The sequence below is a fragment of the Callithrix jacchus genome, chromosome 5, assembly GCF_049354715.1.
Source record: "Callithrix jacchus isolate 240 chromosome 5, calJac240_pri, whole genome shotgun sequence".
In the NCBI taxonomy this organism is placed as follows: Eukaryota; Metazoa; Chordata; class Mammalia; order Primates; family Cebidae; genus Callithrix; species Callithrix jacchus.
Genome location: NC_133506.1, coordinates 13,080,291 through 13,201,327, shown reverse-complemented (window position 1 = coordinate 13,201,327; position 121,037 = coordinate 13,080,291). Strand labels below are relative to the sequence as shown.

Here is a 121,037-nt window from a genome sequence, read left to right as displayed (position 1 = left end):
TGAAAATTAATTAGGTTCAAATTATTTTTGTATGTGCTGAATGAATGGCTACATCTTCCTGAAAAAGCTAGAAAGTATTTCACCAAGACCACAGCCACAGAATAGTTAAAAGAATAGTCTTAAAAAGGATATAAGTGGAATAATGGATATATTTTGAAGATATATGTTACTTTATTGTATTGTATTAATATTAGTTTCCTGATTTTGAAAATTATTCTGTGGGCCGGGTGTGGAGGCTCACGCCTGTAATCCCAACACTTTGCGAGACCGAGGCGGGTGGATTGCCTGAGCTCAGGAGTTCAAGACCAGCCTGGGAAACATGGTGAAACCCCGTCACTACCAAAAATACAAAGAGAGAGAGAAAGAAAATTGTACTGTGATTATGTAAGAAAATGTTCCTGATTTTAGGAAACGCACCTTGAAGTATCTAGAGGTCAAAGGTTATCATATGTACAACATCCTTTCACATTTTTAGAAAACAAAATAAAGATAGAGAAAAAGAGAATGCTGAGGTAAGTATGGCAAAATGTTAATTCGGGAAATTGAGGAGAAAGGTATATGGGAATTTTTATACTGTTTTTGCATTTTTCTGAAATCTGAAATACTTTTAAAATTAAAAAAAAGAATCTTTGGGGGCACAAAAGAGTCTGTTTTAAACCTCTGTAAAGCAGCAGGTACAGAAAAAGAGGCTGTTGAGTGAGGGCCGTTCCTTGGGTGGAGATCTGAAAGCAACTTTTCCTCTACTATTAAAATTATATAAGGGTTCTAATACTCTTTAAGATGCACTGATTGCCAGCAGTTCTTTAAATTACCAGCTTCTAAGACAGCCGGCATCTCAATTTTCCAGTGTCTTCCCTTCTCGCCCCCTTGAAAAGCATGGAGTTAAATAATGTTAACATCATCTTGTGGCTTCTCAGATTGGGGGCTTGGACTGAGTTCATTACTCATCAAGTCCTGACGTAGGAAAGATCTCTTCATTATTGTCAATTGGAATAAAGAAAAAAAAAGGCAGCCCTGGCCTGCAGCCAGTTCTTACATTCAGACTTAGCTTTATTTTAAAAATTTTCAGTATTGTACAAACTTTTTATGATTTTTGCCTTGCACATTTAGATCTCTATGTACCAGAAAAAAAAAAAAAAAAAAACAGCCATAAGGAGAAGCATTTTTAAAGAATTCTCTCAAAGCAGGATGAAGGAGGAAAACCAAAATTTTTCTTAGGGACTAGGGTTTAGAATAAACATGGCATGAGATAGGGGTCTGGTCACTTTTTTTTCTTTTAAACAAGGTCTTGCTCTGTCACCCAGGCTGGTGAAAAGTAGCATGATCGTGGCTCACAACAGCCTCCAACTTCTGGGCTCAAGCGATCTTTCCGCCTCAACCTTCTGAGTAGGATTACAGGCGTGTGCCACCATACGTTGCCAATTTCTATTTTTTTTGTAGAGATAGGGGTCTCACTATGATGCCCAGGCTGATCTCAAACTCCTGACTTCAAGTGATCCCCTCGCCTTGGCCTCCTAAAATGCTAGGATTACAGGCACAAACAACTGTCTGCAGCCACATTTTTTACCATATTATCACCCAGTAGTCCTGGCAATTTTTATTGAAGTGATGATCCTTTCCCATCTGCTCTGCAATGTCACTTTGAAAAACATATCTGCAGTCCATAGGTATGTTGCTGGACTCTTCCAGAATGTTGGTCCATTCCACATCACTGAATTATTTGTTCCTTGAAGTAGCACCACACTTTCTCTTTCATTATATCATCTTAATTTTTAATAGGTCTTTTTTCCTTTTTTTAAGACAGGATCTCCCTTTGTCACCCAGGCTGGAATGCAGTGGCCCAATCTCAGCTCACTGCAACCTCTGCCTCCCAGGCTCAAGTGATCCTCCCACCTGAGCCTCCAGAGCAGCTGGGACTACCGGCATGTGCCAATGTACCTGGCTGATTTTTCGTATTTTTTTCAAAGACAGGGTTTCATCACGTTGCCCAGGCTGGTCTTGAACTACTGTGCTCAAGTGATCAACCCCCCTCGGCCTCCTAAAGTGCTGGAATTACAGGTGTGAGGGACTGTGTCTGGCCGTAAGTCTTGATGTCTGGTGAAAAACATCTTCCCATCTTGTTTTTCCTTAGGATGGTATGGGCCATTTTTGGCTCTTTGCATTTCCATACACCTCTTGTAATCAACTGTCTATTTTCATGGAAAAAAAACCTGCGAGGATTTTGACAGCAATTACATCACATCGATAGACCAATTTAGGAACAGTTGGTGTCTTTCCAGTATTGAGCAGAGTTAGCTTCTTTTGATATGGATTAAGTAAATTCTACAGAATTCCAAGGGTTTGTGGCCAACAGGATAAATATTTATCTCTTGTAAATTTAAGTGTTTTCCTAACAAAGAGCGCTATGTCAACAAGTAGTTTTCCTTGGGTAGTGTTTCTACATTTAGTACCTGGTTTCTTAGGTTGGATTCCTGATGCACTTGAACATGATTAAGAAATCAGAAACAAAACCTTCATCCTAAGAGAGGATAGAAATCATTTTTTTAAATCTACCAAATTATGGGTAAGATAACTCCTTATAACTTGCATGCAGACATATATTAGTAAAAATTGACATTTCTCAAGGGAAGGCAAGAGGTAGAGCCACAACCATTCAGGTGTGACAAAACAGGGGATGTGCCTCTAAAAATGTGGAGTTTGTATATAATGGGATGGTCAGATGAACAGTCTCACTTCTTATAATTGGAGAAAAATCAAGCAATTAATATTGAGAAGTAAGATAACTATGCTTTGGGTCTGATGAAGACCCAAATCTCTTGACAAATCTGTAGTTTACCACATATCATCACATGATAAAAATCAAGACTGAAGGGTGCTTGCAGGTTTTTTTTTAAAGATGGCGTCTCACTCTGTTGCCAGGCTGGAGTGCAATGGTACAATCTTGGTTCACTGCAACCTCTGCCTCCCAGGTTCAAATGATTCTCCTGCCTCAGCCTCCTGCATAGCTGGGACTACAGGTGCGTGGCGCCATGCCCAGCTAATTTTTGTATTTTCAGTAGAGACAGGATTTCACTATGTTGGCCAGGATGGTCTCCATTTCTTGACCTCGTGATCCACCCGCCTTGGCCTCCCAGAGTGTTGGGATTACAGGCGTGAGCCACCGCACCTGGCCACCTGCAGATCTTTTTTAGGTCCCTCCTCGAAACTCACACTCAGTTCATACAACAGTTTAAAGTTTCCAAAGCACTTTCACAGATGCTGTACATTGGAGTTTTACAAAAAAAGTTATGAAGCTGACTGCTCAGGCCTTTTAACACCCTCTGTACAAGTGAAAGATCTGAGGTTGATATTAAAAACATGAAATATTTTGTATATGATCAAAACATGAGGTGGAAAGAGGCAGGCTGAGATTTCTTTTTGGTTCACTGCTTAATACTAATTTTAAGGAAAATATTTTTTCAAAAATTGAATGTGTTAACATAGAGTCAAGTGATGAAGTGCACACACCTGAAGTATACAGATCATTAGAGTTTTGTCCATGTGTATATTCATGTAGTCAACGCCCTGATCCAGAACATTCCCAGCACTCCAGAAAGCTCCCTCGTGCCTTCAGTCAACACCCCCTCCGGAGATGACTACTCCTCTGAAATCTACCACCATAGATTATTTTGGCCTGTTTGAAAACTTTGTATACATGAAAGCGTATATTAATAGTCTGTGCTCCTTTGTATCCAACTACTTTCACTCAATATTACATCTGTCATGTATAGCAATAATTCATTCCTTTTCATTGCTATGTAGTGTTCCATAGTATGAATGATGAAACAATATATTCATATTCTATCATTGGTAGATAATCTGGATTGTTTTCAGTTTGGAAATATGAATAAATATGCTATGAACACTTGTGTACTTGTGTCTGGGCAGACATAAGCATTGTTTCTAATGAGTATACACTCATATGTGAAATTGTTGGGTCAGCTCTAGTAGATACTGTGTTTTTTTGTTTGTTTGTTTGTTAGTGACAGAATCTCACTCTGTTGCCTAGGCTGAAGAGCTCTGGCCTGAATACAGCTCACTGCAGCCTCGACCTCCTGGAATCAAGCAATCCTCCCACCTCAGCCTCCTGTGTAGCTGGTATCACAGGCACTTGCCACCTTGCCCAGCTAATTTTTTATTTTTGTAGAGATGGAGGTCTCACTTTGTTGCTCAGGCTACTCTCCTGGGCTCAAGCAATCCTCCCACCTTCACCTCCCAAAGTGCTGAGATTGCATATGTGAGCCACCATGCCAAGCAGATAGTACCAGATTTCTGAAATGGTCGTACCAAGGACTGGGATTTGAATTCGGATTGTTTAGGTGTTGACGCTCTTGTGACATAATACTTCTCTCTAGTGCAACCCCTGCTAGAGTCAGAGAATGAGCATCTCGATTCCAGGATGCTTTGGTTAGACAGCTGCTAGAAAAAGACCAAACCATATTTCACTTGCTTCACGCATTTGCTCAAGCCTTGGACCTAGGGCCAAAGGTTATTCTTACTTACTCAGTGGTAGTGCACAGGTAAGGCAGAGACAAAGTGGCTGAAACCCACTGGGAGAACACTTTATTCATTTTACTCATTTTTTTAGTCCTTTGCTTTAATATCTATTTATTACATTGATAGCAGAAAGACTATGTCAATGTGGCAGGATGAGAGCGTGGTCCAGTCTCCTTTGACTTCCGGCTCCAGAAGGGACTACAGAGATATTTCACACACATGTGGTCACGCATGTGCGTGTGCACATGCACATGCTCACACCCTGCACAGATGCTGCTGGTTCCCTGCCCATTTCCCTCATCCATATCACTCAGGTAGGACTAATGAAAAAGATTGCAGGAGCTTTGGGGTTCCTCTGATCCTGAAAGCAGAAGGGAACCTGAGGGTAACCATGGAGGAATCTGATGGGGTACCTGGTTGGAATACGGGTAGTGTGGCCCTTCCCTCCTCCAGCACATGTGTGGAGCAGTGGGTCACTGAGATGTAAGGCCTGCATCCTGCTCTGTTGGCGTTCCTTCACCTCTTAGTAGTAACTTCTTTCCACCTCTGGTGCCTTGATACTCACAGCTTTTTTCTCCTCTTCCCCTGAAAAAGCCTTCTCCATATGGCACTCTTCCTAGGGATTTTTGAAGTTTGGTCTTATTATAAAATATGTACATAAGTATGTAGATTTTTCAGCACCAAGCCAGACATGGTGGCCATGGTCCTGAAATCACACCAAAAGGCTGATATAACCCAGAAGCAGTCCGTGCTGTTTTGAGCTCTGCCTCCCCTTCTCTGCCTGCTGCACTTCCCTGGCCCTTCTCTCTGTGCTCATCCTCAGGAGCCATGAAATGTAAGTTGGTCCTGCTTCTGCAATTCTGAGAGATTTGGCTGACTTTGCTCTGCGAGGAGGCATTCTTCTGCAGAGGCTGAATTTTTAATTATTTATAGTGAATATTAGAGTGTACTAACTCTCAGGCAGGCCTCTCCTCAACAAAAATGTGTTCTATAGATGTAGATGCCAGGAAAACTTTATGTAGGTTAATTTCAGTTTCATGACAATGAACATTTTATTTTCCAGTAATTCATAATGGTCCTTGAGGAGCCATTACTTTTATGTAAAGATGCATAGTCTAAAACATCCCAAGATGTAATTGCTCATATTTTTGGTCTGGGTAACAAATATATAGCTCTATAGTGGACCACTTCTCATAAGTTCTATTAAAGGGTTGCTCTCCCTCTCTTTTTCTTTCTAGTCTAATTTAATGTTTTTTAGAGACAGGGTCATACTTCATTGCCCAGGCCAGAGTGCAGTGGCGTGATTATGGCTCACTATATCACTGATCTTCTGGGCTCAAACAATCCACCCACTTCAGCCTCCTGAGTAGCTGGGACTACAAGGGTGTTCATCTATGCCCAGCTAATTTTCTTTTTTTTTTTTCAGAAACTCGATGTTTATTTTCCATGAGTCTTTTATGCTGTTTAAGAGGCCACAAAAGAACAGCTTAAGACCATTCAGTGGTTGCTCCTACCCATTCAGTGGCCTGAGCAGTGGGAGCTGCAGACCAGTCTTCCGTGGCAGGCTGGGCACGCCAGTCTTCAGTAGAGAACTGCTGGATAGGCACAGAGGGCACCTGCACACCTTCAGACCAGTTGGCAACCTCAGGCTGAGTAGCAGTGAACTCACGAGCTGGAGCAGTCCATTCGCCCTGAAATTCCTTTTGGTCATGACCTTTTCAGCAGCAGCCTGCTCTTCTTTTTCAATCTCTTCAGGATCTCTATAAAAATAGAGATCAGGCATGACCTCCCATGGGTGTTCACGGGAAATGGTGCCACGCATGCGCAAAACTTCCCAAGCCAGCATCCACAGACATCAAACCCACTGAGTGAGCTCCCTTGTTGTTGCATGGGATGGCAATGTCCACAGAGCACAGAGGAGAATCTGTGTTACGCAAAGCAATTGTAGGTACGTTAACATAAGACGCCTCCGTGAGAGGCTGGTGGTCAGCCCTTGGGTCAGTGACCACAAGCAGCCATGGCTCCCGGAAGGCTGCCTGGATCTGGTTAGTGAAGGTTCCAGGAGTAAAGCGGCCAGCAATTGGCGTTGCTCCAGTGGCAGCAGCAAACTTCAGCACAGCCCTCTGGCCAATATTCCTGGAGAATATAACACTGACATTAGCAGGGTTTTCAATGGCAACAATGGCACGAGCTGCCAGGAGAAGCTTCTCCCAGGTCCTCTTCAGATTTATAATGTAGATGCCATCACTTTTCCTTTTATAGATATACTCTTCCCTCTGGAAGTCAAGGTTGGTGTCACCTAAATGGGTTCCTGCTGCCAGAAACTTAAGGACATTCTCCTCCTTCATTTGCAGGGCATCACGGGCTCCGGACATTGTGAAAATTTCCCTTTAAGTTATGACGGGAATCCAGAACAACGCCGTTTGGAGCCCTTGGCAGGTAGCACGGAAAGCTAATTTAAAAAATTTTTTGTAGAGATGGAGTCTTGCTCTGTTGCTCAGGCTGATCTCAAACTCCTGACCTCAAGCAATCCTCTGGCCTCAGCCTCCCAAAGTGCTGGGATTACAGGTGTGAGCCACTGTGCCCGGCCCTGCTCTCCTGCTCTTTCTCCCTCTCCTCCAGCTGAATTTCCATCCATTTATATTCACTCAAACAACTCAGAAAGAGCACCAAATAAATTTTATATTGCCACATAAACATGGTACTGTCTAAAACTGTAAACTACTCATGGATGAGCCAGTGTCACCTTAGTCTTTTTGTCTTTCAGAAGGCATATCCTACCAGGTATGAAAATAAATATTAGAAAACTTACTGGATTTGATTTTACCCCTCAAAGTACAGTGGAGGCAGAATATCCAGTTAATTCTGGAAAAGACAAAAGAACTTTTGCCGAAATACGACCCACGGGGAAAAGTGGTATTCCAGGTTCTACAGACTAAAGCAGAAACCTCAGGGATCATCAGACCCGAGTCTACTGGAACATGGGCCGGTTTCCAGACTAGGGCAAAAGAGGAAATTAAGAGGCATCCAGAATTCCAGGCATCCAATTACAGCCCAATGAGAGACTGAAGAATGATCAGGTTGGCTGGGGACGGTGGCTCACGCCTGTAATCCCAGCACTTTGGGAGGTGGGCAAATCACATGAGGCCAGGATTTGAGACCAGGCTGGCTGACATGGCAAAACCCCATCTCTACTAAAAATACAAAAATTAGCTGGGCATGGTGATGCATGTCTGTAATCCCAGCTACTTGTGAGGCTGAGGCAGAAGAATTGCTTGAACCTGGAAGATGGAGGTTGCAGTGAGCTGAGATCATACCACTGCACTCCAGCCTGGGGGACACAGCAAGACTCTGTCTTAAAAAAAAAAAAAAAAAAAAAAAAAGAATGGTCAGGGCATCATGAAGGATGGGACCTGCCTCCAGAGAAACAGCTTAGTTATTGAAAAATGAAGCTGAATCCTTTGATTCTTGAAGTTACCCAAAGACTTCATAAAATTGATAGAGGCATTCTTCAAAAGCAAGCAGTGGTCTGTTCGCATAATAATGTAATATTTTTATTGAAATGCTTAAACAGTTTTGGCAGCAGGGCTGTGGAGGGAGAAAGGAAACAGGAGAGTATGTAAGAGGCAGAAGGTAACATGAAAGTTCCTGCCCTCTGCTCTGGGCAAACCCACACAGTGGTATTCACAGATGCTGCTGCTTCTTGCTTCGAGGAAAAAGGGTACATAGGTGGTCATGCAAACCTCAAAGCAGGAGTTGAAATGCCAAGTCAGACAGTGGCCTCCAATCCTTTCCTTTTCATAAACTCTTTTATACTGCTCTTGGTCCCTCTGGACGTAAGGAAAACACCAAGAAAACTTTAAGAGATAAGGAAGAAGTAACTCAGAGACCACCGCTGTCTCCTTGTCATCCTGCTATAAGCAACCAGATGACCCAGATTACATCATCTTCCTGCCCCATGAGTAGCTAATTAACATCCCACCATACCAGATCTGAAAGTGAAGAGGTAGTTTGCACAAAATATGCTATTACCAAGTGTTAATGATGCTAGGAGGCTCCAAACCAATATTATTCCTGGAACCATTTCATAACAGTTTGTTCCTGAAGACATCCAAGGGGACAGAGTCCATGATTAGAATTTCAGACCCAGTGCAGAGGTTCCCCCAGGGACACTCTTTAATTAAGAACCTTCTCAAGATCCTTCAGTTTATAACCTGTGTGTTGTGGCCCCTAGCAGGCCAGTTCTGCTCTGGCTCCATCTGGAAACAATACCTCTCCTGATAACATCGAAGTGGATCTGCTAGCACTGCAAAGTGGGTGCTGGGTTGGAAGTCCCTCCAGAGCTCCTGGGAGAAGGGTTTTGTTTATCTCTGGACCCTGACAGCATCTTGCCCAACTTCCATGATGATTCCCTGGATCAGGTCATCTGCATTGCAGCTGGTTAAGGAGGTGTTGATTTTGCGGCATCACTTGACTGCTTCTGCAGTTCTCATTTGTCCAAAATGAACACGTTTTACCCCATACCTACAAGGCTCAGCCTTGCCTGAGTCTCAGAACCTCCCTTAGGCTCTGTTAAGGGAGAGACACAGAGTTCAGCACTGCAGAGTTCAGCATCAGGTCACATTTGTAGGTGGTCTGGCCCCCTCTGGAGTCTGAGTTCTTGTAAATAGTCTTGTTTCTGCTTCATCTGTCACCAGTCCCCAGCTACCTCCACTGTAGTCCAAGATTATATAATGTATGTTGAAATGTTTGAGACCTCAGGTCAAATCCCGTTTAGGCCACTTACCAGCTGTGTGATTGTGGAACAAGTGACTTAACTATGAAACTTGCCTTCCTCATCTATAAAAGAAGGATAGGAATGCCAACCTCAGAGGCCTGGACTGTACAGGAAATAAGCTAGTTTTGTGACCCCCTGCTAATGTGCCTGGCACATGGTGGCATTTGAGACATGGCAGCTGCTATTGCGATTTCAAAAAGTAGCAGCTTCATTGAGATATAATTGATACCAATGAAACCCTTCCCTTTAAAGTGTACAATTCAGTATTTTAGTATCTGTACAGAGTTATGCAACCATAGTCACTGTCTAGTTTCAAAAAATTTTTCATCACCCCCACAAGAAACTCTGTATTTACTAGTAATTACTCCCAATCCCCTCTCCCTTAGCCCCTGGCAACCACTAATGAATTTCTATCTCTATCGATTTGCCTATTCTGGACATTTTCTATAAATAGAATCATATAATATGTGGCTATTTGTGTCTGGCTTCTTTCACTTAGTTTCGCTTCTTATCAACATCATGTTTTCTTTATTTTTTTTATTTTTTTGAGACGGAGTTTCGCTCTTGTTACCCAGGCTGGAGTGCAATGGCACGATCTCAGCTCACCGCAACCTCCGCCTCCTGGGTTCAGGCAATTCTCCTGCCTCAGCCTCCCGAGTAGCTGGGATTACAGGCAAGCGCCACCATGCCCAGCTAATTTTGTGTATTTTTAGTAGAGACGGGGTTTCACCATGTTGACCAGGATGGTCTCGATCTGTTGACCGTGATCCACCCGCCTTGGCCTCCCAAAGTGCTGGGATTACAGGCTTGAGCCACCGCGCCCGGCCAACATCGTGTTTTCAATGTTCATGCCGGCTGTAGCATGTATCAGCACTTCATTTCTTTTTACAGCTGAGTACTGCTTCATTATGTGGATATACCCCATTTTGTTTGTCCATTCATCTGTTGACGGACATTTGGGTTGTTTCTACTTTTCAGTTATTGTGAATGATGCTGCTACAAATGTATGTATACAACTTTCGGGGAGACATATGTTTTCATTCCACTTGAGTATATACTTTAGAGTGGAACTGTGAGGTCATATGCTAACTGTATGTTTAACCTTTCAAAGAACTGCCAAAGTGTCTATCACAGTGGCTGCACCATTTTACAGTCCCATCAGCAACATAGGAGGGTTCCAATCTCATTACATCCTCACTAATTATTACTGTCTGACTTTTTGATTATAGCCATTCTAATAGGTGTGAAACTATATCTCATGGTGACTTGTATTTCCCTAATACTAATAATGTTTGCGTCTTTTCACCTGCTTATTGGCCATTAGTATATCTTCTCTGAAAAAAAATGTATATTCAAATTTTTTCTCTTTTTAAAATTGAGTTATTTGGCTTTTTATTACTAAGTTGTAAATGTATTTTATATCTTCTGTATATGTCTCTAATCTGATATGCGATTTGCAAATATTTTCTCCCAGTCCCTGGTTGTCTTTTCAATTTTTTGATGGTGTACTTCGAAGCACAAAAGTTTTAAATTTTGATGGCGTCCAATTTATCTACCTTTTCTTTGGTTGCTTTTGCTTTAGGTATCATATCTAAGAAATCATTGTTTAGTCTAAGGCTCAAGAGTTTCTCCTATGTTTTCTTCTAGGAGTTTTATACTTGGAGGTCTTATGTTTATGCCTATGATCCATTTTGAGTTCATTTTCTATGTGATGTAAGGTAGGGATCCAACTTCATTCTTTTGCCTATGGATATCCAGATGAGTGGAATTACTGTTGAAAAGAAATGCAAACACACAAATTCTGTCTCCCTTGAATTGTTTTGACACCTTTGTGCCAATTGTACATAAATATATGTTTTTATTTTTGTACTCCAAATCTATTCTATGGACCTATATGTCTATTCTTATGCCAGTACCACACAATCTTAGTTACAGTAACTTTGTAGTAAGTTTTAAAATCAGGAAGTGTGAGTCATTCAACTTTGTTCTTTTTTTGTTTTTCAAGATTGTTTTGGCTATTCTGGGTCCCTTGAATCTCCATAAAAACTTTAGAATCGGCCGGGCGTGGTGGCTCAAGCCTGTAATCCCAGCACTTTGGGAGGCCAAGGTGGGTGGATCACGAGAGATCGAGACCATCCTGGTCAACATAGTGAAACCCCGTCTCCGCTAAAAATATAAAAAATTAGCTGGGCACGGTGGCGCGTGCCTGTAATCCCAGCTACTCAGGAGGCTGAGGCAGGAGAATTGCCTGAACCCAGGAGGCGGAGGTTGCGGTGAGCCGAGATCGCGCCATTGCACTCCAGCCTGGGTAACAAGAGTGAAACTCCGTCTCAAAAAAAAAACAAAAAACAAAAAACTTTAGAATCAGTTTGCCTATTACCAAGAACAAACCTATCTGGAATTTTAGTAGTGATTGCATTGGATCTGTAGATCAGTTTGGGGAATACGGCATCTAAACAATCAATATTAAGTTATATGATTCATGAATATCAGATGCCTTTTCATTTGTTTAGGTATCATCTAATTTGACAATATTTTGTAGTTGCCAGTGTAGAAGTCTTACACCTCCTTTGTTAAATTTGTTTTTTTTTTGTTGTTGATATTTTGTAAATGAAGTTGTTTTCTTAATTTCCTTTCATGGCTATTATACAGAAATGCAATTGACTTTTGTGTATTCTTGTATCTTGCAATCTTTTTGAACTAGAACTTGTCTATTAGTTCTGAGAGTTTTGTGTGTGTGTGTGTGCTTGCATTTCTTAGGATTTTCTATATACACAATTGTGTTATATAGGCATATTTTTACTTCTTTCTTTCCAACCTGGACACCTTTCATTTATTTTTCTTGTCTAATTAGCCTACCTAGTGCTTCCAGTAAAATGCTTAATAAAAATGGCAAGAGTGGATATTTTTCTCTTATTTTTGTTTTGTTCCTGATCTCAGGGGGAAAGCTTTCAGTCTTTTACCATTAAGTATGATGGTAGCCATAGGCTTTTTATAGAAGTCCTTCGTCAGATCAAGAAAATTCCCTTAGATTTCTAGTTAGTTGACTTTTTTTCTTTTTTTATCATGAAAGACTGTTAGATTTTGTGAAATGCTTTTTCAGTATCTATGAGATGATCATGTGGTAGTTTTTTCCTTTTGTTCTTTTAGTAAGGTATATTACACTGATAGATTTATTTTATTTTATTTTAGTTTAGTTTAGTTTTTGAGACAGCGTTCCGCTCGTTACCTAGGCTGGAGTGCAATGGCGCGATCTTGGCTCACTGCAACCTCCGCCTCCTAAGTTCAGGCAATTCTCCTGCCTCAGCCTCCTGAGTAGCTGGGATTACAGGCATGCACCACCATGCCCAGCTAATTTTTTGTATTTTTAGTAGAGACGGGGTTTCACCATGTTGACCAAGATGGTCTCGATCTCTTGACCTCGTGATCCACCCGCCTCGGCCTCCCAAAGTGCTGGGATTACAGGCTTGAGCCACCATGCCCGGCCAGATTTTTAAATGGTGAATGAGCTCTGCATACCTGGGATAAATCCCCCTTGTTAATGGCATCTAATCCCTTTTGTGTATTGTTGGCTTCAGTTTGCTAGTACTTTGCTTAAGATTTTTGCATGTGTATCAAAAGGTACTTGGCTTTGTCTAGTTTTGGTATTATGTTACCACTAGCTTGACGGTTGGGAAGTGTTCCCCCTCCTCTCCTCTTCTTCTTCCTTTCTTCTTTCTTTTCTTCTTCTTCTTCTTTTCTTCTTTTATTGAAAGAGTTTTGTAAAGCATTTGTCTTAACTTTACTTTAAATGTTGATAGAATTCACCCATGAAGCTATCTTTTCTTCATGGGTGAATTCTATCTAGAAAGTTTTAAAATTACTAATTGAATATTCTTTACTTGGTATAGATGTTTCAATCTTCTATTTCTTCCTCTTCCATTTTTTGAGACAGGGTCTCATTCTGTTGCCCAGGCTGGAGTACAGTGCTGTGATTACAGCTCACTGCAGCCTCAACCTCCTGACCTCAAGTGATTCTCTCACCTCAACCCCCCAAGTAGCTGGGACCAAAGGAGTATGCCCCCACGCCTGGTAAATTTTTTTTTTTTTTTTAGAGACAGGGTTTTGCTTTCCTGTACAGGCTTGTCTCAAACTTTTGAGCTTAAGCTATCTGCCTGCTTTAGCCTCCCAAAGTGCTAATATTACAGGCATGAGCCACCATGCACAGCCTAGGTTTTCTATTTCTTCTTGAGTCCAGTTAACTAGTTTGTGTATCTCTATGAATTTCTCCATTTCATCTATGTTGTCTTATTTGTTGGCATACAATTGCTCATAATATTGCCCTGTAGTCATCTTGCTTGACCTGTCAGTAGCCTATGACACAGCTGATCATTCTCTCCACCTTGAAATCCTTTTGTTACTTCGTTTCTGAGACATCTCACTCACCTGTTTTTCTGAGCTCTTCATCTCAGGTTCTTTTGTTGGCTCCTCATTTCCCCAATCTCTAAACATCACAGTGTCCCAAGCCTCAACACTGGACTCCTCTATCTATTATTCCTCCTTGGTGCTCTCATCCAATCTCTTGATTGTTAAGTATCATCGTTAATTAGGGTTACATCTTCAAGATTTATAACTCCAATTCCAATTGCTCTTCTGAATTCTGGCTCCAATATGCACTTGCCTACCTAACACCTATACTTAGATGTTACATATCCACTTCTGACCTCACCTGTCCAACACTAAACTCTTGATATTCCCATGTGAATGTGCTGTTCCTTTAGACTTCCTCATCCCAGTAAATGATGTCTCCATAATTTCAGATGCTTAGCCACAAACCTTGGAGTCATTCTTAACTCCTCTGTCCTCTCATATCCAATAGCTAATCTTTTTTAAAAGTCCTGTAGACTCAACCTTTAAAATATGTCCAGATCCTGGCCACTGATTTCCACCTTCATTGACTGCCACCACTGCCACAAGTCATCATCAATCCTCACCTACACAGTAAATGGCCTCCTTACTGGTATCCCTACTTCTATCCTTATCTCTTTACAATCCATTCTCCACGTAACATCGAAACAGAGTACATTAAGGTCTTAGTCAAGTGATGTTCCTTCTCTACTGAAAATGCCTTCAACAGCTCTTGTGTCACACATGAGACAGAGTCCTTAGAGTGACTACCAGCCCTTTACAATTTGGCTCTCAATATGTCTCTCACTTCTCCTGCTTTCCCCCTCATGCACTCTTCTTCAGCAACATTGACCTCTGTGCTGTTCCTTAGACATGGCAAGCATTCCTCTGCCTCAGGTCCTTTGCACTTACTGTGCCCTCATACAGGGGTAGAGATTCCCATGCTCCCTCCCTCCCTCCTCATTCAGGGATTTGCTTCTATGCCACCTTTGAGTGTGGCCTTCTGAGATTTTTCTCCCTCTCCCTTTGCCAGCATGCTCTATCTTTCTTCTGTTCCATTGTTCTCCAAAGCACTTATCACCACCAGTAAAACACCATGTATGTTTTACTTGTTTGTTTCCTATTTCTCCCACTAGAGTCTAAGCTCCATGAGGGCAGGAATTTTTACCTGTTTCATTCTTTACTCTATTCCAAGCAACTAGAATAGTACCTGGCTCATAGAGACTGCTATGATGGTTCTCATATCTGGTTGTGCTTCATTCCTTCATTCCTTCATTCAACAGTATGCATGAGCATACTGCATGTGCATGAATAAATGATGCACAACCAGGTAGGGAAACCATTATTAGGAGTGCACTGAAACGGCATGAGGGTGAGTGGTCTACTCTTGGGGCCAAAATTACAACACTATGATTTGGGGAAAGGTGTATTGAATTCCTACTATGTGCATGACCCTGTGGAAGACAAAACAAGATATTAACTGGACCCTCATCCTTTTGATCAATTCAGTTTGGCAATCAAGCTCCTGCAGAGGGTCTGACATTGTGCAAGTTTTTGGGATTCAGGGACAATTAGGACACACAGTGACTGCCCTCAATGCACCTGCCAAGAATTCAAAGAAGCAAATACATAATTATAATACAGGATTATGAGTGCTTCTTTGGAGGAAAATACAAAATTGGGCCAATAAAGATTTCAGAAGTTGGGATATGGGTCCTCAAACCTTCCACTGGAGGTAATTTTGAGCTGGCTCATAAGTAAATATATGTCAGAGAAGCTTATTATTTCATAGGATAATGAGTAACGTTAAGACAAAACAATAGTTACAAGGCAGTGTGCTGCTCATCTTTGAGTTGGCTCATACCAGCTTGAGAGAGCTGATTGCTAAATTTTCAGAAATTTCAAGAGTGGATTAACATCATGTTGGTAGCTTGAACTTGGCCACGGTGGGAGAATACAGCACAAAAGCCAGTTGCATATTATCTGGGTTTCCCTGCTTGCACCTACCCAAGGGAGCCGTTTGCTAAACATTTACCAGCACACCTCTGGGCACAGGACAGATGTGTTCCCATGGTTTATACCATGGGATGGTCATAGCAGCTATCAGTTGGGGACAATACGCCTAGGTGATGGAATTTGAGCTGGGCCTTCCTGGTGGGCAAGACTTGGGACGTGCCAAAGTGAAGGTACTGGGTGGAATAGCATCCCCCCAAAATTCATGTTAATCTGCACCCTCCAGAATGTGACCTTATGTAGAGAGATTTGGATACAGAGACACAGAAGAAACCAAAAGGAGAATGTCATGTGAAGAGGGACACGTGGAGAGATGTAGCTATTAGATTGGAGCAAAACCAACTGCCATTACTTTTAATGGCAACAATTGGTTTTGCACCAATGTAATACAAGCCAAGGAATGCAGAGGACTGCTGTCAATCATCTGACTCTGGGAAAAAGCAAGGAAGGATGCTTCCCTGTAGGATTCAGAGGGAACACAGTTCTGCTGACACCTTGATATTGATTTCATACTTCTAGCTTCAGAACTGCAAGAGAATAAGTTTTAAGCCTCCAAGTTTGTGGTGCTTTGTTACTGCAGCCCAAGGAAACAGACACAGAATTGCATGGTGAAGGAAAAAGAGGTGGGGATGTAGAAGGGATGCACAAGGGATGGGGAAGAACAAGAATTGTTGACAGTATGGAGGGCTCTATAAGCCTCCTCCCTTCCTATGATGTACTTCTTGCATTTTAAACATCATTTCTGTGAATCCTTAAAATACTCCTATGAGGCAGAATTCATTATGCTCATTTTGAAGATAAAAATGGCACAAGTTAGCAGACTGGGCACAGAGGCTCACGCCTGTAATCCCAGCACTCTGGGAGGTTGAGACAGGTAGATCACCTTAGGTCAGGAGTTTGAGACCAGCCAGGCCTACAACCCTGTTGCTACTAAAAATACAAAAAATTAGCCAGGTGTGGTGGCAGGCACCTGTAATCCCAGCTACTCGGGAGGCCGAGAGAGGAGAATCGCTTGAACCTAGGAGGTGGAGGTTGCAGTGAGCTGAGATTGCACCATTGCACTGCAGTCTGAGCAACAAGAGCAAAACTCCATCTCAACAACAATAAAAGAGAGAGAGAGAGAGAGAGAGAGAGAGAGAGAGAGAGAGAGAGAGAGAGAAGTTAAGCAATTTGCTCAAGGTAATGACAGAATTTGGATTTGAAACAGGCTTGTTGGCTTTTAATGCTCACATTCCTTCCTCTGTGATACTCTGCCTGGCTGATGTTCTCTCCCAGATGGGCAAGAACCATCTCAACAATCTCAAGTGATGGAAATGGTAATGAGATATTAAAATCTTCAATGTCTACATCAAGGAAGAAGGGCATTGAGATTTTAGGGCCCAAGTAGAGTTCTATATCTTTTGCATTGCAAAGATCGCCTCAGCCTGTTAGAAGGATTCAGAATTCATTAAAGATTAAAACTTCAAGTAATCACAGACATGCTAAAAAAAAAAAATCTAAAGGGGAACTGAGACCCTTTGGATTGGAGGAAAACCACCATCATGTTAAGAAGAGATAGAGCAGTTGATATATATGTTGATTAAAATCTTCTTTTTCCCCCCAAGTGGTGCCTTTTATGTGGCATCGCAGTCAAACATCACGGTTAAGGGAATAAAGATCTAGCTATTAGGACAGCAGGTCACGATGAGACAACAGTGTTCACATTTGTATACATAAGACGAACTTCCACTGTGAAAATGTTTCCAACAGGGTTAAAAGGGAAGAATTACATCAAGCAACTGTGATTAGGATTGGGCTGCATTTAGGATATATTTAAAGGATAAAAGGCCAGTGGCTAGCCAGGAACAGTGGTGCCTGCCTATCTATAGTCCCAGCTACTCAGGAAGCTGAGGCAGAATGATGGCCTAGCCCAGGAGTTCAAGGCTGCAGTGCAGTGAGCTATGATCTCATTTAACTGTTAGGATTGCATTTGAATTTGTATATGGGTAAGGGTAATCAACCAATTATGTAATATAAGGTAACATTGCTAATATTGGTGCACTAGTTAAGTGGGAAGAGAATGTAATTATAATTTTCTGAATTCCTCGCCTTACCTTTTTTACAAATACATAGCCTACATATGGGATATGATTTTTCTCACCTGATTACTAAATTTATTAAAAGTCTAACATGAAAAATGATGGTATTTTTACCTGTTTGGGTTTTTTTCTTTTAATTATGGTGGTTAGAGTGTTTTAATCTTTGATTCTAATTCTCTGGGGTCTGAAGTTGGCTTAGCAACAAGAATTGGCTTCCATTAGGCCCATACCTCACTGGACTATTCAACACAGAAATCAAAAACCAGTAGCCTGAGGGCCAAGCTTGGCCGGCACTGAAGTGAGTTCTGTTTGGCTTGTACTGGTTGCTTGTTTTAAACATTCGAATTCAAGTGGCTTTAGTTGAGGTTTGACTTCACTTTCTCCACTACTTTATGGTCTCACATCCAGCCCAGTGCCCATAGTTTGTCATCTAGGTGGCCCTTGAAAGAATTTGCTTCTGCAACCCTTGAAGGGAATGCTTTGTTAGACTATTTTTTCCCCACGCTTGCAAAAATATTTCCATCCTTTTGATTATGTTTCTAATTCCTACAGAAGGCATATTCACCAAAGGTGAAACAGTTCAGTCGGATTGCTTTTCTCTTCAAGTCAAAAGTCCAGCCTGGAGAACCTGGATTTTTTCTGGTAGAGAGTGTGTATCCTTGAAGCTTAAATGGTGAAGGGAAAAGGGTAGGCAAAGCTTAAATGGTGGAGGGAAAGGGTAAGCTGAGCGGGACCAGGTAGAAGGGAACTTTGGGTGGCCAGAGCACCACGCCAGGGAAGAGGGAGTCCCCACTGGTGACCTGATGAGTACTATGGCCACGAGAAAACTTCTCAGCATTTCGTGGACAATGTATACACTCTTCCACATCCCAAATTCTGAGACATATCAGTTGAAAAAATGGAAAAAAAGTATTGTAATTCTGTGAGAATTAAAGCTTAGCAATCAGCAGGGGCCCCAGTGGTTTGAGGGATTCATCGAGCGATCCACTGAAGGCAAGCTCAGCTGACACAGCTGTTGAAGGTTGAGGTCAACAGTGCTGAGAGCAGGGCGAGGAGCACCTGAGAGAAGGTGCCGTGGGTTGATCAGTCTGCCTTGCTTGGAACTGATACCATGTTACAAGTGTATGTTCCTGGACCTGTCTGCTGCTGATTGGGAGGCATTCTTGCAAATAAAATACATATTAAGAACTTTATACTTTTTAGGTCAAGTGCAGTAGCTCACACCCATAATCTAAGCACTTTGGGAGGCTGAGGCAGGTGGATCACTTGAGGCCAGGAGTTTGAGATCAGCCTGGCCGGCATGGTGAAACCCCGCCTCTACTAAAAGTCTCAATATTAGCTGGGGATGATGGCAGGCACCTGTAGTCCCAGCCCAGCCACTTAGGCGGCTGAGGCAGGAGAATCACTTGAACCTGGGAGGCAGAGGTTGCAATGAGCTGAGATTGTGCTACCACACTCCAGCCTGGGTGACAGAATGAGACTCCATCCCAAAAAACAAAAAAAGAGAAAGTTTTAAAAATAAAATTAAAAAAAAGAACTTTACACTTTTTATAGCATAGTTTGCAGACCCTAAGAGTGATGTTCCAAGAAGTAACAACTTTTGGAAGCAAAATTATCTATAAATTGGTAATTTTGAATTGTGATTTCTATGTAACATTGTTAATTTTGCCAGGCTAGATCTGAATGTTAGATTATTCAAAAACTACTTAGTAATGTTTGCTAGCCTTTGACAAAGTTTGTATATTTGCTATAGGTTATAGTTCTTTGTAAATACTACTAGACAGAATATTTCTATTTTTAAAAAATGTCAAATCAAGTCATGCGTGGTGTCTCACATCTACCTGTAATCTCAGCACTTTGGGAGGGTGAGGCATGGATTACTGGGAGTCAGGAGTTCGAGACCAGCCTGGCTAACATGGTGAAACCGTCTTTATGAAAAATACAAAAATTGGCTGGGCATGGCAGGGGGGTTCCTGTAATCCTAGCTATTCAGGGGGTCAAGGCTTGAGAATTGCTTGATCCCGGGAGGCGGAGATTGCAGCTGGGTGATAGAACAAGACTCAGTCTCAAACAAACAATGTTAAATTCATAATAATGAGTAAATAACTTCTGAAGTCTCATTTCCAAGTTCTAAGTATTAATATTTATTGAGCATTTGAAAACACTACGAAGAATGAGGCTATAAAAAGGTGAGTAAGAATCTGTTTTAAAATATTGCCTTGGGCCAATCTTGTTCCTGGAGGAAAAATAATGGCCTCCAAGAGGCTTGGGTTTCTACCAGGAAGCAAAGTTACTGAGTACATGTCACAGCCTAAAGAAGTCACAGGGATTTGCTTTTGTTTGTCTGTTTCCCGTGTTCTCAGGTTCATCTAGAAACATCACTTTACTTCTGTCTTGGCTGATGATTCAGCTCATGTACCCAAGGAAGCTTAACTGAATGTGGCAACCTGAGCTGCTGTTTTGGTCATGGAATCAGGTGTCCTTTACTGTTCTGAGGTCCAAAGAGCCCAGGGTGAAATAACAGGACCTGTGGCTTCCCATGTGTCAACTGCATGGTTTCCAGTGTGGACCAGTTCCAGTAGAACAAGATGTGATCAACTGTATCAGGTTCTCCAAGTATAGTGATCCCTCTTTTGAGAAGAAACTATTCTTTATCATCATTGAGATGAATTGTGAAACAAGGGTGTCTGCATCTGATGCCCTGTAATCCTGGGAGGCTGGCAAGCAAAGACAGGGCACGAATGAAATTTATCAGGCACATGTTTAACTTCTCACTTCAACCCAAATCAAAATGGAAGCCTCCTTGGTTGTCATCAAAGCCCAGTATTGAGGTGTTAGCAAGTAAGGACAAAGTCGGAAAAGAGCTCATGCCTCTTACACTTTAGGGAGTGTAACAGACAATGATTGGCCTCTGTTCTACTCCCTTTAAAGGAAAAACATGTGGGATAATGAGAACACAGTTCCCACTGCCACATATTATGCAGCTGCATTTCCCACATTTGAGGAAATCACAGGGTCAGCACATCTGGAGTGCAATGAGTAGACATCACCTTGGGAAAACCACCTCCATGATCATGGCATCTCACCTACCAGGTAAGGATCTGTTGTACTCACATTTTACGTGTGTGACCAGGGGAGGGGAAAATTGAAATTAAATTTTCCTTTTAGTCTAAAAGAACCACTCATTTTGATGTAACAAACATGAGTTGATTGTTATATTATGTATATAATTAGATATAGAAGTGCATTCAAAGTTTCAATCCTGTAGATGTAGATAACATAGATGGAGTGGGTGACGTTGATGTAGTTGACGTAGATATTGTAGGTCCTGTAGATGTAGCCATCGATCACATAGATGCCAATGTAGAGTGGACAGTGTAAATATATACATAGATGTAGACAGAGTAGATGCAAACATGGATGCAAGTGTGCGTGGCACAGCTGTAAACGTGGATGCAGGTGTGCGTGGCACAGCTGTAAACGTGGACGCAGGGGTATGTGGCAACGCTGTAAACATGGATGCAGGTGCGCGTGGCACCGCTGTAAACATGGATGCAGCGGTATGTGGCACAGCTGTAAACATGGATGCAGGTGTGCGTGGCACCGCTGTAAACATGGATGCAGGTGTGCGTGGCACCGCTGTAAACGTGGATGCAGGGGTGCGTGGCACAGCTGTAAACGTGGATGCAGGTGTGCGTGGCACAGCTGTAAACGTGGATGCAGGGGTGCGTGGCACAGCTGTAAACGTGGATGCAGGGGTGCGTGGCACAGCTGTAAACGTGGATGCAGGGGTGCGTGGCACAGCTGTAAACGTGGATGCAGGGGTGCGTGGCACAGCTGTAAACGTGGATGCAGGGGTGCGTGGCACAGCTGTAAACGTGGATGCAGGGGTGCGTGGCACAGCTGTAAACGTGGATGCAGGGGTGCGTGGCACAGCTGTAAACGTGGATGCAGGGGTGCGTGGCACAGCTGTAAACGTGGATGCAGGTGTGCGTGGCACCGCTGTAAACGTGGATGCAGGGGTGCGTGGCACAGCTGTAAACGTGGATGCAGGTGTGCGTGGCACAGCTGTAAACGTGGATGCAGGGGTGCGTGGCACAGCTGTAAACGTGGATGCAGGGGTGCGTGGCACAGCTGTAAACGTGGATGCAGGGGTGCGTGGCACAGCTGTAAACGTGGATGCAGGGGTGCGTGGCACAGCTGTAAACGTGGATGCAGGTGTGCGTGGCACAGCTGTAAACGTGGATGCAGGGGTGCGTGGCACCGCTGTAAACGTGGATGCAGGGGTGCGTGGCACCGCTGTAAACGTGGATGCAGGGGTGCGTGGCACCGCTGTAAACGTGGATGCAGCGGTATGTGGCACAGCTGTAAACATGGACGCAGGTGTGCGTGGCACCGCTGTAAACATGGATGCAGGAGTGCGTGGCACCGCTGTAAACATGGATGCAGGTGTGCGTGGCACCGCTGTAAACATGGACACAGGTGTGCGTGGCACCGCTGTAAACATGGATGCAGGAGTGCGTGGCACCGCTGTAAACATGGATGCAGGTGTGCGTGGCACCGCTGTAAACATGGATGCAGGAGTGCGTGGCACCGCTGTAAACATGGATGCAGGTGTGCGTGGCACCGCTGTAAACATGGATGCAGGAGTGCGTGGCACAGCTGTAAACATGGATGCAGGGGTGCGTGGCACCGCTGTAAACATGGATGCAGGGGTGCGTGGCACAGCTGTAAACATGGATGCAGATGAGGTTAGTGATGTAGATTAGGGTTTCTCAACCTCAGCACTATTGATATTTTAGGCTGGATAGATCTTTGTTTGTCAAGGACTATCCTGTGCATTGCAGGATTTAGCAGCATTCCTGGCCTAGGAGCCAAGGGCATTTCTTCCCCCAACCCTGAGTTGTAACAATGAGAAGTCTTTCCGGATGCTGCCAAATGTCCCTGGTGTGTAAAGTTGCCCCAGTTGAGAACCACTGGTACAGACAGCATAGATACAAATGTTGATGTAATGTCAGCAGGGATAGGTATAAGTGATGCAGATAGTAAAGATAAAAATGTAGCTGTAGGCCGGGTGCGGTGGCTCAAGCCTGTAATCCCAGCACTTTGGGAGGCCGAGGTGTGTGGATCACGAGGTCGGCAGATCGAGACCATCCTGGTCAACATGGTGAAACCCCGTCTCTGCTAAAAATTACAAAGAATTAGCTGGGCACGGTGGCGTGTGCCTGTAATCCCAGCTACTCAGGAGGCTGAGGCAGGAGAATTGCCTGAACCCAGGGGGCGGAGGTTGTGGTGAGCCGAGATCGCGCCATTGCACTCCAGCCTGGGTAACAAGAGCGAAACTCCGTCTCAAAAAAAAAAAAAAAAAAAAAAAATGTAGCTGTAGATGATAAAGCTGTGAACACAGATGTAGGTGGAGTATGTGTAAACAGAGAGGCAAATGATATTGTAAGTTACAGCCTATAGATAAATGATATAGCTGTAAACATAGATTTAGATGACATTTGATGCAGATAAAGATAGATGTTATAAACTTTATGATCTGGGCAGAAAAAAAATACGTGCTGATAATGCAGATGGCATTTGTTTGACCCTTCTTTTGTTTTGTTTTGAGATGGAGTCTCGCTCTGTCACCCAGGCTGGAGTGCAATGGCGTGATCTTGGCTCACTGCAACCTCTGCTTCCCAGGTTCAAGCGATTCTCCTGCCTCAAACTCCTGAATAGTTGGGATTACAGGTGTGTGCCACCACGCCTGGCTAATTTTTGTATTTTCATTAGAGATGGGGTTTCACCATGTTGGCCAGGATGGTCTGGTGTGAGCCACTGCACCCTGCCAGCTCCCTCTTTTGGAAACACTTCCAGATTGTGGGTAAGCAGCGTCCTGTTAGGAATAGTTTAAGGGTGGTGTTGCCTGGAGACTGAGGAGCTGCCCAGGTGACCTATTAAGGTCCTTTATGATAAAACCATCTGATCTGAGATATTACAATTTCTATTAAAGGCTGATACTCAGGGTGAAAAAGGAAAAAAAATGAATGAAGAAAACCAGCAAGACATGAGACTCAGACATATCTCTTCATTAATATAAGATCACATGGCAAGCCTCAGATGGTCTTTCAATTCCTTTAATAAATCTTAGTAGGATGTTCATAAACCAGACAAAACTAAGCAAGTGTTTCTGCTTTCACCAACATCCCAGCCTCTTTCAGACATCCCCAAGTTGCCAGCTCATAGCTGGCTGACCCACAGTTTAAGCAAATTCTATCCATAGTCCTGAAGGAACCTGACCTCTGTCCCCAGAGAAAAGAAACGTTCTATTCTCCCAAGATCATGGTTCTCTACCAATTCCAGACTCAACACATTTATCAAATAGTAAACCTCTCCAAACCAGTTTTCAGTATCTGCTGAAAGTGCATTGGCTGTGAACTGCGGCATTTCCAAATATCCAGGACATTTGCTGAATGGAAGGAAATGAGAGTCAGTGAATCAGTCAGCGTTGATTCAGTTATTCCAGGGCTATGGACAGGGTCTGTGGGCTGGTGGTGAGTTACCTGGCAGAGCTAAAAGAAGATTAAACTGGAGTGACTCTGTAACATGGTTGGAGAGTTACTGGACAGTCAACAGTGAAATAAGCAATCTGTACCAATTAGAAATCTGGTTTTGTGGGTGGTGAAGAATGCGCACCTCCTGACTGATTCTGGGAAGATTTATGCTGGGCTTTGGATGAGTGATGACCATAAAGTTTGTTCACAAGTCTGGAGGATGAGAGTGGTCACAGAACAGCAGATGCTGTGGGTGCCCTGCCCATGCCCCCTCAGGCCTTAGCATTTTGTGCACAGCACCTGACTTCCAATTGCCAGCACCTGCCTAAAGGCAAAGGCCTGAGGGCTTTGTCTGGTGGCTCTGCCCATTCACACAGCGAGCTGAAAGTGCTGGGATATTAGTCCCCTCCCAGTTTCAGCCTTCAACCAAAGATGGATGGGGACTGCTGTTGAAATACCCCAGTTGCCTCACTTCTTGTACAGGATGACTCTGAGGCTTATGTTCTACCCTGGCTCCAGTAGGTTTAAATTCCAGGTGCTCACAGTGGTAACTTGCTTGAAAATGTACCTTTTGCTGCTGCTTTCCCTCTCCTTCTCAGTTCCTTGCATTCCCATTCAAATCAACTACTCGTACTTGAATTTGTGCCTCAGAGTCTATTTCTAGGGGGAACCAAAGACACACAGGCCATGGATAGATTCTCTGAAGGTCCTTCTGGCTCCTTATTTTCTATCTTGTAATCCATTAAGCCAATCAGAAAGCAGAGAAGGCAGAATCCGCCAGACATTCTTACCTCAGAAAATTCAAGGGCATCTTTTCCTGGCAACAAAGAAACTCTGTGCCTTTGGGAACAGCTGCCACAGTGTCAGCTCTGGCCTCCTGTTACTTAACCACACACATCAACACCTCCCCTTATGGAATTTGAAAGACATCAGAAATACACTGAAATAACAATGGCAGAATCCTGGCTGTCATCTCAACACATCTTTCATGTTCCAGTTCATCTCTGTCCCAGTCTGATATGTGGCAGCACGACATACTTTTAAGTGCGCGTCTAACTGCTAATGGAACCCTTGGAGAAGAAGTTTCAATGCCCCTGGAAGCTAATGGGCTCATACTAAGCATCTGAGCAAAAGTAAAGTGGACAGATTGATCTTCGGTTTTCCTCCAGAAATTGGGCCAGAAGGAGGCAATCAGTGAACCAGCAAGACAGAAGAAGAAATTGTTTCCCCTTCAGTGAGGTTAAAGCCTTTGCAAACTCAGCACTTAGAACAATGTTTTTTTTTTGGGGGGTGTAACCCATTTTAGGAGAGATAGCAAATGCCTCCATATTTTGTAGAAATGAAGTAACTGCTGGGCACAGTGGTTCATGCCTGTAATCCTAGAATTTTGGGAGGCTGAGGTAGGAGAATCGCTTGGGCCCAGGAGTTCGAGACCAGCCAGAGCAACATAGCAAGAGCTCGTCTCTACGAGAAATTAAAAACTAAAAAACTAGGCAAGCATGATGGCTTATGCCTGTAGTCCAAGGTACTCAGGAGGCTGAGGCTGGAGGATCACTTGAGCCCAGGAGGTCAGTCTGCAGTGAGCCATGACCATGCCACTGTACTCCAGCCCCGGTGACAGAGTGAGACCCTATCTCAAGAAAAACAAAACAAAACAAGAAACTGTTGGTGACGTCTGTATGCTCACAGAAGTCTAAGTGGGGAGGTGAAATAGTCATTTGTGGGGATTACATCCCAATGCAGCCTTCCCCCCGTGACATAGTCATGAAGGCAGGCAGGATCTCCTTCCTGCTACAGAAAGAGCCGAGCCAGATGCCCTTTCCCTGGTCCCTGGCCACTAGAGGACAGTCACATTATCCAGCCTCAGCAAATCAAATGCTCCCACCCAGAACTTTTAATTTAGATTCAGGGACAGTTTAGAATTTCAAGCAGCAGCGGCATCTGGCTCCTGTGTTCAGTTGTGTTGATGTCCAACCGCCAGAGTGGAAGCAGAGCCTCAGTTAGGGACATCCTACCCAGACTGTCCCTGAAGCATGGCCTGGGCTGTGTCCTTGCTGCCCAGCCTCCCTCAGCATCTGCCTGATTTCAAAACTTGGTTACCCATCCTGTCAGTTATCCTTCTATTAAAGTCAGCCAGAATCCTCTTCTGAGAACGCTGAATGGCACAGAAATTGATATCCCATATACAGAGAGCTTCCTCTGGAGGTCAGAGACCTGGGCTCTTGTCCAGAAGGCATCTAGATAGCTGTGGGGGCCTTTGTCTCCAACCCTTCAGGGGGCTTGACTGCTTACTTGCTGAGATGATCTTCCTGGTCTATGATTTGTCTATGATTCTTCCTGAAGTGTCGGCCAGTGAAAACCCAAAGCTACCTGAGCTTCTGTATTCTTAGTGGTGAGGGGTATGGAAAAAGATGTCATCATGTTACAGCCACAGATGGATCTAGTTAAAATAGAATCACTTGAGTATCTCAAGCCATATTAAGTTCCCCACTTTCCCGCTATGCCCACTATATGTCTGCAGAGTTCCCCAAAGAAATGAATGTACCTGGCAAACACTGCTTTGGTACATCAAGGGCAAGAACATCCATGGTTCATTTAATAACATTCAGATATCTGCTCTGCGAATGGGCCCACTGGAGACAAAGAGACAAAGAGAGGTGATAAGACAGTGAGAGTGACTGCCACTTTTTAAATACACAGTAATCTAAATAGTTCTGGAGCCCTGACAAGAAGTCTGAGAAGTGGAAATGTGCCTCTAATAGGCATAGATCATGGGTATTTTTAGGGGGAGGCAGTAATTTGTTTTTAAGCCACAGTCACATTATCGCAAATGTATGGAAAAACTGCTTGAAACATTATGGGTCAGAAAACCTTTTATACTTAATGGTAAACCAATCTATCTGGAGAGTGGCTTAAAAACAGCTTTTAAAGGAGAGAGAGAGACTGCAATAGTTTGGCTTAATAGGTATGTTGGCCGGGCACAGTGGCTCACGCCTGTAATCCCAATCACTTTGGGAGGCTGAGGCAGGTGAATCACGAGGTCAGGAGTTTGAGACCAGCCTGGCCAACATGTTGAAACCCTGTCTCTACTAAAAATACAAAAATTAGTCAGGTGTGGTGGTGCATGCCTGTAGTCCCAGCTAGTTGGGAGGCTGAAGCAGAAGAATTGCTTTGCTCGAACCTGGGAGGCGGAGGTTGCAGTGAGCCAAGACTGGACCAGTGCACTTCAGCCTGGGCAACAGAACGAGACTCCATTTCAAAAAAAAAAAAAAGAGCTATGCCAACCAAATGCAATGGTTAGTCCTTGTTTAAGCCTGATTCAAATAAACCAACTGTAAGAAGGCATTTTTGAGAAAATTGAACATGAACTAAATTTTAGATGATGTTCAGGAATTATTGAGTATTTTCTTGGGAGTATTATATACTGGCTATACTGGTTATTTTTTTTTAAGTACATGTCTAGACACCATGGCTCAAGCTGTAATCCCAGCACTTTGGGAGGCTGAAGTGGATGGATTGCTTGAGCTCATGAGTTCAAGACCAGCCTGGGCAATGTGGCGAAACCCCTTATCCACCAAAACTACAAAAAATTAGCTGGGTACGGTGTTGCAGACCTATAGACTCAGCTACCTGGGCAGCTGAGGTGGGAGAATCTCTTGAGCCTAGGAGGCAGAGGCTGCCATGAGCCAAGATCGCACCACTCACTCCAGCCTAAGTGACAGAGTGACAAAAAAAAAGTACTTATCCATTAGAGATATATGCTTAAACTGGGAGCGGTGGCTCACACCTGTAATCCCAGCACTTTGGAAGGCCGAGGCAGGTGACTTGAGATCAGGAGTTTGAGACCAACCTGACCAATATGGTGAAACCCCATCCCTACTAAAATTACAAAAATTTACCAGGTGCTGTAGCGTCTGCCTATAGTTCCAGCTACTCAGGAGGCTGAGGCAGGAGAATCGCTTGAACCCAGGAGCCGGAGGTTGCAGTGAGCCAAGATTGTGCCAGTGCACTCCAGCCTGGGTGACAGAGTGAGACTCTGTCTCGGAAAAAAAAAAAAAGAGAGAGATACATGCTGAATTTGTAGGTGCAATAAAATAATGCCTTAGATTTGATTTTAAAATACTCAAGCACAATACTACTCAAAGTCTGAGGATTGGGGCCAGTTTGCAAATTGTGTGCTTTTGGTCTGTAATAAGTGTAGAAATTGACAACAAGTATTTAGAAATAGCTATAGTACTTTGACATTGCCATGGCATCCAAGTAGTGATTGGTGGACTCTAATGAGAATAGAACTTTGTTTGGGTGTTGTCCAACCTTCATGGTGAGTTATGTGTGGCTTGGACATAAGCTGCGTGCTGGTATTGGTCCATGACAGATTGGAAATCTAACAAAAGAGCCCTTACCTTGAGGACCAGTGCTTTGGTGTATGCGCGTGCGCGCGCGCACACACACACACACACACACACACGTGAGACTTAGAGATGAACTATAAAGAAATATAAGTGGGAACTGATGAAAAAGAATGGCAGAAAGCTGATGGCTGTTGAAGGTAGATGATCAGTACATGGAGTTCATAATACAATTCTCTACTTTTGTGCATATTTGGATATCTACATTATTTTATATATTGAAGAGTTTTAAAAATCCGTCTGTTGATGGAGATATTTAAAATATCACATTTTAAATGCATATAATTATATTGAAACATACTGTATGTATCTCAAATAAAATAACATAGAAATGACACATAGAACACATAGCTTACACGGGGATTATACATGATGATTCAAGTAAAACTTTCCTATTTTACAAAAGAAGTCTTAGGTAAACAAACAATATCATTTGCCAGATCATGAGCTTGGTGAGCTTTTATTATATAATAAACTCTAATTGCATAATAAAGTTTTTGAAGCCACGGATCCGGTGAGATACAACTTCCGTGTCTCCATAGCACTCCACCCATGGTACTGGAGAATAAATTAACATCGGTTGATAAACAAACTCAGGAAATGAGCTGTTAAGGACAGCAGTTTAGTTCTCCATGCAATAACTCCACACTGCTCAATTAATTTGAAAATTAGTTTTCCGAATCCACCCTCTTAGAGATTTGTCACAGAATGTTTAAGTCTGATGTGGACTGGCAGCTTTGTTAATGTCCTTTTTGTTAATGTCTTCATTTGCAGACATGGAAATGAGGTCCAGAGGAGGTAGATGAGCCTCACTGGAGAGCCTGCTTGTTAATGGAGGTGCTATGGCCTCTCACGCCTGCCTGCAATTGGACTCTTCCTTCTGCCATGATGTCTTCTAGAAGGTATAAACGCACCTCCCACACTGGCCCCTTGCTCTTGGTTTTAAAATCATAGTTTCAGTTGTGGGAAAGAGAAAGATGTTATCAAGCTGGCTCCACCAGGAGACAGAAAAGGAGGTGTGAAAACAGAAAATTCATGTATTGGTTACTATTTACCCAGCAATAGTCTGTGCCTGGCATGGATGGTATAAGCTCTTCAGCCCTCAAGAACTTTCAGTCTATTGAAGGTAGGCAGATGTACACATGTTAATAGTGAAAGGACAGTCCTGCTATGTAGGAGTTAAAGTGCAAATGAGTAGTTGGTAGAGCCGCGGGAGCTAGAGAAAGGATGGAAGATTTTGGCGGGTCCAGTCTCAGAGATGTGGACAGGGCAGAACGTCTGGGTTTGATCAGTGTGGACCTGAGGTGGGGCTTCCTTTTGTTGGCATTAAGAAGCTTTCTGTGGGGGATGAGATAGGATCCTCTCAGTGATTTGGGAAAAATCAATATGGTAGCAACAGTGCATGTAAGAGGCTGAAAAGGGGAGAACTGGCATCGGGGAGAACCTTGAGGAGGTCCTTAAGGAGATGAAAATGATGCAGGTGATGGTGCTGGGAAGAAAAAGAAAAGGCAGGTGTAAGAGGTGTGTGTGTGTGTGTGTGTGTTTGAGACAGGCTGGAGCACAATGGCACAATCACGACTCACTCCAATCTCTACCTCCTGGGCTGAGGTGATTCTCCTACCTCAGCCTCCCAAGTAGTTTGGACTACAGGCACATGCCTCCATGCCCAGCCAATTTTTTGTAGAGACAGGATCTTGCCATGTAGGCTGGTCTCAAGATCCTGGGCTCAAGTGATCTGTGCACCTTGGCCTCCCAAAGTGCTGGGCGTAAGCCACTGCACCCAACCAGAGTTTTGTTTTTTAAGAAAAAACCCACTATATGCCACGTGCTGTTCTGAACACTGTATTGATGTTCCTTGATTTAAGCTGAGGTTATATCCTGATAAACTGAAATCCCATCATAAATTGAAAGTATCTTAAGTCACTTGATTTAGAATATTTTCAATTTATGATAGGTTTATGAAGTTGTAATCCCATCAAAAGTTGAGTGTACTGAGTGATTTTTTTGCCATCATAAAGATAAAAATCCTTAAGTTGAGCCATAAGTCAGGAACTGTCTGTCTAAATCTGAACTCATTTGTGCCTCCTGAACTAAGCACTGTTGTTATTCTTGTTTTACAGTTGAGGAAACTAAGGCATAGTCAGATTAAATAACATGCCCAAGGACATACATTAACAAATGGCCAAGACAAAATTCACACCCTGGCTCCTGTGTCTCAGCTCTTAACCAGCACTTCTTGCTGTATACAGTGAGACATTTAGAAGTAAAAGTCATAATGAATCCACACTTTGTCAAGCCTGAGTGACTTAGAAAATGTTAATGCAAAAGAAAAAAAAGAGAAAATGTTAATGCATTGACAGATAAGAGCCATCAAATGAGAATATTAACTTGTGGGAAAGAGGATACATTTGATTATCTATACATTTTCTTTAAAGTGACAAAGATACATATGAGTAGAATGTTCCATGGGAAATTAAGTTATATAGTATAGAAACTTTAGGTAAAGACTTGAAAACTGGCAGATGTATAATAGTTGAAGTCTTGAGAAAGGATAAATTCAAAAGAATGATGATATGGTTTGGCTGTGTCCCCACCCAAATCTCATCTTGAATTGTAGCTTCCATAATTCCCATGTGTCATGGGAGGGACCAGATAGAGATAACTGAATCATGGGGGCAGTTTCCCCAGTACTGTTCTTATGGTAATGAGTAAGTCTCATGAGATCTGATGGTTTTATACATGGGAGTTCCCCTGCACAAGCTCTCTTGCCTGCCACCATGTAAGATGTGACTTTGCTCCTCCTTCACCTTCTGCCATGATTGTGAGGCCTTCCCAGCCATGTGGAACTGTGAGTCAATTAAACTTCTTTCCTTTATAAATTACCCAGTCTCAAGTATGTCTTTATTAGCAGCTTGAGAACAGACTAATACAAATGGCAAGTGTGAAGTTGAAGCCTATGGAATTGCTAGCTCTTGGCTATTTTGAACAACAAAAATAGTGGTTTCATATAGATCAAGCAGGGCTCAAGATTGTGCTTCAGGGAAAAATGAGAGGTTGAGGTCAGGAGGGAGAGGGACTGCTTGGGAGACAGACATTAAACAGGGATTGGGGAATATTTAGATCACACCCTTTTACATTATTCATTTATAACTGATAATTCAAAAAGAGATTTTTTATCCACCAGCATTACCACCTGCAGACAACAGAATCCTATAAGAGTGAAGGGAATTTTTCTTCCCTCTGCTTCTGAAGGTTCAATAATTTGGGTCTATAGAACAAATGAACAATAGACAGATTAATAGGAGAAAAAGCATATCAATTTATTTACATGCACATGCAGAAATATGAGACTCAAAGAAGAGCCAGATGACTTAAGTTCTTATACCATATGGAAAGAAATAGGAGCTTGGGGCTCCTTGAGGGTAGGTGGTGACAGACTATGGGAGGGTAAGCAGAAGAAAGGCAAGTCTTACTATGAAGATGAAATCTCTCAAGTAGCAGTTCTGAGAACAAAATTGATGGTAGCCTGTGGTAAAGCTTTCTCTGTCCGACCTTTTAAAGTGTCAGGCTGGACATGGTGGCTCATGCCTGTAATCCCACTGCTTTGGGAGGGTGAGGTGGGAGGACTGCTTGAGGCAAGAGGTTCAAGACCAGCCTGGGCAACATAGCAAGACCCCATCTCTAAAAAATTTGAAAGAAAATTAACTTGGCTTGGTGCCATGTGCCTGTAATCCAAGCTACTCAGGAGGCTGAGGTGGGAGGATCACTTGAGCCTAGGAGTTTGAGGTTGCAGTGAGCCATGATCATGCCACTGCACTCTAGCCTGGGCAACAGAGTGAGGCCCTAACTAAAATACATAAATAAATAAACAAAATATAAAAGTGTCAGAACATCAGTCCCACTTTCCTGTGAGTTACTATTTCCTAGATATGGATAAGAGAACCCAGAGAAAGCCTGTGCCTGAGTCTCCTGTTTGCTTTACTAATGTAGATAGATGTAAATCTCTTTTACAGGAGGATAGCTTTTCAGAGCTATTCCCATCTGCAGCTTTTCTGAATAACCAACTTGAAATATGCCAAAGAAGTATATTTTGGGGTGGCATATTTTGGTTTCCCACACCACTCCAGCTAATTTAAGCAAGAGGGATTTGCTGGAAATGCATCAAAATGTTGAAAGGGCTAGAGGGATAAGCTATAGGCTGGGATTACAGCCACAACTTTCCAGCTCACACCACAGAACTAGAATGGCGAGGGAGATATGGCTACCTCTGACTCCCGTACGGGGCTTCCTTCACTTTGGTCAGGAAACCACCTTCTCCCTCACCAAGCCCTGAATCACACTGCTTCTGCCACAGTCAAGAAGCTGTTGTTGCCAGCCCTCAGAAATATGCTACTTCCAATTCCCCCCGGCTTCAACAAAATAGATGCCCAAATTCCCTACCTGTTTCTTCATAGGTCATCTCTAAAAACTAGAGGCAGAGGCAAAATATGTATTTTGTATGATGTCACAATACCATAACCTGCCTCTATACCTATAATTGCCTTAAACATTTCCTCTGCATATATTAAGCACTACAATAGATATAATTTTTGCCTCAACTGTCAAATATGAACTAAGAAACTCATAAGGAGAAGAATATTATATATTTATTTATTTTTCTTTTTGAGACGGAGTTTTGCTCTTGTTACCCAGGCTGGAGAGCAATGGTATGATCTCAGCTCACTGCAACTTCCGCCTTCTGGGTTCAAGCAATTCTCCTGCCTCAGCCTCCTGAGTACCTGGGACTATAGATATGCACCACCATGCCCAGCTGAGTTTTGCATTTTCAGTAGAGTCGGGGCTTCACCATGTTGACCAGGATGGTCTTGATCTCTTGACCTCGTGATCCACCTGCCTCGGCCTCCCAAAGTGCTGGGATTACAGGTGTGAGCCACCGCACCCGGCCCATATTTTTTAATTTTTATACATTCTATTGTTCTTTCTTTTCTGAACTTTGAGCTTTCTTTTAGCATTTATTTTCTGTTTGGAGAGCTTCTTTTAGGCAGGTTTTTTTTTTTTGAGACAGAGTCTCGCTCTGTCGCCCAGGCTGAAGTGCAGTGGCACAATCTAGGCTCACTGCAACCTCTGCCTCCCAGGTTCAAACAATTCTCCTGCCTCAGCCTCCCAAGTAGCTGGGACTACAGGCGCACGCCACCACACCCAGCCAATTTTTGTATATTTAGTAGAGATGGGGTTTCAGCATGCTGGCCAGGATGGTCTCGATCTCTTGACTTTGTGATCCGCCTGTCTTGACCTCACAAAGGGCTGGAATTACAGGTGTGAGCCACCGCGCCTGGCCTCCTTTAGGTATTCTTTAAGGGTAGATCTGCTGGCCACACATTCTCTTATTTCTCCTTCATTCTTAAAATACAGTTTCACTATATGTAGAATTCATGGTTGACTGTTCTCTTTTAGCACTTGCAAAATGTTGAGCCACTTCATTCTGGCTTCCCTGGTTTCAGATGAAAAATCTGTTCTCGTTCAAATTGGTGTCTGCCTATAGATAATGCATTCTTCCTCCTTGGTTTCTCTTAAGATTTTTTTCTTTCATCTTCAGAGGTTTATTTATGAAGTGTTCTGGTGAGGATTTCTATTGATAGGTCTTATTTGGGGTTCACTCGGCCTTGTGAATCTGTAGGTTTCTTTCACCAAATGTGGGAAGCTTTCAGCCCCTGTATTTTGAATACTTGCTTAGCCTTCAAATCTTTCTGGAGTCTTTCTGGGACTCTGAAACCATAAATGTTAGGTCTTCTGTTATCGTCTCCCTGTTTCTTCCTTCCCACCCCCACCTCATCTCTCTTCTCCCTGCTGATCAAATGGAATAAATTCAATAGAGTTGTCCTCAAGGTCAGTGACTTTATCTTTTGTCATCTCCATGCTACCATTGAGCCTACCCAGTGACTTTTTAAATTTCGTTGCTGCACTTTACAATTCTGTGATTTCCATTTGGTTCTTTGCTGATGTTTTCTATTTTTTCATATGTTTCAGAAGATTTTATAATTGCTTCCTGAAACTACATTATGGTAGTTGCTTTAAAATCTTTGCCAGATAGTTCCACCAACTGATTCATCTCACTATCCATGTCAGCTGATTGCCTTTTCTTGCTCCAGTTGTGATTTTCCTGGTTCTTGGTATGACAAGTCATTTTCAATTGTATCCTGGACATTTTGCACATTATGTTATGAGACTCTTGATTCTATCTAAGTCTATTTTAGTAGGCAGCCACCCTGTTTAGGTTTATCGTGTCAGTTTTCCCTACTTTCGTGGGCTATAGTTTTAATGACAGTTGCGTTTTCTGAGCCTTCGCAATGCTATTCTGGTCTGCTTTGTTCTTGTGACTCTGCTTAAGCTCCTACTGGGTTGTTACATATGGTGCCTACAGAGGCAGAAGGCATTTCTCTAGGTTGACTGGTGGCATTATGTGGGTGTAGGGGATGTCCTAGGTCACCTTCTGCCTCTGCATGAATGGTGGAAAGATACCAGGCCTGCTGGCACTCCCTGTACAAGTGAAGGAGCCTACCTGCTGTTGCCTGGTGTGGAGCACTAGATGACCCGGCCTGCATGGCTTTCACTGTTAACACTGATACGAGCAGACAGAGCCCACTGCTGCTGGTGGGGATGGGGTGAAGTGGGTTGGCCCATTTTGATTCTTCTGTTGCCACTGCCGCAGGCATAGTGGCCTGCTGCAGTCTGTGGCTGTGGAGTAGGAGAGTGGTTGGAAACTCATTTCTGCTGGTGCTAGCGCTATGAGCGGATTGGGTCCACTGCTGTCACTGGGTGTGGGTTGCCCCACTGAGTTCTCCTTTTCTGGTCCCTTAGCCAGAAAAGGGAAGCCTTCTGTGTCTGTGTGTGTGTGCCTGCACATGTGTCTGTCTCTCTCACCTGCCTGCCTTTCTCCCTTCCTCTGTTTCCTTCCTTCCTCCCTTCCCTTATCTTTCTCCTTCCCTTCCCTTCCCCTTCTCCTTCCCTTTCTCCTTCCTGTCCTCCTTCTTTCTCCTTCCCTTCCTCCGTCCCTTCCCTTTCTCCGTCCCTTCCCTTTCTCCTTCTCTTCCCTTCCTCCTTCCCTTTCTCCTTCCCTTCCCTTCCTCCTTTCTTCCCTTTCTCCTTCCTTCCCTCTCTTGCTCTCTCCAACAGCTGTCTGGTTTCAGGCTGACTTGTGCCCAGGATATACAGAAGATAAAGAAAACCCAGGGAACCCACTGTTGTGTTATTCTTCAAGTCCCGAGTCCCTAGTCCGTCCATCTTCTTTCTGCCGTTCAGAGTCCTTTTATGATTGCTGAATTATTTCCATGGTACTTGGTGGTGTTTAAAGAGAATAAGCCAGAACAAGTGAGTCTATATCATCTTCTCCTGAAACTGGAAGTTGCCTCAGGATTTTGAGCGAATGCTTGTTTTTTTTGGTTTTTTTTTTTTTTTTTTTTTTTGAGACGGAGTTTCGCTCGTTACCCAGGCTGGAGTGCAATGGCACAATCTCGGCTCACCACAACCTCCGCCTCCTGGGTTCAGGCAATTCTCCTGCCTCAGCCTCCTGAGTAGCGGGGATTACAAGCACGCGCCACCATGCCCAGCTAATTTTTTGTATTTTTAGTAGAGACGGGGTTTCACCATGTTGACCAGGATGGTCTCGATCTCTTGACCTCGCGATCCACCCGCCTCGGCCTCCCAAAGTGCCGGGATTACAGGCTTGAGCCACCGCGCCCGGCTGCTTGTTGGTTTAAGCCAGGGGTTCCCAACCTATGTCTTCCCTGTCTCCAAATTCCAGCAGCTTCTTGCCTCTTGGCTATGGGTCTAGAAGATGGGACCAAAGGCGGAGAGGAGAAGCTGAAGGGAAGTAAACTATGATTAAATCAAGTTTTTAAAAGTGTATGTATATGTATGTGCATACAATTTTTTAAAAATGATGGAGACCTTTAAATATATATTGAAAAAGAGAGAGGAAAAAGGAGAGGGCTTGAGGACATAAGACTGTGGAGAAATAATGTGAAAATCAGGGCAGGGTTAGGCAATTTTGGATCCAGGGATTCTAACCAGAGCAACTGACAATTGCACACCTGACATCCTAATGGTTCTCACGCCTTCCAGGGAGACAATATAACAAGAATCAATCAGGATACCAGGAGGAGCTTGTAAGAGCAACCAGAAAAGTCCCCCAGTTTGAATAAACATGAATTACATTCTCATGAAATAATAATGTGTGCTTAAGGCATCTGACATTAAGCTGCAAATGCTGAAGGAAGCAGAGGAGAAAATAACAGAGGGCAGGAACGCTAAACCGTGTGCCTTCATCAGTGCACCGCCTACTGAGACAGCAGATGGAAAGGATTCACTTGGGAGATTTGGAGAACTCTTGGTTCGGTTGCTGGTAAAACTGCTATCTCTGATGCACAGCTTTCGGGATTTAAGAAAAAGGTAATGAGAGAATAAGGCCTTTGGGGGTCAAACAATCAGACAGGCCTGGTCTGGTCCACAATCGTATTTGCGGAGAAAAATCATCTATCCCAAATGGGCTATCATTCAGATGACCTTAATATGTTCTTTATCTGACTGTGATCTTGCTCATGAGGATTGAGTTCTCAGATACACAGGGAAGGTAATTTCCACTAGAGAAAGCAAGCAGAGAGACAGCCATGCACCGTGAAGTGACCTGAGAGGATGGGAATGGAGAGGGGAAAAGGAATAAACAAGTATTTTGAGACAAAATGAACATGCCTGGAATGCCGGCGCGGTGGGAGACCAAAGCAGGAAGATCACTTGAGGCCAGGAGTTCAAGACCAGCCAAGGCAACATATCAAGACCCTGTCTCTACAAAAAAAATTTTAAAAATTAGCAGGGCATGGTGGCATGCACTTGTGGTCCCAGCTACTTGAGAGGCTGAAGCAGGGAGAGTGCTTGGACCTGAGGTCAAGGCTGTAGTGAGCTGTGATCATGCCACTGTACTCCCACCGGGACAACAGAGTGAGACCCTGTCTCTACTAGTTTGAAATAAATAGTTTGAAAATTTCATACATAGAAAAGTGGAAAGAATAGTGAACCTTCATATACTCATCATCTGGATGTGGTAACTTGTTAACATTTTTTCATATCTGCTTTATCTTGTTTCTATTGAAATATTTTAAAGTAGTTTACAGATGTTAAGATATTTTACTCTTAATATTTATATACATTTCTAAGAAATAAGGATATTTTCTCACAAAACCATAATGCCATTATCACATATTTATGATATCTTTCACTCTAAATTTTAAATTTGGCCAGGTACAGTGGCTCAGATCTGTAATCCCAACACTTGGGAGGCTGAGGCAGGAGAATCCCTTGAACCCAGGAGTTCAAGACCAGCCTACGCAACACAGTGAGACCCTGATCTATTAAAAAGTTTAAAATTTTATGTAGTTAAACCTGTCAATATTTTTTAAAATTATACTTTAAGTTCTGGGGTACGTGTGCAGAATGTGCAGGTTTGTTACATAACTATACACATGCCGTGGTGGTTTGCTGCATCCAACACCCCGTCATCTACATTAGGTATTTCTCCTAATGCTATCCCTCCCCAACCCCCAATCCCTGGCAGGCCCTGATGTGTGATGTTCCCCTCCCTGTGTCCATGTGTTCTCCTTGTTCAACTCCCACTTTGAGTGAGAACATGCAGTGTTTGATTTTCTGTTCTCATGTTAGTTTGCTGAGAATGATGGTTTTCAGCTTCATCCATGTCCCTGCAAAGGACATGAACTCATCCCTTTTTATGGCTGCATAGTATTCTGTGGTATATATGAGCCACATTTTCTTTATCCAGTCTATCATTGATGGGCATTTGGGTTGGTTCCAAGGCTTTGCTTAATGTGAATAGTGCCTCGATAAACATACATGTGCATGTGTCTTAATAACAGAATGATTTATAATTATTTGGGTGTATACCCAGTAATGGGATTGCTGGGTCAAATGGTATTTCTAGTTCTAGATCCTTGAGGAATTGCCACACTATATTTCACAGTGGTTGAACTAATTTACACTCCCACCAACAGTGTAAAAGCGTTCCTATTTCTCCACATCCTCTCCAGCATCTGTTGTTTCCTGACTTTTTAATGATCACCATTCTAACTGGTGTGAGATGGTATTTCATTGTGGTTTTGATTTGCATTTCTCTAATGACCAGTGACGTTGAGCTTTTTTTCATATGTTTGTTGGCTGCATAAATGTCTCTTTTTGAGAAGTGTCTGTTCATATCCTTTGTCCACTTTTTGATGAGGTTGTTTGCTTTTTTCTTGTAAATTTGTTTAAGTTCTTTATAGATTCTGGATATTAGCCCTTTGTCAGATGGGTAGATTGCAAAAATTTTCTCCCATTCTGTAGGTTGCCTGTTCGCTCTAATGATAGTTTCTTTTGCTGTGCAGAAGCCCTTTAGTTTAATTAGATCCCATTTGACTATTTTGGCTTTAGTTGCCACTGCTTTTGGTGTTTTTGTCATGAAGTCCTTGCCCATGTATATGTCCTTAATGGTATTATCTATGTTTTCTTCTAGGGTTTTAATGGTATCATATCTTACATTTAAATCTTTAATCCATCTTGAGTTAATTTTTGTATAACGTGTAAGGAAGGGGTCCAGTTTCAGTTTTCTGCATATGGCTAGCCAAAAACTGTCAATCTTTTATTATTTTGCATTGGCATCTGTTTTAGGAAGAACTTTCTCATGCAGGGTTATAAAAACACTCAGGTATATTGTAAGCTGTAACTTTTATAGTGTTATTTTTTACATGTAGATCCTTAATCCACCTGGAGGTTATTCTCCGTGTATAATGTGAGGTGGGGATCTCACCATTTATTGGATATTTGGGTGATTCATCCTTTACCACTATTTAAGATTTATCCATAAATCTCTGTAAATTTGGCCACCTATCTTCTTATTCTCTTGCTTAAAATCCTTAAATCACTTTACAATTATTCTTAGAATAAAATTCAAATTCCTTCCCTTGGCCTAAAAAGCCACAGCCCGCTTCTGAAATTCATCTACCCCTCTGCCTTTGAGGGTTGTCCTCCAGCCACATGGGATTCCCTCTATCCAGACACTTCAGCTCATCCCAGCCTGAGTTTGTACTAAGTTTGCATATACCGTTCCCTCTGCCTGGATGCTCCAGCCTTTGTCTGCCTGCTCTGTGACTCCTGCATCTTTCAGCTCAAATGCCGCTTCTTCGGAGTCTTCCTCAGACCAGTCTGTCCAGAGTGCCCACAGCAGGCACTACTGCATCATTCTTTATTATGCCAGGGCACTTCTGACTGTTTGAAATGATGCTGCTTTTGTCTGTCACCCCTCACCAGCAGGAGATCTTCCCGGTCTGGTTCACTGCTGCAGCCCCAGCTGTAGCAGACGTTCAGGCGCAGTCCTGGGATGACTACATCTAATCCGTGCTTTCACATACATTACATAGGACAAGCCTATATAAATATTTACCATTTAAAAGTGGACTATATTAATGAAAAAATTTATAACAGTGCATGTGATATACATGTAGGTAAAGAATTATGAAAGTGCTGTACCCCAAAATAACTGAAGTTTGAAATTCAGTGGGATGAATTATTGAGTCAAAGACATCCTTTTAATACAGGTACCGTGGCTCACGCCAGTAATCCCAGCACTTTGGGAGGCTGAGGTGGGTGCATCACCACGTCCAGCTAATTTTTTGTATTTTTAGTAGAGATGGGGTTTCACCATGTTGGCCAGGATGGTCTCGATCTCTTGACCTCGTGATCTGCCTGCCTCAGCCTCCCAAAGTGCTGGGATTACAGGCGTGAGCCACTGTGCCCAGCCCAGTTGTAGTTCTTTATGTCTGAATGTAGTTGCATATGATTTCATGATCATTTTATATGTATATTTTCTTTTTTTTTTTTTGAGACAGAGTCTTCCTCTGTCCCAGGCTGGAGTGCAGTGGCATCATTTTGGCTCACTGCAACTTCTGCCTTCTGGGTTCAAGCTGTTCTCCTCCCTCAGCCTTCTGAGTAGCTAGGATTACAGGTGTGCACCACCATGCCCAGCTGATTTTTGTAATTTCAGTAGAGATGGGGTTTCACCATATTGGCCAGGCTGATCTCGAACTCCTGACCTCGTGATCCACCTGTCTTGACCTCCCAAAGTACTGGGATTACAGTTATATGTATATTTTCTTAACCACCTGTTCAGGTCCTTTTTCAATGTTTCTATTTGGTTGTTTTTCTAATGATTTGTATGACTTGTTTTTTGAAAAAGATCTCTCTGCTACACGTGTTCTAAGTATTTTTCCTAGTTTTGATCTTACATATGGCTAGGCAGTCATTTTCATCAGATTTGTCCTTTATGATTTTTAGGTTTTGTGTCAGTCTTAGAAAAATCTTCCCTGTTGTAATAGATCTGTTAATAGATATCTCCATTATGTATGCATATCTCCTGTGTTTTTTTTTTTTTATTTTCTTTTCTTCACACCACTTCTCAGCAGGAAATCACCTGTGTTTTATTCTAGCATTTTTGTGATTTTATTTTTTTACTTTGAGTTTTTAATCATCTAATATTCATTTTAATATGAGAAATAAGGTGGGGAATCCAGCTTTTTTCACTCGTGGGGAGCCAGTGACTAAGAGCAGTTGCTAAAAACCCTTTTCCTTATGGGTTTGCAATGCCACCTTCACCATACACTCAATTTCCATATGCACTTATACCAATTATGGACCATACGCTTTTCTTTTCATTTTTCTATGCCTTTTTTGCTGCTTTAATTCCTATAGAGTTAAAAATGTATTCACATTTGAGAAGGTTAGTTCCTTCTTTTAAGTTTTTTGGCTATTCATGCATGTTTAGCTTTTTAAAAGAATTTGCATTATGGCTTCAGGGTAAAGAGAGGCAAAGGTAGATATAGATTGACCAGATGGAAGTTTCTTGCAGCAATCTGGGACAGCAATGGTGGGAGACTAATGGGGTATGATGGGTCACCTATCCCACTTGATGAGGTTTGGCTGTGTATCCACTCAAATCTCATCTTGAGTTGTAGCTCCCATAAATCCCGTGTTATGGGAGGAACCAGGTGAGAGGTAATTTAATCATGGGGTGGGTCTTTCTCGTGCTGTTCTCATGATAGTGAATAAGTCTTGCAAGATCTGATGGTTTTATAAAGGGGAGTTCCTACACAAGCTCTCCTGTCTGCCGCCATGTAAGACGTGACTTTGCTTCTCATTTGCCTTCAGCCATGACTGTGAGGCCTCACCAGCCATATGGAACTGTGAGTCAATTAAATATCTTTCCTTTATACATTACCCAGTCTCTGTATGTCTTTATAAGCAGCATGAGAACAGATTAATACATCACTGAATTCCAAACCTCAGTCATTTTCAGGTATACCACTTTTATACTTTTGGACATGTATGTTACCTACACTATTATTAATTTTTTAATTAATTCAGTCCACTTTTAAATTTCAAATACTTGTGTTAGGCTTGTCTTATGCAATACATCTGAAAGCATGGGCTAGATGTTGTAGTTCTATTTTTCTAACATATTAAACTGAATAGATTAGCAATTAAAATAAACATTGTTTTCTCACATAATATCTAAAATTATTTGTGCTACCAGCATGCTGGTCATGGCAAACTGTTCTCATCAGTTCTCTACTTAAAAGGGGGCCTGGGCTGGTGGGTAATGTCTATTGCTTGATCAGGATGCTGGCTACACAGCTAAGTTGTTAGTGAAAATCATCAAGGTGTTCACTTGTATAATATATGCACGTTTCTATGTAACTATTATAATCCAACAAAAAGTTTAAAAAGCTTTAAAAAGTTTAAAAAGCTGGCCTGGCACAGTAGCTCACACCTGTAATACTAGCACTTTGGGAGGCTGATGCAGGTGGATTGTTTGAGGCTAAGAGTTCAAGACCAACCTGGCCAACACAGCAAGATCCCGTCTCTATTTTTTGAAATAAATTATTTAAAAATTTAAAAAAAAGCATAGCTGTATTGTTTTGTGCTGATTACTGGTAAAGAGAGCTGCTACATGTGTCCTTACATAGGCTATACAAAGAAACAGACTAATGAAATGAATAATAGCACACGAATTTAAGACACTGGTAGCAGTTCTCTTCTTTAGGGTTCTGACGTTTATGCACTCTTAGTTCTTATGTCTCACAAAGACCTGAAAAGGGCCACAGGTCTGAAACAGACCACAGATGATATCACAGGCAGTCGTAACATTCATGAGATGGTAAGATGTTGGTGAATTTATCTGTAGAACTAGACAATAATGTCAAAGTCCAAAGCCTCAATATCCTTATCTCTTTCTTAGTCTTTATTAAAGGTTCACAGAAATAAATGGAAAATGCCATCCTAACCTCACAGAGATCAAATTAAGCAGTGAGTTTGCAGAGAAATCAAATAAACTGACCTGTCACAAACACTTATTCAGATACAGGTAAACACACACCACACTCTTATTTTACCCTAAGGTGATTCTGGCTTTGAGGCTTCTAAATTCTCTACTTTTCGGGTTTACCTCTCACTGGGCACCCTTGGCACACATATTTAGGTTATGAAATTTTTGATATTAAAATCTCACTGCCAGATAGAAGCTACTGCTTCCCAACATGGAGATTCAAATAGCTCGTATTTTTTGTTCTTTTAAAAACATGAAATAATCCAGTTTCCTTCTGTAGGTAGCCATGGAGACTAAGTGCAAGCATTGCACTGACTAAAACTAAAAATGGTAGCATTCTTCAAGGACATCCATTAATAGCTTCTCATTAAAAAACAGTAAAACTAGCTACCTTAAAATTTATTGTCAGATTTTCAATTCTAAGTCCCCCTGGCTTCCCGACTGTTTGGGGGCCAGTTGAATAGGAAACACTCATGGACAAAGAGGCAGATGATTGCTCGTCAGATGAAAACTTGAAGTCTTATTTTCTCCAGTGTCTCTCAAAGACCTACTCATTTCCCATTTCTACCATGTGGGTCTCCTTCCAGGGAGTGCCTCTACATTTCAATCTGGAACACTGTTTCTTATACCTAATCTCCCCAGCACTGGAAGCCTGAGTGTGAGTGTGTCATTCCTAACCTTTAAAAGGCTTCTCTCTCCATCCAAGAGTCCCTGGGAGACCTTCCTGAGATGACACACTCACTCTCAATGGATACTCTTAGGCCAACCCATTTGCATAATCTGCTTTCTGGAAAGCGTTTGGAATCTTAGGCCAATTAAATTTCACCTCAAGTGTCTCAAAATCTAATTGGTCAGGGCTGCCAGCTTCTTCTGTTGTTCCCCCTGCAAAAAGCAATATATGTTCCCCAATTCTGCCAATGCAATGTGTTTAAAGCACTGCTGAGGTAGGGATTAGCATGAGGCTTCCAATTGCAGCTTCAGAGATCCTGGTGCCAGGTGATGTAATTCTACCAACTGAGTCTCAAATGGGGGTTCAGGACATGACCCGCAGAGTGGAGCATCTGCCAGTGCAAACCTGCCCTGGCTATTTAAAGAGCTCCCTGGTGAGGAAGGGCTCAGGGCTGGAGGACAGGAACAAGGTGGCCACGAAGTCCTGCTCTGGGCAAGTCTTTGCAAATGGAGCTCAGGGTGCTGGAGGCGAGGAAGGGCAGGGGTGAGGGGCCAACCATTCACAAGGTGACAGAGGGTGCTGGCAGCAGGCAGGCACAATACAAGAGGAAGTAGGGCCCCACCTGGGCAAAGGAGTCTTTATTTTCTTCAATCACAACTTGACAAGGCCACATGGCATCAGCCTAGTGTATCATAATTGTGCTTACATACAGTGAAGCACATTTGTTATCTTCTCACCTTTCCTATTTGCAATCTGATAAGAGACAAAGAGACTTAAAAAACTGTGAATTTTAGCTGTTATTTTAGATGGTCCAAATGTTCCTTCCTCACCCAGTTAGTAGTATTATAAAACATGGATTTCTAGCTTTGGAGAGGAGGCAAGAGTGTGATCAAGATGTGATATACTTTCTAAACTGTATTTCAATCTTTATATTATCTTAGGACCTGTATTCTCAATTACACGGTCTCAGGTCTACAGCCTGATATAATTCCTTATACCTGATTCAGTGCAGAGCTTTGTCTCCTTCTAAAATGTCATCTCACAGAAGCATGTTCTCTTAGGTTGAGTTCTCCCAGAAGTAGACTCCAAGTCAAGGATTCAGAGATAAGCAGTTTATTAAGGAAAGGCTCCCAGAGGCAGCAGAAAATAAATGGGAGGAGGATAGGGAAAGGGGTTATGCCCAGCAAGGGCGTGATTTCTTGTAAAGTCCCAGCCTTAGCCTGATCTCAAGGAAAGGGACTTCTAGAGCATAAATTATGCTTCGAAGAATGTCCTTTCTTGAGGCAAGGGAGCTGGGCTTTTGACTCGTAGCCCAGTTAATCAGTTAATCAGTGGCCTTGGCCAAGGAGAGTGGGAGGTGGGGTGGCCACAGGGACACAGAACTCCCAGAACCCTGCTGGCTCTCCATATGGGCTGACTGGCTCCAATAGCAGGTCACAGGTGCCAGCCTTTAACCAAAAAGCACTTAATTGGGATGGGCACACAGAGCTAGCAAGAGACCCTAGGGGATCTGGGAGGCCACCAACAGTGCCGGCATGGCGCCGCACCTCCAAAACTACCCTGCACATTGCCCAGCACCAGTTATGGGTCTTTCATTACATTTTGCTGCAAGAGAAAATTAATAATATCTTTCGATAGTCCTGGTTTTGGCTTTTCATCATCCAAAGATGTACTTCCTTCCTCCAGTGGGTAGAAGTGGGTGTCCCTGGAATGCCTCTGTAAGACAGAGCAGCCGTCCCAGTTGAAGATGACCCGGGCCATTTGAAAACTGCGGAGGACATACCTTTGGCTCTCCTGGTCTCTTAGTTGAGTGATTTTCTGAGACAGGCACTTGCAGACGGATGCAGAGAGTGGGTTCACAGAGCCTGGCTGTGGATGGCCAAACATTTCATAGAATCTATCCAGGGACTTCCGAAGGCCATCATCATCTTCCTTCTCTGACTGGCCTTCCACAGCAGGGTCAAGCCAGAGGTTCTCAGAGGCCCAGGAGTTACTTTGTTCTGTATTTAGGCTACCGGTGTCTGGAGGACAAAACACATTCCAATACTCAAACAAGCAATCAAAAATATCAGAAAGCAAACCTAGAGCAGAGGATGTCTATTTTCAGTTCAACATGCTCGCTACTCCTGAGTAACTGGCAATGGGAAATAGCAGCTGATTTCAGAATCTGTTTTCACCATCCTGAGGTAATGCCACTGTCTCACAACAAGACCATCGTACGTACTTGTGTGATGGATTTTTAACCTGATTTCCCTGTATAGAAATTCAGGATGCCTGTGAACTTGGATGGAAAAAATATACATATATATTTATGTATCTTCACTAACCACAACCTGAAATTACACATTTCCTCCCATGAAGAATGTAGGCAGCAAATCACAGTATTCATAGCAATACCTATAGCTTTGTCACCAATAGATCTCAGCTGTTACGGGAACAACTTGAGACTGTAGTGCCCACCCCCAAACTGGGAAGGTGTTGAAAGACCAAAGAATAACTTGGACAAGTCCAGCTTGATGAGTAGATGAGTTGATTAGGGCTTATGAACAGGACACTCCTGGATGCTAGCAGGATAGCTCTAGAGATCCGCGCGTGTGCACGATGGGACTGTTTTCCTTGGTAGGTTCTCAGATTCTCTCCAGGATGTCTGGGTTCTCAAGGATACCTGCTCCTCAGTGGGGCACGACAGCCTTAGCTCACTGCCCAGCCTTGAGGGTTCAAGCAGCAGACATTCACTCTCAAGTAACCTGGTGGGTGACCCTTCCCACTATAACAACTATTTTCACGTCATATTATAGTATGTCAAAGGTGTTTGCAAATTATTTATGCTAACACTATGCTATGGACTGAATTGTGTCCCTACAAAATTCACATGTTGAAGCTGTAACCCCTAACATGACTATATTTGGAGAGAGGGCTTTTTGGGAGGTAATTCAAGTTAAATGAGGCATATAGGTAGGACCCTAATCTGATAGGATTGGTAACCTTATAAGAGGAAGTGAACACACAGTGAGAAGGCGGTTGTCTGCAAGGCAGGAAAGGAGCCCTCACCAGAAGCTGACCAGGCAGGCATCCTGCTCTTGGACCTCCATGCCTGACCCTGATAAAAGCTTTAATAAATCATTAGCTTTGACATTTCCCTGCCCCAACAAACTCAATCAGTAGCTATAATAAACATAGCTGTACTTGCCAATGCTGAAGGAAGGTGCACGGTGCAGTGGGTGGAGCTTTAGGAAAGGAGGTGGGATTTTGGTTTGGGCCTAGTTTTGCTACTAGCTGGAAATGACAGCTTGGACAAGTCATACAACCTTTCTGCTCTTCAACTTTCTCCACTTTCAAAATGAGGGTTTTACTAAACAATCTCTCTTCTAGAATGTCTATGGTAATATAAAGAGAAATAGATTATCCAAAAGCATCAGCACATCCTAAAAGAATGCGGACATCACGAAGAAAGAAAAAAAAAACTAAAAAGTGAAAAAAAAAAAGAATGTGGACATGTGTTCTTTGAGTTACATGCAGGCCTACACATGGACAAGCATTCATCCATTCAACACATATTTATACAAAGCTGATATTCAGGCAACTCATTAAAAGTTGTTGAAGATATACAGATGGACGCTGGAGACCATGTCCCTCATCTAAGGGACCTAAGTAGGAAGAAGGGACATCATTATAGACATTAAACAAGTGAAATATAGTCATAGGACATACACAGATATGAAATGGATAGTGACATTAACTGAGACAGCATGGACTCAGTGGACAGTGCAGTGCAAGGGTAGCAGAATGAGTGCATGCTCTCTCTTCAGAGGAGGTGACCTGCAATCTTATTCTGAAAGGACCATGGCAATAGAGAAGCAGATTGATGAACAAAGTCCAAGTGGTGAGAAGAAATAGAAACTAAATGTCTCCATGGCTGGTTCCAGTTCTCCTCCTCTGCCCACTGGACTTTCTTCAGCAGCCTGAGGCCCAGCCTGTAAGCTCGAAGAGAGAGAGAACTCAGAGTGGCCAGGGGAACCCAAAACAGAGATCATGCTTTGTAAAGAATTTGTAGGATGGTATTTCCACTACACTAGTTTCCAGAAAGCTTAAAACTATGTCCCAGCCAGACTCAGTGGCTCATGCCTGTAATCCCAGCACTTTGGGAGGCTGAGGTGGGAGGATCATGAGGTCAAGAGATTGAGACCATCCTGGCCAACATGGTGAAACCCCATCTCTACCAAAAATATAAAAATTAGCCAGGTGTGGTTGCACACACCTGTATTCCCAGCTACTCAGGAGGCTGAGGCAGGAGAATCAGTTGAACCTGGGAGGTGGAGGTTGTAGTGAGCCAAGATTGCGCTGCACTCCTGGTGACAGAGCAAGACTCCATCTCAAACAAAACAAGACAAGACAAGACAAAACAACAGTGAAAAAAAAACCCCAACAACACAAAAATATGTCCCAGGCCCCTCATTATTTTTTAAGGAATAGTAAAGGAAGTTTCCTTGGCCCTGCTATGCCCAGAGCTTCTGCCCAAGTTCCTCCCAACCACCCTGTCGCTGGACTGAAGCCTCCAGGATGGGTGGAAGGGGAGGGAGGCAGATGCTGGTCTCTTTCTGGTCCTGATGGCATAGAAGCAGCAGGGGAGGAGTTCTTGGCCTGTACTCCTCACAAGTGCCAAGTTTGTGAAAACCAAGGAAGGACTGAGCTACTGTCTCAGCCAGAAGGAGGCTAAAAACAGCCATGACAGCCAAACACACAAAAATGTTTAAACCGTATCTTTTCACTGCAAAGCACATTATTGGGGCAACTGGAGAGCTGTGAATGGGGTCTGAGGATTAGATGGTAGTAATGGATCATGTTAATTTCTTGCTTTTCATTTTTTTATTGCATTTTAGAAGAGAATGTCATTGTAACAAAATCAGGAGTGATGGCCTTCAAGTGAGCAAATCTCAAATAATTCATGAAAAAGGGCTTTTGGTTTTAAAAAATTCTGAAAAAATTAAAAGAAACCTTGGAGAGACAGATGTTAAAATTTCCTTTGGTGGCCTACTTTACTATCAAGCAACCAAATAAAATAAAAAGCCTTAGCTCGGGTAGTTGCCCAACAAATGACGTTGCTGTTAGAAAGTTGAAGGGAGACGGGAGAAGGAATAGGGTCCCATGATGGCAGGATGAGGGGTCCCTTCCCCGCTTCTTCCCCGAAGATGACCTTGTCCTGGGAAGGGGCTGGTGGGGGTAATGGCTAGAAGACAGAAGCTGGGAAGGGCTAATGGGATGGGTGGGAGAGAGCAGGGTATCCCCAGCAGTAACACTAGGAAAGTTGAACCCCCAAAACTGTCCACTTATATAGAAAACTCCAAGCAACATGGCACGTACTTGGTAAGTAAATAGTCAATGTGCTTTGATATGCAGGATTTTTAATTTTCATGTGTGTTTTATTATTTAATTTTAAATTTTTGAAGTCCAGTGTCCACAAAAGAGTCTAAAAGCCAGCTATCTCCTATATTTTTCATGCACATGTCAGGCAGTCTGCCAGTCGTCTTCAGAGAAACAACTCTTCCCCTTCAGAAGACCAATGACATACGGGTTGAGTAATTTACTATGTCAGTTCTTTTGAACGCTGCCTGCATTCCATTTCAGTCTTTGATTTCCTTTTAAAATTTGCTGTTCTACAAACTATAAAGCCTCCTCTCTAATCATGAGGCTGTTATAGCTTTTTGGATGTCACCGTTTCTTTGCCAGCAAATGAAGCTAACTGCTTTTCCTTTCCTGATGTGCCCATGTGTGGAAAGAATGATGGGTACTAGGTCAGTTCCTGCTCAGTGGTGCATTCTCACAGCTATGTTCAAACCCCACCTTATTCTGTTAATATAGCCCAACCTTGTACAGCTGTCAAAAGGGGATAGCAATGTCTCCAAGGAGACTCTAGGGATGTTTCTGTGTCAGGGACTGCAAAGTGCTACTTGCATTTAGTGAGTGGAGTCGAGGATATAAACATTCTACAGTGCACAGGACAAAAAATGGTCCTTCCCCCAAATACCAATTATGTCTCCCGACCCCTCACCCCTCCCCTGGCTCAAAGGATGGATCTTGAAAGGAGTGGGAACTTAATGTTGAATCCCATTGCATTGTATTACGTTGATTTGCCTTGAGCTCCCTAAGAGACTTTTGCTACCAGCCGGGAGCAGTGGCTCACGCCTATAATCCCAACACTTTGGGAGGCTGAGGCAGGTGGATCACCTGAGGTTGGGAGTTTGAGACCAGCCTGACCAACATGGATAAACCCTGTCTCTACTAAAAATACAAAATTAGCTGGGCGTGGTGGTACATGCCTATAATCCCAGCTACATGGGAGACTGAGGCAGGGGAATCACTTGAACCCAGGAGGTGGAGGCTGTGGTGAGCCAAGATCGTGCCATTGCACTCCAGCCTGGGCAAAAAGACTCGGTCTCAAAAAAAAAAAAAAAAAAAATTAGAGAGAGAGACACTTTTGCTGTTGGTCCCCATTCCCTGCACAACACCCTTCTTTTTAGTACCTATTTGAGTTATGCATTTTTCCTTCTCAGACCTTGAGATGGCTTTTTTTCCCTTCAACAATGTTTGAGGGTAAAAGCCATTGGCACTGGTCCCAATGATTCTGGGATTATCTAAATTGAACAAAACTACCCTTTTTATTTCGATATATTTTCCATCATGAATAGGATTTCTTTAAAACTTTACGAGAAGAAAAGGAGGAGGGCAGGGCTTGATACCACAATGCTTTTGCAGGCATCCCATTGTTAAATTTTCTCTTTGCCAACAAGAAAAGAGATAACATACAGATACTTCAGATTCCTCCCCCAACTTTTTTTTTTTGAGACGTGGTCTCACTCTGTCACCCAAGCTGGAGTGCAGTGGCATGATCTCAGCTCACTGCAGCTGAGATGAACCACCCGGGCTCAAATGAACCTCTCACCTCAGCCTCCCGAGTAGCTGGGACCACAGGTGCATGCCACCATGCCCGGCTAATTTTTTATATTTTTGATAGAGATGGGGTTTTGCCATCTTGGCCAGGCTGGTCTCAAACTCCTGGCCTCAAGGGATCCACCCACCTTGGCCTCCCAAAGTGCTAGGATTATAGGCATGAGCCACCATGCCCAGCCAGATACTTGAGATTCTTATACACCTAAAAATATTTTTCTCTCTGTAGGAGTTATGGGTGCTTATTTGAATTCAGAAGACAGTCAGCTGGCATGGGGCCCTTGAGATTAATGGTTGTGTTCTGCAAGAGATGCCATCGGCCTTTAGAAACCCCAATATCTAGTGATGGATTCTTCCAGAGAAGCTTCCCCGGCTATTTCTGTGGTTCGTAAATGCACAGCAGGATTTCATCTCTGTGAAACATTTTTGCCTTCAACTATGACAAGTTTCTACTAAATGGATTTGATATTTAGAATTCTGCCCTCTGCATGCATCTGAATCAGCAGCCACCCACCCACCCTGCCTGATTTGTCCACAGTTTCTTTTACTAGGAAGTGCTGATTAAGAGGACCTATGTGTGGTTTCAAGGATGTTAAGGAGCTGAAAGAAATCTAAGACTTTTTTTTTGAGACAGGGTTTTGCTCTGTTGCCCCCAGGTTAAAGTGCCACCGTGCAAGCACAGCTCACTGCCTAAGTCCACCTCCTGGGCTCAGGCGATCCTCCCACCTCAGCCTCTTGAGTAGCTGGGTCTACAGGTGCGCACCACCACACCCAGCTAATTTTTTTTGTATTTTTTGTAGAGATGGGGTTTCGCCACGTTGCCTAGGCTGGTGTCAAACTCCTGAGCTCACATGATCTGCGCACTTTAGCCTACCAAAGTGCTGGGATTACAGGTGTAAGACACAGCACCTGGCCAAGACTTAAGTTTTTAAAAATGAAAAAGTATCAGGATTTAAGGAAAGAAACAGTATGTGGCTTATTAGGTCTCCTTCCATGCTGCTTGGATGGGAAGCTGCCCTCTTTCAGGGCCCTGCATGGCACACTCCTAAGTTCCCAGGCCTTGCTTCCTTGGTTTGTCCGCTGGAGGTCCCCTGGGATCATGTGGCTCTAAAAATAGTCACAGGTCCCCCTTTAAACTAATGCTCATAATTGACTTGTATGTTTAAAACACTTTAATTTGGCCAGGTGTGGTGGCTCATGCCTGTAATTCCAGCATTTTGGGAGGCTGAGGTGGGTGGATCACCTGAGGCCAGGAGTATAAGACCAGCCTGAACAACATGGTAAAACCCACATCTCTACTAAAAATACAAAAATTAGCTGGGTGTGGTAGCACACACCTGTAATCCCAGCTACTCCGGAGGCTGAGGCAGGAGAACTGCTTGAACCCAGGAAGCAGAGGTTGCAGGGAGCCAAGATCACACCACTGTACTCCAGCCTGGGCAAGAGAGCAAGACTCTGTCTCAGAAAAAAAAAAAAAAAAATTAAAAAATAAAAAAGCTGGGACTGGGAAGGTGAGTCATCCTCAGATAGACCAGGCTGAAGAAGAAAGCTGCTTCATGGAGGGGAAGCCCAGTGCTAGGTGCAGACATGAGAATGCCCACGAGCCTAGTGAGGGATGGTCTGGAAGGGGCAGAGAATGCTTATGAGAGAGGAAGAAATTGACTTAGGCTCTGGAGAGCTTGGGGGCTAGGCTAAGAAGCCAGGTAAACACTTCTTTCAACTTCAGGCGTTGCTTTCTATAAAAGTGTGCTCTTACAAGAGGGACTGGTACTCACTAGGGTGACTGAAAAAATCCCAGCACTTTGGGAGGCCAAGGCAGGCAGATCACTTGAGGCCAGGAGTTTGAGAACAGCCTGGCCAACATGGCAAACCCCCCTCTACTAAAAATACAAAAATTAGCTACTCGGGTGGCTGAGGCACAAGAATCACTTGAACCCAGGAGGCAGAGGTTGCAGTGAGCCAAGATTAATTTTTTTTTAAGGTGAGGGAGGCTAGAAGCAATCAGATTATTAGGTTGATACAAAAGTAACTGCAGTTTTGGTCAGTGTCAAAACCACAATTATTTTTGCACCAACCTATAATATCTGTGAAGAAATAGTCAACTTTAATTTAAATGTTTAATAAGAAGAAAGTTTTGAAGCAAATAGGACATTGTGTTAATTGCCGGTTTGGGGTGGTATGAGCTTGGATGTTATAGCTCTCTGTACTTAGAACATTTTAATTTTTCAAGAAAATATAAAATGCCAAAGTAGAAGACTTCTTACAAACCAGAACACTGGTCTTATTAAATTGCCTTGGCACCTACTTTTAGGACTATGTACTAATCACAGCTGTCTTTGTTTTTTTTTTTTTTTCCCCCAGCATTCATTTTATTCCTCCATGATGGCCTCTTAGAGGACCCTGTCCTTTGCCCATGGCATCTGTTTGTCATTAGGATGAAGGGTGACAGCATATGCCACTTGCCCTCTGGGTGATTCATTCAATTTGAACTTTCAGATATAAACAAGTACAGAGACTGTGGTTTCCAAAGCACCTGAGCAAACCATCCACCCCTTTGAAATGTTAATTTGGATTAAATATCTTGATATCCACACACTCTCCCTTTGTGAGGATGTGGATTTATCCTTTAAAGGAACAGTCGCAAATTCTAAAATGTATGAACCCTGGATGGCAGGGTTGCAATCAGGACAAAGGAGGCTTAAGCTTATTGTTTTTCCGTCACTGATTTTATGGAATTAATAAGATAGGATATAAGGTGCCCCAGAACTCCAGCCCTCGTGTTATTATGCAGCAGGGAAAAGCCAGACTAAACCAAGAAGAGATCTCAAGTGAGGTGCCGATGAGTTGAAGTGAATCAGGGCCAGTTCACTTGCTGGACAGTAACCAAAAGGTTTGAATGGCTAGGAAGTAGGAAAAATGCCAGTAGTGAAAAGAGGGAAAAGGAAAGGAGGATTGGCTTGGAGTATTGTAGGACAAATCCATGGAAGGTTTAGCCAAAAGCAAAAGTCTGTAGATACCTTATTTTTTATAACATGGACTGAGATGATTTCCAGCATCAATTTCAGTCCTCCGGGACATAACTGTGTGGTAGGAACTTTGTTAGGCATTGCACTCCACCCCCAGCCCATTTTTGATGCCATATAAATATATACACACATACACACACATATATACGTATCCATATGCAAGAGTGCTGTTTTGTGCGTGGTAGGCATTTTAACTTTCAATATGCAAAGTTTTGCATTTTGTTTTCAAAATACAAAGTTTTACATCTGACTTTATGATTTTTTTTACTTTTAGCCATTGTTTATTATGTAAAACTGCTTTATAGTACTCTAATATAGGAAGATGCTACATTATTTTTCATCCATTCTCTTCCTGATAGACAAGTAGGCTGTATTTAATTTTTTATTATCACAAATAAGGCTTCAGTGAGCCTCCTGATACCTACTGCCTTGTGCACATGTATCAGGAGGAGACTCTCTTTGGAAATTTATCCAAAAGTAGAATTACGAAATCGAAGGGAATGTGCATTTTCAATTTGACTAGATTCTGCCAAATTGCTCTCCAAGGTGGTTGTATAATAACAATTACACTCCCACCAGCAGTGTTTGGGTTTTCCTGTTTCTCCCCATCTTTGCCAAATTCTGATATTATCAGACATTAAAGCTGTATCTCGGATTTAGGTTTGCATTTCCCTGACAACTTGTGTGGCAGAGCTGCTTTTCATACAGTTATGGGCCACTTGGGTTTCCTTTTCTGTGTACTGCTTATTCATATTCCTGACCATTTTTCTACCCTTTTTTCACTCCCTCTCTTTTCATCTTATTTCTTTTTAATGGCATACAAAATGAATTACAAAGAAAACATTTTTGCCTGATTTCTCTTTGATTAATTTCACAATTAGATTATTCCAGTCTCTTACATGGAAAGCAATAAAAAGAAGGTGAGGGTGAAGCGAGGACCTCCTGAGAAGCCACAGGGTTTGTTTTGTTTTTTCAAGCAAGACAACCCTCATGGTGTCAGCTTATCACTACTAAAGGGTGATACTGTTTTTCTATTCTATTTAATAAAGAAGTCATGTATCAAGCTGGATCCAAGAGGAGGGAAAATATCCGGCTCTACTGTGTCTTATTTTCCAGATAAGAAAATTGAGACCAAGACCAAGTCTCCAGAATCACTGGGTGAAGGGGTTGGCAATTAGAACACGGAAAAGTTCTCTTTGCTCATTAATTTTCTTCATTAACATGACCTTCATACGAAGATATGCAATAATTAACAACAACAACAAAAAACTAATATGATTTTCATATGGCTATCATTTGCCATTATTAGAACCAGTGCTGGTGATGATGGGCCAAATGGGAGATCAAGGGCTTTCCTTAAACGATTCAGATAATAAAAATTTAGGAACAACTGGCTTACAGCATCAAAATGATTGACAATCCTCAATCTTCTCAAGGCGTGTTTCAAAACAGCATGGCTTTGCATTTTGCAATAAAGGAATAACTAAGTTAAGAGATCAGAACCTAACACTTTATAGCTCGAATCACGTGGGTCAACTCTCCCACTTCCTGGACCTTGCAGCTGGAGCTGGAATAAAGCTATGATTCCCCTGATCCCGTCCACGTTGTAGGGAATAGCTCTCAGGAGGCAAAGCTGTCAGACAAGAGAACCGGGGACACGGTTTCCTTCAGGAGCCATTTGGAGCCAGGAGCTTCACTGAAGCACTTAAAACAATCATTCAAGAATGTTTTCCCCCAGTGGTTTTTAAACTTTCATTTCACACAGGAGGTTTTGGCAGATTTGTTTCATATCCTTGCCTAGATGGTAAGCAGAAAGGAAAAGCAATTGAGCAGGATCTTGGTTGCTATGGCAACATTACTATTTTGATTACCACTGTTTACTGCTGCCCCCTGAGTTACGTTAAATGTGAGTAGCTAATTAAGATGATGCTTCAAATGTCAACCTTACCTGTAAGAAAAATATGAGCACTTTAAAAATGACACTGGGAGTGTTGCTTGATACATATTCAGCAGAGAGATAATTCCCTGTTTCCTGGGGAAGCAGAAACCTGATCCTTTTTTCCTTCAAGAGGAGATTGTGGGGCCTCCCACAATCGGTCTAAATCAACAAGTCAATATTTGGTAGTTTTAAGATTTAAAGAGAAACAGAACAAGATTCCTATCAAAACAGAGCCAGTTCCAGTGTTGACATTTACAATAAGCTTTTCTCAGAGAAGGTAACATCTGTAACAGAGGAAGAAAGTCTAGCGTTTTCTTTATGCAGTAGAATTATTGTAAATGTGGGTTTCTGCAAGTAGATTTCACTCCATATCAAGTCGACATTAAGTGTATCTGTGAAGTCAGAGAATGGATAGTAAACACACTAAGATGTACTGATACAGCTGAGGACTTCCCCTTTAAAGTAATCAACCCAAGAGCCAAGCTCTTATTTGTAAAATAATATTGCTCAGAACCTGTCAGAGCCTCTAAGGAAGCATCTTCACTCCCTCTGGAAACTTCTTCTGAATGTCCTCATTGGTGACAAAGCTCCATCCTCATGGGACAGAATTGCCTTTCTGGAAACTGTCAAGAGGCATGAGGAGTGAAATCTGTAAATAATGTAGGTGATCAAGCAGGATAGCAGGGCCTGGGGTGAAAAGCAAGGTTTATCTACAAAAGAAAATTGATTTTCTTATGTTACACATGCTGGTTCCTAAAGCGGTTCTCACAAAGGTATTCTAACATCAGTTCTGTGCAATGCAGGCAACACAGTTACACTTTCAAATATGTTACCTTGTAAGGTAGATTTAGTTCTGGCCTTTGCAAGAGTACATTGTCACGAATCAGAAATCTGATTTTGTCCTAACAGAAGAGAGGTTTGTGAGCATGGACTTGGGAAGAAGCCTTGAGTTTGAGTCCTAGCAAGCCCCTTACTCGCTATATGATCCTGGGCAAGTTACTTCACATCTCTGACTCTCCAGGTCCTCATCTATAAGATGGGGATAATAACAGCTCCTACCTCATAGGACTGTTGTAAGGATTAAATGATTTATTAGCATAAAGCCCAGCACATAGCAAGTGCTCCATAAATAAAAGATACATTGTAATTATTACCTTAGTAACAAGAATAGTACCCACAGCAGAGTTGTTAGAGTATTAAGGTGCTTATTCTTTAACATCTGGGATTTTTCAAAGTGAACTGTGAATCTTCCACTAATACATGTCTGGCTGGGCGTGGTGGCTCATGCCTGTAAGCCCACCACTTTGGGAGGCCAAGGTGCGTAGATCACCTGAGTCAGGAGTTGGAGACCAGCCTGGCCAACATGGTGAAACCCCACTCTACCGAAAATACAAACCAATTAGCCAGGCATGGTGGCATATGCCTGTAGTCCCAGCTACTCAGGAGGCTGAGGCATGAGAATCTTTTAAACCCGGGAGGCAGAGGTTGCAGCTAGCCAAGATTGCACCACTGTACTCCAGACTGGGTGACACAGTGAGATTCAGTCACACACACACACACACACACACACACACACACACAATTACACAGTGATAGATATATCAAACGGAAATGCCAGACAAACAAGCATTTATTTGTAACTGGAAGGAACATAATCTTTACCAGTCGCTACTGCCCCATCTTGGCACCAGAGTCGAGGGGATGAATCATAGTGAACATTACCCATCTCACAGCAGGAGGACTATGACTATACAGAGGTCCCTGGTGCGCCCTCTGCAAAGTAAACACGGTCCCAGCGTGGGCAGAAACAGCAGGTGCGCTTCAGTGTGTGGGAGTGTCACACACAGAAGCCCAGGCTGGTGGAGCCCTCCAGCTATCCCCAAACATATCCTCCAAGGGGGACCAGCACCAGGATGTGGGTGGAACTGAAATGACTCAACCTCCAGAGAGCCTGATGGTGGCAGTGGTTTTTGTAAGGTGATGACAGCTATAAATCAAGCAAAGAGTTTCAGGAAAAGTTTGAGTTAGTAAATACATTGAAGAAGGAGAAACAGGCAGCATTAAACATAAAACAAAAGCTTGGGAAAATAGGCAGAGAAGATCTAGGGTTTACAGAGTGACTACCGGCTGAGGCAGAACTGCAGTGCTGAGTTTAACAAGCAAGATGAGATCAGTTGTAGGAGATAATTCTCAACACCCATACCTCGCATTTACACTTGGATTTAAGGAGAGCAAAGCTTTGAGCCTTCTCTGCTGAATGAAGCACACAGCATCAGAGGACACAGAAGACTCAGAGAAACTGGAAAATAGCCACAAAATTTAAAATTTGCATAATACAACTTCTGCAGAAAAAGACTACGCACAGAGAGGTGAAAACTGAGGCTAAGTGACAGAAAACAATGGGCCACGAGTGGTTTGTATGGCATTTTTGTTGAGAAATTTTCTAACATGAGTTATTAAGGGCCAGAAGTGAGGCATATATGCAATTGAATTTCCACCTTCACACGAGAGGTGTGGTTGCAGAAACAGTTATGTATTTTTGACAAAAGAATATGGTGGACAAGATATTCTGAAAATCCTCCCTGTTACCAAACAGCTGAAAATGCTGGATAAAGGGCCGGGTGTGGTGGCTCATGCCTGTAATCCCAGCACTTTGGGAGGCCCAGGCAGGTGGATCATGAGGTCAGGAGTTCAAGATCAGCCTGGCCAAGATGGTGAAACCCTGTCTCTACTAAAAACACAAAAATTAGCAGGCCTGGTGGCACATGCATGTAATCCCAGCTACTCGGGAGGCCAAGGCAGAGAACAGCTTGTACCTGGGAGGCAGAGGTTGCAGTGAGCTGAGGTCACGCCATTACACTCCAGCCTGGGCAACAGAGCAAGACTCCGTGTCAAAAAAAATAAAATAAAATAAAAGGCCTAGATAAAATGTTTCTGAAAAGTATTTTTAAATGCATGATTGAGCGGTAACAAAGCAAGGAAACCTTTAGAGACCAAAAGCAAAATGAGAATAGAAGTTCTGAGAGGTCTGTAAACCCTGAGCTGGAGTCGAGAACTAGCAGGTCAGCTTCAATGTCCATACAGCGGTCAGGACACAGACCCTAGGGCCATGGCAAGGTTGGGGTGCTTAACAAGAAATGACTGCATAAAGCTGAGAACCCTGAAGTTACACCCCCTGAAAAAAGTGAACTAGAGAAAGAAATATGCTTTGTAAAGGTCTGTAGTAAAACAAAACAAACAGACTAAGAAAACTTGTCTTGGCTCTGGGTAGAGAGAGAAAGAAATATCTCCCCCAAGATTTAACCTGATAAAAGAAAATAAAAGGAAAACAAAAAAAAAAAAAGAAGAAAAAAATGTAATCATGAGCCAGAACTCACATGTGTTTGTGGCCCAAACTGTACCTTAACTGAGTGGGAGTAAATTAAAAGAGCCAGCCAACGCGACCCATAGCAACTTCAGATATTGCCATTAACGGAATCATGATCTAAGGCAAATATGCTTAATATGTTAAAGAAATATAATAGGAAATTGAAAATTTGAGTAAGAAGAGACTACAAAAAATGAACAGGTAAATGAGAAGAACCAACAAAAACACAATAAAAAATGTTAAATTACAGAAAAAGAAAAATTAGAGGAAAAGGTATTTATATCTCAGCAAATAGGTAAAACGAGACTAGACTCCAGTGGAAAGATAATTAGAAAATAGAAATCAGAGTTGAAGATATTACTTATAATTTAGTATAGAGAGCCAGAGAGATGAAAGAAAAAAAAAAGAGATATGGAAGTCAAAGTGAGATGATCCAGCATGCATATAATTGGAATTTCAGAAACAGCGAACAGAGAGAACGAAGGAAACGCAATGCACAATGAGACGAGATAATGGGTGGGAATTTCTCAGAACTGATAAAAGCACAAATCCTCAGATGTATCAATTACAATGTTCTGTAAGCAGGATAAATAAAAGGAAATTTAGGGCTAGGCCATAGATAAAACTGCAGATTAAAATCCTACGAACAACCTGAGAGGAAAGACAAATTATTCATAAGTGAATGACAATTAAGTTGCATGAGACACCTCCATAGTGGCAGCGTGAGCAAGAAGGCAATGAAACAGACCTTCAAAGTTCCAAGAAAATAATTACCAACTCAGGGATATGCAGGCAATGGTGAGGGAGTTAAGATATCAGTCTTTTAATTGGCCAGATCAACCAAAATAATAAATGTCATAGCCAGATTGCCCTTATATCCAAAGCTCATCTTCTAAAAGTGCTTGAAGTAGACAACATTCATATCACCTAGGCTGATGTACAGAGATTTTATCTGAAGGTAGAGGAAGGAGCTACATAAAATTTCAAGGTTTTCGTTTTCGATTCCTGTGGTGACACATCTGTTTAACTCACCAAGGTAGTCCAGCTATCCTTAAAACAGTATTCCAACGCCAGACTTTGATCTCAGATCACATGTGATCATCTTAAAAGTACAGTTCATCTCCATTCTACGTTTTGTTTCTGAAAGTTTCATTCCATAATAAGCCAGTTATGCAAAATCATTCAACTTCAAAGTTGTTCCAGGTTGGTTTTATAAAAATTGTAAAGGCTATTAATGTTTTGTAGACAATGTTCTCTTTCTCTGTTGTCAACTATTTCCATTTGCTTTTGGAAATAACTTTATCTTCCTAACTCAGCTCATGCCTGCTGCTCTAATAGTCTCTGCACTGCAATACCGACTGTGCAGCCACTGGCCCACAGACCAAGATATCTGTTCCAAAGACTCTTGGAAAAAAGGGAAAATAATTATTTTTACTCTTTTATGATATTCACTCTTTGAAGAGATCATGAGAAAGAAGCTGTTTAAGCTTAAAGAAAGCAGTTAAATGTTCTTTTAGTCAATAAATTATGTCAATCGTAAGATAGACAGAGGCAGAAATCATGAGTCATGGAGTTATTACTGATAACATTTACTGCCTTATTGACATTTTAGAATTTTCTTTTACCTAAGGTTCTCCCTGAATTTCATTTCACATATAAATGCATAAACCTAAAAAGGAATACAAATTTGAAGGATGCTATGAAGAAAAAGAGAGAGAAAGATAACCTAATTATACTGGTCAATCTGGAAGACTAAATTTTTTTGACCTCTAAGTGGCAAAACCCCAAATGCATTTGAAACTTTAGCTCTTAAAGGGGCACCCAAAACACTCATGCACACAATAAATCTTTCATGCAAATTTCTGTTTTTCTACATCTTGATCTAGGTAGTGGTTATGTGGGTATGCACATATATAAAAATTCACCAAACTGTAACACATAAGATTTATGTACTTTATTATATGTAAATTTTATCCCAATTAAAAATATATTTATGTATGTACATGCACATGCATACAAACACACACATTACCTGTTTTCATCTTATTAATCCTACATCAACGAAGTTTGGGACGCTATGTTGGATGCAATAGAATGACAGTTATTTAGCCTCTGCTTTGGAAAGCTGACCATTATATAAGGTTTTATGGTCTAGGGAGCTTGAGACTAAAGCTTGTGGTGTATTCTTTGTTATCTGAACCCGTACTTCCACACATCTTTGGTATACTTTGATCTGCTTTTCTGTCTGTGTCTGTCTGTCTGCCTGTCTGTCTATCTATCTATCTGTCTATCTATCTATCATTCATTCAATCATCTAATTTATCCACTCATCCATCTCTCCATTTACCCATTCATCTCTCTATGACCCAGAAGTCAGAATAAAAACATTAAACTGTAACCAAAATAAATATATCAATAAGTATAGGCTAAAGCTGAAGAGGAGTGAGAAGGGTCAGTTTCAAATCACAGGACAGAAACGTTGAATGCTCCCCACTAAGGAGAATGTGTCAGCTATTTTTTAAAAGATTATAATTTTGAGCAGAGATCTTTCGAGGAGCAAAGAAAAGAGAAAATGTTTCATTTGACATGACAAGTTATAAATTGCAATCTGCCAATTTCGGATGGGTGAATATTTGCTGAGATTAAGTACATGGCAAAGGTATGTCATTAAATCTAAGGAAATTAAAAAGCTCAATTTAATATCACATACATCTACTCCATTTTTAATAAGCATACAACCTCAACAAGCATGAGCCACAGTCCAATCTGTCTCCATGATGTAGGAGGAAATGATAAATATATCTTCAGCATGACTTCCAACAAGGTGAGTCTGAGTTAATTGCTCCATGAACAAATTAAAATGGATTTAAACAAATGAGCCTGACAAGGACATCAGCCACATGCTGGACAAAATGTAGTATTAATCAAATGTACATCAAACTATCAGTGACATGTACACAGAAGCAGGACTGCTTAAAGTTTATCTTTTATTTTTATTTATTTATTTTTGAGATGGAGTATTGCTCTGTCACTTAGGCTGGAGTGCAGGGGTACCATCTCTGTTCACTGCAACTTCCACCTCACAGGTTCAAGCAATTCTCCTGCCTCAGCCTCCTGTGTAGCTGGGATTACGGCCCCCCAACACCATGCCAGGTGAATTTTTGTAGTTTTAGCAGATAAACTGCACAGTCTAAAAATATCCAAAAAATTAAGAAAAATTAGGTTTGTCATGAATGCATAAAATATATGTAGACACTAATCTATTTATGTTGTTAATCCATTGTTCATATTATCTGTAAGGCTTCTAGTCAACAGGAGGCTCTTAGTAGTTAAGGTTGTGGGGAGTCAATGCAGCCATAAAAAGGAATGAGATCATGTCCCCTGCAGGGACATGGAAAGAATTGGAAGCCATTGTCCTTAGCAAACGAACACAAGAACATAAACCAAACACTTCATGTTTAGCTGAATGGTGAGAACACATGGGCACATGGAGGGGAACAACACACAGTGGGGCCTGTCACAGGTGGGGGGTGGGTGGGGGGAGGCAGAGCATCAGGAAGAACAGCTAATGAACGCTAGGCTTAATCCCTAGGTGACAGGATGATCTGTGCAGCAAACCACCATGGCCCACGTTTACCTCTGCAACAAACCTGCACATCCTGCACATATAACCCTGAGCTTAAAATAAAAGGTGAAGAAAAAAAAAGGTTTTGGGGAGTCAAAAATTATTGCCGGTGGTGGGTGGAGGGGAGGCCAATACTCCTAACCCCTGTGTTGTTCAAGAGTCAACTGTATCCTAATTTTATCCATACCTTCCAATGGCCTCGCAATACAAATTTCTGCATGTCAACCTGTTGGACTAGCTCCTCAGGACCCCAACCCTCCCAGCAATGTCCCCCTGAGAATCTTCTGTGCTATTGCTCCAGTTGGCCTGGCTGCCCTCCAGGCCTGCTCCACAGCCGCTGACCTGGGCTCCACTTGGTTCCACTGCTACATTTCCTGTATGCTTTCCTCTGCCCCATTTTTCTTTTTTTTTTTCAGATTTCTCCTGCTCCACCCTTGTCTGTTTCTTTTAAGTTCTTTATTCAATTGTTTTGGTCTCTATATTTTTGTAATAGAAGATTTCCTCAAATAGCTGGTGATTTTTGGCTGTGAGTTCGAATCTAAGAGTGAGGCATTAAAAGGCTCATTGGAAGCTCTTGCTAGGGTTAGGGCTTATGGTCTGGGGGCTTTCATATAGGATGACTGAACTGTTTTTTCCAGAAAGGGATCCTCCCACCTCCTGACTGGCCAGTGACGAGTAAGAATGCTGTTTTACATAGGAAGGTCCAGGAAGAGAAGGTGGCATTGAATCGGAGACATAAATGCAACAAGGGAGGGAGCAATGGGAATATCCTGGGCAGGCAGGTTCCAGACAGGGGAAATGGCAAAGGCTATGAGATGGGAACAGCTTAGCAAGGATGAGAAGCCACTGTGGCTCGAGCCATGGGAACAAGGGGAAGTACAGGAGGGAAGATGTGCACTTCTGGGATATGGAAACAATTTTCACACAGACCTTGTCAGGGACATTAAAAAGCCAAATGTTAAAATATTCCATGACATTTTATAAAAATGAATCAGAATCATTTTTTACAGTATTCGATATCAGACTTGGAAAATCACAATTGATTTGCCTTTGTTTGGCTAATCAGGCAGGCAAACGGTTTTATGCAATTATCTACTCTGTTCAACACTGAAGAATTTTGAAAAATAAAAAATCGATATCTCATAAACATTTACACTAGAGACTCTCTGAATAAGATATAAATCTGTACACCTGTCTCAGCTCAACCAAAAGAAGCAGCTCATATTGTTGAGAAAAATCAAAAGTTTAATAAAAAAAAAAAACCCAGTTGTCAAGGCAACGAGAAAAAAGATAGGAAATAATTTCTATCTCAACCACTATCACATAGAGAAGTTGAATAACTCCTAGCCCTGCTTTGGAAGTTTTATTTAACCTCTGATCAGTCATTTTCGTAGACGAGGCATGAATGGAGAATCCAGGGGCAACTTGCTAGCAAAAAGCCATTTAGGAAAAATGTAAATTCTATGGTTTACAGGTGAAGACAGGAGAATGATTTTTGTTCTCTAAAAATTTTTCTGCAACTTTTCCTGTATGACACAATTTTTGCAGAGAACTTCCATTTATTAGCGAGATACCAAATCGTTATTGAGAGACCAGAAGGTCAAATAACTTGTGGGAGGATTTCCAGATCCTTCTCTTCGAATTTCTGTAATTTCAGAAGTGACTCAGAGTTGACTTTAAAGGCCATCTGTGCTCCTCCACCAGCCCCCCTGCTGAAAGCCATGGCACCCACATGCTGCCAAACACATTCTCAACTCTCCCCTTCCCTGTTTTCTTCACCTGGAGGACTCTTCTGCTCCCTGGGGATGCTGTGCCCATCCCTCTCCTAGGAAGCCTTCCCCAGTTCCCCAGGTAGAGCTGGCCAGCCCCCACCCCAGCTCCTGCAGTGCTCAGTAGATAGTACTCGGCAGTTCTTACCTCCCACTCCAGTCCGTGTGTCTGTTTTCTTATGGCACTGGGACTTTCCAGATGCAGGGACACTGTTCTAGCTATGGTCTTCTGGCACAGTGTGATGGTAGATATTTTTTAGTGAACGAGAATGAGTGAATTAATCAGTGAATGGCCCTAGCTTTGAATGTGAAAGACCAATCCCAAATCACCATCAACACAACTAGTGGGAAGAATCTGGAAAGGGGAGATGAGGCAAATGTGTCTGTTCCCAGCTCGGCCCCTACCCAGCAGTGTATAGCTAGACTTCTCTCATTTCCCAAACTATGTCTGCAGAATACCACCTGTGTCCTCAGAGATGGAAGCGGGGGTTCCATGAAAAAAGGGACCCTATTTTCTAATAAGTTTGAGAATGGTGGCCTGCTATCATCTGAATGTGTCCCCCCATTCATATGTTGAAATCCTAACCTCCAAGGTGATGGTATTAGGAGGTAGGGCCACTGGGAGGTGATTGGGTCATGGAGGAGGAGCCCTCATGAATGGGACTGATGCCCTCATAAAGAAGACCCCAGAGAGCCCCCTTGCCCCTTCCACCATGTAAAGACACAACTAGAAGGTGACCCCTGTGAACCAGGAAGTGGCCTTTACCAGATGCTGAATCTGCTAGCACCTTGATCTTGGACTTTGCAACCTCCAGAACCATAAGAAATAATATTCTATTGCTTAAAAGCCACATAGTCTAGGGTATTTTGTTACAGAAGCCCAAATAGACTAAGACACAGGGTGAAAAACATTAAACAGATCTTTGCCAAAGACCTTTGCACAACAGTATCTGGCCCACAGGACCATAAGAGGATGGGAGGAAGCAATGCGGGCAAAGTGCTACAGAGCTGGATTAACACTCACTACTGTTTTCATTACCAGCACTCTTCTCAAACATCTCTACTTCTATAGATTGTTTTTTCACATTGACGACAAAGTACTTTTAATTAAAAAACAAAAACAGAATGCTACTTGACTCAGCTCATTAGACAAATTAGAATGCAACCCAGCTGGATGAATTCCTAACTTTTTTTTGCCTATTTTATTACACGAATAGTGTCTTTCCTAAGTTCTGCTGCATAAAAGTCACACACACTGATTTCTCTATTGAAAAAACATTAACTTGGAAAAGTTATATTTGAAGAGAAGGACTCAGGATAGGAGAACCTGCTCCCGGAAGCAGGAAGAGTCTTCCGTCAACCTCTCTCCTGCAGGCAGCTCTGTTCCCTGCTGCACCCTGACAGCCTCCCGGCCTCCAGGAGAAGGCTCGGACAGGAACGGTAGCTCCCGATCCATCTGCTTTCCCCGAAAGAGGGCACTGTTCCCTGACAATCAGCAGAACTTAAATATCACATCTACAAACTCACTCATAGGCAGGTATCTGGATCCCAAGGGTCACAAAGCCGAAGGGAATCAAATGTAAACACCACTTAGTGTTGTCTCCTCGATGCCAGTGACAGAAGTATTGTCTGAGGTGAATGGGGTTCCAGGACAGCTTTAGGCAACTGAATGTAGGCCAAGTGTTAGACCAAATGGAAATGACAAAGATGTCAATCTAAATTTCTTTTCCTTTTCTGGACAACGATTCCACTCCCCACCCACCCGCTCTCTCTGTCTCTCTCTTTTTCTCCTTATCTCTGTCTAGACATGAATCCAAATTACGTATCTGTTCTCTTTTCTAGATAACTATTCTCTCTCTCTCTGTTTCTCCCTGTCTCTCTCTTCCTCTCTGTTTCTCCCTGTTTCTGTCTGTCTCTCTCCCCCTTTCTCTGTTTCTCTGTCTGTCTCCCCGCCATCTGTTTCTCCCTGTCTCTGTCTATCTCTCCCTCTGTTTCTCCATCTCTGTCTCCCCATCTCTGTCTGTGTGTCTCTCTCTGTTTCTCCATCTCTGTCTCCCTCTGTTTCTCCCTGTCTCTGTCTCTCTCCCCCTCTCTGTTTCTCTGTTTCCCCCTCTCTCTGTTTATCTCTGTCTCTGTCTCTCTCCCCCTCTCTTTCTCTCTCTCTCTCTCTCTATTTCTGTCTCTGTCTCTCCCGCTCTCTGTTTCTCTCTGTCTCTGCCTCTCTCTGTCTGTCTCTCCCTTTCTGTTTCTCTCTGTTCTGTCTCTCTCCCCCTCTCTGTTTCTCCCGGTCCCTGTCTCTGTCTCTGTCTCCCTCTTCCTACAAGCAGCAGGACACTCAGCTAGATGGACTCCATTCAGGACAGACAGTAATTCATAACAACATAATTACGCAGAGGCCTAGAGAGATGATGCAAATGTCACGCTGCCCTCACCCAGAGCAGAGCAGAACAAACACAACAACGTGCCCATTACAGTCTGTTAAAGGTCAAGAGAAACAGTCTGTCAGGGTTGCAGGAGTGATTTTTCTTCTTACCGATGAACAATCTCATTTAGATGAGTATTATTTCAATATTTTGGAAGTCCAAAATAACCTGTACACCAAACCCCTGAGTCATGAGTTTACCTATATAACAAACCTGCACATGTACCCCTCAACCTAAAAGAAAAGTTAAAATATTAAAAAAATAATGAATAAATATTTCAGGAGTCTAAAGCAAAACTGGGGACAAGCTCAGAGAAGTCTGGAGGAAAAAAAGTCAGAAAGGAGAGAAGCTGAGGAGTCTATTTTTAGGGGGAAAGAGCAATAGTCCCAGTACTGTATGGTGTGTGCACCAGGAGCACAGCAGCCTGAGAGCTCCAGGCCAGGAGAAGGAGGCCACGCCAGCCACGCAACGCTGGCCGGGCACCGCATGGTTCCCGAAACCTGAGGAACAGCACAGCCTGGCACGACTGCTCAGATATCCTCTACCTGGAAAAGCAAATCTTCTGTTACACGTCTCAGGAGAGGGCTGGGACTGATGGGATTTTAAAGTCTAAAATATGTTGGATACCTATGTATTTATTTATTTACTATTTTGATTTCCAGCTCTGAAGTTCAAGGGTACACGTGCAGGGCGAGCAGGTTTGATCCCTGCTTTCATGACGAGACTCAGGATGGTGATATTTGTAAACTGCATGGTTTTACCCCGGAAGAGTACTTTTTTTGTGATTTGGAGCAGAATGTATATACCAGCCAAGCTAATCTTAAAAATTTAAGCAGTATCTGGGTGTGATGACACACGCCTATAGTCCCAGCTATTCAGGAGACTGAGACACTCGAGCCCAGGAGTTTGAGACCAACCCGGGCAACATACCAAGATCCTGTCTCTAAAAAAGAAAATTAAATAAATAAAATTTAAGTGGTGGTTAATAGGAGCTGAGTTACAAAATGGAATACTATGTTCTAGCAAGACACGAAAGCCCAGATCTTAATCCTAGTTACAGCTTTGTATCTGGAGTAAAGAAAACGGAGGCAGCAACACGTGCAGTTCCACGCTGCCCGAGGAGCCTTTAACAATGTGGAGAAGTTTCTCTCCTGGATTCACTTCCATTATTCTCAAGAAATGAAGAGAGGGCAGGCCCAGAGGCTCATGCCTCTAATCCCAGCACTTTGGGAAGGCGAGGTGGGTGGATCACTTGAGGCCAGGAGTTTGAGACCAGCCTGGTCAACATGATGAAACCCCATCTCTACTGAAAATACAAAAATTTGCCAGGCGTGGTGGCACCTGCTTGTAATCCCAGCTACTTGGGAGGCTAAGGTGGGAGGATCGCTTGAGCCTGGTAGGTGGAGGCTGCCAAGATAGCTCCACTGCATTCTAGCCTGAGCCACAGAGTAAGGGTCCAGCTCCAAAAAGGAAATAAAGAGAAAGAGTGGGGGACAGGGGACAGAGAGCATGAAAGCATGTGTATGATAGGAAAAGCCAAAGAAGAAAAAAAATACAATAAAATAGTAAGAGCTTCCCTCTGTATAGAAGGATTATGAGTGTTTATCTTTTTCTAGTTTTCTTTCCTTTTTTTTTTTTGAGACAGACTCTCGCTCTATTGCCCAAGCTGGAGTGTAGTGGCGCGGTCTGGGCTCACTACAACCTCCGCCTCCTATTTCTTCAAGGCCACAGTCCATCACTTGTCTAGTATTTATTAAATGTCTTCCAAATGCCCTGAATAGAGGTATGAGAGGTGGGGCTGTTGGCTTCAACACACGTGTAGTCAAGAAGTAATCAAAAGAAATAAACTACCTAGAGCACTATCTAACTGCTAAACTATGCTCTTTTGATGACGGCTATAATCAGAGCTCACAGAAGACAGAAGCTAGAGGTGCTATGAAGACCTCACTGAGCCAGGAAACCGGAGTTGACACCCAAAGGAGGTGGGGAGTTGGATTAATTCTTATGGTTCTCCACAAAAAGACCATGGTTAGGTTGAAGTGTCTCAACAGTTTCTTCTGATAGGTATTAACGTTCTGCTTAAAGAAAATTAAACACTTGTGTGACGTTTAACTTTGGGTCACTGTCCTTTTAAATGGTCTGCACTGCTGTGGAGGCTTTTTCTCGAAGGTCAGCAGGAAGCACCCACCTAGGGGTGAAGCACAGATGGATGAGGACCAACTCTTCCTTATATTATTACTGCAATGGCTTATTTCAAACTGATTTTTTTTTTACTTTTTATTAAATTATAACGTGTATATATCAAAGTATCTAATGCATAATGTCGTCTCTAAAAAATTAAATAAACAAAAAAATTTAAGCAGTAATAAGAGGAGTTGAGTTACAGAACATGGTATACTATCGTATTCATGGTATACTAAATCATAAGCTCTATTGATTTTCACAAACTGAACATACCAGCATAAGCAGCACCAGAACCCCAGAAGGCCTCCTCTTGCCCTCTTTCAACTATTACCTTTAAGTTACCACCATTCTTTTTTTCTTCCCCTAATCTATGAAATTACTGAGCTAGAGTTACCAGCATTCTAACACCTACATTGCTTTGTCTTTTATACTTTACATCAATGGAATCATGGAGTATGCACTCTTTGCCATCTGGCTTCTTTCACTCAACCTTATATGTATACAGTGGCAGTTCATTCATTTTCAATGATGAATAGTATTCCATGATGTGAACACACCACCATTTATTTATCTGATGATGGGAATGTATGTAGTTTCTAGTTAGGGCCATTACACGAGTGTCGCTGTGACCATTTCAGTGCATGTCTCCCCATGAACACACAGATGCATTTCTTTAGGTACTTACCTGGGTTGCAGGGTATACATATATGTTCACCTTTGAAGATATGCAAATAGGCATAACAGCTTATCTGAGAACTGAGGGCCCAGTTCTGCTTTTGCCTGCTTTTAGTCCTAATGATAGGGTCCTATACCTGATCTGCGCCAAATCTGATCTTTTATCACCCAAGACTGAAAGAGCCCCAAACCATTCTATTGCATCTATGTTACAAATATTGTCTTCACAGATATTGTCTATTTTCTTCCCTAAAGAAGAAGCTGCTAATCAAGAAGCGTAGAATAAATTATATTGTAGTTTAAGGCAAATTCTATTATAAAAGACAAGCTACCTAGCAAAACACAACTTATAACTACATTTAACTTCAAAATAAATCAAGTTATTCATATGAACCCAACCACTCACTGGTAAATTAATGAAAAACATGACAGTATTGAGCTTTTAATTGCTTCTCTACAAGCCCCCAAACTTAAATTTAGGTTATTAAGGCTGAAAAGAGGCAATTAATTTGCAACAAATGCATCTGTAAAAACCTGTTACAACATGGCTTCAGTCAGAATTCATCTTCCCCAAGTTTATAAAGACCATCTACCCAGTTTTTTGCAGGTTTTCCTTTAGATAATCCTATTTAGACAGTCCCTCCAAACTAATTGCTTTTTGCTTTTTGCAGGGAGGGGGAGATTAGTATCTTTTTCCTCAGTATTTCCAGTATACAAGCTTCATAAGAGCTCCGTTATCTCAAATTTTGAGTTTAATTTCCTTTTCAGAACGTATTTGTCAGAATATTAAACCTCAAAAAAATGGCAGATGAAAAGATTAGTGAGTAGTGGGAGGGCTTAAAGAAATTAAGGCTTCTAGGCTATGTTGCTGCTTTCTGTTTCCAGAAGATAATCTTTTTTCCTGTTATGAAACATCATTTGTGACCTTTAAAAAGAACTCCCTGAACTCATTCATTAATAATAAAATCTGGCCAGGTATGATGGCTCACACCTGTAATCCCAGCACTTTGGGAGGCCAAGGCGAGCAGACAGACTGAGTCCAGGAGTTGAGACCAGCCTGGGCAACATAGTGAGACCTTGTCTTTACAAAAATAATCCAAAAAATTAGCCAGGCATGGTGGTGCATGCTGTGGCCCCAGCTATTCAGCACGCAGAGGTGGGAGAATCACCTGAGCCTGGGGGTGTTGAGGCTGCAGTGAACTAACATTGCACTACTGTACTCCAGCCTGGTAACAAAGTGAGACCCTGTCTCAAAATACTTCTACTAATAATAGAATCTGGTTAGACTATCACATTAGTGAAATGAGATAAAATGACATAAAATCACGGAAATTTTCAATTTTAAGACTTAATGCCTATTACACATTTTCAAAATTAACTCGATTTGAAATGGTACAAACTACAATCAAATATATTTTACTTGGCACGATCAAATTAAGAAACTGCAAATCAGCACAAGGACAGTGAAATGAGAATTACAAGAATTGCAGAAAAAGAATAATTCCCCCAGTATTACTATATTCCCTATGGTGACTGAAGGAAAAGGAGATTTATTCTTCTTGGTACAAGACCTACTTCCATACAAGTGGAAAGGGTGGCTGCTCTAATGATGGGGAAGTGGGGTCAATGAGAAATGACTCCTTCCAGCAGTAGGAAATGGTTTGAGGGAAATGGAAAGGAACCTCATAGGCCCTTCCGTGGCACCTAGAGTCCCCATTCTGCAGGCCTCTAAGGTTACATGTTACAATGTATTATGACCAACACATTTATTCATTCAACAAACAGCTGTGAAAGATATATTACGTACTACACACTGTTCTGAGGTCTGGGGACTCCATGATAACTAACACAGATATAGCCCCTGCCCTTACGGAGTTGAAGATCTAGAAGAGGAGGTAGAACCCAGGATAAATAATTATACAGATAAATTCTAATAAGTGACACCAAGGGTGTCCTCAGAGGCGATGACAGTGACTAAATCTGGATGCCTGTTGCAGGGAGTGGGGAGGTGTATCAGGAGTGACTTGGGTACATGCAACATGCAATATAGTTCATCAGTGTTAAATATGCCGAATATACTCTTCATAACTAACACCACCTTTAACCAAGTAAATGATATTCATCACATTTTCGCGTCAGTCATTTCAATGCAACTAGTTTTTCGAGCACTCATTTTTATTTCCTCTACTTGGAGGTACCACAAAGGAATGCAGAGATGACCATGGTGTAGTTTCTACCCACAAAGAGTGAGTGATCTGGTCTAGAGAGGAAGCAATCCACAAATAACCAGCAAGGCCACGGCACGAGGGCACCCTAGTGAAGTTTGCACTGTAATTAGCCAAAAGGGAAGCTAACCGGAGGCAAGGGAAATCTGCAGAAAGCACGGGGATTCTGGCTGGATCCTAGGACTATGTAGTATCTCTCCAGGCCTAGGAGTGAAGGGCACTCCTGGGTAAGGGAAGAGGTGTGAAAACTTAAAAAGTGGTGCAAAGGTCATTGTGTATTTAGAGAGCAGGCTGCAGATTGGCGGAATGGCAGGGGACGAGGAGATAGACAGAGACGGGGGCCTGTGGGTGAAGGCAGGTGGGCCAGACTGCAGGGGGCCATGACTCCAGGCTGAGTGGGGGCTGCAAACTGGGGGTGCCATAGGGCACCGTGCAGATATTGTCCACTTGCCCTCTGGTCTACATCCGCTCTCCCTGGCTCCTACTCTGCCCTTGGGAGTTTGACTCCACAGACTACGCTGATGGCTGCCTTTGCCCTCTGGCTTAAGGTTGAGCCAAGAGGAGGCCTGGCAGGAGGTAGAAGGAGGGAGGAGGCAAGGTCAGACTATTTACGCCCCTGGCTCCCTTCCTGGGCTGGTGGCATCCCTCCTCCCTCCAGCAGGCTCATAGTTCCCATCAGGCAGCCCCTCCACACAGCTGCTGTGAGTACACGCTCTTACGGTGGTGGGCACCAGGCTCTGTGCTTTCCCTGTGGGTGCTCACACCAGCTTATGCCTTTGTACATAAGCTCTTCATTAAGCTCTCCTCACATTAGCTGATTGAAATGTTTTCTCTCTTCTCCCCCAGGACTTGAGCTGATACAGTCATGCAGTAAGGAAATGGGGTAGGAGTTGGGGCTATTGAAAGCATTAGGGGCAAATGCAGAGAGAGAGGGTCTAGGAGAAGAAGGGGACTGGGGGATAGTGGGTGGTGATGTGGTGAAGGGGGGGATATGAGGGAGGGGCGATGACAGACTTGTCACAGACCACAGACAGCACTTACATGAAGCCTACTGTGTGCCAGGCACTCTTCCCCAGGCTTTCACAGAACTCACTTAACCCTGTACAGATTCTGTATGAGGCATCTGATTTAACAGATGAGGAAACTGAGGCACATAGAGGCCAAGTAACTTGCGCAACATCCCAAACTAGTAAGTGAAGCTCAGACTCAAACCCAGGTGAGTCTGGTACCAGAGTCATATTCTTAACTACTGCACTGAACTGACTAGTCTGATTGAGGCCAAGGAGGAGGACTTCAGAGCTTGCAATGTTGGGGGAGGCAAGGGACTGTGACGGCAACTCCCAGGAAAGCCATCTGTGTGGACTGTCAACGGAAAGACACTTGGAGAAGATCTTGCTATCCTGGACAAACTGCCTCAATGAAAATGCATAATCCTTTTCTTTTTTTTTTTTTTTTCGACAAAGCATAATTTTGTGCAGGTACCAGAATGGCAGTAATCCTCAACGATTTGGGACCCTGTGTTCATATAAATTACAATTAGCTCTGCTATAACTATATTCCTAAGAACCTCACATTATACAAAAAATCATATAAATAGCTATTTCTTTCTTTCTTTTTTTTTGAGAGGAAGTTTCACTCTTGTTGCCCAGACTGGAGTGCAGTGGCACAATCTCAGCTCACCACAACCTCCGCCTCCCAGGTTCAAGAAATTCTCCTGCCTCAGCCTCCCGAGTAACTGGGATTACAGGCATGAGCCACCATGCCTGGCTAATTTTGTATTTTTAGTAGAGATGGGGTTTCTTCATGTTGGTCAGGCTGGTCTTAAACTCCCAACCTCAGGCAATCAGCCCGCCTCAGCCTCCCAAAGTGCTGGGATTACAGGCGTGAGCCACAGCGCCTGGCCATAAATAATTTCAATATGGGAAAAGGAGGGCTGTGGTTACAGAGTTGATAAAACTAGATAATGTTTTCCTACAGGAGCTTCAACAACAAACAACTTAATTATATTTTGTTACCATCTGCAAATATTAAATGGATTGATCAGATCAACAAAAGAGAAATAAAAGCAAAACTTGAACAGCACAGAAAAATAACCTGCAGTCACATTCACACCCACTGATGGTGGAGAACACGGCTTGATGCCAGCTGGCCTCCCACCACTCATATGGTACCTCAGTGTGGCCTTCTACGCCATGGGTAGCCCTTCCTTCTTGTGGGGCAAGGGACTCTCCGATGGCACTCACATCCCAACCTGAGTGGTCCAGAAAATTCAAGCCCCACTCCCCATGTAGTCAGTTGCATAGTACTCAGTTCTGAGAATAGGAACTTATACTTTCAGAAAAATATTGATCAATATAGTTGAAGGTCTCTTGCAGCAGATAAGATCATGAAAACAACCATGCTCTGGAGAATAAGGAGTGGAATACACATGTAACAAAAACACAGCACACCCTGTTCCTTTTTTCTTTTAGAGACAGGCTCCTGGTCTGTCACGCAGGCAGAAGGGCAATGGCACGATCATAGCTCACTATGGCCTTGATCTCCTGGCTTAAGCGATCCTCCCATCTCAGCCTCCCAGAGCACTGGGATTACAGGTATGAGACATCATGCCTGCCCTTGATATTTTAAGTGGCATATCACCATCTTAACTCAGGTGTCTTACAGCCACATGCCAACCTGCCTATTAGGATCAGAAACTTCCACAGCAATCACTTTCCTCTCCTGATGGAGAAAGGCAGGAAGGGAAAATGCTCCCTAGTCAGACCTATGCATTTTTCATTTGCACCATGGGCTATTAAATGTGCTAGCTTAGCTGAGACTGTAATGAGGACCTCACTAACCAGCTTAGAAACGTGGTCAGCCAGGAGCCTGCAGCCACCTGGTGGGTGTTCAATAACAGCTACCGACTGTATTGACTGGCCTCGACCTGATTCTGCTCTTTCTGAATAGCCTCATGCTGGGTCCCACATATGTGAAGACAGGATGAGACAAAATGGTCCATTTCTGCAGCTGTTAACTCCGCGTTTGCCGCGATTATATGTATGCTCATTTTTTATGTGTGAGAGAAGGCAGCTGGCAGACAACACTTGTTAATCAATAATGTTCCACACCTTCAAAGTCATAGGAGCCAACAAAGGCTGACTCTGTCGTGAGTATTTATTCTTTCAGGTTCCGACTGCTGATAAAGGAGTACACCTTCTCTTCAGGGTTTAACAGGAGGGATTCATTAAAGTACTTTGGAAAGGGCATGGTTTAGCTACGCTAGCCTGTGCTTTTGAAAAGGAAGCCTCTAGTGACGATAAAAGTCAAGGTACATACAGAACTCACGAGAATTCACCCACAGCTTTAGATCTGAAAAACAGTCTAAATGTTAGGATTTGGAAAAAGCAATAGGAATTTTAGGATCTTCGAATAAACCTGGGAAGACACAAACTTCAATCCATGTTGTAGAAAATTGGAGATTTTGTCATAAAATTGTTCCTTGGGTACATTTTTTTCCCTTAAAAATGCAACCATCATCTCCTAAAGCTGAGGTTGGGAGCCAGATTTGTCTCAAAAAACAAAAGAAAACAAAACAAAAATAGCTCTTCAATTATCATAGAACTATTAATGGCTCATCATTTTGCACAAATTTCCTGAGCAGCTACTATGTGCCACTCTTATTCAGGAGTGAACGAGAGAGACAAGCTACTTGCTCTGTGGAGCTTATATTCCAGTGGTGAAACAGACAATAAGCAAATAAATAAGGAATGTAATCACAGGCAGTGAAAAATGCCCTCATGAAAGATAAGATAGAGAGCGAGATGAATGGAGACCCAGGCTGGATGGGGTAGGCAAGAGGGCTTCTGAGAAATCACATTTGAGCAGGGATCTGAAGGAAGTGAGGGAACACATCGTGGTGTAGTGAAGAACCCTCCAGGCTAAGGGACTAGCAAGTGCAAAATTCCGGAGGTGGGAGTAAGCTTGTGTGTGAGGGGCAGGAGGAAGACCAGTGTGGCAGGGGAGAGCGGGGAAGGAGCAGTCATAGCCAGGCAGGGAGGAGCCAGATCCTGTGGGGCCCAGAGAGCTGATGGAGCAGCTTTGATTGTGCACTGAAAGGTTTAAAGCAGGTGGAAGTGACATGCTGGTGCTGCTGCTGAAAAGGAGACCAAGGAGGGCAAGCATGGGACTGGAGCCCAGGTACAAGGCTACTGCAGGAGTTGTGGAAGACGGTGGCTGGGGTCTGGGTAGAGGGGAGGAGGTGGTGAGACATTACCCTATTTGGAACACATTCTGGACGTGGCCTACGGGGACAGATCCAGGTGGTGGAGCAAGCTTGTCCATGAGGCCCAGGATAGCTTTGAATGCAGCCCAACACAAATATGTAAACTTTCTTAAAACATGATGAGATTTTTGGCTGGGCGTGGTGGTTAATAGCTGTAATCCCAATACTTTGGAAGGCTTAGGTGGGCAGATCACTTGAGGACAGGAGTTCGAGACCAGCCTGGTCAACATGGCAAAACACTGTCTCTACTAAAACTACAAAAATTAGCTTTGTGTGGTGGCGGACATCTGTAATCCCAGCTGCTAGGGAGAATGAGGCAGGAGAATCACTTGAACCTGAGAGGCAGAGGTTGCAGTGAGTCAAGATCTTGTACTCCACCCAGACTGGGTGGCAGAGTGAGACTCTGTCTCAAAGAAAAAAAATCACAAAAAAATCTGATAATGATTTTTTAAAATCTTATCTGCTATCATTAGTGTTAGTGTATTTTATGTGTGGCCCAAGACAATTCTTCCAATGTGACCTATGTAAGCCAAAAGATTGGACACCTCTGTGGTAGAGGGATGAGAAAGTTGTTTCAATTTCCATAGTAAAATAAGAAGCAAGAAGCCAGGTTATAAGCTCATAGGCTCATGGGCTCTGTGAGCTTAAAAAGGCAGAAACAACTGGCTCCCTCTAGACCTAGACACCAATGAGCCCAGGCTGGATGAGTGGGGGCACTGGAGTGCACCAGCAGCCTGGCTCCCAGCTGAGGCCTGCCATGCTCATTTCTAGAGAGAGGAAACAGCTGGGAGAAACTGACTTAGCACCAGGAGGAGGCAAAAGAAGGCAAATCTCCCAGGAATCAGGACCAGGCAGGAAAAACTACTAACCTTTTCACAACGCTTAAAAAACCAAAAATCCTTAATCCCTTTGCTCTCCATTTTCCTACTGAACTTTTCCTACTCAATGAAAAAAAAAATACTCATGTCCCAAAAGAAAAAACAGGCGAAGGATATTTACAAAGGATTCACAGGTAAAGACATGTGAATAGCCAATACACATTAAAAAAATACTGCAGCAAGGCATGGTGGCTCACACTTGTAATCCCAGCACTTTGGGAGGTTGAGGCTGGAGGATTGCTTCAGCCCAGAAGTTCGAGACCAGCCTGGGCAACACAGTGAGACCTCGTCTCTACAAAAAATACAAAAATTAACCAGGTGCGGTTGTGCGTGTCTGTAGTCCCAGCTACTTGGGTGGCTGAGAATCACTTGAGCCTGGGAGGCAGAGGTTGCAGTGAGCTGAGATCACGCCAGTGCACAGTGGGCAACACAGTTAGACTATGTCTCAAAAAAAAAAAAGTACAGCATTTCATCCAGACAGAATGTGGTTGCCAGGGGCTGGGGGAATGGGGAATGGAGAATTCGTATTTAATGGGTACAGAACAGTTTTAGTCTGGGAAGATGCAAAAGTTCTGGAGATGGATTATGGTGATGGCTACACAATGTACGTCCTGCCACTGAACTGTACGCCTAAAATGGTTAATATAGTCAACTTTATGAAATGTATATTTTACTACAAACTTTAAAAGATTGCATTTTATTGGCAAAGAAATGCAAATTAAAACAATGAGGCTGGTCCGAAGGTAATAACTTATCTCAACTGATTGTTCACAGCTACAGATCGAACTCCTTGTTCGACTCTTTCCCCCTTTCTCACTACTGCACTTGACTAGTCTAAAAAAAGTTTAAAAGAAAATTTAAAAAATCGAGAAATATAATGAGATGACAGTTTATTTATATGGTATCCTCAGTGAGGACACACAGTGGACATCCATATCTGTGGAATGAGTGCATGTTACTCAGAGTGTGGGGACATGAGCCCCCTCGCAGCCCGCTCAGTGGAGGATAAGCAGGTGTCATCTTCCCAGAATGATAAGACTCAAATACTTTGAACCTATAATTTATCTGTCAAGAGTCTATGCTAGGCTGGGTGCAATGGCTCACGCCTGTAATCCTGACACTTTGGGAGGCCGAGGTGGATGGATCGCCTAAGGTCAGGAGTTTGAGAACAGCCCGGCCAACATGGCGAAACCCTGTCTCTATTAAAAATACAAAAATTAGTGAGGTATGGTGGCAGGCACCTGTAATCCCAGCTACGAGGAAGGCTGAGGCAGGAGAACCACTTGAACCTGGGAGACAGAGGTTGCAGTCAGCTGAGATTGTGCCATTGCACTCCAGTCTGGGTGACAACAGCAAAACTCCATCTCAAAAAAAAAAAAAAAAAAAAAGTCTATGCCAGACCAGGCACTATAGCTCATGCCTGTAATCCCAGCACTTTGGGAGGCTGAGGCAGGTGGACACTTGAGGTCAAGAGTTTGAGACCATCCTGACCAACATGGCAAAACACTGTCTCTACCAAAAATACAAAAGGGACTGAAGGCAGGGGGTAGAGGGAAGGGTTCTGAGGCCTGAGGTCATAAAGAAGCGTCTTGAAGAGCCACCAGTGGAGGATGAGAAAGAGCAGCCAGTGAGGGCAGGAGGAGAAGCTAAGGGAGGGGGTCCCAGGAGCCAAGGGAAGAACAGGTGTCCAGGAAAGGAGGGATCGATGGTGTAAAATGCTGCTGCTTGGTCAATTACAAAGGACTGGGAAGTGACCACTGGACTTGGAAAGACATACAACATCACAATTCCATAACAATAGCAGTGGTGGAGTATGTATGGGTGTGGGGGTTGGGTGGGGGAGGGAAGGCAAAAGCATGACTGGAGTGGGCTGGAGATAAATCGAGAAGGTATGAGGTGCAGAGAGTGAGTAGAGACAAATAAGACACATCTTTCACAGCCTTCTGCTATAAAAAGGAACAGAGAAATAGGGCAGGATCTAAAGAGGAATCTGGGGTTATGAATTATTTTTTAAGATGGGAAACACTACATCATCTTTGTATGTGGCCAAGAATGAGCCAATCAAGAAAGAGCAATAATGCAGGAGTGAGGAGTTAACCATGGGTGTGCTGTCCATGACTAGGAGAGAGGAGACGAAGATGAAGCGGAGGGCCTGGCCTTAAGCAGGACACAAAAAATTCACCCACTGAAATAGTCCTCTTGGTGGCTGATCACTGCTTCTCAGGTATGATAAGGAACCACACAATTTGTCTCATTGCTGGGACTTAAGGACACCTGCGTGTACACACACACACACACACACACACAGAGCAATGCAGCTCTGAGCACTCACTTTATTTATTTTTAATTAGTTTATTTATTCATTTATTTATTTAGAGACAAAGTTTCGCTCTTGTTATGCAGGCCGGAGTGCAATGGTGTGATCTTGGCTCGCTACAACCTCCACCTCCTGGGTTTAAGTGATTTTCCTGCCTCAGCCTCCCAAGTAGCTAGAACTACAGATGTGCACCACCACATTTGGCTAATTTTTTGTATTTTTAGTAGAGATGGGGTTTCACTAGGTTGGCCAGGCTGGTGTCAAATTCCTGATCTCAGGTGATCCACCCGCCTCGGCTCCCAAAGTACTGGGATTACAGGCGTGAGCCACCATACCCAGGCCTGAGCACTTACTTTAAATCTCTTAAGGAAATGAACAACTGAAGCAGTAAATGTTAGTTCACCTGAGCCAACAATGAACTTTTAGTTAACAAACTTTGCCTGACCAATTGCCCATGAGGTAGCCAGCATCCAAGAAGGCTCCCACCTCCTGGCACTCATACCCTCGTGTGGTCCCCTTGCATGTGGTCCTGGGGTTGGTCTGTGTGACTATGGAGTGCAGCAGAGGTGATGGCCCATCAGGTCTCAGATCAGACCAGGAAGACCCCAGGGCTTCTGACCGGCTCTCTCCCTCTGTCATGACTCACTGTAGGGAAGCTGACTGCCACATTTTGAGGACACTCAGCAGCTCTGGGAGAGGCCCATGTGGAGAAAAACTGAAGACCCCAGCCAAGCATCAGGCAGCAGTCTTCTTAGAGCAGCTCTTCCAGCTCCAGGGGAGGTTTCACTTGGTGGCCACCTCATGAGAGAACCTGAGCCAGAACCACCCTATTAGGCCCCTCCTGGGTTTCTGACCTTCAGAAACTCTGAGATGATCAATGTTTGTTGTTTCAAGCCATTGAGTTTTCCAGAAATTTGTTATTACTCCCAACTGATAACTAAACTCCCTATCCCTCAATATCTAGTATACTATAATAGAGGGTTTTTTTTCTTTTGTTTTGAGACAGAGTCATGCTCTGTCACCCAGGCTGGAGTGCAGTGATGTAATCTCGGCTCTCTGCAACCTCCACCTCCCAGGTTCAAGTGATTCTCCCGCCTCAGCCTCCCAAGTAGCTGGGATTACAGGCACACACCACCACACCCGGTTGATTTTTGTATTTTTAATAGACACTGGGTTTCACCATGTTGGCCAGGCTAGTCTCAAACTCCTGCTCAGGTGATCCACCCGCCTCAGCCTCCCAAAGTGCTGTGATTATAGGCATGAGCCGCCACAACCAGCCTTAATAAGTTTAAACAAACTATATTTTACAGGCTAAAAAAATGTTGGTCAGCCAGGCGCAATGGCTCACACTTGTAATCCCAGCACTTTGGAAGGCTGAGGTGGGTGGATCACCTGGCGTCAGGAGTTCGAGACCAGCCTGGCCAACATGGTGAAACCCCATCTCTACTAATAATACAAAAAAAAGATTAGCTAGGTATGGTGGCACATGCCTGTAAACCCAGCTACTCAGGAGGCTGAGGCAGGAGAATTGCTTGAACCCAGGAGGCAGAAGTTGCAGTGAGCCAAGATCACACCACTGTACTTCAGCCTGGGTGGCAGAGCAAGACTCTGCCTCAAAAAAAAAAAACTGTTGGTCACAGACTTCCATGAAAATGTTAAAGCCTTATGTTTAATATATTTATCATTGATGGATCTGTAAATTTTTATTTTCTCAGTTGATTAAGCACAGATATGAAAAGATTTTTCACAGGACTAGAAGTGGCTCCCCTAACATCCAATATTTAAGCAAATTGTGGATATCAAAAAAGGACTGGGAAGCTCTTTATTTTATGGGACTTTAGGGAACTGCCTTCCCAGCAGGCTCTTCCTGAGCAGTCTGCTGGAAATCCTTTGAGTAGCTCTAAGACAGCCCAGATCTAGGACAACATATCAGGTTTTTAGGTAACAGCCTGGTTGGCTTTGTCATCCCTGGTCTCTTTCTCCAGAACACTGTAAATCAAAGGCCCAAGCTAAAGCTTGTACATCAAACCTAGAGACGAAAAGGAGAAAAGACCGAAGGAGACATCAATACAACTTTTCCCCGTGAGACAGTAAGGCAGCAGGCTAAGCCATCTTTTAATATCAGTCTGAAATAATATTTCCCTTCTTTACTTTGTGAACTTTGCCTGGTCTTTCACAACTCTCCTTTTATAAACCTTCTCATGTCAAACAACTCTGAGTTTGCCTGGTGAAAATGTCACTGTGGGAGAATTTCTTTTAATCTGAACATCTTGGATGCTGGTTTCTTGGGTGTTCTATCAGTGGGTGTGAACTTCAAGAGGGCAGACACTGCTCTTCATCCCCAGGGGCTAGCACAGTACCCAGCACATAGCAGCTACTCATTGAATTTTCGCTGAATAAATGCACTGAATTTGCTTTCCATCTCTGAAAGTCTACCAATCAATCAAAGGGTATCTGTTCAGTGTTTCTTGGTGTAGCGTGGTGCAAGGAACCATCAGGGACATGAAACTGAATGTGACATAAATTCGAAGCACTTAAAAAAACTTGCTGGGCATGGAGGCTCACGCCTGTAATCCCAGCACTTTGGGAGGCCAAGCCAGGCAGATCACCTGAAGTCAGGAATTCGAGACCATCCTGGCCAACCAACATGGTGAAACCTTGTCTCTACTAAAAATAGAAAAATCAGCCAGGCATGGTGACGTATGCCTGTAATCTCAACTACTCGAGAGGCCGAGGCTGGAGAATTGCTTAAACCTGGGAGGTGGAGCTTGCAGTGAGCTGAGATTGCACCACTGCATTCCAGCTTGGGTGACAGAGACTCCTCAAAAAAAAAGATTGCCAAGTCCTCATTATGTATCCACCAGAACTCAGTCATTTTTTAGGCATAAACATAAAGGTGTAGCTGTCTTAGTGGGTCACAAGATGATTTAATTCCTGTTGTTTTTAAGAGACAGGGTCTCACTCCATCACTCAGGCTAGATGTGGTTGCACCATCATGGCTCACTGCAGCCTTGATCTCCTGGGCTCAAGCGATCCTCCTGCCTCAACTTCCCGAGTAGCTATAACTAAAGGTGTATTTCACTGTTCCTGGCTAATTTTTAAAATTTTTTGTAGAAACAGGGTCTTACTCTATTGCCCAGGCTGGTCTTGAACTCTTGGCCTCAAAGGATCCTCCTGCTTCAGCCTCCCAAAGTGTTGGGATTATAGATGTGAACCATCATGACTGGCCTACATGATGTTTTAATTTGTCATATGACAAATTAAAACAATATTGTCTTATTGTCATTGGCCAACATGACAATAGTCGATGTTGTTCCTACAGTACATGAAATCAGCAAGCATTCATTGAGTACTCCTTATACATGATGAAAGTGAAGCAATTACAGTGGCAAACATTACAGTTAATAAGCAAAGTTTGGAATCAGAAATAACAGATAAAGGTAACTGTGTGGTCACACCAGATCAATCTGGTTCAACTTTTAACAAAATTGTAGGCTGTTTTTCAGTTGCCAGGAGCCCTCAGGTCTCATAACCTGAGCATGCCCAGATGAACCAAGCATGCAACCACAGGGGGAACCTAAGTGCTCAGGCCACAGAGTGAGACTGAATTAAGAAGTGGACACTGGCCAGGCGCAGTGGCTCATGTCTGTAATTCCAGCACTTTGGGAGGTTGAAGCAGGCAGACCACTTGAGGTCAGGAGTTCGAGACCTGCTTGGCCAACATGGGGAAACCTTGTCTCTACTAAAAATACAAAAATTAGCTGGGCGTGATGATGGACACCTATAGTCCCAGCTACTCGGGAGGCTGAGGCCTGAGAAGCACTTGAGCCCAGGAGGTGGAGGTTGCAGTGAGCTGAGATGACCCCACAGTAATCCAGCCTGGGCAGTGGAGCAAGGCTCCATCTAAAAAAAAAAAAAGTGGACACTGCATGGCAGTGTGAGTAACACTTCAAAGAAGCTTCCTAGATTGATACCCAGGCAGCCATAGAGGAGAAGCAGAAATAACAGGTGTTTTGAGGGGCCGGGTGCAGTGGCTCATGCCTATAATCCCAGCACTTTGGGAGGCCAAGGGAGGCGGATCATTTGAGCTCAAGAGTTCAAGACCGGCCTTGGCAATATGGAGAAACCCTGTCTCTACCAGAAAAAAAAATACAAAAATTAGCCAGGCATGGTGGCACACACTTTTAGTCCAAGCTACTCTGGAGGCTGAGGTAGGAAAATTGGTTGAACCAGGGAGGCAGAGATTGCAGTGAGCTGAGATCGTGCCACTGCACTCCAGCCTGGGAGACAGAGTGAGACCCTGTCTCAAAAAAAAAAAAAAAAAAAGAAAGAAAGAAAGATAGATAGATAGATGTTTAAGAAAAGCAGGCTCATTTCTTGGTTTAAAAACCCAAACAACCACTTTATTCAGTTTTTTGTGTGTTTCATTTTTGCTTTGTAAATGGAGGAAATAGTGGTACAAGTATACGACTGTTTCTCTTGCTCTTTTCCAATATTTGTATTTTCTCCTTTTCCACAGAAAGGTATAAGAATTAAGTTTACAAGCAAAAGAATAATGTATGAATTTAGTCCTTTAACACCAAAACTCTTCCAGGCTCTACACAGACGTTGCCTTATCAGAGAGGCCTATGCAGGTCCCAGATTTTAATCACACCCTTCATCTCCAACACTGCTTTCCTTTCTTCACAGCACCAGCTGAAACAGATTTCTTTTAGTGTGTATCTACCCCTTCTAAGCATGACCCCAAGAACTAGAATTTAGTTATTTATTTAGAGACAGAGTCTCACTCTGTCACCCAGGCTGGAGTGCAGTGGCACAATCTTGGCTCACTGCAAACCTCCGCCTCCTGGGTTCAAGCAGTTCTGCCTCAGTCTCCCAAGTAGCTGGGACTATGGTGTGTGCCACTACACCTGGCTAAATTTTTTTGTATTTTTAGTAGAGATGGGGTTTCACATGTTGGTCAGGCTGGGTTTGAACTTCTTATCTCAGGTGATCTATCTGTGTTAGCCTCCCAAAATGCTGGGATTATAGACATGAGCCACAGCGCCCAGCCAAAGAATTAGAATTTAAAAAGCCCTTTAAAGACTAGGCATGGTAGTTCATGCCTGTAATCTCAGCACCTTCAGAGGCCGAGGCGAGTCAATCATTTGAGCCCAAGAATTCAAGACCAGCTGAAGCAAGATGGTGAATCTCCATCTCTACTAAAAATAGAAAAATTAGCTAGGTGTGGTTGTACGCAACTGTGGTCCCAGCTACTCAGGAGGTTGAGGTAGGAGGATTACCTGAGCCTGGGAGGTTGAGGCTAGGGTAAGCCATGACTGTATCACTGCACTCCAGCCTGGGTGACAGAGTGAGACCCTGTCTCAATAAAAAAATAAAAATAAAAAGCCCCTTAAAGAAAGGCAGGGCCTTTGTCTCTTTTGTTCACTGTGTATCCCCAACCCTGGGAACAGGGCCTGGAGCACAGTAAATACACAATAAGCATTTCTCTAACGACTGAATGAGCAACAGTCACAACCCTGCAAAGAAACTAGTCATGAGGCTGTCAGTTAAACAACCTAATATAATATGGAGAAAACAGAAAAGAACTCTGCATTTGGCGAGGCGTAACACTCAGTGAAACAATACACATGGCAAAGCTACTGCTCATTCATGATGATTTATTTTATAAAGCAGACACAATTGTACCGAGCTCCTGAGGACTTGTGGCTCTGTTATCTTACAAGAAACCACTTGTTCACTTGTTCAAAAACTGTTGGAACTTTTAGAAATGGAAAGAAGGACTCTAAAGTTTTATTATCAAAACCTCGAAGTCTGGGCTTCTACCAAACTTAGAAAGAAAAAAAAAAACCTCTAAGTGCATTATTAATCATAGTTCTTACCATCTTCCAGTTGCCTATTAAGCACTGAGCATAGTAATCAGTGCTTTGTTTACTACATATGTAAAAATTTTCCAAGCAGTGGCCTATGGACTCATGCCAGACCATGAAGACATTCTTAGCAGTCCATGGATAAGTGAGAAAAAACACTTGGGTCTATAGAAAGCTGGTCTTTCTTTTGGGATTAGGTCCTTCTTTCATTTTGGATGTTAAAATATCCTTTCTTTTATGAAATGATAATAGATTTGTGGAGATAGCGGTATAGGTTGTTTTTAAGATTTTTACTTAGCAAAATAAAAGGTTAGGTCCTCAAAAAAAAAGAAGAAAGAAGAAGAAGGAGGAGGAGGAGGAGGAGGCGGAGGAGGAGGAGGAGGAGGAGTAGAAGAAGGAGAGGAAGAGGAAGAAGAAGAAAAAGAAGGTCAGGTGCGGTGGCTCATGCCTATAATCCCAGCACTTTTGGAGGCCAAGGTGGGTGGATGACTAGGTCAAGAGATCGAGACCATCCTGGTCAACATGGTGAAACCCCATCTCTACTAAAAATACAAAAAAAAAAAAAAAAAAATTAGCTGGGCATGGTGGCGCAGCCTGTAGTCCCAGCTACTCAGGAGGCTGAGGTAAGAGAATTGCTTGAACCCAGGAGGCGGAGGTTGCAGTGAGCCAAGATCACGCCATTGCACTCCAGCCTGGGTAATAAGAGTGAAACTGTCTCAAAAAAAAAAAAAACAAAAAAAAAAAAACAGAAGAAGAAGAAGTTCCTAGACTAGGACTCACAGATATACATTATCCCACTTAACCTTCATAGCAGTCACAGATGAGAAAATTAAGGCTTAAGATAAAGTAACTCAAACTGGGTCATACAGCAGACAGTAGTGAGATGGAATTTAATGCAAGTCGTCAACTTCATTTTTTTTTTCCTAAGACACAGTTTCACATTGTTACCCAGGCCGGAGTGTAGTGGTGCAATCACGGCTCACTGCAGCCTCAACCTCCTGGGCTCAAGTGCTCCTCCCACCCAGCCTCCCAAGCAGCTGGGACCAAAGGTGTGCACCACTGTACCTAGCTAATTTTTTATATTTTTTTTGTAGAGGCACAGTCTCACTATGTTGCCCAGGCTGGTCTTGAACTCCTGGGCTCAAGCAATCCTCCCTCCTCACCCTCCCAAAGTGCTGGGATTTGCTCAGCCTCAGGTCTCCAGCTTCAAAACACATGTTCTTTTGTCTACCATTCTATTGCCAGAGAGAGACCAGTCTAATGCACTTAATGTCAGAGACACATTATTTGGAGAACTGGAAGAGAAGGGAATTAAAACTCCTGAGGTTTGTGTATATTTTGTGAGATTTCATCTTTCTGGGGCATGTGTGTTCTATTCCACTAAGTAAAGTTTCCAATCTCAGCTGCTGGCTGTGGCTTCTGTCCTATGGCTTGGCAAGATCACAGAAGAAAGGTGCTCTCTCCAATAATTAAGGGAGTCTAGAAACATCTGTTCTGGAACTGTCACTTATGGAGTCATATGACCTGGGATGTCTCTCTGAGCTGTGGTTTCTGGTATGTAATTTGGAGAGAACAGGCCTTTTCCTGCCTGCCTTCAGGATTACTATATGGATCGAATACTTGGCAGGGATCAGCCCTCAGTAAATGTCTGATCAAAAGTAGATGTATGAATGAACTAATGTTGTATATTACTGCTGCTGGAAAATGAAGTGTCACATGTGATATATTATTATTAGGTCATCAGCACTTCTCAGCATTGAATGATCATACAGGATGATCTTAAAGCCAGGACATCTGCAGAGTTAACAAAGGATTATATGACAGAATTACGTCTTTTTTTTTTTTTGAAACAGAGTCTCCCTCTGGAGTGCAGTGGTGTGATCTCTGTTCACTGCAAACTCCACCTCCCGGGTTCAAGTGATTCTCCTGCCTCAGCCACTTGAGTAACTAGGATTACAGGTGTGCACCACCACACTTGGCTAATCTTTGTATTTTTTGTGGAGACAGGGTTTCACCATGTTGGCTAGTCTGGTCTCAAACTCCTGACCTTAAGTGATCTGCTGACCTCAGCCTTCAAAAGTGCTGGGACTATAGGCATGAGCCACCATGCCCGGCCTACAGAAATACATCTATTGGTAGGGGAAACAGAAAGAATCAATGAAACATCTGTATGTACCTACAGTTCATCCTTATCCCACTTAAAAAAATATATGTGCAATGGCAGAGTAGTGGGATATTTTAAGACTTAGAGAGACTCTAAATTACTTAGGAAAATGCTCTCATTTCACCAAAAGATAATTAAAAGGCTGGCTGAGGTTCCCACAGCTAATTAGAGGCAATAATGAGACCAGAATGCCTATCTCCTAATTGCCATCTAGCCTAATGCTAAGATCACTCTACCACAGTATCAGTCCCCTTAGCTACTCGATATCTAAGGTGGTCCATTATTGAAAAATACAATTTTTTTTTTTTCTGAGACGGAATCTTGCTCTGTTGCCCAGGCTGGAGTGCAGTGGCATGATCTTGGCTCACTGAAACCTTCACCTCCCAGGCTCAAGCAATTCTCTTGCCTCAGCCTCCCAAGTAACTAGGATTACAGGCATGCACCACCAAGTCCAGCTAATTTTTGTGTTTTCAGTAAAGATGGGGTTTCACCATGTTGGCCAGGCTGCTCTCAAACTCCTGACCTCATGATTCTTCCACTTTGGCCTCCCAAAGTGCTGGGATTACAGGCATGAGCCACCATGTCAGCTGAACAATAGAATTTTTGGCAAAAGTGCAGTATGTGATAAACTAGACATGCCAGAAAACTGAAATAACAATGAGACCTCAGTATGTGACATCACTGTGTACAGCAGGGTTTCATACCCTCAGCACTGTTGGGCTAGATAATTCTATGTTGGATGGGGGAACTATTCTGTGCATTGTAGGATGTTTATAAGTATTCCTGGACTCTTCCCACTATATGCTAGTAGTGTCCTATGGCTGTCACAACCAAAAATGTCTCCAAACTCCACCAAATGTCCCCTGGTGGTGGGGGCATGGGGCAGTTGCCCCTGGTTGAGAACCAGTGGTGCAGAGGAAATATTTAAGTTGTCTCTACAACTGAGGAAGGATTGGATGCAGCTGTACAACATGGGGTAACAGTGGTTAAAAGAACATCCATCCGGCTGGAGCTGGAGCTGCGGGGGTTTGACTGTATTGGGTTGTTTTTGGTGGCAGGGTGACAGTAACCTCTGGAGCAAGCTGGACTGTGGAACTGGGTGCCCACTTCACAGGGGACAGCCGGCTTTTCCTTTCAGGATGCTGCTAATCAGACACTTGGCCATAGGAGTGTGACACAGGGGAAATGAGGATTTAACTGTGAGCTCAGAGCAAATACATCTAATTCTAAGGGTCTATTTAAGGAGAGCCTTATCTATGAATGCTATCAAGATTCACTCCAAACCACAGTTAATATTTGTTTCACAGAATTAGAATGAGTTTATTTTTGTGCAAACATGCATGTTAAGATCCTTTCCACTATTTAGTCATACATTTAGTTCTTTAGTGATTTTTAAAAGCTGTCCTTTTCATCACTTATGAACATGGTTTTAGAAAGAAAAATCCACCCCCAACATTTCTCACCTCCCCTTATGAGAAATTATTCTTTTTTGGTCCCACCTCTGGAAGTACATTTTCATGATGTATGTGCCACAACTCTGTATCTGCCACTATGGCAACTCACAAAAAATGTCATCCCCTTATATTCCTTCATGGCATATTAATTTGATGCTTCAAAACAAACACTTCACCATAAATTTAACTCCTAACAGATAATATTAACCCAATAAAACTGGCTTCTGTAATACTTCCACCATGTGTAAATATATTGCTTGTATATGTTTGAGGCGATCTTTTGTTACTTAGCCATTAAGCTTCATTAAAAATATTTTCTGCTAAAAGCTACTAAATCACTAATATTCAAAATACAACAGTATAGTTATCAAGTTTGACTCCATGAATAAGAATATTCATTCACCGAATGCATTAGGTAAGCTGCATAAGAGGAGATTCCCTGCAAGATTGTTTATGAGTAAAAACATGGGTCAATGTAAACATCCACTAATAGACATCTCATTAAATGAAATGTCATCCAACTGCACAATGGGATACTATGCACACACTAAAAATATGAGAGCTCTACATGTACCAACATGGCAAGCTACCTTATTACAGCAGTAAGTGAAAAAAGGGCAAGATACAAGATGATCTGATGGTAAAATTCCATTTTGGTATTTAGAAAAAAAGATATATGTGCTGTTTGTGTGTGTACAACATACACAGGTATATGCATATGTGTGTCTATGCATATATTTGCATACAGATCTATAGGTATGTATATGCAAGGATACACAAAAGTTATCTACAATAATAATCTCTGGGGAGAAGCATGAAGACGTAGGACTTTTATTTATTTACTTGTTTTTTGAGAGGGAGGCTTGCTCTGTCACCCAGGCTGGAGTGCAGTGGTGCGATCTCGTCTCACCGTAACCTCCGCCTCCCAGGTTCAAACGATTCTCCTGTGTCAGCCTCCCGAGTAGCTGGGACTACAGGCACGTGCCACCACGCCTGGCTAAATTTTGTATTTTTAGTAGAGACAGGGTTTCACCATCTTGGTCATGCTGGTCTCGAACTCCTGACCTTGTGATCCACCCACCTCGGCCTCCCAAAGTGCTAGGATTAACAGGCATGAGCCACCACGCCTGGCCAGAAATGTTGGTATCTTAACTGATCAGTACATCACGGACAACAAGGTGGTTAACAAAGCCAACTCTCCCCTCATTCTGCAGTGACATGGTGATGCTGAATTTCTCTGTCCACTGCCCTCAACAGCTCCTGGGACAACACTGCAGGCCTCTGCTCCACTTCCATCAAAATTCTATTGTTTGGTTTATTTTAGTTTAAGCCTAATTTCTCCAGAACTTGGGAGATAATTTATCAAAACTGCATGCCTGACTGGTAGGAGAGGAAATGAACACGAGGCATTTATTGCAGATAATCCACTTCTCCACCCTAATATAGGAAAATGATCAGTGCTTCAAAACCATCACAAGGAATGGGTAAGTGATAGAGGGAAAGGAGACAAGCAAATGTTCTAGTTTTCAAATGGGAGGAAGAAGGTACAATCCACAAATCCATATACTGTGGACCAACAGCATGATGCTTAAGCAAGAGTTTTGAAGTTTGGGGCAGAGATTCTCACTTATGTCACCTACTATGTGTCCAGATCCATCAGGTAGATATCACTGTCCCTATAAAACAGATGAAAAATTATAAAGCAGCCAGGTGTGTTGGCTCACACCATAATCCCAACATTTTGGGAGGCTGAGGCAGGAGAATCCTTTGAGCCCCAGGAGTACGAAACCAACCTGGGCAACACAGCAAGGCCCCATCTCTTAAAAAAAATTAAAAATTTAAATTAAAACAACATTTTTCAAAGTGACAAAGCTCTTCAAACCCCAAAGACTGTGCTTTCCCCCCGTTCAATAGAGAAATGAAGGTCACCAGACCCAGCCATCACTCCCGCCATATTAAACACAAATTTTGGCTGGGCGCAGTGGCTCATGCCTATGATCCCAGCACTTTGGAAGGCCAAGGTGGGTGGATCACCTGAGTTTGGGAGTTAAGTTCAAGACCAACCTGGCCAAAATGGTGAAACCCTGTCTCTACCAAAAATATAAAAATTACCTGGGTGTGGTGGTGTACGCCTATAATCCCAGCTACTTAGGACACTGAGGCATAAGAATCACCTGAACCCAGTAGGCAGAGGTTGCACTGAGCCATGATTGCACCACTGCACTCCAGCCTGAAAGACAGAGAGAGACCCTGGCTCAAAAAGCAAAGTAGGCTAAGCGCAGTGGCTCATGCCTGTAATCCCAGAACTTTGGGAGGCCGAGGTGGGTGGATAACCTGAGGTTGGGAGTTCGAGACCAGCCTGATCAACATGGAGAAACCCTGTCTCTACTAAAAATACAAAATTAGCCAGGTGTGGTGGCACATGCCTGTAATCCCAGCTACTTGGGAGGCTGAAGCAGAAGAATCACTTGAACCCAGGAGGCAGAAATTGTGGTGAGCCGAGATTACAACACTGTACTCCAGCCTGGGTTACAAGAGCAAAACTCCCTCTCAAAAAAAAAAAGTTAAGCAAAACAAAACAAAAAATCCCCACAAATTTAGTCAATAGTTCAAGCATCTACATTCCTATTTTGTTGTCTGCCCAAATAATTTACCTTTCCTTTTTGAAGAAATTGAAAAATGTACCACTTATAGAATGGCCTAATTTCATAATTTAAACAAACAAAAAGGATTAGGGCACTGATTGATTGGTCAAGATTAAGGAGGGGAACACAAGCATGTTACCGCAGCTTCAGGACTGTCAGACCAAGAGCTGAGCATGTAGCTACAACCTTCCAGGCCAAGACAGTATTATTCTTCTGGGAGACAAAGAGGGCGTTTGGGGTTAGCGTTGTAAACTCTTGTTTTTCCTTCAGCTAATCACTGTGGAATGCTGCCAGGGCACCTGCTGCCTGGACTCCACCAAGATTTCCCGTGCAGGGCAAAGGCTTTATTTTGCCACCAGCACACAGTTCTGTGTTCAGTAAACAAACTGCTGAAGTCTTTGAATATGTAGAGTCTCTCGGGCTGATGTGCTTTCCCCCTTCAAACTCGTCAAGTTTTCAAAGTCAATAGGAAGCATCACATGCAAAAGTGAACAAGAGGCTTCTTCATGCAAACTTCTGTTTGATGAGCGGCATAACTTTCCACGCCAGTCCTAAATGGAAAGTGGCACTGGCACTCATGATTAGGTGACAAAAATGAAGATGGCCACCTTCATCAAGTATGATTTCTGCAGCACAATTCCTGGAATACATATTACACTGGGCCGTAACTGAAATGCGCAGTCACATATCAAGTCTAAGATAATGAAAGATCACGGGACGTGGCAAACCCTGAACAAAACCAGCCTGCGGGTACCACAAGGCCACATAAAAACACACAGGAACTGAGTGTGAGCCAGATTTCTCTTTTTCTTTTTACACTATGCTAATATCTTACAGTAACTATATAGCTTTTTTTGCAGTATATAAATGTCTTACAGTAACTATATGTAGTTATATTACTATATTCTATATATAGGATATAACTATATATATAGTTATATCCTATAGCATATAGTTATATAGTATACATAAGTATACATATATTATATACACTATAATATATATTATATACACTATAATATATACTATATTATGTACTATATATACTATAGTTATAATATATACATATACTATATAACTATATATAGTATATAACTATAGAGTGACTGTAAGACATTTGTATAGTATATATACTACACATATAGTATATAACTATATAGTTATACACTATGTATAGTTATACACTATGTAGTATATATATTATAGTTTAGCTATATAGTATATATATAGTTGCTATATATATAGTAAGATCTATAGTAAGTTATTATATATATATATATATATATATATATACACACACAAACACACACACACATATAGTGAGTGCAGCTCATTGCAACCTCTGCCTCCCGGGTTCAAATGAGTCTCTTACCTCAGCCTCCCGAGTAGCTGGGATTACAGGCATGAGCCACCATGCCCAGATAATTTTTTTTGTATTTTTAGTAGAGATGGAGTTTTGTCCTGTTGGCCAGGCTGGTCTTGAACTCCCGGCCTCAAGTGATCTGCCCACCTTGGCCTCCCAACGTGCTAGGATTAAAGTCGTGAGCCACCACGCCCAGCCCTACAGTAACAATATTGATCTAGCCATAAAACTAGGTAACTTCCTTAATGATCAAAGGAGCAGAAGACAGGCCCTCAACCTCCAAATAGCAAGCCCACATCACCTGCGCTTTCGTCGTTCTTGTGTTTTTTTTAATGTCAAATCTAATGCCTAGAATTTTGGAGACTCCCCTGAAACCACGAGCTCCCACACTTGGGAAAGCTTTCATTCTTTCTATCAGATTCTCAAAAGGATCTACAGACTGGGCTTCGTGGTTCATGCCTATAATCCCAGTGCTTTGGGAGGCTGAGATGGCAGGATCATTTGAGGCCAGAAGTTCAAGACCAGCCTGGGCAACATAGTGAGACCTCTTCTCTACAAAAGAAATTAAAAAAAAAAAATTCCATGGTGGTGCTCATCTGAAGTCCCAGGTACTAGGGAGGCTGAGGTAGGACTGCTAGAACCCAGGAGTTCAAAGCTGCAGTGAGTTATTATCACACCACTACACTCTAACCTAGGTAAAAGAGCTAAACTTTTTACTTTGTCTCAAAAAAAAAAAGATCTGCAGTCAAATAAGGTGAAGAACAAATGTGTCCATAAGGCCCCCTGGTCTTCAGGAATGTTGGATTGAAATGCAGCCCCTCTTGAGTTATTTATTGGCTGTATATTAAAGGCAAGAGTAAGCCCAGGATAGCAAAAGGGAAGCCTGGGACTAGTAATCAAGCCAGATGGAAGCCGGAACAAAATGGAACCCATTTCACACTCTGTCTTGGTCCTGGCCCTGCAGTGAGTGACAGAGAATTCTTGGTATAATCAATCATTAAAAGAAAGCTCAAGAGGTCAGGTACAGTGGCTCATGTCAGTAATCTCAGCATTTTAGGAGACGGAGGTGGAAGAATTGCTTGAGCCCAGGAGTTTGAGACCCTGGGCAACATGGCAAAACCCCATCTCTACAGAAAATACAAAAATTAGCTGGGCATGGCAGTACATGCCTGTAGTCCCAGCTACCACGGAGGCTGAGGTGGGAGGATCACCTGAGCCCAGGCAGTCTAGGCTGCAGTGAGCCATGATCACACCGCTGCACTCCAGCCTGGGCGACAAAGCAAGACCCTATCTCAAAAAAAAAAAAAAGCTGCTTGGTTATAAGGCAGGGTTGCACATGGTGGTGTGTGACAAAGCTCTAGAGTCAAACTGCTTGGTTCTACCACATCCTGTGTGGCCTTGGGTTAAATAACTTAGTTGGCCTCAATTTTTCTCCTCTATAAAATGGGGGAAAAACAATTATTTCTCTCTGCCTATGGAGGGATTACAGGTAGATACTAAATAAATGTCAGCTATCAAGATAACTGTTTTTAGGTGACTTTATACTCTCCCATAACCATTTTTAATGACCTTTGCAATGAGCATTTCCTGAGAATGAGAAGTTATTATGCTCTCTGTGTTCATTCTTCCACATAAGAACTTATGGCCACACGTTTTAAAAGTCTATTCTTAGCTCTGCTACATAACTATTTCAGAAATTCCCTCCTCAAAGTGAGTTTCTCTTCTTCACATCTGTACTGGTAAGGCTTCTCCAGAGAAACAAGCCAACAGTATATAAATAGATATAAAGGAAGAGATGTATTATGAGGGATTAGCTCACATGAGCGTGAGGCCGAGAAGTCCCACAATCTGCCATCTGCAGTCTAGAGGCTCAGGAGAGCTCAGTCCAAACCTGAAGGACCAAGAACCAGGGGTCCAATGAGATAAGTCCAAGTTCAAAGCCCCAAGAACCACGTGCACCAATGTCCAAGGGCAGGAGAAGATGCATGCCTCAGCTCAAACAGAGAATTTGCCTTTCCTCCATCTTTTTGTTCAGGCATGTGTCACCATGCCAGTGAGATGGGGTATCACTATGTTGCCCAGGCTGATCTTGAACCCCTGAGCTGAAGCCATCTTACCTCCGCCTCCCAAAATGCTGGGATTACAGGCATGAGCCACTGTGCCTGGCCCACATACATTATTCTTAACCCTCACAAGAGTATAAAATATAAGCATACTTATTACTCCCTCACTCCTCTCTCCCTCTTTCCTTTTCTCGCTCCTTTCCTGCCCCCTGCTTTCCTTTTGCTTTTATTTTATCAAGAAGGGTAGTTTTAAATTTTATTAATCACAGCATACATTGTTAGATGAATAGCTTCCTATCATTACTTTGAGCAAAAAATAGAATCTGGAGCTCTGTGTCTGTTTTTCTTCCAATTCTTCTTAATATGCTGAGAGATACTCAATAATACTTCTCATTTTCCTGGCTAGTTGCAAACAACTTCAAGTTCTCATGCCTGTTGAAGGTTGAGTTAATATTTGAAAATTGATATTAGAGTCTAAAACCGATTTAGAGTCTAAAACTGTAGACTGTAAAACTGCAGCCGAGTATCCTTTAACTCACCTCCTCACCTTTTTTTTATCTTGAGATGGAGTCTTGTCCTGTTGCCCAGGCTGGAGTACAGTGGCACAATTACGGCTCACTGCAACCTCTGTCTCTTGGGCTCAAGTGATCCTCCCATCTCAGCCTCCAGAGTAGCTGGCACATGCGCACGCCACTCTGCCTGGCTAATTTTTCTTAATTTTTTTGTAGAGATGGGGTTTCTCCATGTTGCCCAGGCTGGTCTCAAACTCCTAGACTCAAGCAATCTACCTGCCTTAGCCTCCTAAAGTGCTGGGATTACAGGTGTGAGCCACCGCACCTGGCCTCATCTCCCCCTTTCTAACTCACCCTACAAATGTTTCCAATTCAAATTTAGGGAATTAGCTATGAGTTTTACAGCAGAGATAAAGCAGTGGAAAACAATAGGTACCTTTCATATATACCACAAAAGAAAAACTCTAGAGAAGCAACTCAAATCATAGTTTAGGTATTATCTGTTTCTTATTATGATGATTTCTCTTTGCCTTTTTATAGTAATATATTAATAATATTAACAACTATGACCAACAGTTCAATGAAAAAATACTTTAACTTTAGATAATTCTGAAAGTACTCACAGTTTAAAAAAAAAACCTGAGGTCTTATAATAAACAGCTATGAAAATGTTCCCTCTAAGATCTGATTAAAATTTAGATTATTGCTCTTTTGCTTCAGTAAATGTATAACAACATTCTAATTTCTATTCCTTAAGTAATGATTTCTAGCGCCACCTGAAATGTAATAGCTTCAACAGCTAATTTTTACATAGAGAATTCTGACATGGAGAAGTAAGTAGATTCCTGCTCTTCCCTGAACAGCTGGTATTTTCTATAATGAGCTTGTTCACTTCTATTTGTTCTGTGTAGTTATGAAACTTATACACCCTATTTTTTTTTTTTTTTTTTTTTTTTTGCGAGACGGAGTCTTACCCTCTTGCCTAGGACAGAAGACACTTGGAAGCCATATTGTTCCTCCAGTCCTGGGGCCCCAAACCAGTTCACCTTCTCACTAAACCTCCGAGTTCTCCTTTGGTTGCCTCTTGCATTTTCATGGTTCATAGTTGTTTAGCAGGGAAGAGCAAGGAGAAATAGTTCCATGCCACCTTATTAGATTAGAAGTCCCAAAAGTTTTTGTTTTCTGTTTTTTTCAATTTTGGGATTACCCTTTTTTTTTTTTTTTTTTTGAGATTGAGTTTTGTTCTCATTGCCCAGGCTAGAGTGCAATGGTGTGATCTCAGCTCACTACTACCTACCTCTGCCTCCTGGGTTCAAGTGATTCTCCTGTCTCAGCCTCCCTAGTAGCTGGAATTACAAGCGCCTGCCTGGAATTTTTGTATGTTTAGTAGAGACGGGGTTTCACCATGCTGGCCAGGCTGGTTTCAAACTCCTGACCTTAAGTGATCTGCCCACCTTGGCCTTCCAAAGTGCTGGGATTACAGGCATGAGCCACTGCACCCAGCCAATTACCCTTTAAGGTATTATAATTTCATCAAAAAAGTAAAATTTAAATCCTTTTGTCTTATCTTTACCAAAAAAAAAAAAGCACAACTTTTATTGACAAATGTATAAAGAAAAATCAGACATTGATTTTTTTTTTTTTTTTGGAGACAGTCTTACTCTGTCTCCCAGCTGGAGTACAGTGACGTGATCTCAGCTCAGAGCAACCTTCACTGCCCAGGTTCAAGCAAATCTTGTGCCTCAGCCTCCCAAGTAGCTAAGATTACAGGTGTGCACTACGACACCCAGCTATTTTTTTTTTTTTTTTTTTGTATTTTTGTATTTTTAGTAAAGAGAGGGGTTTTACCATGTTGGCCAACTCCTGATCTCAAACGATTCACCTCCCTCAGCCTCCCAAAGTGCTTGGATTACAGGTGTAAGCACTGAGCCCAGCCAGAAAATGAGACATCACTATTCATATTTGTATTCTAGCCTGAAATCAACCCAGCAGGATAAATGAAAAAAAATCAAATTATATAATGCATGTGCAATGACTATACCTAACAGTGGTGACCTTAAGAGAAATTACCTTCTTGGATTTTAATTGAGTAAAATAATCTCTGATAAGTTTTAATTCTACATCGAGCAGGCCCAGAAATCTGCAAAGAATAAACCAGGAAGGTTTAACACACATCTGCCACGTTTCAATTCTTTTTCTCAGTAAGGCTCAGGAAAGTATAAAAAGTAGCCAGCAGAGGGCAGTAGACTCAAACACTGCCTGAAAGCAAGAAATTGCCAGGCCCATCTCCCAGCCTAGACTCAGAGCAGTTCCTTGGATAAAATATTATTGGCTAAAAACATGCAGTATTATTTTAACTAATTTTTCCTTAAACTCTACTTGTAAAATGATGTTGGTCTGTGGGTCACTTCCTCATCTTCTTTATACTGTGCTTAATATTCCCTAATATTTTCCAAGAGTTCTTTGTAAAAGAAAATTCTAGACAAAACAACAACTACTAAATATATTACAAAGAAATGGGAGGGTACATCTCTGTTTGTTTGTTTTTTATAATTTATTCAAATTTGTCTCTCAGCTGTATTATCTTTAAGAAGGAAAAAAGCCTCACAATGCTTAAAATATGGAATACAATTTTCTTAAGAAAACAGCATTGAAAGCAATAGGGGCACCCGTAAAGCCATAATTGCATGCAGTTATTACAGAAATATTTTCTAGAAAAAGAAACAACTCCAGGCCAGGTGTGGTGGCTCACGCCTGTAATCCCAGCACTTTGGGAGGCTGAGGGCTGATCACCAGGTCAAGAGACTGAGACCATCCTGGCTAATGTGGTGAAACCCTGTCTCTACTATAAATACAAAAAATTAGCCGGGCATGGGGCACGCACCCACAGTCCTAGCTACCATGGAGGCTGAGGCAGAAGAATCTCTTGAACAGGGAGGTGGAAGTTGCAGTGAGCTGAGCTCACACCACTGCACTCTACCATGAAAGACAGAATGAGACTCCTCCTCAAAAAAGAGAAAAAAGAGAAAGAAACAACTCCAAATCCACTAGGAACATGCTTTCTTAATGACAGGAAAACACAGGAATAAGATTCTATTCTCAGTAGCACTGTATCTCCTTACAGCTGTTCATTTCTCTACTGTTTTCTTTTCAAGGAAAAAAAAGCCAGGGACTTCTAAGAGAGACTAGTTGACTTTCCAATAAAGAGGTAAACAAATCTGCAGGGCTTATGTAATACTATATGCATTTAAACTTAGAAATGTTATCATATTATCCTACCCGGATCACACACGGCTTTAAATTTTATGAAAATGTTTCAAACTGATGAGCAAGGCACCGTGATAAATACTTGATCTAAGTCTCACTTATACGGGTTTTTCATTGATTCATTCACCAGTCTTTATGAAGCAGCTACCATGTGCCAGGCACTGACTGACCCTTATTACTCACACCAGGGTCTAGGTGCAGCAGGCAGCAGCTGCAGTCATTGTGTGATGAGCTAGGCAGAGGGCAAAACATGAACCCAGACAGTCAAACATGGGGGACCCAGGAATTAACATAAAAGCCTTTACCCTTATAAGTTATGTTCTAATAAGCTGGGGGTTTCTATCTTCAAGTATGTTACCGAAAGCCACGTATCAAAAACTCCAGGGAGCTAAAAGGTTGGCCAAGGGCAGCCACTCAGCAGACAAACAGCAACTTCGAGGGCAAAGAGCCAAGAATAAGAACAGTTTTGGCACCAGATGAGAACATTTCTTCTGGGTAGAAAAAGTGATCACAGGCTTCATTTATTCCAGCAAAGAGAGTTAAAATTCCTGACCTGTTTTCTTCCCTGGGTTTTCACATAAGAAGTTGGACCCTACCTGGCGTGAGAAATTTAACTCAGGCCCTTGGTCCCCCTGGAGGTTTGCTGAAAATCACTGACATGAGGCAGATTGACAGATGGAAGAAAGGCACACAAATCTATTTAATGTGTACACTCCAGAGGCTTCAGAATGAAGACCCAAAGACCAAAGATACAGGAAAAATTGTCTCTTTGTTTTTTTTTTTTTTTGAGATGGCTGTTGCCCAGGCTGGAGTGCAGTGGCACCATCTCGGCTCACTACAACCTCCACCTCCTGGATTCAAGTAATTCTCCTGTCTCAGCCTCCTGAGTAGCTGGGACTACAGGTGCCTGCCACCATACCCAGCTAATTTTTGTATATTTTTTTTTTTTTTAGTAGAGATGGGTTTTCACCATATTGGTCAGGCTAGTCTCGAACTCCTGATCTCAGGTGATCCACCCGCCTTGCATCCCAAACTGCTATAATTACAGGGAAGAGCCACCATGCCCGGCCTGACCTTATCCATTTTAATGCTTTGGTTCAACAAACTATGGACTTTGCTGGGATTACAGGTGCCCAGCACCACGTCCTGCTAACTTTTGTATCTTTAGTAGAGATGGGGTTTCACCATCTTGGCCAGAAATCGCAGTGTGGCCATCAGGCACACACAAGAGGATCCCACCAATTCAACAAGTGATCTGGCCCAAAAAGCCTCTTTGTCTTCCCGGGCCAGAGATTCCCCTCCCCTGCGCACACACTGGTGCAGCAGGGGTTACTGGTAAAGGAGATCCCACTACATCAAAGGGTAGAAATATGATTGGACAAAAAAGGTAAGCTCTAGTGTTAATAGATTCGGTGGGGAGCCCAGCAAGGCCTGTCTGTCTAGAGCTTTCTCAGCCTCTCTGAGCAGCACTCCTCCCTTCTGGGTGTGAGACAGGACCCTCTCTGGAATGGGGGTCTTACGGCCTATAGTCAAACAAGGGAGGTCAGATAAGTTTTCTTTCATTTTTTTTTAATTTAAAAGAGATGAGGTCTCATTCTGTTACCCAGGTTAAAGTGCAGTGGCATGACTGTAGCTTACCATAGCCCCAACCTCCTGGGCTCAAGCGATCCTCCCACCTCAGCCTCCTAAGTACCTGGGACTGCAGATGCATGCTACCATGCCCAGTTAATTAATTTTATTTGTAGAAACAGGGTCTTGCTATGTTGGTTAGGCTGGTCTTGAACCCCTGGCTTCAAAGTGAACCTCCCGTCTCAGCTTCCTAAAGTGATGGGATCACAAGGGTGAACCACTGCACCCAGCCAGATAATTTCTTTATGACCAAGTTTTACCCAGAAAGGCAGAGGGAAAATTAGAGTAATGTTTTTAGGTTCTATGGCTGGCTTTGGAGAAAGAGGGTTCTGGTTTCTACGACCCGCCTTGGGGAAGAAGGATTCTAGCTTTAATGGCTGGCCATGGGTGGAGAACGAAACTGAGAGACAAGTGGGGAGATAAAAGTCAAAGGAGGCCAGGCGCGGTGGCTCACGCCTGTAATCCCAGCACTTTGGGAGGCCGAGGCGGGTGGATCATGAGGTCAAGAGCTCGAGATCATCTTGGTCAACATGGTGAGACCCCGTCTCTACTAAAAATACAAAAAATTAGCTGGGCATGGTGGCGCATGCCTGTAATCCTAGCTACTCGGGAGGCTGAGGCAGGAGAATTGCCTGAACCAGGAGGCAGAGGTTGCGGTGAGCCAAGATCGCGCCATTGCACTCCAGCCTAGGTCACAAGAGCAAAACTCCGTCTCAAAAAAAAAAAAAAAAAAATGTCAAAGGAAATCTTTTGCTTCTGAGGCTGCTGCAGAGACCTTCATTTTGGGTATTGCTTTCTGAGCCCCAACACCTTCTCTCCAATTAGTGCACAGGTAGTTTGAGCTTCTTCCACAACAGGAAGATGGGAGAAATGGAAAGGAGATCTCTGGGAGGACTAGGCAAGCGGATCATGAGCTCAGGAGATGAAGACCATCCTGGCTAACACGGTGAAACCCCGTCTCTACTAAAAATACAAAAAAATTAGCTGGGCATGATGGCACGTGCCTGTAGTCCCAGCTAGTTGGGAGGCTGAAGCAGGAGAATCACTTGAATCCGGGAGGCAGAGGTTGCAGTGAGCAGAGATCGTGCCACTGCACTCCAGCCTGGGCTACAGAGCGAGACTCCCTCTCAAAAAAAAGTAACTGCAAATATTTAAAGCTTAATACTTAATGCATAGTATGTAAATCATACCTAGATGTTTGTATTTCTTTAAAGTTCTGCCTTTGCAGTCAACCTGACCCAGGTTTGAGTCTCAGCTTTCCACCAATCTATGGGTAACATTAATATGAAACTAGACTCTCTAAAGCTCTGTTTCCTCATGGGTAACAAGGAGATCATCATAGGATTTACTTCTTGGGAGTAGCTGTGAGAATCAAAAGAACAACATGTGTAAAATGCACAGTACAGTGCCCAAAATTTAAGTGCACAACAAATGGGAAAACCATCCATCCTTTGGGCTTCCCTTGTGTTCAGTCTTTATCTTATAAATATATAACAATGAATGAAGCTAGTGATGGTGTCTGTTTGACTATTGTAATCAAGTTGTTTTCTTGTATTTTAGGGAGACAAAGCTGAGATGACCACTCACTTGGAAAAGCCCTCAGGGGAGCGATCAGGCCAGAACGTGAGGTCACACTGCTGTGCACCCGGACTTGGCAGATAAGTGCCCTGGAGGTGTGGCTTGAGACAGGAACCCAGCCAGTTTTTCAACTCAGTTGGGATTTCTTTTTAAAACTGTGACTACAGGCAAAGTACACAGAAGTAAATAAGCCTCTTCCCCCATAACATGTGCCCTTGAAACTTAAAAGTGAGGAACAACCAGAGATGTCACAGGTGGCAAAGAGTATTCTTGAGCTTTTAAAAATCATCCTATTATCATCCCCTCCAATGACTATTTAATGTGATACATAATTCAGCAGTATATATAGAAAGTTATAGAGAACTATATATTTTTATTTTTAAAGAAGGGATAGAGAAGTTAGAATAGTCTGCACAGAGGGTCACCCAGAAAATAGGAGTTGCCAGATGATTTTCTTCATTATCCTGGGATTCAACTTCCCCATGTGGAAAATGAGAGGATTAGCTGAGCTCAGTGGTTTTCTTTTCTTTTCTTTTTTTGAGACAGTCTCACTTTGTTGCCTAGGCTGGAGTGAAGTGGTGCAATCTCTGCTCACTGCAACCTCTGCCTCCTGGGTTCAAGGGATTCTCCTGCCTCAGCCTCCTGAGTAGCTGAAATTACAGGCTTACACCACCACACCTGGCTAATTTTTGTATTTTTAGTAGAGACTGCGTTTCACCATGTTGGTCTCAAACTCCTGGCCTCAAATGATCCAGCCGCCTTGGCCTCCCAAAGGTCGGGATTATAGGCGTGAGCCACCATGTGCGGCCACTTGGTGGTTTCCAAACTCCTCCTGGTCCTGGCACCCTTTCTTTGGATGAATGCTTGCTTGGATGCATGAGGCAAAGCATCCAGGGTCCCACTCAGTCCCAGACTTGTAGTTCCTAAAGAGCTGTATGGAACCACTAGCTCAGAGACTGTAAGTTTCTCTAAATCTGTGAGCCTTAGTCATATACGCTTATGGCTTATCCTTCACCACTCAGGCCATACAATTAAAATACACTGAGGACTTCCAACAGCAGCATGCAAAGAGCTCAAAATCCAATTTTGGCACTGAAAATTCAGTCTAGACAGTTGAATCTGCGTAACTCAATCCAGGAGGCCGAGGACAATTGCTCTTACCTGTAATCCCAGCCCTTTGGGAGGCCAAGGCAGGTGGATCACCTGAAGTCAGGAGTTTGAGACTAGCCTGGCTAACATGGCAAAACCCTGTCTCTACTGAAAATACAAAAATAAGCCAGGCGTGGTGGTGGGCATCTGTAGTCCCAGCTACTCGGGAGGCTGAGGCAGGAGAATCGCTTACCTGGGAGGCAGAGGCTGTGGTGAGCCAAGACCATGCCACTGCACTCCAGCCTGGGTGATGGAGTGAGACTCTGTCTCAAAAAACAAACAAACAAGGCTGGGTGTGGTGGCTCACGCCTGTAATCCAAGCACTTTGGAAGCCAAGGTGGGTGGATCACCTGAGGTCGGGAGTTCAAGACCAGCCTGACCAACATGGTGAAACCCCGTCTTAAAAACAAACAAACAAACAAAAAACTCCATCTAGGAAGAGGCAACAAAAGCAGAGAAACACTGCCATATGGAATACCCAAACCTTCCAAATAAAACCCATCCACTTGGTAACTCTATAAAAAGTACGCAATTGTGTCCTCAGTTATTTCTCAGAGAATTGGTTCAATAACCACAGCTCCCTTCTTTCCTCTCCTCTCCGTATCTTAGGTCCAGTCTAGTGGCTGGGTATTAACCACTAGGCTGGATATCACTTAACGCACCTATAAAATATCTTTAGCATTATATATATCTAAAATATATCCTGACTCCTATTTTAAAACTACAGCAACAACACATCAAAAATTCTACAACTAGTGTATAAATTTTATTTTGGGATTTTTGATCTAAGAGCTTATAATTCATTGCTTTTGGAAACAAAATTTTATAGAATTACAAAGAAATATGAATTACAGAGAGGAAAACCAGAAACATTTTTTTTTAACTCTTAAATACTAAATTCCTTGGATGAAATGCCTAAATACACAAGTTATAAAGTGGGCTTTGAAGACTGGGATGCTGACAGATTCCCAGAATAAGAATTCCCAGAATAAGATGAAAGGTGCATTAAACCACATTTACTTTAGACGTATAGCTGCCTGCCAGCTAGTGCCTTTAATCATCCAAGACGTACTGTGTTTAACATTCGATTTGCTGTATACACGAAGCCAGTTTCCCCAACACTGCTCTTAGGCAGAAGTTCAAGTTTGAGGAAAGGGCTGAGATTTCCCACATCTGTATTGTAATGTCTAACAATGACTTCAGAGAAACTCCTTGTCCTGTATTAGAGAGCACCTTGGATGCTCTCCAGGACAGAGGTTTCACAGGGTAAGGTGAGCTACGCCACATGAGCTACCCAGAGTTTATCAAGCTACAGAAGTACACACGGGACTGGGCCTTCTGGTGACCTTTGTGACCTTGCTTTAGAGAGGTTTAACCAAGATCATCTGCTTCTTAACTCAGCTGTTCCATTCTGTATTCTCTGTACTTCCCTTGAGCCAAGCAGCAAAGGAGAAAGGAAACAAGTATCTAATGGGCAGGGAGTTCAAGTCCAGCAACAAGTCTGTACCTGGGACTAATTAATGGATTCAACTCAGCATCTCTGGAGTGGACTGGAGTTGACCAGGGAGGAGGGGGCACATTCCAGAGAGGAGAACAATGCGGCTAAGGCAGTAAGGGTTGGTTCAGTCTAAAAGGAAGCCTGACATGGCGGGCAGGCCTGTGTTCATGTGTAGCTAGACAGCAGCAGGAGCCTCGCTTCAGCTTGTGTGCCCCCGTACAACCGTGCCAGTTGTTGAAATATTGCAGTACTGCTGTATTGGTTGTTAAATATTTTGAACAAATATTCCAGGCAGCAGATTACACAGAGTCCTGAAAACAAGGCAGAGGAGCTTTTTGATTGGAGCTGGCAGGAAAGAAGTAGTGTAAGATTGGCTGGGCACGGTGGCTCACGCCCATTATCCCAACACTTTGGGAGGCCAAGGTGGGCAGATCGCTTGAGGTCAGGAGTTCAAGACCAGCCTGGCCAATGTAGTGAAACCCTGTCTCTACTAAAAATACAAAAATTGGCTGGGTATAGTGGTGGGTGCCTGTAATCCCAGCTACTCAGGAGGCTGAGGCGGGAGACTCTCTTGATCACAGGAGGTGGAGGTTGCAGTGAGCCGAGATTGTACCACTGCACTCCAGCCTGGGCAACAGAGCAAAGCTCAGTCTACAAAAAAAAAAGTAGTGTAAAATGACTTCTCAAAGAGACCTGAACAGAAGAATGCTATGGAAAAAGTATTCAAGGCACATTCTATTGTTTTCTCCCTTTGGAGATTTTTTTTTTTCTTTCTTACTCTGTCCCCCAGGCTAGGGTACAGTGGTAGATCATAGCTCACTATAGCCTCGAACTCCTGGGCTCAAGCAGTCCTCCCACCTTGACCTCCCAAAGTGCTGGGATTACAGGCATGAGCCTCCGCACCCGCCCTCAGGAAGACCTATTTGGCAGCAGCAGGTCTTCCATCATATCTCACTAGGAAGGGCTGAGGGGAGGATTTCATAATCCTGCACCAGCTTACATGAAAAGTTGTTTATTTTACCAGCATTGCATGATGAGTGGCTGGGTGGGAACTTCAAGCCAGATGGACTTAGTCTTTATTAGATACACACAGACTAGCTTTACCCGTCTTTGTATACTCAGATAGGAATGACTAAGGCTTTTGAGGTTTTTCTAACACTCTCAGATTCTTATCAACCCATGAGTTTTCTGAAAAGTGCTGTTAAGGCTCATGTCCTTGTTACCAATTCATTTCTCTAGGGCATGAACAGTGATGTGGCAGTTGGACACAAAGTGTAAGGACAGAGAAATGTCCCTCCAGTTTGGCTCCTAGGGAAGATCACTGGTGTCTGAGCAAGGACAGGCTTAGTCCAGAGGGGAATGGAGGTAGAGGTCCATGCCAGGGGATGAGGAGCAATCCTGAGATGAAGAAGTGAGGAGGAGGAAGGCAGGCAGCCCCTTCAAAAAGCCTGGCTGGGAAAAACAGGGCAATGATAGGCCCACAGCCAGAGGCAGCTGCAAGGTGAAATGGGGAATCCTTTACACAAGTTAAGCTTAAGCCTGGGCCCATGTTCTTGTAACTAGGTTTTGCAGCGGTCTCTGCTGCCTCCAAAAATAAGGTCACCCTTCCTTGGCCTACTACTCTTCCAGGGGTTAGAACTGTGACACTGACTCCAACCTGGAAGCTGGGACCTTGCTGCCCACTGAGAAGCCTCCTGCATACTTCCTGCCACCTGCCTGGATTTCTGAGTATTTTCTCCAGTGTGCCTAGTGCCAGGCTGTGCTGTGCCACCAGACTATGCCACTCTTCCAGTGTGAGCCCCAACTCCCTGCCAACTGTGTGTCTGGATTTTGACTGAAGAGTTTGACAACAGGGATGATATGACTGAACCCTTATGGTCAAGCTGGGAGCGGTGGCTCACGCCTGTGATTCAGCATTTTGGGAGGCTGAAGTGGTCAGATCATTTGAGGCCAGGAGTTTGAGACCAGCCTGGCCAACATGGCAAACCCTGTCTCTACTAAAAATACAAAAATTAGTCAGGCCTGGTGGCACACACCTGTAATCCCAGCTACTAAAGAGGCTGAGGCAGAAGAATCGCTTGAGCCTGGGAAGCAGAGGTTGGAGTGAGCTGAGATCACACCACTGCACTCCAGCTTGAGTGACAGAGCAAGACTCTGTCTCAAAAAAAAAAAAAAAAAAAAAAAGAAAGAAAGAAAAAAGAAATTGTAAAAACGATACCAAGTTAATGAATCCTAATGATCAAAGCTTGGCTCTATTTTACCCAGTAGCCGGGGGAGCCAGGTCCCAAGTTCACTCTTAGACACCCATTCAGAAGTAAGCAACCTGCCATACTCTGCCAATTCAACTCTATTTCGAGCCAAGCACAAGCTACACGAAGGTAGCCAACAGTGTGTGCCTCACAGGATGGGCAGAGACCAACACAGTCACCCTAAATGACTCTCCAACTGGAAACCTTGGCTAAATTTACCAATCTCTGGAAGATCAACTTCCTCACAACACATAAAAGCAAGTAAGCAAACCAGAACATCAATCTGGCTGGGGAATTGGAGGTGTTAAGAATCTGAGATAGAATGGTGGCTATCAGTACCCCTATAGAGATCAGTGTAAAGGTCGGCATGACTCTGAGCAAACAATAGATCCAGTTAACAGAATTAGATTAAAATGTCAACAAAAGCCTGCTGAAGGGCCGTGGGGGGAGAACCCACAACTACAGCTAACCCGTAACTACAGCTACCTATGAACAAAAGGCATGGAAAGAAAATGGACTCAACTTATAAATAAAAAACCCAGCCCCCTGGACAATTCTGAAACTTGAGGTGGAAAATGGTCAGGTGGGAGTAAATCAGGTTGGGTTGTTAGGGCAGTGACCTCCTTCAGAGTTTAAGGCTGTCACCTCAAGTTCACTGCTTGGTAATGTCCAGATTACCAGTGATAACTTCTCCTAACTGACTTTTCTTTTTTTGAGATGGAGTCTCACTCTGTTGCCCAGAATGGAGTGCAGTAGTGTGATCTTGGCTCACTGCAGCCTCCACCTCCCGGGTCCAAGTGATTCTTGTGCCTCAGCCTCCCTAGTAGCTGGGCTTACAGGGGCCTACCACCATGCCTGGCTAATTTTTGTATTTTTAGTAGAGATGAGGTTTCACCATGTTGCTCAGGCTGGCCTCGAACTTCTGGCCTCAAGCAATTACACCTGCCTTGCCCTCCCAATGTACTGGGATTACAGGCATAAGCCATCACACCCAGCCTCCTAATTGACTTTTGTAGACAATTTCTCACTAAATATAGCTCTGGAATGTTTACAGAAACATCAACAGCCTTCCATGCTGTGTAAAAGTCTCCTAGTGATGTCAGAATGAAGTTCTCTTTGTGGTAGATAAACCAGAGCACGTTTATTTCTGCTTAGGGTGAACTATTAGAGATGATATTATTAAATAACACAATGTCTGGGCTTCCATTTGATTCTGGTGTATTCCCTGCTCCTGTCATGGTTGAAAGATACCATTCTCACTTAGTTCTTGGGAAGCTATGGGTGATCTGGTCCCCCTTGCCCTTTATTTTAAGGTAGGGTCTTGCTCTGTCACCCAGTTTGGAGTGCAATGGCACGATCATGGCTCACTGCAACCTCCACCTCCTGGGCTCAAGTGATTCTCCCACCTCAACATCCAGAGTAGCTGGAATCACAGGTGCATACCACCACACCTGGCTAATTTTTAAAATTTGTTTAGTAGACACAGGGTTTTGCCATGTTGCCCAGGTTGGTCTCATAACTCCTGAACTCAAGGATCCTCCTGCCTCAGCCTCAAAACATGCCAGATTACAGGCATGAGCCATAGCACACAGCCCTGGTCCTTTTTAAAAACAAACCTAGTGGGTATTGTGGCATGACATATAAAAGTACTACAGAATGGCAGAGTGCACAGCAAAATAAAAACTGTTTTTAAGTGTTTAAGTTTGAATAAAATAGTATCAAATTCCCTCATTCTAAGAAATGCTACCCAGGGATGATGAACAAAATCAGTTTTAGGACAGAAAGTAGTGTAGAGGCAGCAGGATGGCAGGGACAACAGGGAAGGTTAAAGGAACTAAGATGTTAAGTCTAGAAAGGAAAAGAATAAAGAATGATCTAATTCTTGGCCAGGTGCAGTGGCTTACGCCTGCAATCACAGTACTCTGGGAGGCTGAGGTGGGCGGATCACCTGAGGTCGGAAGTTTGAGACCAGTCTGACCAATATGGTGAAACCCCATCTCTACATTTTTTTATATTTTGTATTAAAAAAATTCAAAAATTAGCAGGGCGTGGTGGCACATGCTTGTAGTCCCAACTATTCAGGAGGCTGAGAGGAGAATCACTTGAACCTGGGAGGCAGAGGTTGCAGTGAGTCGAGATTGTACCACTACACTCCAGCCTAGTGACAGAGCCAGACTCTGTTTCAAAAAAAAAAAAAAGGATTATCTAATTTTTGGTCAGTGATATGGTTTGGATTTGTGTCGGCCCAAATGTCATGTGGAATTGTCACCCCCAGTGTTGGAGGTGGAGCCTGCTGGGAGGTGATTGTTCATGGGGCGGTTTCTCCCGAATGGTTGATCGCACCATCCCCTTGGTGCTAAGTTCTTATGAGACCTGGTTGTTTAAAAGTGTGTAGCACTTTCCCCTTCTCTTCCTCCTGCTCCAGCCATGTGAAGTGCTGGCTTCCCCTTCCCCTTCCGCTCTGACTGAAGCCCAGCAGATGGTGCCATGCTTCCTGCACAGCCCACAGAACTATGAGCCAATTAAACCTCTTTTCTCTATAAATTACCCAGCCTCAGGTATCTCTTTATAGTAGTGTGAGAATGGACTAACACAGTCGGTACTAAATTAAACAGGAGGCTTGCTGATCCTGATTATGTCCTGAAAATCAGAAGAGAATCCTGAAGGAGTTTAAATATATTTCTCCACAGAATTCTTGAAGGCACTGACAGTTACATGTCCTACCCACAGGCATCACTGAATTCATCATCATTAAAGCCTACGTTTTCTTAGTGCCGAGTGAGCTCTTTCTAAAAATATATACTTGGATTTCTTTGTTTTTTTTTTTTTTTGTCGTTTTTGAGACAGAATTTCGCTCTTTTGCTTAGGCTTGAGTGAAGTGGCGCAATCTCAGCTCACTACAGCCTCTGCCTCCTGGGTTCAAGTGATTCTCCTGCCTCAGCCTCCCGAGTTGCTGGGACTACAGGCACATGTCATTATGCCTGGCTAATTTTTGTAGTACAAATGGGGTTTCGTCATATTGGCTAGGCTGCTCTCGAACTCCCGACCTCAGGTGATCCACCCACCTAGACCTTCCAAAGTGTTAGGAATACAGGCGTTAGCCAGCACTCCAGGTCACTTGGATTTCTCAATATTAATAACAACAACATTGACTGAGCACCCATAGATGGCAGACACCATGCTAAGTACCTTATAGGTTTACTATAAGGTAAACCTGATTATGGTAAACCTGACTGGGTGGGGCAAGCATTCTGATCGCCATTTTTTTTTAACTTGTTTTCTTGTTTTTTTAGAGACAGGGTCTCACTATGTTGCCCAGGCTGGAGTGCAGTGGCTATTCACAGGCACGATCCCACTACAATCAGCACAGGAGTTTTGACCTGCTCCATTTCCGTCCTGGACCGGTTCACCCTCCTTAGGCAACCTGGTGGTCCCCTGCTCCCGAGAGGTCACCATATTGATGCCGAACTTAGTGCAGACACCCGATCGGCATAGCGCACTACAGCCCAGAACTCCTGGACTCAAGCAATCCACCCCCTTAGCCTCCCGAGTGGCTGGGACTACAGGCACGCGCCACCGCGCCCGGCCTGATTGCCATTTTGTAGATGACTCTGGAGCTCAGAGGAGTTAAGGAACACACCTCAAGTCACACAATCAGTAAGTGGCAGAGTTGAACTTTAAATCCAGGTCTGTGTGATAAATCCAGGGATCCCAAACTAACAATAAATGAATAAATAAATAATCCAGGTCTGTGGACCTCCAGACTCAGATCAGGTAATTAACATTGAAACGTTAATTTTTCACTACCTACATCAGGGAATTATCATTAGGCTTAAATAATACATGTTTTGACAATCTAGTCAGAAAACCTTGTAGAAAGGTTGTTACTTAAATCCAGAGCACGCTGCATAAAAGGAATGCTAAAGTCTCTGTTTTTATTACTTATCACACATAACTATTTTCTGAAGTTTTAAAAGAACAAAACAAATACTTATCACATTGCTATTTTCTGAAGTTTTAAAAGAACAAAACAAAAAAAAATTCCACTCGGTCTTTGTTGAATTAAATATTCCCCGGCTTCTGAATTCGTTCTGAGGGAGACTAGAAAGGGACCTGTGATTAACAGCAACAACAACAAAAAGAGATCCAGGAAACAGCTCCCTGTCATTGCTCTGCCAGGGAAGCTGTCCTTTGAAGTCCCTCCTGACAGTTTTGCTTAGAGAAGATGTTTTTCTGCCTAAGACAATGAAACATTCTCAGAGATCTGCTATTGGAAGAGAGAGAAACAAACTATCACACACCCGTATATTTGCTGGTTGTTTTTAAGTTAGTTTGTTTTAAACTCTGCTTATTACCTGGATCCACATCAGAAGAGCAAGGAAAAGAATGGCATTCCACAGAACTGAAAGCCTCACTGTTGGTGTCTTGGCTGGGTCTCTGCAGGACATAATCTCTTATGTCACATGCAGATGGCAGGTCCAAAGCACTGCTCTCCTCTGACACACTGCCTGAAGTGGCATCCTCAGCTGCCATAGTCCTGCCATGGAAGAAATAGAACAATGCAATACAAAAGGCATCACATAGCAGGATCCTTCATTAGAGCCAGAGCTTGAATCATTTTATTTGTTTCCTACTTTTATTTATTTATTTATTTTTGTAGAGATCAGGTCTCACCATATTGCCCAAGCTGGTCTTGAACTCCTGGGCTCAAGCAATCCTCCCATCTCAGCCTCCCAGAGTGCTGGGATTATGGGCGTGAGCCACTGTACCCACCCAGATAATTTTATTTTTACTTATTTATTTATTTATTTTTGAGACATAGTCTCACTCTGTTGCCAGGCTGAAGTACAGTGGTGTGATCTCGGCTCACTGCAGCCTCCGCCTCCCGGGTTCAAACAATTCTCCTGCCTCAGCCTCCCAAGTAGCTGGGATTACAGGCACCTACCACCATGCCTGACTAATTTTTGTATTTTTAGTAGAGACAGGGTTTCACCATGTTGGTCAGGCTGGTCTCAATCTCCTTATCTTGTGATCCACCTGCCTTGGCCTCCCAAAGTGCTGGGATTACAGGTGTGAGCCACCATGCCTGGCCAATAATTTTAAAGGTCAAACAACAGTGAAATCAGAATGACTGAGAGTAGTCCCCCCTTATCTGCGACTTTGCTCTCTGCAGTTTCTGTTAATCTCACTCAACCATGATTCAAAAATATTAAATAGAAAACTCCAGAAATAAACGATAAGTTTTAAATTGTGCACCATTCTGCGTATTGTGATGAAATCTCGTGCTGTCCCGCTCCATCCCACCTGGGACATTCATTACCCTTCTGTCCAGCATATTTGAACTGTACATGCTACCTGCCCCTTAGTCATTCAGTAGCCTTCTCAGTTATCAGATTGAGATACCACTGTTGTGGTATCACAGTGGCCTTCCAGGCTCCTGTGTCTGCAGAGCCCCAGTGCTGCAGCCTAAACTACCACGTGATTAGGCAAATATAGGAAGTATATAAAAACAAATCAACAGTGAGACCTGGCAGGACCTTTTTGTTTGAGGACACCCAGTCACATGCTGTTGTGCACATTCGCTCAGGCCGAGAGTGAGCCAAGCTATCAGCTGATTGCTCCTGAAAGGAGTGGAGTGATCCAGGTTCCTAAAGAAGCAAGAACATCCTGTCTTTTCACAGGTTCTGTATTAGCCAACCAAGCCTGAAGCTTCAGCAAACAGCTCTGCACCAGGCAACTTTGTCTCCCCCTTCTCCCTTCATGTTACCTAACATTCTGCTCTGGAGGCTTCTGGAAGGGAACAAACAGGTCAGTGAATGATGCTGGCATATCCTGCCTGCCTGCAAAGGCGCCTTGAAATCCACCATCAACAGGCCCGGCACGGTGGCTCATGCCTGTAATCCTAGCACTTTGGGAGGCTAAGGTGAGTGGATCACCTGAGGTCAGGAGTTCAAGACCAGCCTAGCCATCATGGTGAAACCCCATCTTTAAAAAAAAAAAAAAATATATATATATATATATATATATGTATTAAAAAAAAAAAAAGAAATCCACCATCAACTGAGGGTATCATCAGTGATATGAAATGAATAGAATCCTTTCTGAAAACAAATAGCACATTGATGTGATACATATCTTTCTTTGTTTTCAGAATAACTTAAATACCAAATACCTCACGAGCTGGGAACTGGACCACAAAAAGAAAACATGTCGACCAGGCACAGAGGAGCTGTCCCAGGCACTTTGGGAGCCCAAGGTGGGTGGATTGCATGAGGTCAGGAGTTTGAGACCAGCCTGGCAAACATGGTGAAACCCCATCTCCACTAAAAATAAAAAATAAAAAATTAGCTGGGTGCCATAGTACACACCTGTAGTCCCAGTTACTTGGGAGGCTGAGGCAGGAGAGTCACTTGAACCGGGGAGGCAGAGGTTGCATTGAGCTGATATTGCACCACTGCATTCCAGCCTGGATGACGCAGCAAGACTCTCTCTCTTAAATTAAAAAATGGCCAGGTGCAGTGGCTGACACCTATAACCCCAGCACTTTGGGGGGCCAGGCAGGTGGATCGCCTGAGGTCAGGAGTTTGAGACGAGCCTGGCCACCATGGTGAAACCCCGTCTCTACTAAAAAAAATAGTAAATACATTATTTGGGACTCAGTGAATTTGTACAGAAGTAAAAAACAAGCAATGGAGGCAGATTAAACCCTTCTTGTGGTCTGATCCAAGCAGATGCAATGATTATCCTTTATCCCAAACCTTTTGACAATGTGGTTCAACTTCCTTCTCCAGAAGTGCTTATTTTCCTCTCTTATGGGTGATTTAATTACGTGGCCTGGTGCAGTGGCTCACACCTATAATCCCAGCACTCTGGGAGGCTGAGGCAGGCAGATCACAAGGTCAGGAGTTCAAGACCAACCTGCCCAATATGGTGAAACCCTGTCTCTACTAAAAATACAAAAAAATTAGCCAGGCATGGTGGCGCACGCCTGCAGTCCCAGCTATTTGGGAGGCTAAGGCAGAAGAATTCTTCTACCTTAGAAGAATCCAACTCAAAAACAAACAAACAAACAAAATACAAAAAGTAGGTGTGGTGGTGCACACCTGTAATTCCAGCAGCTCTGGAGACTGAGGTAGGAGAACCACTTGAACCCAGGAGGTGGAGGTTGCAGTGAGCTGAGATCATGCTACACTCCAGTTTGGGTGACAGAGCAAGACTCTGTCTCAAAAAAAAAAAATTATCCCAAAATATATTTCCTTGACGTATTTCAAAATGGCCCTATAAAACTGTCTTTTGTAACAGAAATTTGCATCTGCAGAGAATCTCCTTTAATGCAGCCAGAATTTCCTTTTCTAGGCCTTTCCCAGATTTAGGAAAGATTGATTCTGACACTTAAATTTTAAATTTCCAAAAAGAGACACGTGGCGACAAAGTACCATCTATTCTCTCTCTCTCCTTTTTTTTTGAGATGAAGTCTCACTCTGTCACCCAGGCTGGAGTGCAGTGACATGATCTTGGCTCACTATGACCTCCATATCCTGGGTTCAAGCAATTCTTGTGCCTCAGCCTCCCAAGTAGCTGGGGTTACAGGCGCATGCCACCACATCCGGCTAATTTTTGTATTTTTAGTAGAGATAGTGTTTCAACATTTTGGTCAGGCTGATCTCAAACTCCTGACCTCAAGTGATCCATCTACCTTGGCCTCACAGAGTGTTGGGATTACAGGTGTGAGCCACAGTGCCCAGCCCATTTATTCTCTGAGGCTGCCACTCACGAAGTTTCATCTATGGAACCAGGACCTTGAACCCCACAACTCCCTTATCTTAGTTCAAGCATTTTTTTCTACTGACTTCAAGTCTTTAGAAAAAGCTTAATTCTCAAGCAATTGTCAGCTAAAGAATCCATAAAATCCACCTAAGACCACCCTTTGAGATATCTGCCTTTTTGGGTCTAACCAATGTATGCCTTCCATGTACTGATTTGTGTCTTTGTCTGTAACTCCTGTCTCCCTAAAATGTAAAAAAACCCAACTGCCTCAGGATCATTTACTAAGGCTTTTTGGTTTTGTGTTTTCTCTCCGGGCCATGGTCACTCATACTGGCTCAGAATAAACCTCTTTAAAATAGTTTACAGAGTTTGGTTTCTCTGCTAACAGTCAGACACATGCTACAAAGACAAGCTTTGAAAATATTATACATAGTATAAGAAGATGGAGTGCTGGTCATGCCTGTAATCCCAGCACTTTGGGAGGCCGATGCAGGTTGATCACCAGCTGAGGACTTCAAGACCATCCTGGCCCAGGTGGTGAAACCCCATCTCTACTAAAAATACAAAAATTAGCCAGATGTGGTGGCAGGCTCCTGTAATCCCAGCTACTTGGGAAGCTGAGACAGGAGACTAGCTTGAACCCGGGTGGCAGAGGTTGCAGTGAGCCGAGATTGTGCCACTGTACTCCAGCCTGGGCAACAGAGTGAGATTCATGAGACTCAGTTTCAAAAAAAAAAAAGTCACAAAAGAAGCTAGTCACCAAATCGTTGACATTATACTTAATAAAAGAAACCAGTCACGCTGTATGATTTCATTTATATCAAACGTGCGAATTGGCAAGGCTATACAGACAGAAAGTATGCTAGCAGTTGTCTAGGACTTGGGGCAGAGAGGACGTGGTGAATACAGAGTGACTGCTACTGAATGCAGGATTTTTCTTTGGAGTGATGAAAATATTCTAAAATTAGATCACAGTAATAGATGCACAGTTCTGTCAACAACAACAACAACACCAACAAACCCTTAATGTTACACCTTATTTTGTTTATGTTTAGGTCCGTTGTCTTGCTCTGTCTCCCAGGCTGGAGTGCAGTGGTGCATGTCAGCTCACTGCAGCCTGGAATTCACGGTCCTGAGCTGCTGGGACTACAAGCGAATGCCACTATGCCTGGCTTTAATTTTTTAGCTTTAAAGGTGCAAATTTTACATGGTATGTGAATAGACATTTATCAAGAAAGCTGTTTTTTGGTTTGTTTTGCTTTTCTTTTTGGCAGAACCTCCTGAAGTGGCAGGTCACTGAAAAAATAAATAATAATAATAATTGGAAAAAAAAAAAAAAAAGAAGCGAAGCTTATCCAAACTCACTACCCACAAGGCTTCAGAGACCGCATGTTGGGGCGGAAGGGGCGGGGAGCTGGTGGGAAATCCTGACAGGCCAAGGAAAGCCTCCATAACTTCCTAATTGAGAGAGAACAATCAGATGCATTGCTGTGACCCTCCCGTCCTACCCATCCCTTACCTCGCTCCAAAGCACTCCGGGAACGACAGAGAAAACTGACGAGAAAAGACGCCAAGACGCGAGACACTCACCGTCCACAACCGGAACGCGGAAGCAAAGGCGCCATCTTTGTTATGGGAAATGCGAGGTTAAAAGGAAGTCACTGGAGCCATCCTTACTGCTGGCAGAGAAGGGCAATGGAAGCCCGTCGCGGCCATGTTGACTGAGGGCTTTTGGCCTGTCAGTGAAGCTTGCCACCTGTGGCTATTTTGGGCAATTTCTTTCTTTCTTTTTTTTTTTTTTTTTCTTCTTTAAGACGGGGTTTCACCATGTTGGTCAGGCTGGCCTTGAACTCCCGACCTCAGGTGATCAGCCCGCCTTGGCTTCCAAAGTGTTTGGATTACAGGATTTCTTGAGGAGGCTTGTTGATAAATGTGCTTGGTAAAAAAAGAGAACAGAAAAAATATTCAAAAATTTAAATGTTGGCCTAGTGCCATCCTAGTACCTGGATCACAGGCGAGCACCACCATGCTGGGCTAATTTTTGTACTTCTAGTAGAGACAAGGTTTTGCCATTTTGGCCAGACTGGTCTTGAACTCCTGACCTCAAGTGATCTGCCCGCCTGGGCCTCCCAAAGTGCTGGGATTACAGACATGAGCCACCGCACCAACCCTGCAAATTGGTCATTTCAAAGTTACTTTCTTTGTAGGGTTAAAACAGAGGAGACTTCCTTATTACATTTACTCAGATTCCCTGGAATCTCCTGTTTTCCGGAAAATGACTTTGATTCAAAGTTCAGTTTGATTACGTGGCACTTAGCACAAGTAACTCCGTTCTGATTTGGTCTGGCCTGCTGGAGCCTAGTGCAGGAGGTCAGACCAAAACAATGGCTTCCCATAAACTTTAGCAAGACTGGGGACTATTTTCCCATTTAACCATTTTCTTTCTTTTTTTTTTTTTTTCCATTTCACCGTTTTCTTGAAAGAGTAATGTATACTCATAGCCTCCTGTAGATGCCTACATTATAATAATAACCCATAAATTAGGAGTCCTGGACTTAAGATAAATACTTTACCTATACACTACTTTCTTTTCCTTTTTTTTTGAGATTGAGTCTTACTCTGTTGCCCAGGCTGGAGTGCAGTGGTACTCAGCTCATTGCAACCTCTGCCTCCTGGGTTCAAGTGATTCTCCTGCCTCAGCCTCCTGAGTAGCTGGGATTACAGGTGCCTGCCACCATGCCCAGATAATTTTTGTATTTTTAGTAGAGACGGGGGGTTTCACCACATTGTTCAGGCTGGTCTTGAGCTCCTGACCTGAGGTGATCCGCCTGCCTCAGCCTCCCAAAGTGTTGGGATTACAGGCGTGAGCCAACACGCCCAGCCTTTCTTTTCCTTAAATACTTCATGCTTGCCTTCTTTCAATTCCGAGCTTTTCCCTCCGTGCAGTTTCTTCCCTTACAAACACTCTTCTCTCCTCTTCTTTGATCTTTATGATCCTTGTATCTCTGCTTGAGCAAATTCTTCCTCCAGGAACCTTCTCTGACGTGTCTAAAATGAGTTAGTTGTCCCTTGCAGGAATGCCCACTTTCCTGTTTACCCAGATTACTCTAAACTCCTCTGTCCTTTCTGCTCTTCCCACCAAACTGTAAGTATCTCAAAGGCAAAACCCTGTTTCTCTTTTTCTGCTTGTATTTCAGACCCCAGCTCAGTGACTCACATATGAGTACTCAAAAATCATTGTTATATGCATGAATAAATAAGTCACAACCCATCTCTCCTGTTCCCCCTCTCCCCGTTCACACCCCACTCAACCTTATACCCTCCAGGAAGTCTCAGAAACATGGCTTTTTCATGCCTTTTCTAGTGTCACCTTTGCTTGAAAAAGAAGTCTGGGTATAAGTTAACTCTTATTTATTCTGCTGTGGTTTTTCTGAAATGAGGCTTATCTCTCTGTGGGCTTCTGATGTAAATTTCTGAAGTCGATGGTGACTTTCTTTGCCATATAAGTGTAACCACCCAATGGGTTCTTCTTGCACGCTGCCTAGACAGAGCCGATTTATCAAGGCATGGGAATTGCAATAGATAAAAGAGTTTAATGGATGCAGAACTGGCTACATGGAAAACCATACTTTTATGATTGCTCACATCAGTCACCCTAAACTCAGTGATCGGGTTTGGGTGTTTTTTATTTCTTTTTTGAGACGAAGTCTCGATCTGTCACCCAGGCTGGAGTGCAGTGGTGCAATCTTGGCTCACCACAACCTCCCCCTCCTGGGTTCAAGCAATTCTCCTGCCTCAGTCTCCTGAGTAGCTGGGATTACAGGCACGTGCCACGACACCCAGCTAATTTTTGTTTTTTTAGTAAAAAAGGGGTTTCACCACGTTGGTCAGGCTGGTCTTGAACTCCTGACCTCATGATCCGCCCACATGGCCTCCCAAAGTGCTGGGATTATAGGCATGAGCCACTGTGCCCAGCAGGGATCGGGTTTTTTAAGGATAATTTGATGGGTAGGGGATCCGAAAGTGTGGAGTGCTGATTGATCAGGTTGAGATGAAATCATAGGGAGTGGAAGCTGTCCTCTTGCACTAAGTCAGTTCCTGGGTGGGGGCCACAAGACCAGATGAGCCAGTTTATTGATCTGGGTGATGCTAGCGAATCCATCAAGTGCAGGGTCTGCAAAATATCTCAAGCACAAGTTTTAGTGTGTTGTTGTTGTTATTGTTGAGATGGAGTTTTGCTTTGTCACCCAGGTTGGAGTGCACTGGTGCAATTTGGTGAGCATGCCTGCGACCATGCTGTCTTACCACTTTTAGTCTGTGCATAAGAAATGAAAACTAATTGAAATAAGCATCAAAACAAGATTTTACCTCTGCAGAGAAAACAAAATAAAGGTTATTGCATTCCCAAAGTAAGGTATAAATGGTTTTAGATTCCCTTCGGTTTTGCCATTGATTATATAATAACTACATACATTGGGTTAGGCCACAGTGTTATGGAGCTCTTCATATTTTGTTGATTTTCTGCCATTAGCTGAGCCGGACACTTCAGCCAAATCTCTTTCAACAGAAAAAAATCATTTTAGTTGAAAGACCAAAATAGCTCTTTTAAAGTAGGATGAGGTTTTTTTCAATTATCTTATCTCTCTTTGCCATTCTGAACTTTGATCTAATTACTTTGTCATCTGGGGACTTGGCTTTAAGCAAGGGGAAAGGAAACGTCACAAAAGTTCAAGGGGTAAGTATAAGAATTAATGAGTCTCAAGGCATTTTTTTTTCGAGACAGGGTCTGGCTCTGTTGCTGAAGTTGGAGTGCAGTGGCACAATCTTGGCTCACTGCAACCTTCACCTCCTGCACTTAAGCCATCCTTCCATTTAGCCTTCTGAGTAGTGAGGACTATAGGTGCACACCACCACATCCAGCTAATTTTTGCATTTTATGTAGAGATGGGGTTATACTGATGATGGTGGCTCATGCCTGTAATCCAAGCACTTTGGGAGGCAGAGGCAGGTGGAACACTTGAGATCAGGAGTTCGAGACCAGTCTGGCCAACATGGTGAAACCTCATCTCTACTAAAAATACAAAAATTAGTTGGGTGTGGTGGCGGAAGCCCATAGTCCCAGCTACTTGGGAGGCTGAGGCAGGAGAATCGCTTGAACCTGGGAGGTGAGGTTGCGCCACTGCATTCCAGCCTGTGCAGCAGAGTGAGATGCTGTCTCAAAAAAAAGGAAAGAAAGAAAAAAAAGTGCTTTTTCAATCATGCAGTAGTCTACAGGCATAATTAAGCAGTAAGTTGACAGCCAAGGGAAAAATATGTCAGATAGACTGCAAACTCCCTAGTTTTTTTTAAGTTTGTTTGTTTGTTTTTTGAGATGGAGTCTCGCTCTGTCGCCCAGGCTGGAATGCAGTGGCGCGATCTTGGCTCACTGCAACCTTTGCCTCCTTGGTTCAAGCTATCCTTGGTTTAAGCGAGTCCTCCTGAGTAGCTGGGATTATAGGCACATGCCACCATTCTCTGCTAATTTTTATATTTTTAGTAGAGACAGGGTTTCACCACGTTGGCTAGGCTAGTCTCAAACTCCTGACCTCAACTGATTTGCCTGCCTTGGCCTCTCAAAGCACTGGGATTACAGGCGTGAGCCATCACACCCTCTCCAGCACTTGCACAGTGTCTCACTCAGTAATTTCCTGTACATTTATAATGAACATAAATGAAGCTGTCCTCGCAAGGTTAAGAATAATTCTGGGCTAGGCATGGTGGCTCCTCCCTGTAACACTAACATTGGAGGCCAAGTATGTGAAGCCAGGAGTTCAAGACCAGCCTGGGCATTTTTGTAGAGACAATCATCTCTACAAAAACTGAAAAAAAAAAATAGCTGGGCACAGTGGTGTGTGCCTGTAGTCCCAGCTAATTGGGAGACTGAGGCAAGAGATCACTTGAGCCTAGAAGGTCAAGGCTACAGTGAGCTATGAGTGCACCACTGCATCCAGCGTGGGTGACAGAATGAGGCCCTGTCTCTGAAGAAAAAGAAAGGTCTGGACAGATGTATAGTTACAATAATTATGCATTAATCACTAGATACTGACCATTTGCATCCCCTTTGTTCTTACAGATAGGATTTCTGAGGTTAGGAGCATAAGACTTTTGTTTAAGATGGATAGGATCTCCAACATTAGAATCATAAGGCCTTTGCTTAAGAATCGCTTAAGATGTTTTCCAGATTCCAAATTCCAATGAAACCACCTATGCCTACCAATTTGAAGATCCCCCCTACTGAGGAACCAAATAAGCATGAGAATACAGTTTCTTTTATTTTCTTTTAATTTTTTGAGACAGAGTCTCGCTCTGTCACCCAGACTAGAGGG

The 121,037-nt window shown here is 43.0% G+C and overlaps 1 protein-coding gene, 1 non-coding gene and 1 pseudogene across 4 annotated transcripts; all 3 read right to left on the bottom strand.

Moving 5' to 3' along the window:
* Positions 1–5,840: 5,840 nt before the first annotated feature.
* Positions 5,841–6,989, bottom strand: LOC100404631 (small ribosomal subunit protein uS2 pseudogene; annotated as a pseudogene).
* Positions 6,990–20,729: 13,740 nt separating this feature from the next.
* Positions 20,730–20,891, bottom strand: LOC118154091 (U1 spliceosomal RNA). Its single transcript, XR_004744017.2, has one exon. It is a non-coding gene; the product is annotated as a U1 spliceosomal RNA (small nuclear RNA).
* Positions 20,892–44,924: 24,033 nt separating this feature from the next.
* On the bottom strand, positions 44,925–116,298 carry SHLD1 (shieldin complex subunit 1). Of its 3 annotated transcripts, none has more exons than XM_008995721.5 (3): positions 116,263–116,298; positions 111,261–111,442; positions 44,925–45,848 (listed from the first exon to the last, which is right to left on the bottom strand). In XM_008995721.5, exons 1-3 carry the CDS (start codon positions 116,295–116,297, stop codon positions 45,409–45,411), a joined length of 657 nt encoding a protein of 218 aa, XP_008993969.3. In that variant the 5' UTR covers position 116,298; the 3' UTR covers positions 44,925–45,408. The 3 variants fall into 3 exon arrangements, with proteins under 3 accessions (XP_008993969.3, XP_002747470.3, XP_035154219.3); XM_002747424.7 differs by having other exon boundaries at positions 116,192–116,292; XM_035298328.3 differs by lacking the exon at positions 44,925–45,848 and adding an exon at positions 53,112–62,294.
* Positions 116,299–121,037: the final 4,739 nt, after the last annotated feature.

Bases quoted from the DNA above. Each gene is read 5' to 3' on its own strand.
- SHLD1 (XM_008995721.5), bottom strand. From the start codon at position 116,297: ATGGCGCCTTTGCTTCCGCGTTCCGGTTGTGGACG. The intron at 111,443-116,262 runs GTGAGTGTCTCG...CTTCCATGGCAG, and splicing joins CCGCGTTCCGGTTGTGGACG to GACTATGGCAGCTGAGGATG. The intron at 45,849-111,260 runs GTAATAAGCAGA...TTTGTCCTCCAG, and splicing joins CTCTTCTGATGTGGATCCAG to ACACCGGTAGCCTAAATACA.